Source organism: Miniopterus natalensis, chromosome 7 (genome assembly GCF_054644295.1).
Source record: "Miniopterus natalensis isolate mMinNat1 chromosome 7, mMinNat1.hap1, whole genome shotgun sequence".
NCBI lineage: Eukaryota > Metazoa > Chordata > Mammalia > Chiroptera > Miniopteridae > Miniopterus > Miniopterus natalensis.
The window spans coordinates 46,479,953-46,624,131 of record NC_142087.1 but is presented as its reverse complement, the minus strand read 5'-3'; the positions used below and the strand labels follow the sequence as shown (position 1 = coordinate 46,624,131).

The 144,179-nt window shown below is 37.5% G+C and overlaps 2 protein-coding genes, 1 non-coding gene and 1 pseudogene across 4 annotated transcripts in view; 2 read left to right on the top strand and 2 right to left on the bottom strand.

Moving 5' to 3' along the window:
* Positions 1–25,636: 25,636 nt before the first annotated feature.
* On the bottom strand, positions 25,637–126,083 carry TAF4B (TATA-box binding protein associated factor 4b). The gene is made up of 15 exons (XM_016195917.2): positions 125,340–126,083; positions 106,136–106,281; positions 104,954–105,061; positions 100,784–100,945; positions 100,553–100,675; positions 92,693–92,782; positions 88,643–89,257; positions 84,188–84,305; positions 83,398–83,503; positions 70,142–70,311; positions 66,034–66,164; positions 60,343–60,468; positions 54,284–54,340; positions 43,553–43,663; positions 25,637–27,460 (listed from the first exon to the last, which is right to left on the bottom strand). Exons 1-15 carry the CDS (start codon positions 125,680–125,682, stop codon positions 27,293–27,295), a joined length of 2,574 nt encoding a protein of 857 aa, XP_016051403.1. The 5' UTR covers positions 125,683–126,083; the 3' UTR covers positions 25,637–27,292.
* On the top strand, positions 59,388–59,571 carry LOC148092762 (small nucleolar RNA SNORA23). The gene has a single exon (XR_015714896.1). It is a non-coding gene; the product is annotated as a small nucleolar RNA SNORA23 (small nucleolar RNA).
* On the top strand, positions 111,327–111,988 carry LOC107524147 (phospholipid phosphatase 1 pseudogene; annotated as a pseudogene).
* A 16,700-nt stretch (positions 126,084–142,783) lies between the features above and the next one.
* PSMA8 (proteasome 20S subunit alpha 8) overlaps positions 142,784–144,179 on the bottom strand; it is a 23,706-nt gene continuing 22,310 nt past the window's right edge. For both annotated transcript variants that reach the window (XM_087818613.1, XM_016195916.2), the window contains exon 7: positions 142,784–143,336. In XM_087818613.1, the coding sequence (XP_087674739.1) occupies positions 143,244–143,336 (93 nt within the window). In that variant the 3' untranslated portion in view covers positions 142,784–143,243. The remainder of the gene's footprint in view (positions 143,337–144,179) is intronic.

Below are 144,179 nucleotides of genomic sequence, written 5' to 3'. Positions count from 1 at the left end.
CTGATGTTTGCAAGGAGGAATGCAAGTGATAAGACAGAAGTTCGAAATCCACGCTCCTTGCGCAACTCTTGCTCCACAGACGTGTTGCTATGAATAGAATGTGACCCATTTAATCCTCACAACAGTTCAATAGAAATACAAGTAATGGCCGGCATTTGTCTAGTCTTCACTATATTCCAGGCAACAGCTTACCTAAGTCCTTCAATTATGAGCCTGGTCATTATAATTTGGGATATACTCATATGAACATATGAAATATATATTTCCCCCTGGTGTTTACTGTTTTGGTAGTAAGAATTGAAAGCGGAAATATTAATAGCACACGGGGAGACCCCAGCCAAGGTAATCTGAAATGTATGGGAAATGTCTTCTCTCTTCTTTTTGGATGCAAGTGCTAAACTTCCAAGTGTTGTGATTTAAAATGAAATTTTATGCCCTTCTTATTTATTTCTAGGATGAGGGAGAGGATAACATTTTTGTTTCCTTATGTGATGTGACTTTCTTTGAAAATATTGCAGTATGAAGTTTCTCAAGTATAACATCTTTACCTTTGAAAGGGAAAAAAACCAATATTTTAAAAAGGATATTATTTTCCCATTTTACAGATACGGAAACTGTAGCTCAGAGAGCCTAAGTACTCAGTTCAAGTAAGTGGGGGTGAATTTTTAAATAATTTTATTATATTTAGAAATAAAGGGGAAATAGCCAGATGTAGAAGAAGTTAAAAACACAAAAAGGCCAAAACCAGAAACAGTTCAAATGTCCTCCAACAAGAGACTTAGTAGAGAAACCGTAGTCTATTCAAATAACAAAATACAACTCACTGATTAAAAAGAATGAAACCCTGACAACTGCAACAACATGAATGAACCTCAACAAAGTTGTGTGAATGAAAAACTGGGCAGCCAAAGGAATACGTGCTGTGTGGCTACAATTAATATGAAGTTCCAGAACTGGCAAAACTAGTTTCCAGCGATAGAGCTCAGAATAGTGGTTCCCAATTGGGTGGAGGTGAGGGGTGGTTGCTAGTGGCTAGAAAAGGTCTCGAGGGACCTTTCTGGGGTAACAAAGATGTCTTCTATGAGGGTGGTTGTCCGAAACGTAGTCATATCTAAATAGATTTTAGAAAATAAGAAAGGGCCCAGAGATAATTGATGGAGCAAGGCCAAGAGCAGGCTGAGAGGCTGGGTTAACAACCAGAGATGGGCCCCGTTCCAGAGGCCTGGGAAGGAGGAAGAGTCAGCTCCATGGCCTGGACGGGAGCCAGCTGAGCAGGTCAGCCTCGGAAGGCTCATGTGTCACTCAGCCAGAGGAATGAGCACAGGGGAGAGTTCTTTTCCAAGGGCAGAGGTTGTTGGGGTTAAGGACGTTAGAGTTGGGAGAGAATCCCCCTTTGTAGGTAAGGACCCAGTGTTAGTGACTTACGGCTACACAGCTACGTGGCCACAAAGCTGGGATTAGCACTTGGTTCTTTTACATCAATAGGATAAGTCAGCTGGGATAGGGTCAGGCTTCCCTCACCTCCCACTGCTATTGGGGGTTCTCATCCTTGCTTACACAAAGCCAGGAATGACTTCCTGTCATGTTTTTACCATTTAACAAGCACTCATTTACCACTTACCATTGGCCAGGTGCTGTGAGGTGCTGAAAATCCAAAAATAAAAAGCCACCACCCCTGTTCTCAAATCACTCAAGGTTGGTTAGGGGAGACCCCCATGAGCAGACAACAGACTATAGTACGGAGAGCACATGGAGAGGGGAAGGGGCTTACTGGTCAAGCAATTTTGCTAAAGTGGGGAGCTGAGAAGTCTTCACAGGGAACATGCTTAAGCTTCAAAGAGGATGGGGCAGGCTGAGGCTAGGGACTGAGAAGAAGAGTTTAAAAATGAAATAACTGCATTAAAAGCACAGTGAAGCACATGTGCAAAGAGATAAGAAACTGCCTTTCCCTTGTCCCCATTCAAGATCCCAGGTCCCAAAGGCATAAATCTGGTAACCCCCAGCCAAGTGCACCAGCCAGAAGGACCCATCGTATCAATCAACACCAGAAGTGCCCGTGGAGAGACTGACTTATATACTGACAATAAATATGACAGAAGCTTAAAATGCACTTATTCTGTAAGTAGAATTTCCACAATAGAGCTAGGACTGAGTGAGTGGAAACATGATGTTGTGAAGCGTGTTTGAACCAATATGATGATCTTAAAACAGTCACCCGAACCGGTTCCACGAGCAGTCGTCCTGGGCAGTAACCTGCTGGCTTTCCCACCAGTACCTCCTGAACCCAAGAAGCATGCTCACCAGCTGAAAGGCAGGCTGCACCTCTGCCGGTGATGGATAGCAGAACAGAGGCAGCACTAATGAAAAATTAATGAAAACGGTTACTTCCATAAGAAAAATGATCTGTTCTCTCCCACCTTTGTATTGATTTTCGGCCAGCCCTGTAATTGGCAATGAATAATTTTATCCTAAGGTAAAGACGGGTGGAGGGGCAGAGGGTGGAATCTAGTAGATGTGGGCAGGTTTTCAGCAACACAGCAAAGCTTTCCCCTGGGAGGTGCACCCCTGCCCCTCTCATGTTCTCTTTACACCCGAAACCTGTTTCTCCCAGGCCCTGAAGCCTGAGTCATTGGAAGGTTACTGATAATTATGACACCCTAATGCTCACATGTCCCCCAGCCTTTTGGGATCACCTTTTCCCATAACATTCAATTAAAATAAATGCAGCCTCAACCTACATAATGCAGGAAGTCCCACCTCCCCCCGATGTTTAAGGAATTCCTTGGGAAAGTATTTCTCTTTTCACCTATAGTCACCTGTCACATCTCACTCAATTCCAGCCTCACCTCTTCCATCCCTTCTCATCTCGCCCGCCCTGACTACCACTCTCGGCCACAAGTTTGGCTACAGCCCACCTCCTTGCCTCTCCAAAGACACTAACCAGGTCAGGTTAGTTTAAGTTAATTAAAACAGACTGTACTGGTGGTTAGAGGGCAGAGGCTTCATTTGCCTTGCTCACCGCTGAACCCCACACTACAAACCACCACCTGAGTCATCACAGGAGCTGACCAGCAAGTATTAACCTAGAGTAGTGAGATTCGCAGAAGCAGAAAGCGGAATGGTGGTGACCAGGGCCTGGAGGAGTGGGGATTATTGTTTAATGGGGACAGAATTTCAGCTTGAGGAGATGAAAAAGTTCAAGATGGATGGTGATGGCTGCACACTGTGAATGCCACTGAACCATACACTTAAGAATGGTTACAATGGTAAGTTTTATGTTATGTATATTTTATCACAATAAAATATAGAAATGAAGTAATGATATTATAAGTGAAAGTTACAGCTCAGAATAAGAAGTCACCTAAAACTGCACCTCTGACCTCAGGGTTCCTAAATGCCCCAGTTTGTAGGGTGGCTGATCCAGAGTTCTCCAAAGTGAGTGCTCTAATGCATTCCTAACACAGTCCAGCTGGGAAGAAGAAAGTATTAGCATTTCCATGGGTATATTTTAATTAATTCTTCACATGTTTCTATTTGGGGACAGACTTAAATATACATAGTATACAATAGCATAGACACACATTTATATAATTTAAAAATAAGGAGACTTATTTTTAGAGGAACATTAGAGGAACATTATCAACAATTTATACTCCCAGGTTGCGTGGTCAACAACCTTTGAAGACACCATTAGGATTAATTACTCTGTATTGTGTGACTCATCTCACTTCTGTTTTCCAGCTCTGCTTTTCTCAGCTTTATGAATTTTTATTTATTTCAGAAAAAAAGGATTCTTCAGATTTTTTAAGGTGCTTAAAAATTTTTTAAGGTGCAATACAATATACAAATGATGTATTGCAGAATTGAACACCTGAAACCTATATAATTTTATTAACCATGTCACCCCAATAAGTTCAATAAAAAAGGGAAGTTACTGAATTAAAATTTAAAAATAAATAAATAAATAGCAACTAAAATTCTGGACTAGATAATCAGATACTTTTTAATATTGTGAATCCAATTAAAAGATGGTGAGATGTCTGGACTCCAATCAGTGGGGGTTCTCACCTGACGTGGGAAGTGGGACAGCCCAGCCTCGGAACCAGACCCCAGACTTCCCAAGTTCCCTCTGCTGGGCTGTGTAACGACTCGTTCCCTGTTAGAGAAATCTCCAGGTCGGCTACACAAGTGGTGGTGAAACTCCTCCTCGGTGAAGTATCGTGAAGTATCTCACTCTGCCATCTCTATACCTCTAACCGCTCATTCTCTAACCTCTGGCCGTCAAGAAAGGGAGGAGGGGAGAGAGAGTTAGTTATTAGGAAAAACTTCTGCGGACACCTAAGACTGTTGTCTCTCACATCTTTTCAACCCAATTTCAGCCCAGGGCATGAATTTAAAACAAAGCTTCCCCAGAGGTGGTCTTCAAACCCAACAGAGGACATTTACTGCTCACACTGCCCTTTGGGCCGTGGGAAACCTTTTGCACTCTTTTCTGCGTGGCTGCTAATCTGAGCTCAGGACCTGGTGGAAGTAGCCTGGTCTAGAAGGGTGAGCAGACTCAGCTCTTTCATTTGTTGGCTTAGAAACCTTGGGCTAATAACTTGCATTCTTTTTTAAAAAAAATATAAGTTTTTCTGTTGAAATATTTTTTTTCATTGATTTTTTTTTTTAGAGAGAGAGAAAAGAACATCGATAGATCAATAGGTTGCTTCCTCCATGCACTCAACGTAAGATCAAACCCACAACCTAGGTATGTGCCCTGACCAAGAATTGAACCGGCCACATTTTGGTGCATGGGACGACACTCTAACTAAGTGAGCCACACCGGCCAGGGCTAATAATCTGCATTCTCAAGCCTTGGTCTCCACATCTAAAAAATGAAGGTAAATAATATCCACCTTGCCCACCTCACAGGACCTTTGTAAAGATCTCATGAAAGAATGGGTATAAGAACCATATAGAACCACACAGAAAAGAGGCCCCAAGGTTGTCAGATATTATCTGAGCTGGCCCCACCCTGAAAAGGTCTGGCGTGGCAGGAAGGAGCCATGCTCTGAACACACCCATGGATCTCCGGGCATGAGGTCATCTGGAGAAGACAAGGCCATGGGGACTGCAGGTTACTACACAAGCCCTCCTATCTGATCCCAGCAGCTCACTTTCACAGCTTGCCCAATGCCGGGCAAGTTAGGATGAAAGTGTCCTGGCTGGGATTCCATCCAGATACCACTGGTTCTTCTGTGATTAAACAGATAGTGGATCCTACTCCCACAGTTTCTGGAAGGCAGAGCTGGCCTTTGGCTCAGTGGGACCCCTCTGCCTCCTGCTACACCCACCCAGCCCCTTGTGGGAGGTGGGGGTGAGGGATCCACAGGCTTAGCCACTTGTTCTGGGAACAGCAAGGATGTGAAAGACAGAAAAAGCCAAGAGTAGAAAGCTAATGACATAGACCAGGGAATGTGTAGCTGAACCAACTTGGTAAGTAAATTATTTAGGAACATGAAACAAGGCGAATGCAAGTTGAGTGCAAAGTACATTTGGAGACTTAGCCTGTTGTGCTAGATGGGGACTCGGGAAACCTGGCTTTGCTCCATACTCTGGGTGGCCTTGGGCAAGTCACGTCACCTCCTTGGGTTTCCATAAATCTGTCAATTGAAGGGGCTGGACCAGAATCTCACTTCTTAAACGAGTGCATTTAACCCCAGCTTACTCAGTGGTAAAAAGCTACAAGTTACTTATCTTCCCAGAATACCAATTTTATTTGAAGATTGGGAGGGACAACATTTTTTAAACAGTTTTATGAAATCAAATTCACACCCCATACAATCCACCCATTTAAAGCTTACAATTCAATGATTTTTAATATGTTCAAACTGTGCAACCATCACATACATCTCTTTTAGATCACTTCTATCACCCTGAAAGAAGCCATGCACCCTTGAGCCTCACCTCCCATGTCCCCAGCTCTCGCAGCCCTAGGCGACTGCTAATTTACTTTCTGTCTATCCAGATTTGCCTACTTTGGTCATTTCATATGAATGGAATCATACAGTAAGGAAGATCATTTTTATATGAAAACAAACAGCTATGTTATGAAAAGCATGCCAAAAATACAATAATTTTTAAATCACAAAAGATACTTCAAAGAAATGTCCCTCGTATCTGGCAGCTCATGCTAAATCTAAGTCTCTTCAGCAACAGCAATTCATGGTGCTCTGTCCCTAGGGCCTCCTTGGGGAAAGTCTGGGGAACACTGGACCTAATGATTTTTAACCCCACTCTAGCACGGCCTTTAGAAGATGCCAGGAGACAGTGTTTGACTTACTGTTACCAGTTTTCTCCTTCATCTCCTCATCTTTCCATTTTTTCTCATCTCCACTCAGAGGTCTACATTTAGAATAACTAAAATATAATGAGATTATACCAACACTTCAGATTTCTCTATACAAAGGCGCATGTTGTCTTCCCTGCCCAGTCACCCCACGCCATTCCCCGGCCCCTCGAGAACTTCAATATATTTAGTCACTGCAGTCGCTCCAGTGCCCAGAGCAGTGCCTTGGAATATCACAGGGGCTCAGTAAATATTTGCTTCCAGAAAGAAACAGAAGAAAGGGAAGAAGGAAGAGAGGGAAGGAGGGAAGGAGGGAGGGAGGGAGAGAGGGAGGGAGGGAGGGAGGGAGGAAGGAAGGAAGGAAGGAAGGAAGGAAGGAAGGAAGGAAGGAAGGAAGGAAGGAAGGAAGGAAGGAAGGAAGGAAGGAAGGAAGGAAGGAAGGAAGGAAGGGCCTTGGTTAGTATAATCATACATGGAAGTTAGGCTGTGAGAGACACTCAATATTAGCATGAAGAAGGTTGGTTTGTCTTCCAGGTTTTAGACTCTGAAGGAACTGACTCTGCCCCTTCAGTTTCATCAGATGGGAAAGTAAAATAGTAAGCATGAGGAAAGAAAATATATAGGAAGGCTAGACAGAGAAGGGACTCAGGAATGCCTCTTCAGAGAAGGATGCCATCGGTGCCTTGGAGGAAAAGTACACAGGCAGGAGTCTGCTCTGGCTCCAGCTCAGGATTGTCTAATACAATGAGTTTCTTTCCAATGTAAAGTATTCACCCAACGCGAATAACTCCAAGATCCTGCCTTATAAATGTGGGCAGGGAAGCAGCTCGGGGCAATTTTGAGACAACCACCATTCGCCAGAAATAGTGGCAAAGGAACATTCAAGCCTGGGACCCAAGGACCATAGTCAAGCGGCCAGTGAACTTCTATTAGATTTGTCCTGTCATGGTTGCCTAGACCCCTGAATGCCTAGACCCCAAGGCTCTGAAGACAAGAGATGAATGAAATGAGTTTCTAAGCCACCCAAACATCAGACAAAAGACTGAAAACTAAGCAAACTAAAAAACCGAAGAGATAAGCAGAATTCTAAAGCCAGCTTACACCTTGACATTTTCTGGGGCAATGAACTAGAATTTTGATTTTCACAGCTTTGTTGGGTGAAGAAAACAGAGCCCAATCAAGGTGGGGAGTCCATTAGAAGAACCCCCTGCATAAAGTTAGAACCCCAATGGGTTCTATCTTCCATGTAAGAGTGAACTGAGAAACAGACCTGCTTACTCCCTACTCCAAGGGGGTGCAAAGAACTTGCCTTCTTGAACCTTGAACTGAGGAGGAAGGAAAAACTTCAAGCTGAACATATAGTTTGAAGATGTCTATTACTGGCAGTGCACCCAGATGCCTGAAAAAGGCAACTACAAATCCTCCCAAGAGAAACTCACTTACCAAGCCTCAAATAATTCCCACAGATATGAGCTCACAGTCAAGAATGCAACATACATAAGGAAACAAAGCACAAGTGAGGACAAGCAGGAAAAAAGCCCCAGAGAATCAAACCCATGGAATTTTCAGAAACGGAATATGAAATAAATGTTGAATATGTGTTAAAAGATAAAATAAGGAATTTAAAATATGAGCAAAGAGCAAGAGACTACATATGACTATATTTGTAAAAGAACCCAATAAAACTTCAAGAAATGAATTAAAATGTGAAACTCAGTAGTGGAGTTTAACAGCAGATTGGATACAATCGAAGTGAGGATTAGTGAACCAAAACACAACATATCAGTATCATATAATCTGACATTAGAGGAGGGCTTTTGTTGATAGGAGTTAAAGGTGTCAAATATTATATATTGCTCAGAAAGAGAGGAAAAATTTTTATTAGCTTCAGACTTTAATAATTTTGAATTTCTGGAATAATAAGAAAATATAGAAATAAAGTGTATGATTTCTAAGCTAGTAAGAATAAAATGATGTCTACTCTAAAAGAAGAAATGGGCAGACCTCACTGGATTCAGTTCAAATAAACCAACAGTAAAAAACAAAAAACAAACAAACAAAAAAATGCGTGTGAAAGATAATTAGGACAAATAGGATAATTTGAACAATAACTGGATACTTATTAATATTAGAGAATTATTATTTTTAAAAGATGTAATAATGGTAATGTGGTTTTGTGTTATTAAAGGCACCTTAAATAGTATATACACATATGGAAGAATTTATGAGTAAAATTATATGGTGGCTTGGTTTTGTTTAAAAACAACAGGAAGATGCAAAGAATATATAAAACTTGTTGACCTTTGGTGAAGCTGAAAGAGGATTTCTCCGCTTCAGTATGTGTTTAAAATTTTCTATAAGGGAAAGTTAAAAAAGAAAATGAATATTTAAAAAATAAAAGAAAGCAAGCAAGAAGAGAAAAAGATACAGAGAAAAAAATAGAAAGTTTTTAATAAAATGGTAAATATCAGTAATCACAATCTATATTGACAAAGTTTCTGTTTAAAAAAAATTGTCAATATTCTGATATTCTTCTATTTATAGACAACTCTTAAAACATAGGAACAAAAAAGGTTAAAAGTAAGAAGGACTGAAAATGATATTCCAGGCAAATGCTAAGCAAAAAGCTGGTGTACCTAAATTAAGAGCAGGAAAAACTGACACAGAGGCAAGTACTGCGAGAACTAAACAGGATCACTGTGCAATGATTCAAGTTTTAGTTCACTGGGAAAATATAGCAACTTTAAATATGTGTCCCACTTAAAAACATAGCTTCTAAATATATGAAACTAAAATACATACAATTACAAGGGGGAAATAAGTAAATCCACTCTTACGGTGGAAGGACCTATTATGCCTGACTCAGTAATTGAAATATCAAGACAGCCCCCCAAAAGCACTGTACAAATATAGATTTGAACAGCAACTTAAGCTTAATCTAATAAACATTTGTAGAAAACTGTAGCCAACAACTGTAGAATATAAACTATTTTCAGTGACAACACAAGAGCTAAAATGGTCTCAGTAGGTTTTAAAGCACTAGTATCACACGGACCACATTCTATTACCACCGTGCCATTAAATGAGGGATCAATAGCAAAAAGATAACTTCCTAATGGTTTGAAATTCTAAAATACGTTTATAACCAATGGCTCAGAGAAGCTAAAGAACCCAACTTATAATAGAGTTAATGAGCTAAGCATATAACTTAAGAAGATAGAAAAAGAATAGGATAAGCCCCTCAAAAAGAAATAAAGATAAGAGAAGAAATTAAGAAGTAGAGAACAAAAGTATAATACAATCAACAGAGCCGAGTGTGGGGGTTTTGACAAAATTGATAGATTTCTGGCAAGACCAGTCAAGAAAATGAGCGGGCACAGATAACGTCAGAAATTAAAAAACAAGACATACAGTAATAACAGATGCTGCAGACACTACAAAGATTTAAGAGGTTATTATAAATAACTCTATACTAATAAATTTGAAAATGTAGATGAAATGGACAAGTATTAAATAAATATAACTAACTTTACATAACTGACTCAAAAAAAAAAAGAGAAAACTGAAATAGTTCTATGACCATTAACTAAATTGAAATAATTTAAAATATTTCTACAAAGGGAACACAAGGCTCAGGTGAATTTATTATCAAATTCTACTAACATTTGAGAAATTAAACTAGTCTTAAATTATTTAAAATCAAGAAAAGTCTGTAAGATTCACCATGCAATTTTAATGGGACTAGAATAACATTGGTATCAAAAGCAGATAAAAACAGTAACAGAAAAGAAAGTTGCAGATGGCAGATTAAAGATGACAGCACTGTTTTGCTACTTCTTACTGAGAGGCAGAGCCTAATTCCTTTCCCTTTGATTCTAGGTTGGCTCTAGAAAAGTGCTTTATCAACAGAATGGGGTAGAAGTACCTGTATGACTCCGTAGGCTAGTGAGAAGAAGCCCTTAGCTGCCATGTAAGAAGTAAGACCACCCTGAGAATGCCTGGAGAGGCAACATGAAGGCCATGTAAATGACAATCCTGGACAATTCCAGTCTTTCAGCATCTCTATCAAGGCACCAGACATGTGAATGAGGCTGTCAAGGACCTGCCAGCCCAGCCCATCTGCCAGCTTAATTCCACCAAATGACCTTAAAGAGTCCGTACAGAGCAGGAAACTCCCTGAGCTGAGTCTCACCTGAATTCCTGATATGCAAAATTATAGGTAAATTAAAATAGATGTGCCCTGGTCAGTTTGGCTCAGTGGTTAGAGTGTCGGCCTGCAGACCGAAGGAGCTCAGGTTTGATTCTGGTCAAGGGCACGTACCTGGGTTGCGGGCTTGATCTCTGGCCCTGGTCAGGGTGAGTGCAGGAGGCAGCCAGTCAATGTGTCTCTCTCACATCGATGTTTCTCTCTCTCTCTCTCTCTCTCTCTCTCCCTTCTACTCTCTCTGAAAAGCAATGGAAAAAATGTCCTCAGGTGAGGGTTAAATTAAAAAAAATTTTTCAATCAACCTTATTTTAAACTAAGTTTTGAGGGTATTTGTTATGCAGCAAGAGATAAGCAGAACATAAACTCTAGCCCTGTATAAAATCATTATGACCTAGTTGGTCATAAACATTAGAAAATCAATTAATGTAATTTATCCCATAAACAGATTAAAGGAGAAAACAGTTTTCTGCCAATTAATGCAGAAATAGTAGCTGTTAAAATACTATGCCCATGATTTTAAAAAACAAAACAAACAAATATCTCTAACAGTCTAAGGATATAAAGGAACTTTTTCAGCCTAGATGTCATTCACAGACATCATCATTAGGGTGAAATATCATTTGTATTTCCTTTAATATCAGGTGCAAGCAAATGTGTCCACTCTCACTGCTTCTATTCCATTTCATACTAGAGATTCACGCCAGCAGAGAAAGGCAAGAAAAATAAGAAGTGTAAGGATGGAAAAGCAAAAAAACAAACACTGTTATTTGCAGGTGATTGTACAGGAAGATTGTTAGTACTGATGGAATTTTAGTAAGGCCCTGGATGGATATAAAATCAATATACAAAACCAATTTTATTTTCATCCATTGACAGCAAATGCTAGAAAATTCGTTTTAAGAATACAATTTAGAGTAGTAGCAAAATTTTTTAATCAATAGAGATCCCAAATTTATCTACAGACTTAGTTCAATTCCAGTCAAAATACCAACAGAGTTTTTGTGAAACTTGACAAGCTAATTCTAAAAATTATATGGAAGTACAGAGGGACAAGAACAGTGTAGTGGCCAAGACACTCTGGAAGAAGAATGGGGAAGGAGGGGTGTGAAACTTGCATCATAAGGTATCGATATTCATTTAATACATAAAATAGTGCCGTATTGGGATAGACAAATTGACCAATAGAATTGAGAGCCTCAGAGAGACCAATATGCGTATGAAACTGGCAGCATTATAGACCATGCAAAGGATGGACTATTCAAAAGATTAGTGGAACAATGTTTATCCATATGGGGGGGAAATTTACATTGGACCTGAACTCACACCATAAGAAATTAATTTTAGGTGGGCTAAGGACCTGAATGCAAAAGATAAAATGATAAAACTTTTAAAAGACAACATAGGAGACTAGCTTTATGAACTTGTATGTGGTAAGAAAGGATTCCCTGAACCAGATACAATTATACAAATTCTAAAGGGAAAGATTAAAGAAATTACTATGTTGAAATTAGTCACTGCCTTGGCCAGTGTGGCTCAGTTGGTTGGAGCGCCGTCCTGTGCATCAAAAGGTCACAGGTTAGATTCCCGATCAGGGCACATACCTCGGTTTCAGGTTTGATTCCCAGTCAGGGTGTGTATGGGAGGCAACCGATCAATGTTTCTCTCTCACATAGATGTTCCTCTCTCTTTCCCTTCCTCTCTCTCTAAAATCAACGCATGTCCTCAGGCAAGGTTTAAAAAAAAGAAATTGGTAACTTCTGCTCATTAAAAGGCACCACAAAGAAAGTGAAATATAAGCCAAAATTGGGAGTATATATTTGCAACATGAATAAATTGACTAAGGATTGGTATCCAATATATATATAAAAACACCTATAAATCCACTAAGAAAAACAGGCAAAAGATGTGACTAGGTGCTTCACAATAGCTAATTTGCATTTTTTAAGGCACCTTAACCAGCAGGGGAGCCCCAGTTGGAAGCACAGAGAGCTGTCACCCTCTGCCCGCCAGGCTGGCAAACATTAAGCACATCAAGGGCTGGTAAGGAAACAAGCAGTGCAGTTGGCGCGCTGCAGGCAGGACCGACACTGGCCTCGCCATTCCTACCGCACATCCTCGAACAGAGGCACTCCACTTCTAGAGAAAGTCTGCAGTAAGGAGGCCTGTCTGGAACGTGCACAGCGCAGCGGGGGGTCTGCAGTGGCAAAACCCTGAAAGCACCCGAGGCGTCCATCGGAACCAGCGCCTCCCTTGCGAGGCGGCAGCCGGCGCAGACACGCACGGCCGCCAACACGGTGTTTCGCGCGGTGCCCGGTGGTGGCAGAAAGAAGCAAGTTGCAGAAGAATATTCTTCCTTCACGTCAAGTCCAGAAACGCACAAACATGCAAACTCCTAGTTAGAGATACAAACATATGTGAAAATATGACGAAAAACAAGGGAATGGTGAGCACAGCTGAGGGCGATGAGTGATTCTAAGAGGAGAGGGAGGGACAGAGCAAGGGGGCACCCAGGACACGCCGGGAGGAGGAGAGATGGTCTTCCATCTCAGGTGAGTGTTGGGCATATCAGCATGTCCCGGGTCATTAGTCTCTCTACTCTATTCAGTCTTATTGAAAACAGCCAGTGAGTGTCACCCAGGATCGGTGGAGGTGTCTCCACAGGACAGCGATTCCTACTCAGCCCCAGCTTCCAGCCAGATGGGCCTTGGAAGGGATGTGTTGTAATGCTGTTCAGTCATCCTCAGGAATGAAAAAATGCCTTTTTGTCCCACCGGTGTGGCTCAGTGGTGGAACATCGACCTAAGATCCAGGAGATTGCGGTTCAATTCCTGGTCAGGGCACATGCCCGGGTTTCGGGCTCGATCCCCAGCGGGGGGGGGGGGGGGGTCGGTGTGCAGGAGGCAGCCGATCAATGACTCTCTCATCATTGATGTTTCTCTCTCTCTCTCCCTCTCCCTTCCTCTCTTTGAAATCAATAAAGACATATTTTTTTAAAAAAGACAGAAAGAAAATGCTTTTTTCTTTTCACGCTTGACCTTAGCCAAAAGACCAAGAAGACTTTTTCTTTTTAAAACAGGTTTTCCACCTGAGCTGGAGTCGGGGAAACCTCTGGCTGATGTTGAGGGATTATGTAGGTGTGAGCGGGTGTGTGGCCATGGGCGGGGTGAAGGGGGAGGGGTGAGAAAAGAGCAGAGGGTGGCGGCTGCTGGTTGGGGAGGGAAAGACGAGGCACCAAGCGGGAGAGGTTATGGGAAAGCTCCTCACAGCACCCGAAGAAAATGCGGATTAACGCTGAACGCGCCAATTAACACACACCGAGTCTACACTCGGCCTGATGAAACCAGTTTGATTCTGGCCAACAGCCAAGGGAAAAAACCCCACTGGGCCTGATTTCACAGTGCCCTTGAGCAGGTGCCTGGTAAATGGGCACCTTGGAAGGAGAAATAAAGGGTTATGTTAGTTCCTGCCAACTTCTTATCTTTGCAAGATTCTAGCATCAATTAAAAATGCCTCCGTCCTGTTGGGCCTGTCTGCCCCGGGACAGGGTGGAATACTGGGCCTCGCCTAATACCAGGGACTGCTCTGCCTGCCGTAGTTTTTCCTGAAGCAAAACTTGGCACTGCCTCCAGCGTGGCAGAGAGACAAGCCCGTCCCTCCCAGGCCATTCATTCTTTGCCTGAGCTCAGGGCGGGAACCCAGGTGATGCGTGAAGCGCCTCTGGGAAGGGGCCGTCCGCTGAGCTCTCAGGCGTGGGGCTGAATCAAAGGGCAGAGGGGGAGCCGCTGAGGCTCCAGTTCTGCTGTCTTCAGAGCTCCAGCTGTTGGGTCTTTTTGGTTTTTATTACATTAGTCTTAAAGTTTTTAATCAGCAAGAATCAGTGAAGCAGGCTTTATGGTGCAATAATTCTGCATGTTTTCTTATAAATATCCCCAGGCAAAGTTAAGGTTATTTCATGGGACTATCAAAGTAACACACCCGCTTCAGTTGCAACAAGGAATCTGTGAGGACTAGCAGGCAGGAAGCAAACCATCTGCATTTTAAGAGGCTTTTGTTTTAATAAAATGGGCACATATTTTTCTATAAAAGAGATTGACCAGCTTGGCAAATTCTGAGCCCGTAAGAAGTAAAGATGCAGACTGAAGCCACGTTATTTGCTGAATTAAAATTTTTAAAAAGTCACCCATCTACTCACTTCCCAGTAACAGCACTCAGTTGTGGGTTTTGGCAACACTGATGTTTACAATAAACTCTCAGAGCTCAAAGGTTCCAGGTCCAGTACTAGAGGCCTTAACTCTGCAGAAGACACTGACATCTGTGTTTTTATTAAGAGTTAAGCCCCTCCTTTACCCTCCCCTGAAAAAACATCAGATGAAAGTCTGAAACTGTTAAATCCAGGATGAAAAGATACTCCCGTGGTTCTGTTTCATATACTGCATTCAGTCTTGTTTATTTAGACCCTGAAGAGGTTCGGCGTGGACACCAGTGAGCTCGCAGAGGGCTGTGCAGAGGAGTGAACCCCAGGGTCCCTTCTCTCCTGCACGTGCTTACTGATCAACCTAAGACATTTCCAAACTCTGTGCTTCCTGCCAGGGAAGATTTCAGAGTGCTTTCCCATCAAACTTCTCTACAGCTGCTGCAATTCTTGAAGCAAAGGTTGTCCTGGTTAGAAGATGTCTACCGAGTGTCAGATTTAGTAGGAAGTTTGTTCGTTTACCTGTTAGTTTACTAGCCTCGGCCCTGGCCGTTTGCATATTAAGTCACCCAAAGACCCCACAGGGCAGGCATCCTCTGCCCTGGCACAGATCCACCCACAGAAGTGGGAGAGGAGAGTTAGGAGCCCAGGAGCTAGGCTGCTCAGTCCCTGAGGGTTTGGGAGGCAGAGCTGCTATTGTGGAGTCCGCTCTCTTTCCCCCCTAACCGTTTCTGCTCCCCTCCTTCAGGCCTCCCTACCACCCAGGTAGGAAAGTGGTGAGCTACACCGGCACCCATGACATACATTATGGACCTAACCTGGTCCCTCAGGCTCTTACCTTACGGAGACAGCAGCTGCGGAGCCTCAATGTCGAGCCACTGATGTAGATTTTGAGTAGGAAGGTGTGGCACTCACTACAGGGCCACAGAACCCTCTCTGCCCTTCGACTGTACGCTCTCCTTGGAGACCTTCCTGGGAGTGCATCCCAGGGACGCTGCTGGCCTGTCCCACACTCAGGTGTGGAACAAATGTCTTTATTGTCCTGAACTCCGGTCCCACATTTCTGAGCAGTGTGAGGCCAGGGCCTCTGACATGTAGTCTGTGAGCCAGGCAAGGCCTCCCCCCAGCATCCATCTATTGCTCAGGGAACATCCCCTGGACTGCTGTCACTCAGGGCTTTCCTTCCAGCCTGGGTGGTGACAGGGCCATGGGTCTCAGGAGGGATATTACTCTCCCTGGCCCCTCATGAATGCCCACCTGGCCCCTCCAGGGGCACAACCAGGAGTCAATGGTGGTATTTGGAAGAAATTTCTTCCCTCGAACCCCTTCCTACAACAGATAGACTAGATTAGTAGACAATAAACGAATTCCCTCAATAAAATGACTAGGGAGCCAGTTGTTGGTAAACAGGCCTTTCGTTGGTGCCAAAGTGGAAGACATGGGCTCTGGTTAGCGAAAGGAAGAAAACAGGTCCATCCACCTCGATTTGCAGCTGGAGGCTTCGCTCCCAGAACAGGGAGGTGAGAGGGGAAGGCACCAAGCTTCTCTCCTCAGTTTTCCAGTTGGAGGAACAATATCCATCCCTGTGGGGAGAAACAGCTGGGATACCACACGACTGACCATGACCCGTGGGAGAAGGGGCTGCAGCAGGCAGAGACGAGCAGCTCCCAGGTAGGCTGCGTGCTGAAGAGCACGGCTGTAACGGCTCGGACCCACGGATGGGCGCCTAGAAAGCTGGGGGAGGCTTTTTATTACAGAACACATTTGAAAATGCTTAACCACGGTTCATGGTTTAAATGACACGGGGCAGCCTGCTGGCTGTGGCTTGAGGAGGTGACTTAAAGGGCTCTGCACCTAAGGTGGCCTGTGCTGCCACCAACAGTCAGAAGAGCCGCCAGGCCCTGCCCAACCGGTTTGGCTCCTGCTGACTTCCAGAATTTCCACTCCAGAGGAACTAAAAAAAGATGGTAAAATCCCTAATTATGGCTTCTGTAGGCACTTCCTGCCCCAGGCTCAAGCTACCTGGCAGGCAGCTAGGAAACTTCCCAGGTACCGAGTGCCTGGGGAGGGGGCCCCTGCTGGCGCTGAGCCCCCCAGTCCTGCCAAGTCCACAGCCCTCCCTCAGCCTTCAAACCGCTAACCAGACATGGGCTTCCCCTGAAGTGAGGGTGCAGCGGAGGGCACTTCTTTTGCTTGTCACACCAAGTCAACTAGGGCCTCAGAGGGCCAACCCCATAGGCGAGGCCCTCTGTAGACAGCCTGGAGAGGGTGGGGGGGGTGGGGTGGAGTCCCTAGAAGGAGGCCCGGGTTACACAGGGCAGGGGCTCAGTGAGGCCCCGTTCAAATGCTGACTCAGGCAGCTGGGCAGTGACCCACCCACTGGCCGTTCTCTGGGTGATGGTGCCTGGCAGGCAGGCAGGCAGGGCCACCAAGAAATGCCTTATCACCAGACCCGCCATGTACAGAAGACCAAAGCCAATGGACGGATGTTTGCTCACGTGAGTCAACAGTGGGCAAAGCGGAGGCTACATGAAAACTGAGGAGCTCTCGCGCCTAAATTCACGTGGGCATTGTCTCTCACGAGAGACCTGTGCATCTTCCACATATTAGCATGTAAAGGGCTCCGGAGTCAAGGGAGTTTGGATACATGCCCTGTGCAACCACCAGAGGGTCTGACAAGGCAGCTGGCTCCCCTGGACTCCTCAGCTTGCTTACAAAAGCTGTCATTCTGCACTTCGCACCTGGCATGCTCCAGCGTTCAACAGGAAAGGAACAACTCCCCAACTATGACATGCTGTGACAGCTTCTCCATCACCCTAGGTCACTCCTATTTATTCTTCACGTGTTAGCGTAGAAGTCCCCAAGTCCCCCTCTCTTCCACAGCAGGCCCTGGTCCTGTGTACCCCACGGGGCCTTGCACACCCGGCACACCACCTAGCATACCCCATGCAGCTATTTGGTGACAAGTTTGTCTCCCCCACATGGTCATCCCTGTGTATTCACCACTGTGCTCGAGTACAATGGACTCATGATCAAATAAAACAAGGTATTACTATCCTTAAGCTATTTGATATTTATTCTTTTCAGGAGGAGAAAGTCAGAAAGTGAAACAAATAGAGGTTGACGCAAAAAACAAAACACCTCCTATAGCACTTGGTTCATCCCTCACCCTCGTGCTCTGACCACCTGCTTCCCGCAGGTCTCAGCTGCCGCACAGGAGGCCCCTGGAGGGGGGCACGTGTCCTCTCCATCCTGGAGTCCACCGTATGAGACGCGGTGCCTGGTACACAGTAGGCACCAAACGTGTCTGTTGGATGCCTGACAAGACCAATGAACAGAGGGACCCACAGACAGGAACAGCAGTGACGAAGAAGCCTGCAGACCTGAAAGGAAGAGCCAAAGCTAAGACCTGTCACTGGGGAAAGTAAATATTCTACCTGGTGGCCCAAGCAATGCCTGATGTCAGGGTAGGCTCCCAAGCCCAGGCTCAAGACCACAAGGAACACTTGTTTGGTCTGTTGGCTGAATCAGACCTCTGTCCCCTGGGCTCCAGTTTCTCCTTTGTCGTCAACCATTTACGGACATGACGTTTCTCATCTGCAAAATGAGGAGCCTGTTCAAGGCTCTCTACAATTCCTTTGAGCCCTGGCCGGTGGCTCGCTTGGCTGGAGTGTTGTCCCGTACACCAGAAGGCTGAGAGCTCGATTCCCAGTCGGAGCGCATACGGGAGGCAACCGATGGATGTTTCTCTCTCACATGAATGTCTCTCTCTCTCTTTCTCTTCCTCTCTCTCTGAAATCAATAAACATGTATCCTCAGGTGAGTATAAAAAATTCCTTTGAGTAATTCATGTGTATAATTCCACCACCTCAAAAGCTCACTAAAGTGGCTATTCTGTAGCTAAATATTAAATGAGCAATGACCATCACAAAACCTAAGAAAAATATTTTAAAATATACTCAGTTTATGAGTCAAATAGAAAACTCATCAGGGGAAACCCTTAAGATTGTACTGACACTATTTTCAGAATCACATCTATGTGACATACATAACTCATTCATAGAAAAGACCTAAAATACTTAGTTACTATTATTGCTATCAGTGCTATTACTACAAGCACTTTTATTATTGTGGTGTACATTTAGATTAAAAAGTTGTGTGGGCCAAAGTATTCTGATGTGACTCAAACTGGAAATTTAAAATATAAAAGATGTAGGAGAATTTGCTTAGAAATGGGACAGGCTTTATACTCTCCTCTAAGAGAGTTAAGATCAGATAAAGTGAACTGCCAGGGTTGGTCCCACTAGCTGGAGGAATGGTGCTGCTTCTCTTTGGCAATCCTTCTAATTTCTCTCCAGCCCTCCACTGCCCTAACCCCTCTGAATGCCCATAATGTATGTAGCCAGCTAATTCGTCCACTGATTTAATACATTTAGGCCTAGTTCTTAAATTTATCTGGCTCAGAAACTGACTCAGCACTTCCAGGTTGCATAAGAAAATATATTTTTATATTACCAATGTTCCTAGAAAACTGTGCATAATTAAATGCATCCTAGTGCAGTGCCCTCAGGCAAACTACTGAATCTCTCTGGGCTGTAACTTCTCTTTCTGCAACCTGATTATATGGCAAAGTTCAGTACAACTTTGAAATTCCTAAGCCTGGATCTGATCTGACCCACAAGAGTATTCATTTTTAAGCAAATCTAATATATAGAACAGTCCAGATTTACTAAAAATCAATGAGTGTTGGTAAAAGAGTGTTTTTCAAATTTATGACACACATACAAATACCCTGGGTACCTTGTTAACATGCAGATTCTGACTGAGCAGCTCTGGGGTAAGGCTAAGGCTCTGCATCGAACAAGCTCCTGGTGATGCCCATGCTGCCAGTCCACTGACCATACTTTGAGTGGCAAGGGTGTGGCATGTCTGCCAGGCTAACGCCTCCCTCTAAACAACACTGCCAAGGGAGCTCCCTCACACAGGATCTGTCCTGCTTTACACCTGGGGCATTGCTGTGCACCAGGGACCAGCACCTGACTCTGGAGTAGCCACCTACCGGCTGGCCAGCCACCTATGAGATCTAAAAGGAAGAGCACTTAATACACCCAACTACTCTCTCTGAGGAGTTTTGAATGGGACACACAGAAAATTGTGTCTAGGTGCAGAAATGTGTGAGGAGGCACTGAACAGGGAACCAAAGCAGCAGCAGAAGAGAGCAGGAGGAGCACAGAGCAGCGGAGGCTGTCCCATCAGGAGCGCTAGAGCTGAAAGGGATGCTGACATGGAGGGGACAAGATGACAGGGCTGCTGGAGTGTGTGCTGCTGGTGAAGGATTTTTGTTGTTCTTCCAGTTGTATTCCGATTTTCCCTGTAAGCCAGGGGTGGGGAATGTCAGGGCCGAGGGCTGTATATTTGGTCTGGCCCTGCCAAGGCCTCACCAAAGAGAAGCAGTTTGAGCCATCACATTAGGGGTGAGTTAATTAAATGTTTGACCAAATATAGCAGGCTAGTTTTTAAGCTGGTAATTTTGTATGGCCCACAAATGATGTTATAAATATCCAAATGGCTCTTAGCAGAAAAAAGGTTCCCCACCCCGGCATGTAAGCTCTGATTAAACCCCGCGAATGCAGACACCCCGACATTCCTCCATACCTGTGACCCTAGAGGCGATTCTTCCCTTTGAGGCAATCCTTTACTTCCCCCAGGATTTTACTGTAGCAAACACCCTTGAGACATTTTAAATGCAATATAGTTTATGCCCAAGTTTCTCACACAGACAGTAAGGTACCAACTCAGATCACCTTGCCGGAGCCAGATGACCAATTCTCCTAAAGAGCAACGGCAGAGGCAGGGGGTGGTGTAGTAGTTTGTGTGGCTGCCATAACAGACTATCATAAATGAGTGTGTGTGTTAAACAACAGACATTTATTTATAATCTCACAATTCTAGAGCCTAGAAGTCCAAGATCAAGGTGTCAGCAGGGTTGTGTTTGAGGCCTCTCTCCTTGGCTTGTTGATGGCTGCCTTCTTGCTGTGTCCTCACATAGTCTTCCTTCTGTACCCATGTGTGTCCTAATCTCTTCTTGTAAGGACACTAGTCATGTTGAATTAGGGCCTGTCCTAATGACCTCATTTTAACTTACCTACAGCTTTAAAGACTCTGCCTCTAAATACAGTCACATTCTGAGGTACAGTGTTAGGACATCAATGTATCAATCTGGTGGGAGGGGCACACAATTTAGCTCATATCATACGGGATCTTCTAAACCACTGTCATGCTCTTCTTTGAAATAACTGTTAATGTGCTGTGGTGTGTGTAAATGAGTGAGTTCTCCGGAATTGCTCATGAAAGCTTTGTGAACTCTGCAAAAGTACTATCAGCTAGATACAGTCATACTTGGCCAAAGAGTGGTATCTGCTAATTAACAGACTGATGTTGGAGGCCAGCAACATGCTTCATGGTTTTACAACTGGTTTTGTCTTGTTCAACACACTATGAACAAGCTGAACGAACCCAGAAGGCATGCTTGTGAAATTTGTGGGAGACACAGGCTGAGAGGGACAATGAGCTGCACAGTTAATTTAGTCACTTGAACTCAAATGTCCCCAGTAAGTGACAGAATCAAAATTTAAATGATCATGACTGGTTAGAATAGGCCGAAACCTACAAAATGAAGCATAGCAGAATGTAGCAGTATTTTCCCTTTAGGTTGATCTAATTGATCAGTTAGAGAAGTGCTTCTTAAAGTTTAAGAGAGCACAGGAATCACCTGGGTGTGGAATGGGTCTTGATATCCTGCGTTTCTAACAAGTTCCTGGGTGAAGACAATGCTCCCGGTCCCTTCGCTACTCTCTGAATAGCGAGAGTTAAAACCCGGGGCAATTAGTTAACCAAGAGTTCACATTACCACCATCTGACTTTGAACATAGCAGCATTGAATTCTGACTTAAGCAGTAAATGGTCCAGCTAGCCTCCATCTCTCCAGTCCCATCTGATGGGTTGCATTTAGCATAGGGAACCACTTTTTGTTTTAAATTTTATTAAATTTATTGGGGTGACATTGTTAATAAAATTATATAGGTTTTGCCCTGGCCAGTGTGGCTCAGTTGGTTGCACATCCCATGAACCAAAAAGTTGCTGGTTTGGTTCCCAGTCAGGGCACATGCCCGGGTTGTGGGCTGGATCCCCAATAGGGGCCACGATGGATGTTACATTCTCACATTGATGTCTCTCTAAAAAAAAAAAAAAAAATCAATAAAAATCTTAAAAAAAAATATTATATAGGTTTTAAGTGTACAATTCTATAATACATTATCAGTAGAGTGCATTGTATGTTCACCACTCAAAGGGAAAGAAGCATGTTCACACACACCCAGTCACTGGACAGGTTTATTGAAGCTTATAGGCTTTCCAAATGGTTTCTGGTACAGGCTGTGTGACATCTCTCTGATCACAGGCCCCATCACTACATCAGGAGAGATGAAAGCCTGTTCATTCTAGAATATAATTCGGCATTACGCTGCACCCACATGTGGCACTGTTGGTGGATGTGTCAGGCTCTCTAGAATGTCTGCTTGCACGCTTGGCCTTCACAGAACATTTGCAGGTAGAGCTCACCCCCTTCAACCCAATGGCCCAGCCTCTGTTCTTCTTTTCCCTCTCTGGACAAGCTCTTTCATTTTCTGTTACCCAGGCCTTTGTTATCTTCTCCAAATTTAAATTGAGCACGTTAGTTCCTTAGGCTGCTGCATGTGTGGATAGTAAAATAATCCCCATTTTGCTCACTTTCTTTGGCTTCAGCAACTTGGCTACCCTATGAGTGGCAAAGTCAACACCTAGGGCCAGCATGGAGCCCTCAAAGTTGTTGCCGCTGTCAGCAGGCATGGCCGGGGAGGGGGGTGACACATGGGACACCATTGAGGAACCATGGGTTTTTGCTTGTTTGTTTTTACTGCTCACCTGAGGATATTTTTTCCATCGCTTTTCAGAGAGTGTGGGAGAATGGGAGGGGGAAAGAGGAACATCCATGTGAGAGACACATTGATTGGTTGCCTCCCGAACGTGCCCTGACCCAGGGCCTGGATCGAGCCTGCAACCCAGGTATGTGCCCTCAGCCAGAATGGAACCCTGGACCCTTCAGTCTACAGGCCGCTCTAACCACTGAGCCAAACCAGCTAAGGCAGGAACCTTGTTTTAATGTGGCCTTTAGCATAGCAGAGTATGACCAAGAGAATAATTCATTAATACTGAGAACTGGAATCTACATCGTGGATTCTAGTTCAGCCTACAGAGGGGAATACTAGGAAAGGAAATGGATAGCTATCCTTAGCTATTTAAAGTGCTGTCACATGGGACAGAGAGATTAGTTCCAAAGCATTAAAAAAACAAACAAAAACCAAGCACAACAAACCCCCTATATGGATTCTAGAATGCAGGCTCTGGGTTGTACAGACCTAGGTTCAAATTCCAACTCCTCTACATTCTGTGACTTCCACTAAATTGGCAAATCTCTTAACACACCAGAGTCCTTATCAGTAAAATAGAAATAACAGTAGTAGTAGCTATCTGTATAAGTTAATTTAGCTGCTATAGTTATATAATATATATATGGTTATTGTATGTATATTAACTGCTCTAACATATATTGTGTTAGTGGTTTACATTAGATGCTTCTCACTTGTATCCCAAATGGGTGTTCTTGATTAGCAGGCAATTTTGTTCCAAGCCACAGTTCAGTGACCAAGGCTCCTTCCAGATGGTGGCTCTGCCATCTTCATCAGGAGCCCTCTGCGGTCTCTGTGGAAAGGGAAAGAGAACATGAGATCTGACACAACAGGTTAAAGAGGATGTCCCGAGCCAGCTCTGCAATGTTACACATCACTTCTGCCTACATGTCATTGGCCAGACGTTGGGCACAAAGCCACATTGAACTACAAGGAGACTCAGAAATTCAGTCTAGCTGTGTGCCCAGCCGGTAAGAGGCAAGACTGAGATGGGCAGCCAGGACAATATTGCCTCAGTGCCATCTACAATAAGAGAAAGATGTAAATCTGGCATTCTATTTTAAAGGAGAGTTGCCATTAAAATTGCTCTCATTGCCCAGCCAGCATAGCTCAGGGGCTGAGCATCAACCTAGGACCCAGGAGATCGAGGTTCGATTCCCAGTCAGGGCACATGCCTGGGTTGCGGGCTCAATCCTCAGTAGGGGGCGTGTAGGAGGCAGCTGATCAATGACTCGCTCATCATTGATGTTTCTATCTCTCTCTCTCCCTCTCCCTTCCTCTCTCTGAAATCAACAGACATATTAAAAAATAAAAATTTAAAAAATTGCTCTCATTGTAGCTTACCAACAAAGTCAACAGTCTTAAAATGAGTTTCTTGGGAGTATTTTCTCACAAATAATGTGCAAGGTCTACAGATTCTAAACACAGTAGTTATCTTTCTGTTCCTCTCACCTAGTCGGTGAACACTTGCACAGCACAGGACTCTCAATATTCCCCTACAGAAAAGCATGGCAAAAATGTTCTCCCGAGGGCCAGTTTCCAATAGGTGGAACAACATCAGTGGAAAAGCAACTGTACCAATGAACACAATTGCAATGCATATGAAAAAACTAAGAGATGGTTAAAAGTCAGAGGAAAAGATATTGATACCAGATGTAAAAAAAAGTTTCAGTCTGGTGAGGCATGTGAAACTATCTGGAAATAATGCTAAAAACAGCAAAATAGGAAATGGCTACCAGGTCATGTATAAACATATGACGTTTTATACTTTTATATCACTGAGTCTTGTTGAGGTCAAAGTTTTATAAACACTCACTTGGTTCTTTGTACAACTAGGCATAGAGATAGTCAACTTAATCGGCCTGTAATCTTGCTTCCTTATTTTTCTACAGAATATGCCCTACCATTGCTTGTGTTCTTTTGCTGTAACCATGACATAACTAGTATGAATGGTCTTAATTCTAAGTAAAGTTTAGCCAAAACGCTAATGAAACAAAATTTACTCCAAATGCAGTTTTTAAGAAATACAGGCTTTAAAAGAATGTTAAACGGCTTCTTTTTAAGAGAAGAAGGGTCTTACAGATGTTCAGGAGACCATTTTTGACGATCAGTCACATTAAAAGTAAAGCGGATGAAATGGATGAATTTTATATGTAAAATATGCCTCAGTAAATTGCTTTAAAAAAGTAAACAGAGACTTTCTGGTATTTCCCCCTTGTACTGTTCATCAGTCAGGATACATATTGAAGGCAGAGGGTCACAGACTTCAATGCTCAAAGGAATGAGACAGGGCAGGTACACATATGCCCCCATATCTAAACTGGACAGCCGCTGGTGGGCTCTAATGCGCTGCCATACAAAAGGCAGGCTACACCTAGTGATTATTCCAGATGTTCTCATTTTTCAGAACTGGAAATAGATTTCTGTAAACTAAAACATTGTCAACACTGTGAGTCACAGAAAATGCATTTATAGATCAAATCCACCCCAAGGCCACCATTTTGCAAAAACTGAGAGGAACAATACCTTGGATATATTGCATTCATTCTTTTGTGCATAAAATATGCTTCAAGACATTAAGTTTTAAAATGTATATTAAAAATTAACTTTGAAAAAGAATTCCTTTGTGACAAAAAAAACCTTGATGGCCAAAGAAAAGCTTTTGTAATGAATATGCTAAACTTTCTTTGTGAGCCAAACAGCACAGCAAATGGACAACTATTTTGAAGAAAGTGGTATGGTAAAACCTGGACCTGAAGTGAGGCTCTGGAACCCAAAAGCTGACACCTCAAAGCAATAGGTGACAAGAAAGCTCCACTCCCTAGCAGATACACTGGCCCAGCCCCCAGCTTCAGAGAGGACTGCTAAAGACACTGGTTTTCAAAGGCAGAGACTGAACGAAGTTATTCTTATAATAAAATAATTATTTTAATGAAGTATTTGAAATAATTTTAAACATCTGATCAATAAGATTATACACAAATATGAGAATATGCTGCACTTTACAAAAAATAAAGCTAAGCATTTAAATATACAAAAACAACTTTAGGTATAGATCTCTTCGTAAAGTACTCTTAACATATACATAATTTATAACATTTTACATAATAACTTGCTGAAACAAAAAAAAAGTGGCCAATTTAAAACTTACTAGAGTATAGAGCATGGCCATAACAGTCCCAATGGGAAGAACATACTTGAGGTGTTTTCTTCCTGGAATTCTTTTTGTAAGAAACATACTTTTCCATTTTTTAAAACTTTCTTGGAGAATTTATTCTCTCTTTATGTGACTGTAACCACAGCATTTGTCACCAGCTACACACCACACAGGTGGAATTTAAAAAACACAAAACAAAACAGTGTTTGCTTTACAAAACATCAGCTTCTTTCTCAGGTGAATATATGTAACATGCTTCTCATAATATATGTAGAGCCAAGAGTCCAAGAGATGCTAACATTATCTTTTGAGCATAGAACCCAAAATAGAATCCCTATTGTTAGCAATTTTTAAATCATCATTAGGATTTTTTTAAATCCAACAAGATGCTTAAAACATAGGGTGACTAAAAGATTTTACAAAACTGTCCTTGAGATTTAAAATAATACACAAAACAAAGAACTTCATTTTGAAATACTATAATTTGGAAATGTTTGGTAACATTTTCCTTTTTGGTTGGACTGTAATTGTTTTCTGTTAACAAAACATGTACAGTTGCACTGGAGTTCCAGTTTCACCACTGCCCTCTTTAGGCATATGCAGTGCATTTCCTGTTTTATGATTCCATTTTCATCTCTCCCTCATCAGTTTGAGTGCAACGCCCCATCATTCCTTCTGATACTTCCCCGTTTTCCATTTTTCAATGAGGTATATCAGTAACTCCAATTCTAAGGTTTCTCTAACAAGGATGTCCCCTAACTTGGTCTCAGATGCAGCATATGGTGACATGAACCAGAGAACAGCAACCTCAGGCACAAACCATCCCCATTAGTCTCAGTTTTGACAACACTGCGACTCAGCTGACCAAAGTCACCACAGGCCCTAACTCTGTGGTTTGTCACCTTCAGCTACAGAAGGCGACTATCATGATTAGCTAAGCAACTTCTGATTCCAGCCCAGAAAACCTAAACAGTTTGAGACAGGTCTCATACAGGATGGAATAGAGTTTCTTTGGTAAGCAGTGACTCTTCCTCTTTCCCCTGCACCTCAACCAGGCTGTCTTAGGGAAAGACGCCTCACTTGTTAACAGTTTGGCAAATAAAGCAGGTAAGTAACAAACAGGGTCTTAATTTGCTATGATTAATTGCACAGGTAAGCAGATGCCTATTTCTGCGTAAACTATATTTCATGACCAATTTTCAGAAGACAAAGTTGAATTCTGGTCATTAAGAACCCTATGGGATATAGAAGTAAGATTTAAGAAAAGTTTATAACTGTAAACAATGGTCTTCCCTACTGGTGATTATTTTCCAGAAACTGAAATTTCAGGACAATGCAACGATGCTCTTTAAGTCTTCTTTGGCAGTAAACAGCAAGGATCTGGATGGAGATGGAGTGGTCACTTCAGAAGGGCAAGGTATAGTGCTCGTGAATACTTCATCTCCCTTTCCTGCTCCATACAGAATATCAAGTCCCTGAGGCAGACTCTAGTGATTCTTGGACGAAGCAACTGCCTGGTAGCTGTCAGGCTGGGTGTCCCAGAAGAAGGAAGGTTGTCTTTTAAGCCCTAAACAGAAGAGAGAAACGAGTTTAAAATAAACAATCTTTCATCAAGGGACGCTTGTCAGTTCATTAGTTAAGAGCCTCTGGCCACTGGGTTACTGCTGGAGACAATATAATGATGTAGGCTCAACCCTGCCCTCCAGAAGCCTGGTCTCTTGGGGGTGCCCAACTGCCAGCACAGCTAGTTCATGATCTCCTTCATTCTTTGTCTCACCTGGACCATGGCCACAGCCTCTTAACTGATTTCTCTATTTCCAGGTTCTACCTCACTACATCCTTTGCTGCACATTGCAGGTCAGATTTTCCTCTTTGAAGGTCTTAGACAAAACTTTTGGGAATAACAGGTATGGTCAACTATTTTGATTGTGGTGATGACTTCACAGTGTATGTGTATGTAAAAACCTATAAGAATGTATAATTTAAATGTGCGCAGTCTTTTGTATGTCAATTACAAAAATAAAAGTAAAAGACTTACATGGTTCAGATCCCACCACTCTGTTTCAAAAATCTTCTGGTTCCATCACTATCCTTTTATAACCATCAAATTATAATTATTCCCTCTATATTTTTGTTTTGTTTTGACGGAGAGGAGGGAAGCTCTTTCTATGGTCTCCAAAACACTATGGTCAAAATGAGTCAACTTCAGTGGCTCCCCATTGTCCAGAGTAGCTCCTTGAGCACTTGTTAAGCACTTTCTACACATCAACTCTTATCTTTTATATAGAATTGCAGCAAGTTATATGAGTAATGTCTCATTTATCAAATGAGGAAAGTAAGCTTAGACAGATTAAAAGCAACCTGTTCTAGATGACATAGCAATATTGAGCTGGGACTCAATTTCTAATTTAATCTAAAGGGAGTGCTCGTGCCCTGGCCAAGGGGCTCAGCTGATTAGAGTATTGTCCTGTACATCAAAAGCTGGCAAGTTCAATCCCCTGGTCAGGATGAGTACAGGAGGCAACCGACTGATGTTCTCTCTCATGTCAATGTTTTTCTTTCTCTCTCTCTCAAACCAATAAAAACATACCCTTGGGTGAGGATTAAAAAATAATAAATAAATAAATAAATAAATACATACATACATACATAAATAAATACATGAAGTGCTCTCAGTCACTGTGCTATATTATCTATCACATCAGGTATAAACTCATCACTGGCTTCCCCCCAAGCCTTATTTCCCATTGCTCCTTTACAAAGCATCTTAACTCCAGCCAAAATGCAAAGATCAGCGAAAGGCCACTCCAGGCCAATCTATTCATCTTTTAAGACCCATTTTAAATGGGTATACTTGCCCCTCCTCTTCCTGCAAGGAATTTTCACTGTGGCAATTACCTTATGTAGCATTATAGTATAGGCTACCATCACCACCCTATAACCACTACATCATAAGCCTTCTAAGGATAGGGACTATCATTTCTATGACATGTAGGACTTAGTAGAGAACACAGAAGAATGTAGATTAATAGCAAATTATTTCCTGAATTGAATGTAGTGGTTTAAAGCAGAACCAATGTGAGTTCTAACTGTTCCTCAATAGATGATTAGATAAAGAAGATGTGATATATATACAATGGAATACTACTCAGCCATAAGAAAGGATGAAATACTACCATTTGTGGCAACATAGAGGATCTTGAGAAATTCATGCTAAGTGAAATAAGTCAGACAGAAAAAGTCAAGGACCTTATGATTTCACTCATATGTGGGGTATAAAACTGAAAGCAACAAATGAACAAACAAGAAAAACAAACAAAAACTCATAGACACAGACAGCAGTATGATGGTTACCAGAGGGGAAGGGAGTGGGGGTAGTAAAAGGTAAAGGGGGTCAAATGTAAGGTGATGGAAGAAGATCTGACCTTGGGTGGTGAGCACACAATACAATATAAAGATGATGTATCATAGAATTGTATACTTGAAACCTATAATTTTATTAACTAATGCACCCCAATATTTAATTAAAAAATGAATTAAATCCAATATGCCTGTATTAAGACAGTTTTCTAAATATCAATGTCTACATACCACTATTTAAAAAATAAGATTGGAAGAAAAAAATAAATACGGAATTCCTAGACAAAGGATAATTTTATAAAAACAAAATCCTTGATTCTCTTAATTTTTTTTTTAACTATAGTTTATTTCAAAAACATTTTGATAGGGCTGGGAACCCTCCTTTCTCCACCCAAAACACTTATACAAGAAAAGATGCTTATCTAACATAGGAAGCAGGTCTTCTCGTTCTACTACTATTCTTTTATAATAATCAAGTTATAATTATTCCCTCTACATTTTTTTTTTTTGGATGGAGGGGAGGAAAGGCCTTTTTATGATCTCCAAAACACTATGGTCAAAGCAAGTCAACTTAATTCACGCATGTTCACAGAATGACCGGGGGTCACTTTATCTAATGGTCAAATAAAATTTCCTTAAAAGATACTATTCAGTTTTGGGGGATATGATATCACAATCACATTTCTATACTCCTTTGGTTAAACCTCCTCAAAAGTAGCCATGGGACAAATTTTGGAAAGTCCACATTTTAAGAAAAGACAAAAAGGACGTCTTTGGCTGCACAACTGCCTGGCTGCATAAATGGAGCCCACCTACGTACAGCACACAGCCAGTCTCGCATCACTTTTGCAGGATTCTTGGTAATGAACACAATTTGTACAAACGTGTCAGCTCTACAATTTCAGCTAAGAGTGGCAGTCAAGCACTAAGCACCAGCATGTCCCTCTTCCACGCGAACATTACCACTTAGAAGTTGTGCAACTCAGATGTAATCTGAACTCTTATAAATTATCACCATTAAAATATTTTCATAGAATGGACCCACCAGCTTTGGATTAAAAGGTATACATTAGGAAGAAAGTTTAAAAAGTGTGTCATGGGCAGTTGAGTAGCAATTTTGTTGCATACAGGAGTTATCTGTTTAAAATGATAGTACATTTAAGTAGAGGCAATTTTCTCAGCCAAAAATTGGATATATTATGCTAAAGCTGAATCTATATATATTTACAAATGTTTCCCACCAAGAGTTTCCCTAAAACCAGTTGTTCAGTGTTTTGTATGAATTTTGAAATCAGTTAGATGGATACATTATGTCTTGGCAATTCTATTTCTATGTAAATACCCAGAAACATGTCCTATGTTCGTCCAAAGACATGTATGAGAATGTTTAGCACTACACTTCATAACAGCCCTAAACTAGAAACAATCCAAATGTCCAGTAAGAGTAGAATACATAAATTGTGGAATATTCATACAAATGGAATACTACACAGCAATAACAAACTGAGTAACAGGGATATCACAAAAGTGTTAAATGAAAGGATGCAGACATAGAGGAATATAGACAGTTTGATTCCATTTCGATGTAGTTTAAAAACAGGCATAGCTACAGAAGTAAGGATAATGATTCCCCTTGAGGGAGAGGACTGGACTAGAAGGGGTTAGGAAAGATTTTCTGGTGATGTTCTCTCTCTTGATCGGAGTACTGTATGCATGGGAGGATATTTGCTGCGAAAATTCAGTGAGTCTATGATTTGTGTACTTTTCTGCATTCGTGTTACATACTTCAATAAAAAAAATAAAGCACTACAGAAAACAACCTTGGCTAGGCAGGAAATAAAAAGGGGAGCAAAGAGGGAAGAGGAGAAAAGAAAACAAGGCAAAATTGTTAAGCAGGAAAAATTTACAAAGACCTAATGATCTGGCTAAGGAACAAAGGGGTCACAGTTCATGCCTGCCATGTGACAAGCCTGAAGGATCCAGGGGATAGAGCCATATTACAGCTGCCAGCACAGGGTTGAAAAGGAGGTCATTCCAACAGGATGCAGGAGAAGGCCTGAGGCAATGTTATAAATGAAATCAACCCCAAGGGACATTCAGTAATGCAACAGAAATGTCTTTCATAATTCACAACTTTACAAAGGTGATAGCGTTCTCTTCCCCCAAATAGTGACCGACTTAGAAAGTCAACCTTTCTTGAACCTGGATACAAATGCAGAGCATTTCATTCCTGTGCTTATGATCTGGGAAAGTCCATAATCCGACTTGTCATTTTCACAACGACCTGGCAGAATAATCAGCTACCTCTCAAATGACCATGGTAAGAGGGTAGAGGGTGCACAGGTAACTTAAAGTCATAAACACTCAAACTTGCCCTTTCATCGTCAGTTTTAATTTTCTTCCACCCCACCAAGTTCTTTCCCCAAAGCTACTTGGGACTGATTTCTGGGCACACTACACTGTTAATGCCAACGAACACTAATGTAGTTAAGAGACCAGAATGTGTGAGAAGAAAAGGCTTGTGTGACAATGTACTATTTATTTCTGAAATAGAGGGCTTTCCCAATTGACTTTCTACATGAGGATATTCCTTAATCCAGATTCTTCATCTGGATGAAAAGAGGGTAAAACGGAAGATGAAAATACATAATTCACTTATCAAGTGCACAACAGATGTTCCCAGCAGTGTCATCAAACCTAAATGTTAACATATTCTAACACTGACAGGTCAATTAAGTTAGCCTTCATTGATTTGTTCAATTGTATCACTAAACAAAGTTACTTATTTTTATAACCAAACTTCTGAGGTACTCTTTTGCTCTAATTATATCCAAATTTTATTCCCTCAACTTAATAGAGTAGGTTCTGTGAAGTAAAACCTTTAGAAGCTTTTAAACTTATTTTTTCCACATTTCCTTATATTACTGCTGTACTAACTGAGAAGCAGAAATCACATCTGTATGAGCCCAGGGGCTTCAGGAATCCTGCTGAGGTTCTCAGTGACTTCATATGGGCCTCTGTTTCTAAGATCCACCATCATCTAAGGCAACTTAGCTTCATGCTAGCCCATGTGTTAATTTAATTCAAAAGTTATCTGGGTTACTGGGCATCTACAATGGGCAAGGAAATATTTTAGGCAGCATAAGATATACAGGAGGACTGAAGAGTGGTAAACACTAGCTGTGCCTCCATAAGCAATCTCACACAAATTATTTAACTTCTCTGCACCTCAGTTTCCTAATCTGCAAAATACAGATAGTAACAGTAATTATCTCATATGGTTGGCTTGAAAATTAAATGAGAGCAATGCCTGGCATGCAGTATATACTCTATAAATGCTGACCCTTACTATAATAAATTAATTCATTAGTCAACTGGGAGGCATGGAAGGCTTATAAACAGGAAAGAGTGTAATCCTAGTTCCAGGCCTTTCCTTCCATCCCCTAGTTAAAACTAATTAAACTTTCCTGCCCATGTTCTATTCTCTTAAGTCCTAGCTAATTTAAAGAACTAATTTGTCCTGCCACACTTGCCTTGTCCGTCCCAGTGAAATTTTTAAATTTAGTGGAGTTTTGAATGCCTAAAGCTAAAAAGTAGACTAACGGGCATTTCAGACATGTGGCAGGCAAATGAAGGACATATCCTGGGACAGGAGTTTTTCATAAGCTCCTCCCATCAAACAGTGGAGAAACTTGATAACTACCCAAGCTTATCAATACTGTCTCTAGAAGCTAACATCCACTTCTTCCACTCTATTCCCTGAATCATAGGACTAAGAAAACAGAAATGTGTCCCTGAATCTTAATAGTTAACTAGGAACAAAAATGTAATTTTTAATAGAGAGCAGCAAAGCTACATTACATTTCTCAGACTCCCTACCTGATTTTACTCTAACACCATATTACCAGGGCAGCTCTTACAGGACAACTCAAGTCTTAAACTTTACCGAAGAAACAAGAACTAGACATGGGACTAGGGAGTGAAATGAAGATAGAGGGTGAAATGAAGAGGGTGAAATGAAGATATGGCTTCAAAACAAAAGTCAAACATCTTCTAAGTCTTGGAAGCAAGGATAAATAAAAAGTACCCTGGCTGCCTGGCCTTGTGTAACAAGAACACTAAAAACCTGTATTCCAAAGACCGGGTTTCTAGGACTGAATGACAGCACAGAGCAGAAAATACTGAGCTTTGAATCTGACTGCCCTCTGCTGGTCAACAAGCAGAACTTTTGAAGCAACAGATTTGCCTTTATCACTTTATTCTTTTTGCGTTATTTCAGAACACTGACAACCCTGCATGCTAATTTCTGCTCTAGAATTTTGTCACTTCTAAGTCTTTTATAAAAGTAATATGTCAAAATAGACTCATATGAAATGTACTTAAGTGCTACACTATTGTGTAATTAAGAGAGCAAGAAAGATAATACTGGTTGCCCCATGTTAATGAACACCTTCATCTTTATCCAAAAGAATGCTTTCTTAAATTCCAGATCTCACTGTTCAGTTTCCTAGTGAAGTCTCCAATGGGATGCATCATAAATTCAACATGTCTCAAATCATATTCCTCCCTTTTCTCCTTTTCTTTCTTACTTAAAGGTAAGAAACCTCCCTATTACCAGTATTAATATTACTCACACTGCAATGAGAATATTTCTAAAACAATAAATAATCTGATAATATTTGTTTTCCTGCTTAAAATACTCCAATGGCAAAAATCTCCTACAGGACCAATTCCAAAAATCCAAGGAAGACATACACGGTCATCCACGAGCATATCAAAGCTTCTCCCCACAGTCTCATCTCTCTCATTCCTTTCTTCCTGGTCTCAAACTGTTGATCATGCCACAGAATATTTGTTTCCTCTTTGCTCCTGACAGTAATTCTCTCTCAGAACTCCTCCAATCTCTCTGTCCTATCCTTGTATCACATCGCCTAAGTTCTTTAAGACTCAACACAAGTAGCATGTTTCCCCAATGTTACAAACACCAACTTACTCCAAGTCCAGATGAGGTGCAACTCCTGTGCACTTCAGTACTCTGTAGCTGACTCTATCATCACAGGTATTCAGTGCAATGCAACTACCTCTAACTTTCTCACTCACCAGAAGGGAAGGATTTTGTACCTCTGAATATTTTATACAGTGTTTGGCACTTAGTTGGTATCCAATCAATGTTTGTAATACGATCAAGTGTCTAGTGCTCAATAATATCACTTATAAGAATGAACAAACAGTGAAAATGAGCCATATTATGGGATTTGGAGCATTTAAATTAAGATCCTTCTGTCATTCTTAGCTTTAAGCCAAATAAATCTGGAAGAAAAATATAAAGGTCAAGTCTATTGATGGCTTGTTCCCAAGCATTACTCAGCCCTCCAACAACTATCTTACCTACTCATCGCCATGAAGCTGCCACCACACAACAGTATATTGGAAACTAAAACATGTCCAATGAAGGAGATGGATAAATTATAGTATGCCAATGAAATATGTAGAACATCTGATGACATGGGTAAGATATCCACCTTATATTATTAAGTAAAAAAGTAGGTTAACAAAAATATTACTACACTACGAATTTTGTAAAAATGTGATAGGATATAGATAACTTTAATTTCCTTTTCTAAGTTTTCTACAATAATCCTATTATACTGATGAAAATAAACATTTTAAATGTAAAAGTTCATATTATGGCATCATGAGAGGAATGTTTAAATAAATTATTAGTCTGAGGAATCAAAAGGTTTAGGTGAAAGGGAAGAGTTGACGGTCAAAGACTCACTGGAAATAAAATAGAGAAAGAAGACAAAATAGACTCCAGACACTAGATGAAAGAGAAAAGGGCAGGCTTTGGAGCTCTGATTAGGACAATACAGCAGAGTTAGGCTTGTAGAAAGGGGGACAGTTGCCATTTCAGATCAAATGAGGTAAATGTTGCTTTTAAAACCCAAATGTGTTCTTTTCTTTGTGATGGCAGAAGACAGATACAGCAAGTTGTCTTTTACCTTTGAAAGGTTATCTCAGAATGCTCCAAACCACTGGACTTCTGGCAAGGTCACCAAGATGGCAGGTCCCTGAATTGGGGCGGGTAGGATTCTCACCCCCTGCTGTATGCACCTTACCAAATGTCTATAGGAGTTGGTACTTCTAGTTCACAAGCTCCAATAAGCATGGTATCAAAATGTAGGTTAGTATAAATGGCTTGTGGAAGGGAGAGGCTATCCAGATTATCACGTAAGGCTTGATTTAGAGATAGGTTAGTGAAGGTATTATTGCTGAGCCTGCCAGTTGAGAGCAAAATAATTCTGACAGTCTTTACTAATAAGTATAGAGAAAAAAGGCATATGCCAGATGAATATCTGCATACCAAATACCAGGAGTTGCACTGATTTGCTCCAGCAACAAAACCACAGCTGGAACAATAATTGCAACTGAACTTAGTATCAGATTAAGTTTATGATAACCAATCATCATTCTCTGAGATCCATCTTCTTTACTGCCAAAGAGGTGAGCTGAATGGGGATGTGGTAGGAATCACCACTTCGGCATCTTTCAAATCCTTAATGGTGGCTCTGCAATCAAAAGGTTGCAGTTCCACCTCAAGGTAACAATTTCCTATTTTGGTAGGTAAATGACATTCTAGTGGCTTCAATTTGGTTGTCTCTCACTTCCACAGTCAGTAAACCAAGGTGAGAACTCTGGTAGTTGTTAAATATGTCTATTCTAATTATGCATTCCAGAAATACAGAAATAACCATATTGGGCCCACTGTGAGATGGACCTAAGCCAAAACTCCATTGACTGATAGAAAACTAGTGTTTTGGGTCTCCTATAATTCATTAGGTTCAGTCAGTGTTCAGCAATCCCTAAAAAGTCTAATAATTTTCCCTTCCCCAAAGCCCAGTCACACTAGTAAATGGCTATATATCTTTTGGGGATAGGCTCCAAGGAGATTCACAATATAAATTTTTGGTTGTATGGCAGGGTCTTTCCTTAAGAGGACCTGGCTTTCTCTTCATTCAAAGGTCTCTGGGTTTGTGAACTGGCTTAAGTCCATGGACTGATTGAAGGGTTATAACTCTTTACTAAGGTCATCCATTTCACACTACTGTTCCCCAGGTCTAGAGCTCTTCTGTTTATACAAATCAATGATGAGGTAATGGGTTGCCCACAGTTATAGGGATACTATGATCAACTGGCTAATGCCAAAGATCCCTGCAACTCAGATTATTGTGATATTAGTGCTTTGGGTTTACTGACCATTACAGTAATTACACCTAGTTAGTCTTTAGCAGTTAAGTGCCACCTGTCTTTGCCACCTGAGATTCTATCACTTCCGCTGAATTTAGGATCCTAGTTTGATGGTAACAACGCCTATCATTACTACTAGCTTAAAAAGAATAGTCAACAGAGCTCTTAAGGATGCTGAGGCTCCCCTCATGAATGTGTATCCCATGAATGTCTTCTGGACCTTCCCAGGGGACATGTGTAATCAAGTTTTGTGCGTTTTTTAATGAAAAACACATTCTAGCATTCCAATCTCCCTGAGCCTTTGAGTAACATCCCCTACAGTATACAAATAAAGTTCTAACATCTATCACAGCTTTACTTAATTTAGGCCATCTTTTAATGTAGTTTTCAGTCAACCAACCAAGCAAACTGTTAGAGCCACTCCTAGCCCTCTAATAATATAGTAGTACCTCAGTTTTTGAATGTAATCTGTTCAGGAAGACCATTAGAATTCTGAAACGTTCAAAAACTGAGGATCAACAGTCAACAGCTAGGCCTCAGGATCTTGCACTCAGCAGAAGCCATGGGGCACGTTTGACTTCCAAGGCGTGTTCAAAAACCAAAGTATTGAATTCCAGGTTTACGGCGTTCGTACACCAAAATGTTCATCAACAGAGACGTTCGAAAACCGAGGCACCACTGTAATACCTAATAATACCTTCAATCTGGACTCTCTGCTTAGTGAGCCCATATCTGTAAATTCAGCCTGATCCAACTTTATATTCCTTCAACTCTGATCCCAAACCCTTAGGATCTATTTCCACACCATACTCCAGGTAAATGCAGGAAGAATCATGAAATTCTTTTAGTATGTATCATACCTCCTCATGGGTAGTAACATTTAGTACCTCATCCTCTGGGGGCTGTTGGAACTTGAGTCTGGTTATAGGTATAGAAGAAATGAGAGGTGGTGAGGATGGGTCCTGAGGAAGATCAGTAGTCTCTTGCAGGGCAACTACTTAAGGGAGGTCATTACTGATTCCTCAGGAGACTAAGCTGCCTCAGACAGAGGTAGAAGGACTGGAAAAGGTGGCTAGGCAGAATTGAGGAGTTCAAGGTTCCCAGCTTCACTGGAAACTGCCCATATTCCCACCCCAAATTTCAGTTTTGCATTCTTTCCCAGTGTCATAACTTTAATAGAAGAGACTTTACAAGTCTAGAAATTCAACTTGCATTGTAATTCAGCTACTTGCAGGATTAGACTTTGGGTTTGGTTTTCAGAAATCTCTGCTTTGGCTACAAGGTGTAGGGTTTCTTTCAGGACAATCACAGAATTCAGAATCTAAAGCCTTTTCTTTCCCTAAGCTCTTCAGCGTACAATGAAGGGACCTATCTATACCATTATTTTTATTTTCACTAAAGTGTTCTGTGGTAGTAAATACTGTTTCCCAAAGCCTTCCCTTCTATGGGCATTTGATTACTAGTGTCCACAGTGATAAGTAACTGTTTTGCCAGTACATTCCATGGATCACCAGTGTCCCCTGTTACTAGAAACAAAGTCATTAATGACTTTAAATCTAATTACACCAGAGAAACACTTGTGGAAAACCCAGAACTAATTCATGAACCCATCATTAAGGTGCTGGTTCTCTGCAGCTACTACGGTACAATCTGTATCAGCCAGCATTTGATCAGACAACACTAGGGATGATACAGAGTATGGCACTATTACACAGATTAGGCCCCATGTAATCAGGAACCTGGTTAAACAGTTTATGTTCAGCTGTTGACTGTGCAGGTCCTGGCCCAGAGTTAGGAGAAACCAAACGAGAGGATCTGGGTGGAGCAGAGGAGCCCTGCTGCTCCCATGCCAACATTTGTAAGCTGCCATAGCACTCAGCATCTCCACACTGACCTCCCAAGAATAAGAAGAATATGGCTGCAGCTTCACTTCTGCCTTTCAAAATCAAAATGCCTCATGGCTGATACTAACCAGGAGATATGAGAGAAAAGGAATTCTGGGAAGCAAAGCTCCAGCTTAGATATTCTGATGCAATACAAATCCACCATACCACCTGTGTCCTTTATTTGAGACCTCCTCTCTTGGCTACTTTTCCCCCCAGAAAGAATGCCCCTAGTCTCTAATCTAAGTCAATTTCAACTACTGAACACTCTTATTGCTGCTTTCTCCCCTCTTCTTTACTTTAGTGTATTTATGTTGTTTTCACTCCTTTACTAACATTTGAGAAGAAGGAAAGCTAAACCCATAATGTACAATTCAACATATTTCACAGGAAGCCCCTGGAGATGGCTGACAAAGAGTCAACCTTTAAGTCTCTCGAAAATGTAAAAGACCCAACCAAAATTTAGATTTATGTTTAAGTCATTAATTAAAAAGGCAGATTCGTTTATGAAAATGTGAACAAAGTAAAATGTGAAAAATGTATACAAAATATAAGGAGCAGCTTCTTTATCTAAAATAATAACATGCTCTAAATCCTAATGAATCTACAAGATATTTACAGAAAGTGTTAGATGACAATAAATCTGTTTGAATCTCTAAGTCAGCTGTAATTATGGTTTCCCTGTAGCCTGGCAAAAGAGAACAGAGGTAAAGAATGGTACTGCCTGTGCCCCTCAAGGACATGAAGATTAAAGCTGTGCCCTTTTATGTCAATAGCCTTTTAGTTAAATGACTTATGCACTTTTAGGAATGAAGAATCACCCACTGTATCAACCAGAAAAAGAGACAAATATCTTTTGTCTCTCTCTCTCTCTTTCTCTCTCTCATTAATAAACATATCCCCAGGTGAAGATAAAAAAGAAAAGAAACATTGTTATGAATATTTAATCATTATTAAGTAACAGGAACTATTGAAAGTATTGCTAATAGGAAAAAAGACTGCTAATCCAAGGATCTAAAATTAATACAGGAAGTGAAGTTAATGTCTTAACATTCCAAAGGATCCCAAACACATCACCTAAGCAATATACATATACAAACATACATGTAAATACTCTAAGGTTCTAATTTATTCAAAATATTTGTATAGCCTATATTCATTTAAAAACTATCTATATATTAACTTCAAACCACAGCAGTAAACTCGGGACAAATTCAAGTACTCCCAAGTAGTAAATTTTAACTATTTTCCTTCGCTAAAGCCAACAGGCTGTATAAATATTTGGTTATATAAGTAATTGGTACTTATTGTTTTTTGCCAGGATAACACAAGGAGACAGTAGCTGATGCTATTCAACTTTACCAAGACTTCTGATGGTATCAAATGTAGTTCTGTAAGATGCCAGTATAATATATAAATTGTATAAACAGAAAAATCTTTTTAAGGATAAGAGGCAGTTTTGCTGTGTTTTCCATAACAGAAAAAAACGCTAAAGGATGAAGGTCTAAAACTAATTTCTCCAAATTTATTATTGTTGATTTACTACATACAAAAAGTGGTAATCTATGAATGCTAAGGTACTAAGCGTATTTTCTGAATTTTACAATTTTAAACCACCATCACTCTATTCAACCTTCCAAACTGAAAAATATCCCATTAGTAAGAAAAAAACTTACATTTGAACTAAAGAGCTACTCTTCAAAGAACTAAACGCTACCTCACTCTCCTCTGGGATTATATGCTTATTCCAGAAAATTTAAATTAAAAAGATAAGATTTCAGTTTCTCATCTATAAAGAAAGAAGCAAACAAAAAGTAAAGCCTCAGTTTCCAAGGTCTAGGATATTAAAAATATACATGGTTTCACACATAATTTTTGTGTTATTTGTGAGGGAATGAAACAATTAAATAAAGGTCTTTCAACAATCCTGACTTGTTATTGAAGGGACAAATAAATTAGCAGCATTCTTTTCTTTCTTTCCTTTAGCAATACTCTCAATGAACACTGAAAAAGTGCACAACAGGGTTCTCTCCAGTTCCCATATTTTTAAAGAAAACTGCCTTTAAAGTTAAAGCACCATGAAGAAAAAAATTAATAAGGCCCTGGCCAGGTACCTCAGTTGGTTAGAGCATTGTCCCGACACACTAAGGTTTCAGGTTTGATCTCCATTCGGGGCACATACAAGAATTGACCAATAAATGCATAAGCAAGTGGAACAACAAATCGATGTTTCTCGGTCTCTTTCTCTAAAATCAATTAACAAAAAAGATAGTAGGTTCCTGCTAATTTCAAAATGAAGGGGTTGACTAAAAATGTCACCAGCTCATTAAAAAAAATGGATGTTTTCAATTCAGGGTGGCATTACTTAAAGTACTGGCTGCTGAATAATTCACTAAAAGTGTGTGACAACTCTCTAAGCCTAAAGTCCAGAAAATACAGGGGAAAATACATATGCCTAAATTCTCAAAACAGAAGCACCAAACAAACAGAAAATTCAATATATTTACATCCAAGTTAGAACACATCTGAGTTGGAACCTTGAAAATAACTTTTAATTTTGATGCTGATAAATCATATAAACTGACTTTTATCAGTTTTGAAACAGTACATTTCTCTCTCCCACCCCCACATCCCTTACCTAATGGGCTTTCTCAGATTCAAACATATAATCAATGAAAATACAAAAACTCTATTATAGACTAGAAAATGTTTAATGTTTCTAAAATTTGTGACAAACTCAAATGAGACTAAGAAGCGAAGCTCTGGAGAGAGTAATGGATAACATTTCAAATTCACTATGGATCATTAATACTACTTATAAAATACTATTAAAAGCTAAAATAATGGTACTATTACTATGATGACAACAATGCCAATTTATTAAGCCTGTACTTTTAGGCCAGGAACTAATTAAGTACTTTACATAACCCAGTCCTTAAAACATTATAAGGCAGGTATTATACCTATTTTCTAGATGGAAATCATTGAGGCATGGGGTTTAAAGAACTTGCCAAAGGTTACAAAACTTGAGAGTGAAGAACAAAACTCAGATTTATCCAAGTCCAACAAGTATGTACTTACTCAACATGCTACGATGCTTGCCCACAAGCAAACATTTAACAGAATTTGTTGAATAATGAATGCTACCATACAGAAAGGTAGGACAGGAATTTCAGACATCCCTGTAGCTCTTTCTCAAAGGAGTTAAAATATTATAAATATAACAAGTGTGTAAATGAAAAAAATTATAAATAACTATTCTTGCCACAAAAGAAAATAATATGCTAACCAGGCCATATTTACAGGAATATGCTTAATGATGAAATAGCATGCCCCAGTTTTAATAACATTTACACACACATATACAAATAGAACAAAAATAAAGGGCAGTGGGTCATCCTGTGCCAGAGAAGTAGAAACATAAAAAACTCTCTACTAGCCTAGTTTTACCATATTTTTAAATACACCATATTAAAAATTGGAATCTTGGGGACATTATGCTAAGTGAAATGAACCAAAACACACACAAAAATACTGTACGGTTCCAATTACATGAGGCATCTAAGTGGTCAAATTCATAGAATCAAAGTAGAATTGTGGTTACTAGGGGCTGGGGAAGGGGGAAACGGGGAGTTGTTCAGCAGGATGAAAAAGTTCTGGAGATACGATGCACAACAATGTGAATATGACTAACACACTGACTGTACATCTTAAAAAGGTTAAGATAGTAAAAAATAAAATAAAAAATGTAGTACTAATACACAAATAGCCGTAAATAGATATACCTCAATACAGAAGTCCTGCTGCATTAATATAGTAGTTACTAGCCATACATGACTATTAAAATTTATATTAGTTTTTTCTTTTAACCTAAGGAGGGAAATCTCAAGAGCAGAACAACAGGTATAGTTAGACCACATTTAAGTAAAAAGAAAATCAAACATGTGGATTTGTGATACGTGCCCACATTATAAGGCTATGTGAAAACCTTAACAATGGTTACACCTGATTGGGCAGGGATGAGAGACTGGACATCTGTGAGGAATAAAACCTTAGTTTTTCAAATCTTTTTAATATATATATATTTTTATTGATTTCAGAGAGAGGAAGGGAGAGGGGGAGAGATAGAAACATCAGTGATGAGAGAGTTATTGATCGGCTGCCTCCTGCACATCCCTCACTGGGGATCGAGCTCACAACCCAGGCATGTGCCTTGACCAGGAATTGAACCGCAATCTCCTGGATCCTAGGTTGACGCTCAACCGCTGAGCCACGTCTGGCCGGGATCAAATATCTTTATACTGTTAATTTCTTTTGCATGTGAACACACTGCATTCATTACATTTATAATGAAAACAACTAGATTTTTAAAATCCTTTCTCTATGAAGATGATTATCATTCATTTAGGAACTGTCAATGGTAAGGGTCAATGCTGGGGAGGATATTTAAATTTTAACAGAGCAGAACAGATAAGCCGCGGCTCTTTATTGCTGACCCTAACTCAGGCCTCTTATTGTACCTCTATCTCAGACCTGATGATCAATCTGAAAACCTAACGTTATATCAAATAATTGCTCTAGAGATGTAAGTACAGTAAGCATTTCTGGGTGTTACACAATTAACAATATTTATTGAGTGTATATGCATAGTTCTGTGGGGAATATAAAAAAGTAGGATTATAGTCTTGCTCAAGGTTTCAAGCCTTACAAAATAAAAAACATGCATAGAAGGAAGAGAGAACAATTAATGCCATGCAAACACAGAAAACAAGTCAGTGTGGGAAAGAATAGTCAGGGTTCATGGAAGAAATAAGACAACAGATTCGACCTTAATAGACAAGCTGGATTTAGATAAACAGAGGAGAGGGAGGATTACATAAGAACACTAGAAAGAATGCACAGAAATAAAAAAATTGAGATAGTGAGATTCAGTATGACTAGAGATGGAATATAGGAAGAAGTATAAAATAAGTAATGAGTAGGAGTAAAGTTCAAGGCAATACCTTAAAAACCTGACAAAAATTAAGATATTATAAAGCAGGCAAAGGAGAATTTTCATAAGCATTTGGCAGCAAGGGCATACAGGTAGGGTAAATTATTTGCATGTCTTTGCTTCCTTTTGGCTTGCTTTTTTGACATGAAAAATAAAATAAACATTTTATCACTACCTCACTTCCAGACCCAGACTCCAGTGGTCTCTTCTTCCTTGGTCCAATAGCAGCAAGGGCTGTGAGGTTAGCATCTCTTTGCTGTATCTGTGCGAGCTCCAGCTGTTGTAACTAGGAGATGAAATAAAAGAGAGAAAAAAAGCAATGTTTACACATAGTCATGCTCAGAGGGGGAAAGAAACTGATCACTAAACCCATTTCTGTGTTCTTCACCAAATTAAGTTAAAGTGTAAAATAAATATTAGATTCTCCTAACAGCCAAGGGCACATCATTTCCTGATTCATTTACTCCAACAAAGTCTTTAGTCCTGAATCTCTAAAAGGATAGGCAGAATTCAGGTGAGGAAGAGAATATAAGAAAAAAGAAAAGAAAGGAAGCTAGAGCTAAATCTCTTAGTTTAAACACAGGTAAGAAAGGCCTGAAGAATAAATTGAACAGTAAATTGGAGGGAAATTGGCCAAACTAGTCAACCTTTTCAGATTAAAAGAAAATTTCTTAAAAATAAACAGTTTTTGAATTTTATAGGAAACTGTTCTATGCTGTATGATTTATAAAGCAGTTCACTAAAAATTAACTCATTAACTCTCATAACCACACTGAAAGGTACATATGAATTGTTATAACATATGAAAATTACATGTATAAGTCATCTTTTCTTTTTTCTTTTTTGTTCAGTGAGGCTCTAAGAGGTTAGAAAAACTTCATAAAGGTCACACAAATAGTGAGTGAAAGAAACAGAACTCAGAGACAAGTGTTCTCATCACAACCTTTTCAATACAGCAGGAATCCAACCAGCGATCTTTCAGGGCACAGGAAGATGCTCAACCCACTGACCAACACCGGCCAGGGCTGGAGATTTCTTTACTGGAAGGTTTTAACTATAAATTCAATTTATTTAATAATTACAGAACTACTGAGGCCATCTACTTCATCTTGGCCAAGTTTTGAGAGTTTGTGCTTTTCAAGAAATTGGTCGTTTCATCTAAGTTTTCAAACTATTCGCACCGCAGAGTTGTTTGTTATAATTCCTTCTCATCCTATTGACATCTGCGGGGGCTGTCATGATTTCCCATCTTTTTCCTCCTTATACTGGTAATTTACATCTTATTTTTCTTTATTAGTCTTACTAGAGATTTCTCAATTTTGTTGACCAAAGAACCAGTTTTGGTTTCTCTGATTTTCATTCTTTCCTTCTGTTATCAAAGTCATTGATTTCTGCTTTTAACTATTATTTCCTTCCCTCTGCTTGCTTTGGGTATATATTGACCTTCTTTTCTCAGCTTCCTAAGGTAAAAGCTTAGATTATTGATTTGAGAACTTTCTTCTTTTCTAACATAAGTATTTCCCCCATCCTTTTACTTTAACCTACATATGTCATTAAATTTTAAGTAAGTTTCTTATAGACAGATACAGTTGAGTCATAGTTTTTAATCCATTCTGACAATCTTTATCTTTTAATTGGTATATGTAGACCATTTTCACTTACTATAGTGATTTAGCTATGTGTGAATTTATAGCTCCCATTTTATTATTTGTTTTATGTTTCTTCCCTCTGTTTTTCATTTGTTTCCCTTTTCCTACTTGTTTGAGATTATTTAAACATTTTTAGTGTTTCACTTTAATTTAGCTACTTTTTAAAATTATGTCTCCTTATATAGTTTTAAAAAAAGTTTAGTGTTGGCTCTAGAGGTTACAATATACATACTTAAAATCAATATTTTACCACTTCAAGCGGAATACTTTACCCATATGTATATCCTTTTACTCTTTACACATTATTATAGTTATTTGATATATTACATATATACACATTGAAAATTCCTGACAATATTATAATTTTGCTTTCAATTAAACATATTTTTTTAAAACTCAAAAACATAAGAATAGTGTATACTACTACTTCTGTTGCTCTTTTTTCACTTTATTCTGAAGAACTTTCTTAAGCAATTCTTTTACAGCAGGTTGTCTGGGCAACATTCTATTCATGTTCCTTCATCTGAGAATGTCTTTATTTCACCTCCATTCTGCAAGATATTTTCACTGAATATAGAATTCTGGGTTGGTTTACAGTTCTTTAACTGGACTTTAAAAATATTGGAAATGTACAGTCATTTGAATTATTGTTCGTGTTGAAAAAAATGTCCTTTTCTAAGGCTAGACTCAAAATTTTTTCTATGTATTTTCTGAAATTGATTGGTGTGACTAAGCTAGAGTTTCTTTGTGGTTACCCTGTTTGGGGGTTCAATGAGCTTCTAGAATCTTTAGGTTTAAGGCATTCTCTAAATTAGGGTGTAGAGGAGTTTAGTCATTATTTTTTCCAAAAAATTTTAGCATCTCACTCTATCTTCTTCTGAGATTTCAATAACCCAAATGTCAAACCTTTGATCACTGTCCTGCAGGTCTATGAGGCTCTGTTTTGTTTTTTTAACTCTATTTTCCTCTCTGATTTTCAGGTTAGATAAATTCTACTTATCCATCGTCAAGTTAACTAACTCTTTCCTCTGTTTTTTCTTTCCTGATATCCAATCCCTCCAGTGAGCATTTTATCTCAGTTGTTATTTTCACTTATAAAATTTCCACTTTGGAACTTTATTCTTCATATCTTCTGTATCTTTGCTGGGGCTTTCTATTTTTCCAATCATTACAAGGGTATTTTCAATTGCTTCTTGGAGCATTTTTATAGTAGCTACTTAAAAAGTGTTTGTCAGATAACTCTAACATCTATGTTATCTCAGGGTTAGCATCTGTGGTTTCTTTCCATGAGAGTTGAGATGTTCCTGGTTCTTCATGCCAAGTAATTTTGGATTGTGTCCTGAATATTTTGAATATTATGTTATGAGACTCTGGGTCTTCTTTAAATCTTTGGAGAGTGTACATATTTTTGTTTTAGTATGCAAAACAGGTTACATATAGACCACAAGTTCCAAATTGACTTCTGTGGTCTGTGACTTCAACATCAGTTCAACTCTCAAAACCTTTGCAATGCTATTTGGATCTGTCCCAAAAGTGTGCCACTCAGTAGTGTTTAGAAAATGGCAGTGGTTTCTTAGTTCACTTCTTAAAGTCTTTGGTATGCTGATCAGAATCAGATCTGCATATGACAAATTTATAGCTCAAGAGTAGACCTGGAGTTTAAAAACTGATAATGGGGTTGTTTTCCTGTTCTCTTCCCTTTCTGCAAACTTCCCAGTAATTCTGGATTCCCTGGGTTTCCTCTTTATGGTCCTCTGGACAGAAAGCTGGAGCTTCAGTTATTATACTTTGCTGCACACACTTCTGTGACTGTGTCTATGTCTAGGGTAAAGCAGCAGAAGGAATGGGAGTGGGGAACAAGGGGTGGGGGAGGTAAAGGGATGGCAACCTCACCACTGGCTTGGCAGTAGTATGAATTCTCATTTTCTTCCCCAATTTGCCTACTATTTACTTTTCAAAGCCCTCAAATAGCTGCTCCATGCATTCCGCCCAGGATTTACAGCTACATTCAGTGGGAGAGACAATGTGGAGTGATTTAACTCCATCTTCACTGAAACCTTTAAATGCTAGTTTAACCAGAATTCTAACAACAGGTTTCTGTTATATTATATTCCAACTAGACTTTGTTTAATAAAACTTAAGCCTGCTTGCTCACTCATACTAGTAGCACACACCTTGCTCCTAACAGGCATATTCTTTTTTGATAGAATCCTCATTCTTGCCTTTATGGCTAGTGACAAAGGCAGACGCCTGCATTTCATTTATCAGTCTCTCTGGTATCAAGTAGAGGTCCCATAAAATTGAAGTCTGTGCCCTAGAGCACAATAGAGCAATAGTAAAGATTATTTCATCCCTGGTTTTAGTACTTGTCTCTGTTCATTTTTAATTATAATAGTACTGACTTTAATCAAGACCCAAAACACATTAAGAGATTACCTTAAAGATCACACAAACTCTCAGAAGTAAAGTTCAATAGAAGTGCTTCTTGATGCTAACCACATTTTTCAAGAACAAAACATACTGAAAAAAATTAAAATGAATGAAAACAGAAACCAAAAGCTTAGGCAGAATGAGAGAAGCTAGAGGAAGGACTAAATTACCTAGATAATTATGACACTGACAGTATGGAAAATCCAAAAATGTTTCTTTTTTTCAAATACTTTTTTAAGAGAGAGGAAAGGAGAGGAGAAAGAGAGACAGACAGAGAGAGAGACAGTGAGAGACAGACAACGATCGGCTACCTCACATACACACCCAGGCCAAGGACTGAACCCACAACACCTGGGTATGTGTCCCGAATGGGAGTTCAACCCCTTTTGGGGTACTGGATGACACTCCAAACAACTGAAGCACACTGGCCAGGGTCCAAAAATGTTTCTTTTCCATGCTTAAGGAAAGCAAGATATAAAAAATACAGGCACTATAAGTATGAAAGATAATAGCAGAGCTGTCCATAATAAATGATGCAAAAATATGATGTGGTGTCATTTTGCAGTCTGATTTTGCTACTAACTTTTGGAAAGTGATAATAAGGTATAAAGCAAAGAAAAGAGTTGAGTGGTAAATTAATGTCTTTCTCTGAGGATTAAGTGTGCTGTCCAACAATAAATATCTTAGTAGCAATGAGAAACAGCTAATGCTACCAAACAGGAACGTTTAAAAGAATCTAAATAATAGAAATAAAGTACACTACCAGGTTTTGAACTTAGAAGACAAAAAATGAAGAATGATGTTCCTGCTTGGATTTCAAAATTAAAGTAGAGTGTACATAGAGATAACAATGAAACCCTATCACCCAAAAATAGATTTTTAAAAAAATAATGAAAATTTAAATAGAGTTATATATACTTTGGAAAATTTCACCAAACTAAAATATCAACAATGTTTATAATCACTTCTGAATTACTGTAATTTACTAGGGAAAACAAGGTTAAATCCCCAAATATTATACTATAGAACAAAACAAACATCACCATACCAAACACTAATAGAGGAATCTTAAATCAAAGAAACAAAAAAAACACAAGTTAGCAAAAAATTAAATTACCCCCCCACACACCTAAAATTCAAGGATTAGACAACAGAAACACAGGAGGATCCTTTTCAACCCTTCAAAGACAATTATTAAGCAGGCATTCCACCAAATCAAACAGTACAGGGTCTGATTATTTTATTCTCCCAACCACTAAGACAAGTTCTTAAGACATCAGGACCCTGTCCAGAGCACCTGAGATTCTTGGAATTTGAAATGTACACTCCGATGCTTTGCTTGTCAGCTTTTCTAATCCATCCCTGTCTTTCAGGAAAATAGCATATTCCACATAATCCCAATTAGGCACTTTCTCCCTTGCCCTTAAACATAACACTTGATTTATGTATTGTTTAAAACAAATATGTTGGGATGTATTCTTAAGTTACAAATTTTTTTTTTTCTACTTCTCACCATTACATTCTTTTTCTCAATCTTTCCAGTCCTCTGGGATGAAAAGAAACCTAACATATCCATGGTCAGTCTCAAAGCTTACTCGGTGGAATCTATCCTAAATGTTTCTATAGCTAATGTTTTTAGGCTACTGGGTTTCCCCGTATACCTCGCCTTTCCTTAAATTTCGAAAGCTGTGTCACACAAGCAGAGTATGCATTGTTACATTCTTTTTAATACAAGATAACTGAGGTAAGTTCAAAGAAGTTTAACTTCCCCAAAGTGATATCTAGATAAAGACAGGGTCAATCAAGAATCCAAAACCCTGACTTCTAGTTCAATGCTAGTTTTTAAATAATATGCACCTCTTCTACCATAAGGTTAACATGTCTCTCAAGACACAGAGATCCTAGGCTTCAAAATTAAAGATGCAGGTTACCTTCTGATGCTCCAAATAAAATATTATCTTTTCTATATAAGGTATACCAATCAAGAGATATAACCAATAAAGGTCTCTTATGAAATATCCATTAAAAACAAAACCCTGGCGATGGCTGGTGTGGCTCATTGGAATGCTGTGGGTTTGATTCCATCAGAGCACATGTGTAGGATGCGGGTTGAGTCCCTAGTTGGGGCACATACAGGAAGCAACTGATCGATGGTGCTCTCTCACATCAACGTTTTTCTCTTTCTCTCTACCTCCTTTCCCTTCTCTCTAAAAATTAATGAGCATGTCCAGGGGTGAGGATTAAAAAAAAAACACAATAAAAAACCGAAAACCCTGGTGTAGCTTTCCTGGTTCCAAGAGAGCACGTATTTGAAATGGCAATTGATGGTAAATGAACTTGCCAGTTCAAGATGTCAACCCTCAGATTCCCAAATCACAGAGTTTTGCTTAACCTTCTATGACCATTTAGTCAATGGAAAATTAAAAGTGTAAGATTTTAAAGGCCCCCTTTCTTTCTCCTCCTAAGACCAATGGTTCTGTGTGTGATCTCCAGAGCAGCAGCAGTGGAGAATCACTAGGAAATTTGTTGGAAATGCAAATTCTCAGGCCTCACACAGACCTATTATATCATAAACTCTGGGGATAGGGCCTAGCAATCTGTATTTTTAACAAGCCCTCCAGATTACTCTCAAGCATGCCAGTTTGAAAACCACTGTTCTTAGCTGAGCAATGCTTTGAAACATTTGCATCTGTTTCTCTGCTATGTACACAGTTCTTTATAAGTAGTCATTTTAAGAATGTCTTCTCCATACTGAATTAATCTGATTGCTAGAAAGTACTTTTAATGACAAATTTCATTTTGCCCTCTCCAGTGTTTCATGAGTTTTGGTTCATGCAGCACTAGCATAAAGTTTAAATATAAATTGCTCTAATTTAGTAGTTCTTTAATCAAAGAACTTATATGCATATACATAACCCATGGACACAGACAATAGTATGGGGAAGGCCTGGGGGTGGGGGAGATGCAGGGTGGCCTCAATAAAGAAAAATTTTTAAAATAGCATTAAATGTCACGTTTCACTGACTCCATATCTTTTTAAATTTGTTTCTAAGAATATCCCTTGCCTTTTTCATATCTAAATCATGTTATTCTAATCAGTAATGAGCCTTATTATTATTTTTTCTTGCACAATAATGCTTTATGGAGAATTGCACTACTTAGAGCTTTTATATCCTGTATTTTCTTTTAACAAAAATCCTAAATACTTCAGTGTACAAGTTTTCTAATCTGTTACGCATTTTAATTAAATAATACTTATTCTTTTGCCCAGTTTCTACAGGTTGCACTGTGAAACTAATGTGTCAGCAGGTACATGTGTTAAATTCCTTTTTCTTCCTTCTATTGTCTGATAACAAATGGAAGTGGGAATGCTAAGAACTGTCAAAAAGAAAGTAAATGAATTCTTTGTCTTCCTCTGCACAGATGCACTCAACTCACATTTCCCAAAGGAGAAAGAAGATATTCAAAAGGAAATAAGGGTTGCAATAGATATAACAAATGTGTAAGGAATCAGGATGTTTGAACTCCAAGGTCAGATAGCAGAATTCTGGATGATGTGGTAAGAAAGAAAAACACTGAGGGCTAGATGGCAATCTAGGACACACAGCACACATTTCAGACAAGTCTGCAGCTGCATTTAACAAACATGTGCCTGCTTGTTTCAAATTAGAATTTGGCAATTAGTAACCTATTTAAAACCTTTCTCAAATAAAGGGTGAAATGGAAGAATATCAGTACTTACATTTTAGGAAAGATATCTAGGAAAATTATTTTAAATCAAAATTTTAAAGTGTCATTATTTAAAATATAAAGTTACAATAGAGAGAACGCTTATAATATTTTTCCAGGCAAAAACAGAATAAAGGAAAAAGCCCTAAAGTTAAAACTAAATGTTTGAATTACAGGGATATCCAGAGACATTTTAGCCAAATAACAATAAGGTTTTCAAATAGACAGATAACCTGTCAGGTCAATAAGAACTGTATGCAGCAGGAACTACTTCAATGGATTGGGACTAGGCTGGAGGCAAACCCAAAGGCAGCCTATTTTTTTTAAAGTGCAAAATGAGAATGACAAAATTGGAAGAAGTCAATAGGAAGAATGAAAAAAATTTATTAGACAAGTCACAAAAACTGGCCAAATTTAACAGTCTTTACATCCAGAATGCAAAGAAGAAATGAACATTCTCTAAAACTACATTAGAGAGAAGAAGACCCACAGGGGAAATGATCAAGATAAAAATTCTAGTCCTTAACTGGTGAAAGCAAACATGGATTATAAAATTATGTATGAAGGGGATTCGAGTTGTGACTTAATATTTACATGACAAATATCATTGCTGATACATTTCCTAGCAACAATAAAATCTATAACTTCTCTAAACAGTTCTTCATAGTTCTGCATTCATAAAATACTATCATTAATCTATTTCCTATGACCAGCATGGTAGATAGGTAAGAAAAGGAAAGGAAAGCAGTTATAAATCAAGAAACTAAGAAATACATGCTAATTTTAACGACTGAACAAAGAAAACTTCCCCCCCAAATCACAAACTACAGCTTTATACTTTATACTTGTGTGATAACAATTAACATATCCCAAATGATAACCTTATAAATTACCATACACGAGAATAATTCAGCTCTATATTAAAATGCGGTCAGTGATTTTTTGCATCTAAACAAAATACGGTATCCATCAGTGTTTGATTCTAAATTAGAGCCCCTTAGAACATTAAAGTTATTAAGAGCTTAAGGGGTCAGAGGGATGACAATATTTTACTTTAATCAAACATTTGCAACTAATACAGAGTGGCTCTGCTCTTGGAACAGGGCCACTGTATTTGATTCTTTCTTAAATCAAGAGGATACAAGATAGGAAGCAACTAGAAAACTTACAAAATATTTTGAAAAGAAATTATATTGAGTCCACTTAATCTTGCTAGAAAAAGAAATAAATGCAGGTGGCAAGGGAGAGGGGGAAAAAACAAAGTTTGGTACCACCTGTTCTCATTAAGAGAGGTATTGTTTTTTCACATTTAGCCTTACAATTTTGTTTTTGAAAAATGCTGTCCACCAATTCATCCCTCAGGGAATAATTATATACAATATTAAAAGAAAACCAAACCAAACAAACAAAACCATACCATACAAACCTGAAAGAAAAATTAATCTAAGATTCAGATGTTTATGAAGAAGGGACAGGATATCTTTAAGGATAAAAGAGTAAGCTTTATGATATATATTTTCCAAAACGGGGATACAAGTAGAAGAAAGTGCATAAGCATTTTATCAGTCCTTAATTAAAACAAAGAGGGATACCCATGACTCAGAGCAATAACAGTTGCCCATCCCCAAATCTATCATCAAGCCACCCTTGCTGATAAAGGATTATAGGTATAGTTCTAGTATTATTTTTTTCAGATAATATTCTTAGATAAATTTTCCACTGGTAAGAAATGAGTATGAAAAATTTTTGCTGTTGAAATTAAATGTTTCTGGTTTCAGTTCTTTTTAATGTTTTCCCTTTCCAGTTCTCCTCACCGCAATCCAGAAACCCTCCCATCCAGAGCTCATGTATTTTCTTTCTCTATTTTAGTGAAAACAAACCACGCTGATTATAAGATTCTTACTAGATTTCCATTTGTTTTGCCTCAGCTCCTACATTAATCCAAACAATAAGGGCCTTTAAAACATTCATAAATAACCTGCTGCTGCTGGCACCTAGGAGCTGAGTGCAGCAATGTTAAGCAACAACAAATTTCATAGTTCAAGAGGCACAGTTAAGGAAAAAGGTTGCTCAGGAAATCACTCTTATTTAGCACAAAGATCCTTAAAATTGCATGAAATCAGTCAAGTAACTATAGAAACCAATTTCTTCAGCTTCACATCACACGTCTCACACCTCAATTGTCTTTATTATTGTCTGCTGTCAGATCCTTAATCAGAAATGTGAACAGGCTTGATGATTTATTCAGCAGGGAAAAGAATCTGTAGGTCAAGTGAAAAATTTCACACACACACCCATACACACACATCTTCAACCTTAGGTACTTTCATTTCCTTCTGTTCTCAGCAGCTCTGGGGGCAACTCCAGTGAGATCCAATATTAAGGCTCAATTAAAATAAGCTCCAATTAGTGGAGCTTTTTTCTCTGGGGCTAGAAAAGTCAGGAAATGGATATTGGGAAATGTAAAAAGTCAGCTACTGAGAGAAGGCTGCAGACATAAATGAACTTATTTGTTGATTTCTACAGTTGCTATGCAGAGGCCTCTGGGAGTAAAAGCTTAACCAGTCTAAGCTATAAACTAAAACCCCTGCAGCTAAACATGAACTGTGTGAAACAAGGGCTCCATTCCAGAACAGAAAACTGCTGGGCCCAGAAAATTAAAAGCCAGAGGCGTTTTCCATTTAAAACTAAATCCCAGTACCGCCTCCCAGCCAAAGAATTATAAGCAGTATCAGATTTACAAAACGAACAATTACCCTGGAAAAATGTAGCCTATTGTACAGTCCCAGATGCTAAATCTCAGAAGTTACTTTTTTTTTTCTTAATCCCACATTATATCCCTCCAAGTGTGCTGCTGTAGTTTACAAAGAGCCATTTCTAGACAGGCCTAAGCCTTGAAAATAAATTTTAAAAAGAGAGCACATCACTCATTGACCTCATTTGAAGTACTGCCCTTGCCTTCAGCAGTTCCTGTCCTTCCCCAAGGCTTCTGCAAATGGTATGCAACAGCAAAATAAACCCTGACCTAATTGCCAGGAGAGAGAGCTGCCAGCCTTCCCTCAAACACAAAGACAAACATGGTAACTTGAAAGTCCTACCTCTTTGGCTTTCTGCTTTAATCTCAGTTGTTCTGGATCTTCTTTATTGGCACGACTCTATCAAAGGAAAAGAAAATTTTAATAGAAATTACTAGCATCTAAACACTATAGTTGCCGTTAAATATTTAATAAATGACAATTTTCTCTTGTGATTGAAAACCTTAGCTCCAGGGGGAAATGCCTCAATCTAGCCCTGTGTACTCTCTCCTTTACCACCCCGCCCTCTCATAGTCTGCACTGGCTGCTGCAATTCTAGCCCGGAGGAAGCTTACACTGAAAATGATGCTAACAATGTCAGTCAGGTCCAGTCGAGGCATGACGTTGTTCCTGTTGGAACACTGAAAACTAAAAAACAAATGGTACGGATGAAAGAAAAGAAGAATAATTTCTGGCTTAAATGAATGAAAACAGTCAACACTGGCTAATCTTTAGGTAAAACCATTTTGGGGGGAAAAAACATATGGTATTTCAGGACTATTAAAATCAAGAACCTGACTAGCTTTGAACCAAATCTCTCTCTCTCTCTTCGAAAGTGTAATTAAAAAAAAATACATCCCAATGTTTCCATTAGAGTCTCTTACCATCTTTAGGTCCTCTATAGCACTTAACAGAATGCTATGCATAAATGTTCAATAAATGTTTGTTAAATGTCACTTTCCACACTGATTCAGTTTAGCATTCCAAAAATAAACAGTCTTACAGGATTGCTACAAAGAGAGCTACTTTCTATATGTAATGCTATAATGGAACAAAGGGTAAGAAACTTTATTTCTGATACCATGAACATTTGTCCACTGAAAAATATGCTTGGGATAGGTGTACCCTTCTTCTCATTCTAACAGAGATACCTAACTCCTTATAAATCTGAATATTTGTTTTATAAAATGCAACATCAGCTAATTATAGCTAACAAAATAAGAGCCAAAAGTATTTTCCTCTTTCACTAAGCTTACCTGATAGGTTTACTGGCTTATCAGTATTTTTTGTTAAAGGAAAATACAAGAAAGAAATTGCTTAGATTTAAGAGTGCCTTCTAATTTTAGACACAGTACCTTAGTTAAATATCTAATTAAGATTCTACCCAAAACTAGTAACTTTTTTCTTCATTTTTGTCCCTAACCTACTAAAAAACTTCATTTCAGCCCAAACTAAGACAAACTCCTATAGTATTCTACCTATAAGAGAATCAGTACATGTATATATGTATTTATATAAAAATATGTGTCTTTATGTATGTATGGTGTGTAATTTTTTGCCCCAGTATAAAATAGGTACTTGGGCATCAAGTCTTTGTCAGTCAACAATTTTTATTGATTATCCATAATACAAACTGTGCTCTGTGTGCCCCTGTTCTAGGCCTTGGAGATATAGAAATGAAATAACAAGACAAAGTCCCTGCTTCCAAGAAACTTACATTTTAAGAATAAGAATAAAACAACTTTATAAAAGTTAAACACACATAATATGTAAAACATTTATGATGGGGAAAATAAAATACAAATAATTACTGATAGTGACAAGAGCTATAAAGAAAATAATGTGACAGGAAGACAGACATGTGTGGGGGGGTACTTCTTTAGCTAAAATGGGAGGGAAGACATCTCTGAGGAGTGACATCTGAGTAGAGATCTGAATGGCAAGAAGAAGGCAGCCATGCAAAGATCTGGGGGAAGAACACTCCAAGCAGCAGGCACAATAATCACCAAAACTTAAAATGGAAACAAGCTTGGGATACTTGAGGAAAGAAAACAAACCTGTGTTACTGGAGCACAGAGAAAAGTTGAGGGAGATAAGGTTGGAGACCATGTGTTGCCCTGTAAGCCAAGATAAGGAATTGGTGTTTAATTTCAGTTATAAGAGCAAGCAACTAGAGTGTTTGGAGCACAGGAGTGCGATGCCACTGACATGACACTTAATGAAAGAGGAGCCTGGCTGCTATGCAAAGAGTGTAAGATAGGGACCCAAGACGGGTGGCATAGGCACACAGAGCAATTAGGGGAGTGTTCTAAAACAAATGTTGTGAATACAAGACTGGAAAAAGATGAGGGCCGCTTGGACTATTGTCAGAGAAGACGATAATAAGTGATTAGATTCTAAATATGTTTTGGAGGTACTGCCAAACAGATTCACTGATGGACTGATATAGGGGTATGAATAGAAAGAAGTCAAGGATGATTCCTAGGATTTTGTCTAAGCAACTGGGTGGGTGATAATTCCAACTGTGTGAGAGGATAAAGACCCCAGCAGATTTAGGGGGAAGGGACTCAATGTTTGGCTTTAGATGCCCAATTAGTAGTCTAATATTTTAAAGGGGGTGGGGAGGCACAAGAGTGGCATAATCAAAGAAAGATCACTGTGACTGGAGCAGAGTAAGTGAAAGAGTGAGTGATATGAGGCGAGCTCAGAGAAGGCGGGGGTGTCAGATCCTGTAAGGCCTTTTCAAATTTGGTACGAAGTTTGGGTTTTATTTTAGTGCAAGGGGAAGCAACAGAGACACACATGCCTTATTATGAAAGCATTATTTTTAAGATAGTATAAAAAATGGATTGTAGAAGAAAAAGATCAGTTAGAAAACATTATAAAAGTCCAGGTGAAAGGTGACTTAGACTAGAGTGGTGACAATGGTGATGAAGAGAAGATGGACACATTTCAGAAATAGAACTGACTAGATTTAAGAAGAGAAAAAAGAGTTAAAGATTAATCCTAGGTTTTTTCTGGCTTGAACCAGGTGAATAACGGTGTCATTTACTGAGGTAAGAAAGCCTATAAAAGTAACAGTATTTAGAGCGGGAGGAAAATCAGGAGTTCTTTTGGTCACATTAAATTTGAGATGCCTACTGGCCAAACGGGTGGAGATCTCAAGTAGGCAGTTAGCTATATGAGTCCGGAGTTCCAGAATGTAGACTGAGTTGGAAATATAAATTTATGAGGGAATACAGACAGACAAGAAGGCCTAGGACTGAATCCTGGAACACTCCCATATTTAGAAGTCTAGGTAGAGGGGGAAAAGCCAAGAGACAATGAGAGCAAGTATAATATATTATATCCAATAATAACTAAATATTTAATAGTTGTGACCTTGTTTACAGCATAGTAATTAGAAATAAAATACCAATAAACCACTTTATTACATTGGCTGTGTGCTTGCTTGTAATACTTGAAGACTCAAGGAAGAGCATCTTCCTCTCCCAGCTGCCTTTTCCCACTGCAGAAGGAAATCAGCATGGGGACCGAGACTGTGGGATAGTGAGAAGTTGCACAATTGCAAAGTCGTGGTGACCCACATCCTTGTGGTGGACTGGGGCACCTGAAGGTACAGACCAGTGGCCAAGAATGAAGGGTGATGAGGGAGACTTGGGGAGACTCACCAAGGCATGGGCCAGTAGGATAGAAGCCAATTATATGGACAATAAAAGGAAGGCAGTGGTCATAGTAGTAGCAGACAAGAGGAGTCAGCTAGCATTGCTATTTGGGAGATTAGTTACATTGATCAAATATCTAAATTAAGGACATAAGTAAATATATAGAGAATAATGAGAGCCAAGTTTCTGACTATTTATAAACATGGAAAGGTTAAGTCTAGAAAGAACCCTAAGATATTGACTGGAGTTGGAGGTATGGTTTTATAATATATACACACAAATACAGATTTATGATTGTATTTATATACCTTTGTGTACACATATAATACTATACATGTATTTTCTAGGTTTGTCCATTGAGAGGGCCTACATGTAATGACACCACATCAGCAATGAGCACACTGCATGCTCTAACTGATTTCTGGATATCATCTTCAACTATAAAGATGTAGGAATCCACTGGAGAAATGGTTGATTCCAGGGCTGGGAAGGAAGAGTGAAAGCTGGGCCTGCGATATTTTGTGCCAGAAAGTAAGGACATGTTCACTGAATGATAGACATGATTAATAGACAGAAAGCCAGCTGGAAGGGTCTCACACTCAGGAGCAATTTGAGCATCAAAATAAATAATGATAGTAATGGATTACAGTCTGTTGAATCAAATACATCCATGAGCCCAAACTGATAAGTATGAATGCATGTATGAATGAATGAATGAATGAGTAAGAGAAAAAGGAAAGCTTTTCCACATAGAAAAGTGCTAATAAATATAGAAGAGATAATTGGAAAAAAGAACCACCATATGACAAATATCACAGAGGTGGAAAGTTCAGGCAGACATCATCTATAGATGCTAAAGTTGATATGCAGAGGTTTGATTAGGAATGAGATATACTGGTATATATAATCTTGGAATATCTTCCTATGAAAAACTTATTGTTTACAAAGACGAAAATGGCAAATTTTAAATGGAGAAAATTGGTAGGCACACACACAACCAGGTGATCAAGGTTGCCTTTTGATATGATCAGCTGAGAAGAACATAGCATCATTTTTATCTATTCCTGCCAAGAATGCATGATGTAAGTCCAGTCATAAGGAAATATCAGACTAACCCAGGTTGAGAGTCAGCCTACACAAGGTAGGTCTATACTCTTAAAACCTGTCAAAGACATGAAAGAAAAAGAAAGACTGAGAAAACCTGTTGAAAGAGTCTGAAAAGAAATAGTAAATGAATTTAACACATATTTCTGAATGGGAAAATGGACCATGAAGTGAAAAGAAACAGACTTGAGATAGCTGGCAAAATTTGAATGGGGTCTATGGATTAGATGATAGTATTATATTATTCAGGTGTTTACTTGGAAGGTTATACAAAAGAATGTCCTTGTTTTCACAAATACATACTAGAATATTTAGAAGTGATGGGGCATCATGTATGAAACTTGCTCTCAAAAGGTTCAGAGCCCTGGCGGGGTAGCTCAGTTGGTTAAAGCATCGTCCCCAGGGTTCCGATTTGATCCCTGGTCAGAGCTCATACAAGAATCAACCAATGAATGCATAAACATAAGTGAAAGAGCAAATTGGTGGCTCTCTCTTTTTCTCTCGATATGTATTATATATGACCAATAAATTTAAGAAAAGCTTCAGAAAAAGGCTAGAGACAACAGTTGTACAACCTTGTGAATATACAAAAAAACAACAACACCCCTCTGAATTGAATGAAGAATGAAAGAATGATAATGGGTGTGTGTGTGTGTGTGTGTGTAAGAAAGGGTAGAGATGAAGCAAATGCAGTAAAATGTTAAAAATACGGAATCTGGAACATCATGCAGCCTTAGAGTAAGCTGGAATCATAGTACTGGTCTAGCATTGTCTCACTGAATGTAATTTACCAGTGGCCAGCCTCCAAATTACCACACAGTAAAAGAAAAAAGAAAAAAAAGATTCCTGGTAAAGAAGAGAGTTCTCTGAATAGTTCTGGCAACTTTTCTATAAATATGATATAATTTCAAAATAAACAGTTTCTTAAAAAGCGATTCATATGTGATTAGGAACAAATACTCTAAAAGGGGTGGCTGCCCAAAACACTAGAAATTAAAACGAAGGTGTTTAAAACACAAAAACAATACTAGTGTCCAAACAAAGGCCCTAGGCCTACAAAGAAATGTGGAGCAACAAAATGCAAACTGTAATGGAATTAGCTTTCATTCCATCTGGCACCAAAGAGTCCGGGAAAATGTTTAAATAAGGGAAAAAGGAAATAAATAATAGCTTCATCTATTCTTTCTTTTACTCTATCTCTAACCCATTTCTGGGATCCTATATTTTATTTTGTTCTTCATACCCTGTCTGCCTGCCTACTTTCCACATTTTTCTCTCTCAACTTCAACTTTGCACATATCAATCATATCACTAAAAATACCATGAAAATTGTATAAAACATGTTTTGGAGGAGACTGGTAGGTATGATGCTAGGCACATAGAAACTGAGAATGAGAAGACAAAAGATATCTCATTAAACTAAATTAAATCAAAGTCACTGTACCATACCATCCTGGATTGGAGAAATTTTATTATAAGAAATCCTTCAGAGAAATCTGAAGGCCTAGTAAAACCAAGACAATCAACCAATGATAAAGCCAATTCTGACTTCTTTACCAGGCCATGTTCACTATAAATCAGGTAGGATCTTACCTTGGCTGCCTTAAGTAACATTTCTCTTTCTTCTAAGTCCTTTCTCTGCTTCTCCAATTGATCCAGCTTTTCAAGAAATTTGAGCTGTGACCTGGTATCACTAGACAGGATGTAATTTTCACTTGTCTGGAAAAAAAGAGTCTTATGATGATCCTAGGCAACACAATCTACATTAGATATTGTTATAAACCAGCTAAAGGCAGTATCAGCAACATACATAGGGAGCTAAATTTTCAGGAGGTAATATTTTTATTTCTGTTAAATACACTTAACAAAAAAATAACTTTAATCACCTTTAAAATCTGAGAAGTAATTAAACATTTAAATTTCAAAGAGCTTCCTGTAATCTTCATTGGGAAAAGGTGGGGGGAATTAAGCCAAGTAGATTCTAACAATAAGAAGTAGAAAGCAAAAGAGTATACATTTAACTATAAATCTTTTTAGCTAAATTACTGTCTATCTGAGCAGAGTTTAATATGATTAATTAAATCTTAGGCCTAAGAAAGACAAAAACCAAAAAAAAAAAAAAAAAAAATCACTTCACTGAAAAACATACCAAAGATGAAAGTTTTCACCCTTATTTCCATTGTTGGATTGCTCTAACCTTGTCAAGTGAATACAACGTCCATCAAAATAACAACATAAGATAAAATGGCAAACATTAAGATCCTAAACCCTGTTTTGAGGATTCCCTTAAGCTATGAACTTGGGGAGACCTACAGTTAAAGAGATTAAGTATACAATTTATAAATGAGAGCCATAACAGAAGTATAATTATGTCTTAATTGTTCCATAGAACTATAAAATTTATGCTGTTTCATTTATTCTGATATTTTAGAGTATAAAACAGTGCTTTCCAATGTAAATACTTTTGGTTTTTTCTTTACCTGATATGCCAATCCATCCCTCCTTTCTAATATATATAAATATGTGTATACGTGCGGGGCAGGGGCAGTAGAGGGCAATTTTCCCAATAATATTTAAGACATCCTGCCATCTATTCACCTCAGTAATTCAGACATCCAAGCTATAGGAGAGGGATTGAGAGAGACTGTATAATTGGAAAATGGAATGTTTTTAAACATTCAGTCCAATAGTCAGTACCTGGTGTGTAAATCCTGGGTACAGCACCACTCCCATCTTTGTTTTATCCCATGCTTATGGCTAATTCAATTAACTAGGACTAGAGATTTCATATGTCCAAGATTCTTTTTAAATTAAATTTTTATTGTTGGTATTTAACTAGATCAAAAGAGTATTACATAGTATAACGAACAAGGATGTACTAATGCTACTTATTTTACTTCATGTGTAATATAAAAAGAATTCTCAAGTGCTTTTAAAGTTAAATAATACAAGATAGAATATGGAATACATTATAGGCCAATCATAGAGATATAAAAATAATAACCGGTAGTTTCTTAAATACTTAATCTTTACCATTTCTGTGTTCAGATATACTGGAAATTTTACTGACAATTTAATTATTTTAAAAAGAAAACAAACAGTAAATTAAAAAGGGACACAGACTTTCTAAACCTTAACCCAATCTCATTCCCATGTTAAGATTTCTTCTTTCTCCCCCAACTTGGATAAAACCACCTCTGGCTTAACGAATACATTTTTCCTATACTTTTCCACATACAAAACATATGAGTGCATCCTCTACTCCTACTGAGTCTCCATCCTTATTTAAACAACAGTATCCCAATCTTATCACATTCTTTCCTGTCTACCCAGTGGCCTAACTGAAGTCTTCATGTGTCATAGATTATGCTGGTTTAGCAATGAAAATATAAGGACCTAGACCAAATGATAAAACCATCAAGTGAATCCCATCTAAAGAAAGCACTATATAGTCCCTTTCAACCGGAAAACAAAACACTGAAGCTTCTCTACAGCCACGGACATGCAGAAGCCTATAATTTTTCTTCAGTGGGAAAACACCTGGCAGAAAGATCAAAAGCTTTGTACCTCATGTCACTTTCTACTTCTTTACTGAAATCTCAGTTTATAGACTGTGATTCACCAGACAATTATATCTAACCAGGAGAAAGATTATCAAAAGTAGACGGATATCAAATGGAGTGGCTTGCTTTTGTGAAATTCATGGAATAAAATTTCCCACACTGTACCAATAAAAATAAATCCTACCAGGGATTAATTGAAATATAAAAGACAGGGCCAAACCTGTGACACAGATTATTACAATCAAAGTTTACAAAATAAGTATAATTTTGAAGTAGATCCAAATATAACTAAATGATTATTATTTCTGTTTAACGGAGGATGATAATGTAGCTGCCTTTCTATATGTACAAATTCAGACAGTGGCATTAACTGTATTGAGGACTGAGTGTACAGAAAGGTGAGAAGGGGAAAATCAATCAGGAGAGGCAGTGTACAAGACAGAAAGTTAAGGAGGTATTAGCTTTGAGCTAATTTATTCAGGAAGGTTCCAGATGAGGTAAATACTATTCATTTTGCAAAGGGTAACTAAATCCTTGGACCATATGCTATTGACATACAACAGAAGAATTCCATCTGAAAGCTGTACACAATAGAGCTCTGGATACCACTCAGAATAGTAAACTCTACTTGGGAAAATTCTATTCCATACTAAATTGGACACGTTACATTTTGTATAGAAACTGCCCATTGTAAACAAAAGTGCACTATGTATCTCTGAAACAACAGGGTGATTGAGACAGGAATAGGGGAGAATCCAAGTTTGAAACATTCTAAGATCTTAAAAGCTATAGTAAAAAGCCAAAAAGGAAGACTAATTTCCTCACATACCAAAATTGAAGGTAAATTGTTTAATCCCTAAAGTAACCACTGAGAAAATATCTAAAAAAATATACACAAAAGCCCTGGCTGGTGTGGCTCAGTTGGTTGGAGCACTGTCCCATAAATCAAAAAGTTGTGGGTTTGGTTCCCAGTCAGGGTTCAGTCAGAGCATATGCAGGAGACAACTGGTCGATGTTTCTCTCTCACATCAATGTCTCTCCCTTTCTCTCTCTCTAAAATCAATAAACATATCTTCGGGTGAGGATTAAAAAGAAAATTAAAGCTGTAAGAAAAAAAATACATACATACACACACAAAAGGGAATGAGAAGTACACAATAAATAGATCAATTAAGCAGACAAACAACAAAAGAAATAAATGAAAAAGAGACGAAAAAAGCCATAAGGTGTACAGAAAATACTGAAATAGCAGTTCTTCCTTACCAGTGATTACTTTAAATATAAATGGATTAAACTCCCTAATCAAAAGGTAGAGACTGGCAGAATGGATAATAAACATAATCCAACTATATACTGTCTACAAGAGATTCGCTTTAGATGAAACCACATAAACAAGTTGAATGTAAAAGATGGACAAAGATATTCCATGCAAAAAACAAACCAAAAGAAAGCAGGGGCGGGCTATACTAATATCAGGCAAGATAGACTTTAAGTAAAAAATGGTTAAAAGAGATAAAGAAGTTAAGACAAAGGAGTTAATTCATCAAGAAGATATACACACTAGAGCGGCCAAATGTATGAATCAAACATTGACAGAACTAAAAAGTGAAACAGTTCAATAATAATACCTGAATTCTTCATTGCCTCACTTTTAATAATGGGTAGAATACCTAAACATATGATCAATAAGGAAATGGAGAACACAGTAAACTAACTAGATTTAGTAGACATATACAAACACTTCACCCAATAACAGAATATACATTCTTCTCAAGTGCACATGCAACATTCTTCAAGACAGACCGTAAGGTAGGCCACAAAACAAGCCTCAATAAATTTAAAATGATTAAATCATACAAAGAATCTTCTCTGGACACAATAAAATGAAATTAGAAATCAATACTAGAAGGAAAACTGGAAATTTCACAAGTATGTGGAAATTAAACAACAAACTCTAAAACAGTAATAGTCAACCTTTTTCATCTCATGGCACACATAAGCTAATTACTAAAATTCTGCCGCACACCAAAAAATATATTTTTTGCCAATCTGACAAAAAAAAGTAGGCATAATTTTGATTCATTCACACTGGACGGGAACTGTTGTATCAGCTGTTGTTGCTTTTTTATTTGACTATCTACGGGAAATGAGGTCAGTGCCTCTGACTAAATAATCAGATATTACATGCTTTAAAATTTTTTGCAGTACACCTGTTGAAAATCCCTGCTCTAAAACCACCAGTGAATCAAAGAAATCTCAAGGAAAATTAGAAAAGAGATGAATGAAAATAAAAACACAATGTATCAAAATTTATTAATGCAGTAAAGCACTGTTCAGAGGGAAATTTATAGCAGTAAATGCCTACATTTAAAAACGAAGGTCTCTAGCCCAGCCAGGCGTGGCTCAGCATCAACCTAGGATCCAAGGGATCAGGGTTCGATTCCCAGTCAGGGCACATGCCCGGGTTGCGGGCTGTAGCTGATCAATGACTCTCTCATCATTGATGTTTCTATCTCTCTCTCCCTCTCCTTTCCTCTCTCTGAAATCAATAAAGATATATTTAAAAAACAAAGAATTTCAAAAAATAAATAAATAAATAAACACGAAGATCTCAAATCAGTAACTTACTTTTTACACCTTAAGGGAACTAAAATCAAAATTAAAGTGGGATCATTACTGAGCTTACAGAAATAAAAAGGGTTATAAGAGAATACTATGAACAATTATATGCCAACAAATTATATAACCTAGAAGAAACAAATTCTAGAAACATGCACCAAAGAAATACCGATATTGGTTTTCTAAAGCTTTTTCTTCCAATAATCACATATTTTAAAGTCAGTCCAGCAAATTCTGACAAAGATTTATACAAGTGAAGACCTCAGCAACTATATAAATAGCCCTTCCAACGTTCTAAATGAAGCAGAATGGAGAGAAAACACAATGATTCCTTCAGGAAAGCTACCGGTGGTAATGGTAGCTAATACTGCTCTGGATGCCTTTTAATATAGCTAGGACATCATCACAATGACCATTCCTGCCAACTCAAAACCTCATGAGGTTACCCACACGCCATATTATACAAAACCTAGATATCAACATTTCTTGATATAGGGGGAAAAGGTTTATCTTTTATCTTTTTTATTTTTGATTCCTTATCATCTCTCCCCCAAAACCATAATTCAAATAAATCAAGGGCTTTCATCTTGATGATAGCAAGTGATTTGGTTCACACCATTAGGGACAGACAAGCCATTCTTGTATTTAATTGTTTTATATATAAAAGTAGTCAACAATAAGAATGAGTGTCATCAGTATTAGCATTCAAGGCAATCATTGACTTATTAAAAGGAACAGGAATGTTAGCAGAATATAGATCACCTTAGAGAACAGGGCTAAACAATATTCTATTCTAACATATCTTCCTTCCCAATCAAAAGCTTTAGGAGGAGAAGCCTCAGGCAGAACAGATGCATATTTCAATTTAAACTGACACAGAAGCTTTAGATATCATTTTAAACTCTATTTTAATTTTATTTGTCATGTAAGTGAATCTAAATAAGGCAAATCAGGAATGAGACTTTGATTTTCAACCAACATGAAATAGGTCTCAACCATTTTCTTTAAAAATATACTTAGAATATAAATCCATACAAAAAAGCTACCCTGAACATGACAAAGAAGAGAGAGGAGTCTCTACTTCTCTGATGATTTCCTTTACCTTGTAAGTTGTCATTCGATGCTGAGCAATTGTTGTCAGTTTTTCTAGAAGGCCTCGCAATCGCTCCTGTGTTGCATGGGAGATCAAATTCACAGCATCAGAGTTAAGTTCCGTAATGTCATGCCTTTTACCTGTGGAAGCAGAGAAAATCCATTACGTGTTTTAGTGGAGGCTGATAATTGAAATAATTAGCACAGCAGGTATTCTGTTCCCCCTGGAAGTCATACCCATTATGAATAAAGGTTTGGAGATTATGATTTTCCTGGTAAAGTCACAACTTCAAAGATCTTAGACATTATATTAATAAAACCTAGCCTGAAGCCTCAGAAAATATAGACATTGTTTCACTTAGCCTCTAGAATCATTCTCCTTGCAAGGTCATTTATAGGACAAAGTTAATAAGAACACAAATCAAGTCTAGCGTTCAGAGAGAAAAATGGTAACTGTAGAAATCAGTGCTGTATTCTGTTAATTTTAGTAATTAAAAAAAATAGAAAATTGCATTTAGTCCTATTTGACACTGTTAACAATTTATGACATTTCAATGAATTCAGATTGTGAGTCTCTGTTAATGCCTTGTCTACAGGCATACCTATACTCCTTTTGTCCATTACCAATCATGCTTATGTTCAGATAAACTGACCAGTAATTAGCTTACAAGCTGAAATGGGTTCAAAGCCTCGTCATTTCAGCCATCCATTTGAATAACTTCTTTTTCACCATATCTCCTTCCATAAATAAACCAAACTTTTCTTCCTTTTGCTAACTAGGAATAAACTTAGGAAAACAATGTGGAACACATACCAAAAGGCAGAAGTTCATTTATAAATCAACCTTACCACTATTTAAATAGTAATTCTCCAGTGTAGTGAAACCACCCATATCAACAGAGACCAAAACCTAAAGACACAAGCAATTAGGTAGTCTAATTTTAAAAAATGTTTTTATTGATTTCAGAGAGAGGAAGGGAGGGGGAGAAAGAGACAGAAACATCGGTGAGAGAGAAACATCAATCAGCTGCCTCCTGCATGCCTTCTACTGAGAACAGAGCCAAAACTTGGGCATGTGCCCTGACTGGGAATTGAATCGTGCCCTCCTGGTTCATGGGACTACGCTCAACCAACTGAGCCACACGGCCAGGCAGGCAGTATAATTTAAATGAGCTTTTAATAGTGTTGTGTTTGTTTTGAAGATATGCCTATACACAGAAATTTTTAAAGTATCACTTTGATTTTGCACTGTAACTGAAATGTACTTATATACTCATCAAAGTGTGAATGAGTATAGCAAAAATAAACTTTAATAAAAGCCAACAAATCTTCAATTTAATTCAAAATGCGGATTACAGTAAACCAGACGGGAAGAAGATTTATAAAATTATCCAGCTTCTCCTAAGCCAAATCTTCAAAATGTAGTTTATTACTTTCTAGTAAAACAGAATTCACCATCAATTTTAGATTTAAGAGGGGAAAACACACTACCAAGTCAAATCAACTTTATTACAACAATCTGCATAGCCTGGCTGGGGGTGGCTCAGCGGCTGGGCGTCGACCTAGGATCCAGGCGATTGGGGTTCGATTTCTGGTCAGGGCACATGCCCTGGTTTCGGGCTCGATCCCCAGTCAGGGGCGTGCAGGAGGCAGCCAATCAATGACTCTCATCATTGATGTTTCTATCTCTCTCTCTCACTCTCCCTTCCTCTCCCTGAAATCAATAAAGATATATTTTTAAAAATAAATAAATAAATAAAAATAAAACAGTCTGCATAAACAAATAGTGGGGGCCTACTACCGAAGGGACAGTACAATTTCAAAACAATCCAATGATTAAAATTATAACTACACATAGGGTAGACAGGGAATGACATGCCAGTTCATGCTTAAATTAAGACAATGAACATTTAAAAATATTTAGTTTTGAAGGGAAACTTTGAAAATAATTTTATATGTATTCATAAAACAGATAATTTATCCTGTGCAAAAGATAATATTTTAAAGTATTAGAAATAAACAAGGCTGGGATTTGTAAACAATTCCAGGGCTTAGAGAACAATCAAATGTCCTATATCGTTACTAAACCTATTTAAAAAATGACAAAGTTACAAAGTTACTACTGTAAGAAAAATTCCCACTTTTAAATGAAACACTTTCACAAAGTCAACATAACTGATTAAGGAGATCTAGTTGGTGCTTACAGGCTTGTTATGTGATTTTACAGAATGTCTGTGCAGTTTAATTTAGGTAATTACAAAGATGAGAGAACACTAGCATGTTTACTCTCCTAACATACTTAAGAGAAAAATCTTCTTCCAAAAAAATCTTTTTTGGTATATTTATAATTTGTTACTAACTAAGGAATGGTTTTAGTTTTTACCTGTTGTGTAAAAAGGGAATTTTACTATAAATGGAAAACATTCCTAGAAATACATAACTCCATTCACTCTGTGGTCTTTTTTTAAGCCTAAGTAATTCATAAGTAAGTTTTGCAATTTCTCATCATATTAAATGACATTTGTGCTTCATCAAGAACTGAAAATACAAATAGTTATCCCCAGAATTCTCCTTGCAAATGGAGGCTGCAAACTAATGTGGTCTCTTGTGTATAAAGTTTGATGAGAATACAGTCTTGCCTATTTGTTTATATACTGTCTACGGCCGCTTTTGTAATAACACCAGAGTTGAGCAGTTGTGATACAGACCACATGGCCCACAAATATTTACTGTCTGGCCCTTTGCAGAAAACAATTGCTCATCCCTGTCCTAAATGATCAAAAATGCTCTTTCGATGTTAAAAATTTTCCTATCCTATAATCAAGGCTTAAGTCAAACTAGAAATAAAATATATAAGAGGGGTAGGGAGTTGACAAAATTAAGTATCTACTTATACTCTACCAAAGCTTTAGATAATTATATGGCTATAAGGAGTTCAAATACTAGGAAATTTCCCAAGCTGTCACAGAAAGATATAGTGCTTAGGCTTGTTCAAAAATTAAAGTACAGTACAAAATACATACGCAAAGAAGAAAACAAGAGCCAGAGGTGCAGGGGAGAGAAAATAGGGGTGGAGGAGAGAGAAGTCAAGCAAAACACAAGCAAACAGAAAACAAACATTTATAATCAGCTCTTCTGAATTCCTATCCTTTGGATTACTTGTAAATGCTAGCCTTTCATGATAAAAGAAAGATAATATATACCCAACTTAAATTAAAAATTTTTTTAAAAAGTAGTAATTTGTATGGCATATAGTAGGAGCTCAAACATTTCTTTATTGAGTATTTTGAAAAGTATAAGTAAAATATAGTAATGCACTTTGTAGTCCTTAAATATACCGTGGGTTGTGTCAAAAATCAGAAACCTTTGTATTTTTGTGTTAGACGTTCAATATAAAATAAAGGTTCCTACTCACATATACTCAAAGGCCACTAACACTGGCCCCAAATTCTACATGGGTGAAGAAGACGACCTGCTCTCCAATAAGTCCCAGGGTCAGGACTCAAGAAATGAGATTAAGTCTCACACACAATACCTCTCCAGTATGTCTCTTTTTCCAGTTAATTTGAGATTATAGTCTTTCACATTAATTCAAGTTTGGCATTAAACAACAAAAAAGCTGTTTGGCTCCAGAATAAAGCTGGTATGTTCTCTTGAATTTCCTTTCACATACTGTAGCCACCTAACAGCTACTGGACCTAGAAAGAACACTAATATTCTAATTTAGTTCTTTTAAAGCAAGGGTGGGTTTGAATTTCAGGACTGAAGATAAAGAAAGGGGGAATTACTCTGAATAGCTGTGTCTTTATTCCATAAACACAAACCTGTAACCTAAGTGTGCATATACATGTCTAAAGGCTAACCAAGAAAGAAACAGGACAGAAAAAATGTATATTATATGCATATGTTCATATAAAAATATTAAGAAATATGAATAAAATGTTAACTTTTATTTTTAAAATAAAATATTTCTTTCTGTAACACCCATGAAACTTTAATTATTTCCAGTCTTATGTAAGCCTCAGAGTTTAAGGAAGACCAACCAAGGCTATTTCTTGGTAACATTTTCCCTGGAACAGGCAGTCCTATCAGGTCAATAATCGTAAGCTGGCACTTACCAATGTCCAAAATTCTCTTTTGCAGAGCTCCAATGAAAAGAAATGGCTCATCTTTACATGACTGAACGAGTGTGCCAACCAATTCAGAGTTTGCTGCTAAGATGCAGGCATTTTCTTCATTGAGGTTGACTCCTGCCATGAAAGTCACATCATTGATGTCATCTTCATCTCTAACAGGAAGAAAAAAAAAAGATACAGCTTTTTGGTAGTGGCAGTGGTGGTATTTATGTGTGTGAATGATTTAAGAGAACAAAGAATTAAGATATCTCCTTATAACAAAAGAAATGATCTTAATTCATCCAAGCAAGAGAAGAATGGAAGAATGGTTTCTTCTCCTATAAGCCTTTAAAATTAATTGGTATCTCTCTCTACCCATTGTGTACATTTACTCTCAGAAAAATAAATGAGAAACAATTTTGTCTTCTAGTGCTCATCTTGCCCTCTCTTTGTTTAGCAAATGAGATATGCCGAGAGTAATTCCGAACTTATACTAAGTTATCCACAAATACCCTACAATGAAAGACATAGAAATGAAAACAGACTTCTTTGTTTTCATCCAAGATGATTAAAAGCCCTTCAAATTTCCCGAGTGCACTCCATTGTTCCAACGAAGGGCAGCAGAAATTGCCTAGTCCTCAAAGGTTCATAGCTACATAAAGGCCCCTGAGAAGAAGCTTTCTTGACTGGCTATTCTGAAACCAAATGGTTAAAACTAGTTTTGTTTTTCTGCTTCAGACATTTGGTGTGCTCCATCTGTACCAACTGCATTCCTTAAACCACAACCCTGAGTAAAGGGCTGTAAAGGGCCTATATAAAACATGTAAAATGATATACACATGCATAAAAGACATACATATAAAACACAAAATATGCCTGAGTACCTTATATTACACCAGCAAAATTAAATAGTTGTTTTTATCTAGTAGAAATGCTACATGGCTAGAGTACTACAATCAATATATATGTTTAAGGGGGAGGGAGGGAGAAAGGAAGGGAAGGAGAGAGAAAGGCTAAAATTCCTTCACGGCACCTTTATAAGAATATTACTGATTATAACTCATACACCAATGCATAACATAATTTGCACAAACATGATCATAAAAAAAGATGTTTCTCTTTATTGCATGGGCCAAATATACGGTATATCATGTAGTTTCATGTCAACAGATTTAAATTATGAACCTCCCTGTGGTAATGCATTGTGCACAGAAAAGGGAAATAAATTTTAATTGTCAAGTGCTCAAGAAATGAAGGCCTCTGATGTTTACCTTTAGAAAGCAGCACACTGGGGTGGGAAAGACTTTATATTCAAAACATACATAAGAGATGCAAAAGAAATGAAACAAAGTAAAGTGCTATACATAGAAGTTCAAAGTAAAGAGAAAGAACAATGGTCCTAGTTTTAAAAAATCAGTATCTCAAACCACCAAATGAAATATGGACTATAAATAAACCATATGTAAATTGTTGAATTCTACCTTTTCAAATACCACAGAGGTATTGTTAGAGGTATGAGAGGCCAAGAATGGTTCTAAGACTCAATTTGTCCTCTATGTAAATAAATATGCCCAGAAACATCTAAACATCTAAATTGTAAGAATGGTGGAGACCATAAAACTAAAGGTGAACCAAGATCTGAGTAAAAAAATATATTTTAAGAGATCTGAGTAAAAGATATTTTAAAAAAACAACTATCAAAGGAATAAAAAGACAAGTCACAGACTGGGAGAAAAATATATGCAAAAGATACATCTGATAAAGGATTGTTATTCAAAATATACAAAGAACTCCTAAAAGTCAACAATAAGAAAACAAACAACCCAATTAAAAAGTGGACCAAAGACGTGAACAGAAACCTCACCAAAGAATATAGATATATAGAAGGCAATTAAGCATCTGAAAAGAGGATCCACATCTACTGTCACCAGGGAAATGCAAATTAAAACAGCAAGATACCACTATTAAACAGTCAAAATTCTGAACACTGACAACACCAAATGCTGCTGAGGATATGCAGCAATAAGAACTTTCATTCACTGCTGGTGGGAATGCAAAATGGTACAGCCACTTTGGAAGACAGTTTGGCAGTTTATCACAAAACTAAAGATACTTTTATCATATGATCCAGCAATTGTACTCCTTGGTGTTTACTAATAAAGGAGTTGAATACTTACATCTACACAAAAACATGTGCTTGAATGTTTGTAGCAGCTTTACTCATAACTGCCAAAAATTGGAAACAAACAAGATGTCCTTCAGTAAGTAAACTGTGGTACATCCAGACAATGAAATATTATTCAGCACTAAAAAGATATGAGCTATTACACCATGAAAAGACATGGAGGAAACTTAAAATATATTACTAAGTGAAGGAAGCAAATGTGAAAAGGCTACATACTGGTAATTTCAACTATATGACATTCTGGAAAAGGTAAAACTATGGAGACAGTAAAAAGACCAGTGGCTGCCAGGAGTGAAAGGGGAGGAGGGATGAGTAAGTACAGCAGAGATTTTTGTTGTTTTTTTTTTTTAAAAAAAAACAACTTCTTTTAATATTTCTTTTCTTCTTTTCTTTTTTTTAAAATGTCTTTATTGATCTCAGAGAGAGGGAGAAGGAGAGAGAGATAGAAACATCAATGATGAGAGATCATTGATCGGCTGCCTTCTGTAGGTCCCCCATGGGAGGTTGAGCCCGCAACCCAGGCACGTGCCCTGACCAAGAATCGAACCAAGATCTCCTGGATCACTCACTGGCTGATGCTCAACCACTGAGACATGCTGGCCAGGCTACAGAGTATTTTTAGGGCTGTGAAACTACTCTGTACAATACTATAATGGAGGATATATGTCATTATACATTTATCAAAACCTATAGAATGTAAACACTGAGTGAACCATAATTTAAGCTATGGGCTTTGGGTGATAATGACGTTTCAATGCAGATTTATCAATTTTAACGAAGGACCACTCTGGCTGGGGATATTAATAATAGGGGGAAGTTGTGCATGTGTGAAAGTAGGAGGAATTCTCTAATTTGATTTTACAGTGGACCTAAAACTGCTCTAATAAACAAAGACCAAGCACACCTCAATGAAAAGTCTGTTCACTTCAAAGCAGAATCCTAACCAGTTACTTTATATCTATAGACTCAATTGTTTTCCTCCTCTGAAAAATGAATAACTTAGAGTAGGTGCTTTCTAAGGTCCCTACTTAGAGGGACCTTAGGAGGCAGCTCTCTTTGACCAGATACAGAACAATCACCAAGGTGTCCTGTGAAGTGAAACAAACAAAAAACCCAAGGTGCAAAATACACTGCACCTTGAAAAAATTACACAAACCCACACGTGGACATAGCATATTTCTAGAAAGACACAGAAGAAATTCTTTGGAGAGGGAAATACAGAAGCAGAGATAGGAAGAAGACTTATGCCATATTATACTTCTTTCTGCCTTTTGAATGTTGTACATTACCCAATGAAAATGATTACCGATATTTTACAAAATAAGTAAATAAACATTTAGAGAAAGAAAACTGGAGATAGAAATTAAGATGAAGTTTAGACATAGAACCTAATCCTTCCCTTACAAATAAAATCAGAATTGTACAAGGTGTAAAACACATGGCCTTCATACACATGCACACAGCACTGACTGTTTACAATCTCAGATGTGTGTCAGACACACAGGAGGGTTTCTGCATAATCCCTGTTAAGATCACACGCATGGTCTGGAGAGACCAATACCAGGCCTACTTACTACCAGTACCTAGCACAGTACTAGAATATAATAGAATTCATCCATGAGGAGATGGACCCATGGTTTTTAGAATCTTCTTGCAGCCCTTTTCTTCAAATAAGCCGGGAACTAACTGCCCAATAAGATTTGTTCTTGTCTGTCTTCCCTCCTTCTATTTGACCATAAGCTGAACACAACTCCCTCTAGTACATCTGTCAATTGCTATGGTTACAGAGGGCAACACGAGTAGAGGAAGACCCCTCCTGAGGAAAGAGGAAAAGGTGCCACAATAAATAGTACCCACGCCATTTAAAACTTTCTCTAAGTAAGGAGGCAGACTGAAGGAAAGCAAAGACAACACAACACAGTGTTATAGCAGCATTATCAATAAGGTTAAGGCAGGCGAGGACAGTAATAAAGGTTCTGATGTTGAAGCATATTTGTGATTCTGGTTTGGTTTGAATTTTACAGAAGAAAGTGAGAATCTTGGAACTGCGTCTTCAAGTCTGGTCTAACGCAGTGCCTTATGATGAAGGCTCTGTGAAAAACAATCTGTTTTGTTTTAAAAGACACAAAAAATGCCCTAGCAGGTTTGGGTCAGTGGTTAGAGTGTCAGCCTGCGGACTGAAGGGTCCCAGTTCGATTCCGGCCAAGGGCAAGTACCTTGGTCGCAGGCTCAATCCCTGGCCCCAGTCGGGACATGTGCAGGAGGCAACCAATCAATGTGTACGTTTCTCTGTCTCTCTCTTTCCCTTCCACTCTCTCTCTAAAGCAATGGGGAAAATATCCTCAGATGAGGATTAAATAAAAAAATTTTTTCAAAGACATGCAAAAAAGAAATTTAAGAGTAACTCAGAAAAAAAGGCTTCCAATTTAAGATTGTGTGGAGTGTAATAGGGGTCTATGCAGAAATGAAAAAGTATTACCTAATTATCATTAATATGTTGCATTCTGGCTTCTGAAACAGATCTAATTCTTTAGCTTTTGATAAAGTTAACCACTACTAGTGTCTGCCTTAAATCTCTCCCACCCTCTTAAGATCAATAATAGCACCAGACTACTAATTCTTCTGAAGTAGAGAGAATCACATCACTTTCCTGTTCAAAACCTTTGATGTTCCCATGAACTTGACCTGATTTCAAGGCCTTCCAGGTAATGACCTTAACTAGCTCTCTTCCCTCCCATTATTCAACTATCAACTAACTCTTATTGATTCTGGCTTTTTCTCAGGCTATTCACTTCCTGTTCTAGTTGTCAACTCCTCTTGCTCTATTATCTTTCAGCTGTCAAAGCCTTATCTATATCCCAGACCTACTTCAAATGCCTACTTTAGAAATGCTAGTTTAATTTGTTTTTATACTTTTCATGAATTTTCCAATTACTACAACTTTTGAACTTCTGAGAGCACACTTTAACTCTGTTATGGTAGGTTTTACTCTGTCTTCTAATAACCAATGTAGTTGCCTTAACCTCGAAGTAGAAAATTTTATTGATATTAAATCTTTATCACCTTGTATAGTATGTAAATGATCCTTAAATGGTTAGGGAATTTCTATGTGCTCAGGCAGTGTGCTGTCCATCTATTACAATGTACTGGGAAGTAGAACAGAAGGTAAAAATGATAGGGGCTCTTAGACAAACTGTATACCATGGAATCCCGAATCTGCCACTTATTATCTATGTGAAATAAAGCAAATCAATTAGCCTCTCTAGATCTGCATCTTCAGTAAAATGGGGACATTATAGTCCCTACATCTTAGACTAAGGATTGAAGGAAGTAATTCATATCATGGAAAAATTACCTTAATATATATAAGGCTCCTACAAATATCCAGGGAAAAGACCAAGGGTCCAATGGAAAAATAAAGCATATGGGTCATGTTAACAGAAAATTTAGAATGACTCAAATATATGATGTTCTATCCTACTCATAAGAGAAATGTAAGATACAGTCAAACCTCAGTTCTCGAACGTCTCCCACCTTGAATAATTCCGTTTTCGACCAAGTTGTTCATGGAAAAAAATGTCTCCATTGTTGCCCAAAACTTCAGTTTTTGACTTGATAACCCTTTCATGCTGATACCTCAGCAAGACATAAAGTGTCTCTCAGGCAACAAAGGAGAGAATGCTTTTGTTGCTGGCGAATAGATGATTAGCACAATTTTAAAATATAAAGAGGCCATCAAGAGTGCTGATGTTGCTAAGGGTGTGAAAGCTCACAAAACAACAATCACAGACAATAGAAGAGGTAGAAAAACTGTTGATTGGATAAACAAAAAGCAGTTAGCCAGTGACAGCATTTCTGAGGCAATGATATGTGAAAAAGCTAAGATGCTACATGCTGAGTTCCTGAACAAATGCTGAAAGTGATTTCTTTAAGGCTAGTAGGGGGTGGTTCAATAAATTTAAGAAAAGAAGTGTTTATTTATAGGTTAAACAGTACATTAGACATGTACTGTATATAAGAAAGGTTAAAACAAGGAATCATTTGTGGGTTTGGAATGGATTAATGCAATTTACCTTGTTTCTAAGGGAAAAAATGATTCGGTTTTCTAACGAATCGCTTCTCAATCAGCCTTCCAGAACGAATTAAGTTTGAGAACTGAGGTTTCACTGTATAAGTTTTCACCTGTTAGATTGGCAACTTTCTTTTAAGTTTATTAGAACACGTGAAAATATGCTACCTTAAGCTTTGTTGGTCAGAGTATAATTTGTTAACACAACCTCCATTAGAGCTGTTTGACATTATCTGACAATGAATAAGCTGCTCTTCCTAAATGTTCGTGGAGTAATACTATCTACAAAAATAACATGTAACCTCCTATATTATTTTCTAAAAGTGGATTTTAAAGAAAAGTTCTAAAAACCACATTAAACTCCTAGTTGTTACAAGAGCTTCACTAACAGAAGTAATACATATGCATTATTCATCCATAAATATCTTATTACTTCTCTCTAAAATATAAGGACTCTAAAAAAAATTAACCACAAAGCATTACCACACTTTCAAAAAATCTACAATAATTCCTAATTATCATCAAATAGCCAGTTCAGTTTAAACAGGCCTAACTATACAAATATACAGAGGTATTGTATTTGTTACTTCTAATTCTAAAATAGTAAGAATAAAACATGAATCTCTGGCACCCTCTGGTGTTTAAGAATTATATAGCTTCCCTTATTCATCGCAGGTATACTGAGAAGCAGAATAGAAAATATGATTTTCTAAGTGAAAAAAATCATGAACCAAAACAATTTTCAAACAGGTAGTTATGAAAAAGTAGGCAGGTACTACTCTGTTATTACACCTCATCCAGTTGTCAAGCCAAGATTTAATGCCACACACTAATACCTCCTCTTATTTAACAAGTGTCAACATTTCAACAATAATTGAAGTGATATTGATATTAAATATCCAAGAAGGCAAACTTAAATAAAAAGACATCACTCTAAAAAGATGTGTATACAATCAGATATGACTCAAATTACTAGCAAGCATTATACACAATGAAAAACTGTAGCTTAGTGCAAAAATAAAAGATAACAACTTTTAAACTGAAATAAGAAGGACCAAGCTATATGAAGACCGGGGGGACAGAATCCAGGGAATATCACATCTAATAAATATGGTAGGGACACAACTACTATGTTTAAGAACAGAAAGAAGGCAAACAAGCAGCCCAGATCCCCTACCTCCAGTTTACCTGAATATGAGAGATTATCTTCTATCTTGCCTATGCCACTGTCTTTTAGTTTTTCTGTTATCTACAATCTTACTGAATTCTAACATCTAAACTAAAATTCATAAAATAGTCAACTCTCCCCAAATAAACCTAATCACATCATCTAAATACAAAATTTTTTATAGAACTGTCGTTTCTAAAATTCATGTGAAATAGAAAAACAAGGAAAATAAAATGAACATACCTTTGATAAAAAAGGAATTAAGAAAAAAAAGTGTGCTCTAACAAATATAAAAACAAGCTGACGTTGTAATAATTGAAGATGCAAAAATATTAACACAGAAATAAAAACATAGCACTAAAATGAAATTCTATAGATGTATCCTGTGTAAACGAGAATTTACTATAAGATAAAGGTTGCATTTCAAATCAGAAAGGTAAGAATGATGGATTCTTCAGTAACGACTTTTGAGGTGAACAATCCAATTGGGAAAAATTCTTAATTTCCCTTGTCCAGAACAGGACCCTATTATAAGCCATTATTTGAATAGAATTCATAATCTAAAGTTATTTTTTCTTCACAGGATGTTTACATTTCAGTACATAAGCTGCAAAATGGCAAATGACTAAGTCAGTTACAAAGAAATTGTAGCATAAGACATCTACAAAGATAAAATCAAGAATTACTTAAGATGAAAAGGTATGTGTGCATATGTGAGGTGTGTGTATATAGATACATTGAAAAAAATATAGGATCACATCACTATGAGCTGAGGATAGGGAAGGATTTCTTAGAATAGGTAAAATTCAAAAGCCATATAGGAATCTAGTACTGTGACAAAACCTTTGTATAACAAAAGACACTAAAAAGAGTTACAAGCTAAACCAAAGATTAAATATTTACAACATATACAACAAATAATTACTTTCATATATATGTATATAAATCTAAAAAGCAATAAGCACTCAGCAGATAAATGAGCAAAAGTAGTAAGCTAGAAATTTCCCAAAGAAAATACTAGTGGTGACACTTTTGCTTCAGGCAGTAAGTGGACTAGATTTACTAAGGAGAAATTACATAGCATTACAACTAGACCAGCATAAGACATTTTCATTCCAGTGCTGGGTGCACAGAAGTTGTCAAAAGGTGTCAGTAAAAATAAGCAATGAGCATACTGTAGAACTGCCTCAGGGGCGAATGCCTGTGGCTAGCACTAGTTCTTGGGCCTCTGTTAAAGTAGAGAAATCTTATCTACGTCAGGTTTCCTAGAAAAAGGCTAAAGTGGTCTCAAGTCAATAGTCATCCCTCTTTGCTGCACGAAACAGTCATAAATCCTCTCTGGAGTAAAGCAAACTCAATTTGGGCCCTCAGGTTTAATCTGATTTACCTATCCAATAAGGGTTTAAATTCAACAATTACATTTTTCAATTCTCAATGTCTTATTTGGTTATCTTTCAAATCTTTGTATTCATCTCTTAATAGATAATTGTTACTTGCTCATTTTTGAGATTCCACATTTTATTTTTAACCATTTTATAATAGTTTTTAATAGGGAACATTTGATCATCCAACGTTTTAAGTCACTGGAGATCCAAATGTGTTGCTGTTTCCCTGTTAAAATCAGGGTAACTTTTCTATATATGTTTTATCTGTGAAACTGAACATGTACATGGATATCAGAAAACAATGGAAAGACATTTTTAAAGTGCTGAAAGGAGAGAAAAAAAGGCAACTCATAATTCTAATCTCACTCCTGACATCATCTACATAAATAACCTAAAATAATCTAAAAATTATCAGAAATAAGAACTTAACAAGGCAGTTGGCATTATGATTTAAAACAACAACAACAAAAAAAACCAACATGCTTGTCCAGGTGGCTCAGTTGGTTGAGCGTCATCCTATATACCAAAAAGGTTGCGGGTTCGAGTCCCATTCAGGGCCCATAACCTAGGTCCTAAGTTGAATCCCTGGTTGGGGCACATTCAGGAAGCAAATGATCGATGTTTCTCTCATGCATTTCTGTTTTTCTCTCTCTCCCTCCCTTCTTCTCTCTGAAATCAATTTTTTAAAAACCCTGCTTTCTATATACTGGAAACAGAAAAGGCAATTACCAAAAATAATACCTGTAAGAGCAATAAAAAAGCGCCTAGGAATGAACCCAACAGATAAATTCAACAAACTGTGTACAACCTGTACAGATAAAATTACATCACTAAATTAGATGTTAAAGAAGACATGCATAGAAGAACAGAGGAGGGGGTTATGAAAGTGGAGGAGAGAAAATAAAGGAGAAGTAGGTAGGGAATATGCCTTAACAGACATAAAATTTATTTTGAAGTTATAGTAAAATGAACAGTATGCTACTGAAAATGAACAAATTAATCAATGTGATAAAACAGAGATAAAAAGAAAGATAAACTAAAGGAACAGATAGCCCAGAAATGATCCATTCATATATAACATAGAAGACATTATTAATCAACAAGAAAGAATAGACTGTACATTAATGCTGTTGGGACAAATGGTTCTATATATGTGAATAAGTGAATCACCATTCCTACCTCATACCATAGGGAAAAAAATTAAACAATGATAACAAAGATTTAAATAAAAAAAAATAAAATTTCAAAACCTTTAGAAGACTATAAAGGAGACTATCTTTATGAAACCAAGGAGGATGAATAAAACATGAATAAACAATTCATAAAATAAATTACTAAATTCAACTACTGTAAAATGAGCAACTTCTATCTCAGCTGGTTAGACTGTCATCCCAATATTGCAAGGTTGCAGGTTCAATCCTCAGTCAGGGCACATACAAGAATCAACCAATGAATGCATGAAAAAGTGGAATAACAAATCAATGTTTCCTTTTCTCTCCTTCCCTCTCCTTTCCTCTCTCTAAAATCAATAAACAAAAAAATTTTTTAAATAAAATGAGCAACTTCAATTTATCAAAATATACCATAAAGTAAGTACACAACCGTCACTTATAACAGGTAATTGTCCTAATCAAGAAAAACTAATACAGCCAGAAAAACTATTCTTAAAAGTTTGTTTGAAGCTGAGAAGTTCCAATAGAACCAGGTATCGAAGGGCAGCAATCCCAAGAGAATAGAACCTCACTGAAGGAACCTCATTTTTCTCCATGTTCTTCCATTGGGTATGTGCTAATCTGGATGTGGAATAAGATGATACTAAGAAGCCATGGGAAAAGGCAGCTACTAAGAAGAAGAAAAGCTAAGAGAGCATTAGGCAATCTCCTAAAGAGAGACAAAAAGTAGGAGTTTAAGGCTCCCCAGGCTGCCAAGACTTGAGAGATAGGCAATGATCCTATCCAGCAGTGAGGCACAAAGAAGCAGGCCTGATGATTTTTTCCCATTTAGCATTTGGCATTGAAGCTCTGCAGAATAAAAGTCAAAGAAGCCACACAAAAAGCTTATGAAAAGCATGGTGAGGAGGAGGACTCTGGGAAGATGGTGGAATAGTAAGCATCAGGAATCTGTCTGGTATAACTATTTTGGAACTTGGAAGTCTATTGAAGGCTTGCAACTTCCAGGGGAAGTGGTAGAAGGTAAATTGTGGTTAATTTCAGTCAATTTCAGCTGTAAATTTGCCTGGTGTGGCTCAGTTGGTTGGGCGTCATCCCTGCACGGAAAGGTTTCCAGTTCAATTCCCAGTCACAGCACATGCCCTGGTTGTGGGCTCACTCACGGGTAGGGGGCGTGCAGAAGGCAGCTGATTGATGTTTCACTCTCACATTGATGTTTCTCTCTCTCTCCCCTTAAAAAATCAATTACAAAAAATAACCCAACATAAAATCAAGATAATAATGGAGCAACGTATTTTTAAATGCAACACAAAAAGTATTAATTTCATATCCAGCCAAGCTGTCTTTCAAGTATCAAGGACATTGAAAAACTGTTTTTAATGTACAAAAACTTAGGGAATTCTACACCAATGAGTCCTTCTTGAGAAGATGAACTTCGTCCAACCAAGAGATGACTGAGAAAGCTTCAGAGAAAAGACAAAAGGTGAACATTTTAATACAGAAGTAGACCTACAACTAAAATGCAGATAGGGATGATGAGGAAAGTAGACTACAATACAAATGTTTATATATTGTGACAAAAAATAATGCAACTAAGAACTATAGATAGATGTATAGAAAGAAGAAAATAGAACCACCACACATTGGTTTTTACATAGGCAAGAAGTGAAAACTAAAGAATATCAATACAAAAAGGACAAACCTAAAGTTGTAAAACTTCTAGAACAAAGCATAGGAGAAAATCTTCATAACCTTGGGTTGCACGAACATTTCTTAGGTAAAACATGAAAAGCATAACCTACAATAATAAGTTAATGAACCGGACTTGAGCAAAATTAAAAACTTTTGCTCTGTGAGAGATGTTGGTAAGAGAATAATTAAACACACCACACAGAATAGCACTTCCAAATCGCTATGTAGCAAAGAACTTGGTTCTTTAATATATGAAGAACTCTAAAGACTCGATTAGAAGAAATCAAACAACTCAATGAAGAAAAATGAGCAAAAGATTTGAACATACATTTCACCAAAGGAGATATGTGGAGAGCAAATAAGCACAAAACAGATACTCAAAAATATCTTTAGTCATTAGGAAAATATAAATTAAAACCACAATAATAATACCCACTATACATTTATTAAAATTGTAAAAATCAAAAGAACTGAATATACCAAGCCTTGACAAGTTGGAGAGCAACTGGAACTCTCATCATTGCTGGTGGGAATATAAAATGCTACAGTCCCTTTGGTCAGCAGTTTGATAGTTTCTTAAATACAGATGCTCCTGGACTTTCGATGGGGTTATTACATTCTGATAAACCCATCGTAAATTGAAAATATTTTAAGCCAAAAACACATTTAATACACCTAATCTACTGAACTTAATAGTTTAGCCTCACCCCTTAAACATGCTTGGAACACTTACGTTAGCCTACAGTTGGGCAAAATCATCTCACTGCTGCTACCCTGAACCCTGAGAGTATCATAAGGAGTAGCATAAGGCATTTTGCTAGACTGGGAAATAATCAAAATTCAAAGTACTGTGTCTACTGAATGCATATAGCTTTCAAACCACCGTAAAGTCAAAAAATCATAAGTTGAAATGCAGTAAATCCAGAAATCCAGCACATTCTATAAACACACACTTATCTAATGACCCAGCCATTATACTCCTAGATATTTACTACAGAGAAATGAAACACAAAAATCTGTATGTAAATGTTTATAGTGGCCTGATCTAGAATTGTCGAAAACTGGAAACAACCCAATGTTCATCAACAGAAAAAAGGAAACAAATTTACATTCATACAATGAATACTTCTCCCCAACACAAAGAAAAATCTTCTAATATTCATGACATAGGATATGAATCTCAAAAACATACTAAGTAAAAAAATTCAGACGCAAAAGAGCAGATAATATAATTTTTCATTACGTGAAGTTCAAGAATAGACAAAAATGATCTATGGTGATAGATATAAAAATAGTGGCTGTAGGAAGCAGGGGTTGGTGATAATGGACTTGAAAGGAGCAAAAAGTGTTGGATATGTTCAGCATCTTAATCTGGATTATTACACAGGTATATATGTTTGTCAAATTCATTGAGACATACACTTAAAATCTGTGCACTTTTTTATTTATAAATTATACTCAAAGTACTGTTAGCTTTTTAAAAATGCATAAATATATTTACTTATTACAAGTATTATTCTGTCATTTCTTTTCTTTTTTAAAATATTACTTCCTTAAATCAAACCAAGTTTTAACTATTTATTTTCTTTACCTCAAGGATGTTGTTCCATTCTCTTTTATTTTATTTTTCTGAATAGAAGATCCTTGAAGTGGCAGAATTTTATTTCCTGGAAGGGTAATTTGCTTTAGAATGGAAGCTATATAAACAAAGAAGAAAGAAAAAAAATATAATTTTAAAAAGTCAATCATGCCACATTAGGAAAAATTCAGGACAACAGCTTTTAATATACATTAAAAAAAAAAAAAATCAAGAAAAATTCAAACTGCCCTAAAACTATGTTTAAATTCAAACATGACAATGAATTTATTCCCTGCACATGAAATCATCTACTAAAATCTGGACCTCCAGTCTTCAAATTGTCTACAGAATTACCAGCACTATAAAAATATTACCCAGAAAAGGTGACAGAAACATGTTAATAATATATCACTTATATTGGTAGATTTTAAAAATACATAATACCTCTAAATTTTATGTGTAAGACTTAACTTATAAACTTAGAGAAAGAAATATATTTTAAAAAGAAAGGCCACACAAAATTTTATAAGTTAAAAAAGTACTTATTTACTACTGAATTGTTTTATCTGATTATAAATACTGTGAATAGCTGCTCCTTTTATTCTAAAACAACATATACCCCCAAAAAGTGGCTACTTATGTGCAAAGAATGTAAAATAGTTATCTTTCAGTGTTCTCTCATAGGTCTCAACATAAAAGACCAAATCTCCTGTCTCTTAATATAACAATAAAAAATAGTCGAAAACTTCATCAGGTTTCAAACCCAGTGTGGCGGGTCAGAATCTAGCTGGATGTGACTGACCGGTAGTTACTGCAGTGTTCACTGGAATCTTCTGTGCAGGTTTCTGAATGGTCAATGCTGAGGAATGGGAAAGTGTACCCACTTGTTTTGAAATGCCTCCTGAAGGCTGCTGGACTACCTGAAACAATGAGAACTATCATTATAGTCATTCAAGCAAACCTGCTTCAGTTATAACAACAAAACAACCAATTTGCCCTCACCTAACTGTAAATAAACAAGAATGCCTACTTAAAATTTAAATTTGCCTGTTGCAAAATTATCTCATTCAAAACTGAAAAACATGACTATCTCACACATTTTATGTTATTTTTTAGAGTGGAATTCAAATGTACATTACATATTGCCCAATTTAAACCTCCATATGCATCCTATTTTCATTTTTTAACTTTTATCATGAAAAATTTCAAATATATACAAAAGTGGAAGAAACAATATAATGAAACCACCTATGCCATTATTATCCAGCTTCAACAATGATTAATTCTTTACCAATCTTGTTTCATCTATATCCCCACCCTCTTCCCTACCACCTTCAATTATTTTAAAGCACATCCAGATATATCTTTTATCCATAAATATTTGAAAACATATCTCCAAAAGATAAGGACTTTTAATGGGCCATTTTTTAAAAATACCTGGCAAATTACAATGCTAAAGGCATTCTCCAAAATAAACAGTTCAAGCCCAGAGGGTGAGGGCTGGGGATAAAGGAAGCAAAATTAAGGTACTAGCAGGGTGTTATTTTTAGCTTCAAAGAATAAGAGAGAAAAAAATAGCAAAGCTTTTTTTTTTTTTTTTCACTTCAAAGAAGAAAGACAGTCAGGTTTTGAGCTAGCTACTGGTAGTGAACTAATTATCAGTCCTTAAATTCATTTTTGGCTAATATACATGTGCCAGGAGATAGGCCTCTGAACAGAATTTTGCAAGTACAATTTATTCTATACTTTAATATTTTTTTGTAAGTAAATTTAAAATCTAGTGTGCATCAATCACTAAACAATAGTAAGTCATAAGAAACGCAAAATGCCCCAGTAAATAATCCCATAGGAACTAATACCTCTAGAGAATACAAATTGGGATAATTCAATTGCCATCATTCTAAGAATAGGCTCTTGAAAGAGAGAAAAAAACTCTTAAAAGCAATGATGTCTTTTTAACAAGCTGAGCTCGTATTTATGCCTTATAAAATCCTAGGCGTCATATTTAAATTCTACAAAGTAATACATTCAGAGTCTCATTTATGCATTCAGAAAGAAAGCTCAACAAAAACACTTCTAACAACTCTGACTTATTTCCCTATTGTTCACATATTCTTTTTTTATATTCTTTACTAGGTATTCTTTTTAGTATTTTAATTATGAAAGATAGTAATAAAATATTAGAAATTTGTTTATGAGTTAATCTTCATACCATTTGTGATGAGTATGCAAAAAGGTAGCAGCCTGGAAGTCTCTCCCTCAGGTGGAAAGGGGGCAGAGCTCCAAGGGACCCGGCAGGAGGGGTGGGAGTGGAGGCAGGGGCCAGCTCCCAGTGGACCGACCGGATGCTGGTTGTAATACCTTGGCACAGAACAAGCTGGGAAGGTAAGCCTCAGTGCCAGCCTGCATCTGGCACTGTGCATGGCCTGGCCTACAGACCAATCAGGGTCAAGTTCATGCAGGTGGTGGGAGGCAAATGCGTCAGTTAAAAAAATATATACACACACACACACACATATATATGTGTATATGAATGATATGGGGTATTTATATATATCACAAAGTTTTGAGCTGGGATTCACAATCTTGGATCTCCATCACTGCTCATATTAATGACTATAAAACTTGAGGCAGCATATGTGCAGCATACTCCTGCATATTTGGTGAACAAAGTAATATTATGAGTGAAAATATATAAGAGAATTCATCAGCGTTCTTTCAAAGAAAAGTACCATTTAGAACCACAGTACAAGGGTGGATAAAAGTAGGTTTACAGTTGTGAGTACACAAAAGTTTATTCTTGTATTATTTCTTTATTAATTACTGCATTATTTATTATTACCATTACTAACCTACTTTTTGCCCACCCCTGTATTAGGCATCTTATGGAGACTGAAATTATCTTAAAGATATGGAAATTGGCCCAAAGAAGAGATACTGGCTCCTACTTGGCAAGCAAAAGAAAGAGCTATTATATTTATTTATTTATTTATTTTAAATATATCTTTATTGATTTCAGAGAGAGGCAAGGAGAAGGAGAGAGAGAGATAGAAACATCAATGATGGGAGTGTCACTGATCGGCTGCCTCCTGCATGCCCCCCAATGGGGATCAAGCCCACAACCCGGGCATGTGCCCTGACCGGGAATCGAACCCTGATCGCCTGGATCCTAGGTCGACGCTCAACCACTGAGCCATGCAGCTAGTATATTTTTTAAAACTTAAGTCCTTTATTTACTTTCCCTCCAAAAAACTACTAGAAAGGAAGAATAAATACCTTAGCTTCTTCTCTTGACATATCAAATTCTGACGTTTTATTTGGATGTTAACAAATTAATGTTCTAATCATTTATAGAAAATACAGATCTACAACTACACAATATTCTTTAGGTGACAGTTTTTTTTTACATTAATTATGATTTTTCCATAACTATGATCTGGGATATCTGACAAAGAATTGTTCTTAAATTCTATATGGAAAGGAAGCAAAGAAACAAGTAGATGACGGCATGCTTCACACTTTGTTCTCTGTATTTCAACCCAAACCCACTCCCATTCATAAATACAGAACAATCAAATATTTAACTCTAAATAACTCAAGCAGTATATGCACACAAAGTTAGTGGAATCAAGGGTAATATTTCCTACAATTTCTATTCAATATTCAATATGTGATAACTGCCATGCAGTCACTAAGATTAAGTTCTAGGAAATAGAAGGCCTCAACTAAACAAAAACTGTAGCATAAGAGTAAAAAAAATACATGTTAAGAATCATCACTTCTAAAAAGGTTTCATCTCTGAGATTAAATTGAGACACTCAAGAGAAACTCTGCAAGGCAGGTACATTTCTCCATTTGAAAATCAGACCCAGAGGAGGAAGGGATGAAAAAAGATCAGTACCCAGGAAATGACAATTACTTCCTACCTACCCAAGAGTTTGATGGCTGTTCGAATTGATCTTTCCCCTTTCTTTTCTTTTTTTAAAAAGTATATCTTTATTGATTTCAGAGAGAGGAAAGGAGAAGGAGAGAGAGAGACAGAAACATCAATGATGAGAGAGTCATTGATCGAACCCACAACCCAGGCGTGTGCCCTGACCGGGAATCGAACCCCGATTGACTGGATCCTAGGTCGACGCTCAACCGCTGAGCCACACCTGGCCAGGCGATCTTTCCCCTTTCATTCTACACCCAAAGCTGTTCTCCGTCTCAAAGTCAATCATCCACAGAACCTAATCTCCTCTCCTGATCGCACAAAACAAGGCTGGGAAATTTACTTAGATTTAACTATTTCAAGAAGCAGGATGAACTAAAACAAAGAGATTCAAAACACAACCTTTACCACAAAGGCTTACAAAAGAAAACAAGGGCAATCACCAAAAATCAAAAAACAGCTAGCTTTATTATTGTATACAGTAGGAGAGAGCTTTACTATGCCACACAGCTTAACAATACTTTTACGGTCTTCTGAGAAAACTTGTCTTGAATAAAGTAGAATGTTCTAAACACTCATCGGTAAACAGCTACGATTTCTTTTACCCAAGAACCTCTCAACCTACCTAATTTAGGAAACAACACAACTTCTTACTTATCTACTCCTTTCACCATGTCCCTCTTCCCTCCCCACATTTTTTAAAGAAATGTTACCATAATATCACCTATGTAAGAACTCTGCTAAAATATTTCATCTGCATCTAATCTTGAGGAAACAATCAGACAAAACAGAATAAAGGGCATTCTGCAAAACAACCAGCCCAGGCACTTAAAATATTACAACATAATAAGCAACCACAAAAGACTGGGGAACTGTTCTAGATTAAAGAAGCCTAAAGAGAAATGACAAGTAAATGTAATATGCAATTCTTCATTAGAAACAACATCAGAAAAACAAATAGCTATAAAGGACATTGTTGGGACAACTGTGGAAATACATACTATACCAATATTTAACTTCCCACCTATGTTGAACTTACGTTGAAAAAACCCACAGACTTTTCCTTAAGGGATACACAGTATGTGGGGGTGCAATGTTATGATCTCTGCAAGCAACTCTCAAACGGTTCAAGAAAAAAATCACCTGTGTATTGTGTAGTATGTGAACAGAGAGAGGGAGAACAAAGCAAATGTGGTAAAACATTAACAACTGGTCAAACTTGGTCAAGAGAAAACAGGGGCTCATTTTACTAGTCTTACCAGTTTTCTGAATGTTTGAAATTTTCAAAATAAGAAACTGAGGAAGTAATGAAATGTTACTCACTAGTTGCTTGACTTTAACTGTCTGTGGAATACCAGCTGGCTGTGAAAGGATGGGTCCTGACTGTGCAAGTGTGATTTGGACTGGAGCGCCAATGACAGGCTTGTCAGATGTGGTCCCAGCAGAAGTAATGACAGGTTTCACAGATGGAAGACAAATAGCTGATGCTGAAGTTTCTCCAAAAGTTACCGATGGAAGGGCCAGCGTTACTCCTGCCCCAGAGATAACTGGTTTTTCAGGTTGAAGTGAGACTGTTGTAACTGCATTTTGTATAGATGTCACAAGTGGTTTTGGAGTCTGAAGCAAAACAGTTCCAGCTGTTGTTCCTCCTGCTACAGCAGTTGGACCCACAGAATGAAGTGTCACAACTCCAGTTTTTGCTCCCCCTGGACCAGCAAGTGAATTCAGACTTTGTACTGACACAGTTCTGGGTGTTGTTGCTCCAGAAACAATGATTGCCCTTTCAGATTGGATTGAGGAAACTGTTGTTGTCACCACAGAAGTTGTTACTGGTGTAGTACAGGTAGCAATGACTACCTCACCAGAAGTCTGCTGAACACACTGCTGAATAAAACTCTGGGAGTTAGGCATGAGTTGTCGTAAGGCACTCACACTTTTCTAGAAACAGGGAAGAGGAGAAAAAAAAACACACTGATAACTAAGTAGATTAGCTACTAGTAAAATAGAAATACTTTGTATTTAAAATCTTTACAACATAAAATAATTCAAAAGTACATCAAGTGTTTCAGTTGAGGAAATCTGATATTACTTATGTCCTGTCAATACCCAAGAGTTGATTTCTTTAAAACCCAAAAGTGATTTATTTTTCAATATGAAATTATTATGTCCCAGTATTAAACTTATTTTGTATAGTGAAAATCGATGTGTTAAAATAAAAGTTTTAAACTTGTTTGTATTCATCTAAACCCCATAATGGATCACTAATAACTTCAATATCTGTAAGTTTATTTATACAAAAGTAGACTACAACATTTTTTTTGTTAAATAACTTTCAAATTTTGATAGAAATAGTCTTCACATCAAAATAAAGCTAATACAAGTAAGATCAATTTTCTTAATTGAGTGAGAATATTTCCTGACTGTATTTTAAGTTGGTGTTTATCTTTGTATCCTGATGAAAGTATTAAAGACAGTTCAAGCTAAAAAGTAGAAGTTTCTGCCTTTCATCCCTAGGATATGGGATATTTCTTTGTTTTTGTGTAAGAAAAAAAGATGAAAAAGTAAGTAGATAGTAGGTTATCTGTTAGCAAGTTCATGGGCTGTTTTGAAAGATTTCCTTGTTTTGACAAATTTTCAGACTGTTATTATTTAAAAAGCAAATAAAAACTATTGCTCCTCTTCCTTTCCTTTCAGTTACTTCCTTTACTTTTTTTTATTAGAAGAAATTGATAAAATTCTTATCCAAAGAGATTTTCATATATATATAAAAATAGTAACAAAACAAAGTTGCTCACCCTGGCCAGTGTGGCTTCATGGTTAGAGTGTTAGCCCACGAAGGGGTAGGTGCGGGAGGCAACCAGCCAATGTGTCTCTCTCACATTGATGTTTCCCTCTCTCTCCCTCCCGCTTGCCTCTCTTCTTCCACTCTCTCTAAAAATCAATGGAAAAAATATCCTCAGATGAGGATTAACTAACAAACAAAAAAAGGAAAAAGAAAATGAAAGTCTCTCATAATCCTTTTCTAAACTTTGAAAGTGGAAGAAAAATACGCTGCTTTAAAAATAAGTGAACAAATGAAGTGATTGATTAAATTTAAGTTAGAAATCTAAGATGAAGGGGTCCTGAGAAAAACACAATTGGAAAGAAATGTTAAAGTAATAAGATTTAAAGAGGCCAGTGTGGCTCAGCAGTTGAGCATGGACCCAGGAACCAAGAATTCACTGGTTCAATTCTCGAGTTTCAGGTTCGATCCCCAGTAGGGGGCTTGCAGGAGGCAGCTGATCGAATCACTGATGTTTCCATCTCTCTGTCCCTCTCCTTTCCTCTCTAAAAATCAATAGAAACATATTTAAAAAAAAAAAAAGATTTAAAGAGACACTAAATTATCTCTTGATCTCCTGGCCAGAGTTAAGAATAAAGGCTGAGCCTGGCCGGGCGTGGCTCAGCGGTTCAGCGTAAACCTAGGATCCAGGCGATCGGGGTCCGATTCCCGGTCAGGGCACATGCCCGGGTTGCGGGCTCAGTCAATGACTCTCTCATCATTGATGTTTCTATCTGTCTCTCTCCCTCTCCCTTCCTTTCTCTGAAATCAATAAAGATATATTAAAAAAATTAATTAAAAAAATAAAAATAGGGTATCTTAAAAATATACATTCACAAAATTCTAAAAAAAGAAAAAGAAAAAAAAAAGAATGAAGGCTGAATCCCTCATCCCTATGCAATATCCAAGCCCCAAAAGCTCCCAAAAATGAGGAAAAAAAATTCTCAAGAAAAAACCTAAGGCTTAGGTAGGTCCTTAGAAAACAGAAACGAAGTGCACTAGCACTAGTTCACGGTGATTTTGGTAACTTCAAAGCAGTGTTCATTAGCAAATAGTCAGATAGGCTAAACAATGGACCTGTGAGTTTGGTCAAAAGTTAGTCAATTTACACGGTTTTCTCATCCCTAAAATGAAAAATACTATCTAGCAGCTATTCTCAAAAGACTGATATGAAAATTAAGTGCAAACAATGCAAATTAGAAGTAAATTATCTAGCAAAGCATCAGACACATAGTGGGTGCTTACTAATTTCTCTCCTTCTTCCTCATAGTGTCTCCAGGGAGTGTGAAATGGAAATAAACTCAAAAGAATTGTCAATATCATGCAGAGCACCTATGGCTCTGAAAAGGACCCAAGGAAGACTGCCTCAAACTTCTCAATCAAGAGGGTCATCTGAGCCAGCCGGGTGTGGCTCAGCGGTTGAGCATCGACCTAGGATCCAGGAGATCAAGGTTCGATTTGCAGTTCAATTCCCAGTGAGGGCACATAAAGGCTCGATCCCCAGTCAGGGGTGTGCAGGAGGCAGCCAATCAATGACGACTCTCTCATCACTGATGTTTCTCTCTTTCTCCCTCTCCCTTCCTCTCTCTGAAATCAATAAAGATATTTAAAATAAAAAAAAAAAAAAAAGGGTCATCTCAACTCAGGGCACTAGTCATCTGATGTTAGGTATTAACATCCCTTTCCCAGACCAAGTCGTCTCTGGCTAAAACATTCTCAGTTTCTTTAGCCACACTTCGGATCACACTATTAGCACCCTCCTAATCAACGTGGTCACCCTCTTAGGGACAGTTTCCACTATTTTAATACCCTTCTGAAAATGCGGTGCTCCATCTCCCTTCCCATCCTTTCATAATGAGGCAATCAAAAAAAGTCTTGCACTATGAAACCTCTTTCATGTTTCCTACATAATTAAGCCAAATGTTTCTAAAGGCATCACCTTATTCCATTATTTCAAAATTTATGGGATGAGTCTTTCGTTCACTAGTCTTCAATAAATTTCAATTTGATTCCTTTTCAGCTTGTGAGTATCCAAAGAATATATATTTTAGTCTGCCAAACCAAGCTCTTTTTTTAACTTATCTTTATTGTTGAAAATATTACAACTGTCCATTATCAAAGTTACTGTTCTCCATCAAAATTCTATGTAATTCAATAAATCTTAAAGAATATGCCTACTAACAAAATATATTAATTTTTAAAAATAGCCTCTCCACTAAATTTGGCATTATGTGGGTTATTTTTAAGAGAATATGAGTCATTAGGACAAAGCAGAAGGCCCTATTTTTTTTAATGTCAAGAATTTTGCATATACGAGCATCTAATAATATAATTCATGACTCAGACGTTACTTCTGTTTTCCCAAAGTTTTCCAAACCAAAGAATATGAACTATCAACATGATTTATGGATTACAACACTGAGAGGTTTCTTCTACATTGTTAGTTATATTCACCTTAAGTTGCTGTGATGTTGAAATATTCAGGTTTTAAATTATTTTAAAAGTAACCTAATACTAAGAATATTTTCAGAGTAGTAAATACATAACTCTACCTTAAGAAAAGGAACTAGGTGAGGCTGAGGTGAAGACTTGAGTTCAACATACAGCTGTCTAGTAAATTCTTCTGCCTCGATTTTTGCATCCTGAGAGTGGGAGAAAGAAAAATACTTTTAGGTCAACAAATATTTTAAAACAGGAACAGTATGTAATTCATGATTATAGACATTACAAGCTTTGAACAGTAATAAAGTCCATCACTAAATGGAGGCATTTTTTTTCATGTCACTTGTGACATGAATTAAGCATAAACAATAGAGATGTTTGTTCATACGGGGATGATCCCAATGAGCAAAGTAAGAGTAAAGCTGGCAGTCTGAAGAAAGCTATTGCATTACAGTCTGTTAAGAATAACTAAGAACTGAAGACACAGGAGTCCTAAATTTCTTAGGGTAGGAAATAGAAGCTATTGGTTTGGGGACCTTGAGGTTTTTTGTTTTGCTTTTTCAATTTTGAAATTACCTTAATCAGGATAAGATTGTATTTTTAGAATGCTGTAAGGCCATAATAACAGATATACTATTGTTCCAAAGGACTTAGGAAGCCTTCCATACTGCCCTACATTCTAAGCATTTCAGGGGTCTGTGAGATCTAAATTATTTTCATATTAATACTAAAAGGCTTTTTGGCCTTTTTCGCTGAGATTTGCATTGATGGTATAAAAGTAAAACTACTGGCAAGAAAGGTAACGGCAACAAATTGAAATAGGTGCCATCATATTCTACATCACTAGGCACTTGGGGTAAAAAACAAAAAATAGAGCCAGGTTCATTTTAAAATGTTCTCCATGAGGCAGTAAAAATCAATTTTACTAAATATCAACCCTTCAGTAGACATCTTTTCAATAATGTATGTAAGAAAATGGGAACCACATATAGAGCATTTCAGTTGCAGACCAAATTAAGATGCTCAAGGAAAAGCAGTTTGTGATTGAGATGCTATGTGAACTAGTTGATTTTTTTTCATTTACTAGAAAGGTTGTCAAACTAACTGTGGTTATTCAGAAGACTTGGGCATTTGACTGACAGGCACTTTCTCAAAAACAAATAGACAAACCAAGCCAGTCACTATAAAGAAAGAAACTGACAGTACTCGTAGCTAATGATAGAAATTAGAGCTCTCAAGCCAAAATTAGAATTTTGGAAAATTTGTAACCGTGATCCTGAGTTTGATAGCTTCCTAGTACTTTAAGGAATTTCCTTATGAGACTGATAGTCAGATTATAAGTATCATTTCTGGATATTTTAAATAACAAATCCATCAACATTTGGAAGATCTGTACAACTCAATGAACCAATATTTTCCAAATAGCCAAAATGCCTTCTGTTACAATAATCATACATGGATAAAAGACCTAGAGTGCAAACTAAACTGGTGAATCTAAAGAATATCCACAATGATCTGGAAAAAGGTGCTTAAAATACTTTTCCAACCAACTTTCTGCATGAGGTCGAATATTCTCCAAATATTTTGACCAAAATAACACATCAAATGTAAACTCAGATGTCAGAAAGCAGCTACAGTATCTTCTATTAAGTCAGATAGCAAAGAAATATGCAAAAATATAAAGCACTGCCACTCTTCTCAAATTTTTTGTTATAGAAACTACAGTTTTCATTTACATGTTATTTATGTTAACATGTAATGGGTTTATTGTTATTTTTAAATAAATTAGTAAATTTTTTAAAAAGTTTAATTTATCAGTTTTAATTCCACCCCCACACCAAAATACATTTGGGAATCCTCAATTTTTAAGAATATAAAGATATTCTCAGACCAAAATGTTTGAGAATTGCTATTAACTGTTCTAAGCTAAATAGATCTTAAGCTAGAAAAGATATTTGATTAATTCCTGACTGCCTCTAGATGTCCAAAAAACTCAAAGAAATTCTTTGTACTAAGAAATTTTTTAATGTCTTCTTGAATACATGCTCCTTTCCACCATGCCTCTCAATTTACAGTATTCCATCTCCGATAAACAAGTGACCAGATCCCCTCTCATAACTACCATACCTTAAAAATGGAAGACCAAAAGCTCAATGTTTACTTTAAAAAGATGCTCAAGCCCTTTTCTGTGTGGTTCAGTTGGTTGAGCATTGGCCCAAGCACCAAGAGATCACTGGTTCCATTCCCAGTAGGGGGGGCATGCAGGAGGCAGCCGATGGATGTTTCTCTCTTGTTCCCTCTCCCTTCCTCTAAAATCAATAAAAACATTTAAAAAAAAGGATGCTTAAAAGTTAAAAACTTGTTTATATGACTTATAATTTTAAATATATAAAAGTTTTCTCAAATAGAAAACTAATCATTTCAAATGTGCTCTATAGCTAATAAATTATAGGCAGCATAAAAAACAGTAGTAAAGAAGGTATTTTAATATTTATAACCTGTGCTTGTTTTTCTGTACACCTTTTGAAACACAGCTGACTCTTGAGTAACACGGGGTTAGAGGCACCAACCACTGCACAGGGTAAAGTCTGCGTATAACTTTTGACTCTGCACTCAAACCTTCACACCCTTGGGTTCAACCAACCAATAATTTAAAACAGTATTTTTGACCCGCAGTTGGGAATGTGAAAATATTGTTTTCAACAGCAGTAGGTTGAATCATGGATAGGAAACCCACAGATACAAAGGGCTGACTATATTTATTGAAAAAAATCTGTGTATAAGTAGACCCATGCAATTCAAATTTGTCTTGTTCAAGAGTCAACTGTATGTCAACATTTTCTGCTGAAAAAAAGTAACCATTTTTATAAGAAAAATAGACAAAAATTCTCATTATATGGTCAGAGGAATCCATAAATTTCAGCATTTCAAAAAAATCCAGGGAGCATTTGAGGTCTTGCTCCCCAGCATGTGTCACCAGTTTAGCTCAAATAAACTCTTATAAAATCTCTCTACAGGTTTGGCCGTTTCTTTCATCACCATTTACTTGGCAGTATCCCAAAGAAGCCCACCCAGAACCACTGCGTGGACCCTGACTGGTGCTAGGTCCCACCGTTTCACACTGGTGGTGCTAGGCTTTGCATTGGTGGACTTGGATGAGATGACAGTCTCTCAGATATCTGGGCCTCTTTGCTTTAAGTAGCAGGCCATGACTTTATTTGCATTGTTCTTAGAAAAATCCTCAAGGTGGCTAAAGGTTGGGATAATCCAGGGAAATGAAAAAAAATGGGTTGCTGCTTTTAATTGGATTGTTTACTGAGAGTCAGAACAAAACCTATGCTGGGTAAATGAGACTGAACTCTATTTAGCTCCAGAAGAGAAATGACACTTGCTTCCCCAACCTGCTAGCCAATGGGGTGATGCTAGCTGTTCAGAACCTTGAATCAGAGTGGCAGAGGTGGGTGCCAGGAGTTGTCTAGTAATGGTAGCGCAGTGGATCTGGAGAAGCCTGTGGGAGTCCCGGGGAGAAGGGCAGGGTGCCCCAGATTGGATTCATCCTGAGAGGGGCTGTGCTTTGGAAAGCGTTATGATTCCAGCATCCAGTAAGCTCTCGTTGGCTCCTGCTCGGGTATTCTTAGACAACTAACGATCTTTGTGGGGATGCCTGAAGAAAACTTTCCTCTAGGGCATCAAGTTGTCCTTATAGGGAGGATTCACGACTTTTAGCTCATCTGGAGGCATATCATAAAGGCTGGTTTTCCCTATAAGTTTGTTCAGACTCTACCGATCTCATAATTAACATGGGAAATTGTGCCTCAGAGACCAAAAGCCCCACAACAGTTGCCAGCCTCCCTTTAATACTAAGATGGTCAAGAAGAGGATCCTTTGATACTTCTAAATTAACCTTTTGTGCACACAATTAGAAAAAGCTGGCTAGATATTAGGCAGAATGAATGAAAAACATTTAATTGGTCTCTCAAAGCTACAGGAGTATTTAGATAAATAAATCAACCTATGATGTCATTTAGGTGTCAATCCGATTCTGTGAGGTATTAATAGCTGTCCTTATTTTAAAACGTGGAAGGTTATTTGGCACTTGGCTTGTCAAAAACAGATATAAACTGTAAATGCCTGGAAAACAAAATTTGAATCCAACTCTTTGTCTCTGTCTGTGTATATTTATATATGTATGTTGTAAATGTGACATAATTTTCTACCTCTAGATGGTATTGCTAAAGGCAAATGCTTGTAAGGATTGGGTATTCTAAAATTGTCAGAAATATAGAACTAACTCAAATGCTTTTCAAGTTCATGTCATCTAAGAGTAATACTTAGTAAATGAAAGCTAGCTTAAGTTTATTGGTTTAAGTAAAACAGACATCTTTATTTTGCCTGAGTTTTACAAAAATAAACCCATGTTAATAACTGACTTTTATGTCTATGAAAAATGTTTCTAGAATTTATAAAATGTCCAAGCTAAAGAATGCTAATTGATTATTTCCTAGTTTTCACTAGAAATTGATGTTTTAAGAGTTAAAATTTCAATATATGTAGCAATAACTTTGCACTGTTTCAGAAGAGCTCCTGGAACACCTAAAAAAAAACTGAAATCATATGGGGAACACCGTAAAATAAGTGATGAAAACTTCTAGGGTATATTGTATGGATAAGCAATGGCTGTATACTGAGTGGTCGGAGTGGCAAACCTGAGATGGCTGCTTGGTTCTTCCTTACTCTCTGGCTCCCCATTTTTTTGTTTTTTGAATTTCTTCATGTTACAGTGCATTTCAGCTGGACATAGATGAAGGAATTTATGAGCTGACACTTTTGAAAAAAGACATCTTACACTGTTGCCAAGGTTTGATAGAGAAAATGCCAAGTTGGTAACTGCTTACTTTCACAGAGAACTCCCAGGAAAGAGACTTCTTTCATTTTAATTATTGACAGTATTACAGATGTCCCCCATTTTCCCCACCTTTGCCCCCGTCCACCCAACCCTGACCCCCACCCCAGGGCTTCATCACACTACTGTCTGTGTCCCTGAGCTATTCATATATGCATATATGTTCATTAGTTAATCTCTTCCCATCCCCTCTACCCCCCTCCCCTCTGAGATCTGTGAGTCTGTTCCATGCATCCATGTCTCTAGACCTATTTTGTTCATTTATTCTGTTCATTAGATTCTACATATAAGTGAGATCATGTGATACTTGTCTTTCTCTGACTGGCTTTTTTCACTTGGCATAATAATCTCCAGGCCCATCCATGTTATTGCAAAGGGTAAGAAATCCCTTTTTATAGCTGCCTAGTATTCCATGGTGTAAATGTACCACAGCTTTTTTTATCCACTCATCTACTGATGGGCACTTAGGCTGTTTCCAGATCTTAGCTATTATAAATAACACTGCTATGAACATAGGGGTGCATATATTCTTTCTGATTGGTGTTCTGGGTTTCTTAGGATATATTCCCAGATGTGGGATCACTGGGTCAAAAGGCAGTTCCATATTTAATTTTTGGGGGGAAATTCCATACTGTTTTCCACAGTGGCTGCACCAGTTGCATTCCTGACAGCAGTGTACTAGGGTTCCTTTTTCCCCACATCCTTGACAGCACTTGTTTGCTTATTTATTGATGGTAGCCATTCTGTCGGATATGAAGTAATACCTCATTGTAGTTTTAATTGGCATCTCTCTGATAATTAGTGCATTTTTCATGTCTATTGGCCATCTGTATGCCCTCTTTGGAAAAGTGTCTATTCAGGTCCTTTGCCTTTTTTTAAATTGGATTGTCTTCCTGGCGTAGAGTTTAAATTCTTTATATATTTTGGAAATTAACCCCTTACCAGGTGTATCATTGGTGACTATGTTCTCCCATACAGTGGGTTCCCTTCTCATTTTGTTTTCTTTCATTGTGTAGAACTTTTTTAGTTTGATGTAGTCCCATTTGTTTATTTTTTTCCCCCTTTATTTCTCTTGCCCTAGGAGATGTATCAGTGAAAATACTGCTTCATGAGATGTCTGAGATTTTACTGCCTGTTTTCTTCTAGGATTTTTATGGTTTCTTGACTTACATTTAAGTCTTTTACTCATTTCAGTTTATTCTTGTGTATAGTGTAAGTTGGTGGTTTAGTTTCTTTTTTTTTTTTTTTTTGCATGTACCTGTCCAATTTTCCCAACACCATTTATTAAAGAGACTCCAAGATACAGGCTTTTAAAGATCATTGACTGCCACCTGGAGATTTGTTTATTGGAAGGACATCAAGTAAAAGACACTCTCCAACTTCATTGTAAGGGAACTTATCAGGTGCCTAATCTCAAATGGACATCTACCCCCTGGTTATGGACATCAAAGACTCCTCGAGGCTGAGAAGCCACTGACACCAGAGGTAGACAACTATCTAAAGATATGACAAGGCTTGTATAGCTATGGATTGATACTGAACTCAGAATCCATTTTGTTTTCTTGTTTTTACCTATTTCCCAATAATATTAGTCATAATAATTGTTATACTTGTTCTTTGGGTTTTCCTATATAGTCCAACTATTTCTGACTACTGAACATGTATAACTGTTATTATTCTTTTCATGGTTTATGTAAATGTTACACTAGATGCCATATACAGAAAAATAAAACAGAAGGAAACAGCTTGAATCATGATAGCTCATGAATAAAAATGATATGGTGTTTTTTCACAATGAAAGCCGTAAGATCTGACTACCTTCCATTTACCTGCCTTTCCCTCTTTGGGAAAAATTCAACCTCAACTCAGATCCTATGGTTACAGAACTGCCCCATCCCCAATGGTCAAGACAACACTGATACTGAGACGTCCTAGAAATGAATCTTCCTAGAAGCTGTGAGACCACACTCTCCGACCAAAAGTTTAGTCTTCAATGCATCCTTCAAATTGATTTATGATCAAAAGGGGGAACTATAGACCAAAAATGGGGGATCCTATGGAAAATAATCTCATACAGTGATCTGAGCATAAATTTCTAACTGGGCAGCTTATAGGTAATCATGCCTCAGGCCTATAGCATCTTTAGTGAAAGGTTTTAAGCCAGCCCTGTCCATTGCTCTTGTGCATCTAGATTAACACACCTTTGAAATACCAGAATTAAAAACCCCAAAAGGGGGCATTAACCCACAAAAGAGTACACAATCTTGTTAACTATCTTGTAATCCCATCCCTTCCTTGCTTTTTCCCCACCCTCAGGTAATCTTCCTTATGTTCACTCCTTAATTTCAAATGCATAAACAAAGATGCAAAACTGTTATTTTCCAGGACATTTGGGACCTTGCTTTTCCACATATGTTGTCAGTTTGGCTCAAATAAACTCTTGTAAAAATTCAAAAAAATTCCAAAATTCTATTTGTTAGGTCCCTTAGCATATTTCTTAAGTATGTAATATGCAGTATTTGCTAATTTCCACCTTCATCCACTTTTCAACATATCTAAGCATTTTACCTGAAAGAGGACAGAAGAAACCAAGGATGTGTAATTTGGTAGCTAAAAGACCAGCATCCTGGCACTTAGATAAACCTCAAAGATCATCACATTTACTCCTCTCATCTTATAGAGAAGGAAACTGAGACATAAAGAAAGTTAACTTCCTTCCACAGGTCCCAAAGTTTGTTGCTTCGACATACAGAACTGAATTTTATTATTTGTTAATAGCTCGGCTTTTTGGCATTTACAATTCTATTGACTTTTTATTTGACCAGTCAACCTTCTCTCCAAGGCCCTTTTTAGGCTCAAGGAAGTAGGACTGACACATAGAAAGTAATATATACTACAAAAGATTTACTTGTCTAAGATTTATAATCATTACAAAATTTTCAAGAAACAAAAGAAGTTTATCAAAAATCCATTTAAAATAAACATCATTTAAAAGTATTAATTTCCTATTTAAAACATGTTCTATGGATTCTTACAGAGCTTGCAAGGTTTCATAGTACTAACTTACCAAAAGTTGTCCCACCAGCTTCTTCACGTTCTGCCCCATTTCTGGGGACTGTGACCCACTACATGCTAGTTTTATTAACATTGCAAGGAAGTTCTTACATTTCTTCACATTTTCCAGCATCGTCTAAATATAGAAATATAAACAAATACTCATAAATGTTAGCTAGAAGATAGAGTTTAAAAAAAAATTTTAAGAGCTGTATTTATATGTAAGGTGCCAGTGACAGCTTACCGGAGAAAGATTAGTCTGAGCAGCTGCTGAGTTCTCTGCTCTGAGATTGGGCTCATTTGAGGGTGTGTGTGATGCTCCCAAACTTGAAGGCTTCAGGTTAGTTAAAGTATTCAACGGTTTTACAGGAGTAACTGTGACAACACTGGTTGGCACAGCCACAGACTGAAATTAAAAAGGAGTATATATTTAGATATGTATTACTATCATATGTATCATAGTGGGTGCCCTCATTTCACACTTATCAGACTTTACACATGGACTTGAAATCTTCACTTTTATGTTATGTAACAGTTATAAAAGCTCTGGGTTCTAGCAGATCTGCATTTCAGGCTCATCTACCTACATCATTTTCATTGACACCTACTGAGTGTTGACCTCAGGCAAGTTACTAAATCCTGCTAAGTGCTTGATTCCTGTCTATTAAAAACAAGCACAGCAATGGTACCTACTACCTTAGGGTTCTTTGTGAAATACAGTGCTAAGCACAAAGTCCTCACAAAATATTATTAATACTTCTCTAAAAAGGATTTGAAATAGTAAGCCTTTATATGAAAATATGGAATTTCCTGTTCTGTAATTCTTCGCTTTTTCTTAAGTATAAAGCAGAGATTTACTGGTCATCTTATATTCAGATAAGCTGCTTTTACATAGACCATAAGAGTAAGCACTACGAATATTATGAAAGTGATATCTTATTTTCACAATGAAAAGAATTTCAATTGCTTCTTCTATCCTCTGTTGAAATGAAGTGTGATTATAGCACCACCTGCAGGATAAAAGTTTCATACAAGAAATCACAAGTCAGGTAGCAACTCAGAAAACCATATTGAGCTAAAGCAACAATCTTATTTTAAAGACAGACACTAAAAGTCACAGAATATGAGTAAAGTTTGGGGGCGTGGAGAGAATAGTATTTACAATTCACACAGAAAACTGAACACTGCACCATCATTTTAATTTAAATGCTTGTGTTCTATAGGCATACAGCACAGAAAGGTCAGGTTGCTATTATCTTCAAGAAAATTTCTTTCTGTAATAGTAAAGATAAGTAAATTTGAATGTACAACAATATTTTCCACTTTAGAAAGACTGGAGCATGTATTAGACAAGAATTTTTTGAGCATAAAAATGAGAAATTAAAAACACTAACTAATGATGGTGACTAGAATTAATGATGAAATGTTAAGCATTAAAGGGGAAAACAAAAGATGTGCCTAAATTAGTACAAATTTATTAAGTATGACCAGATCTCAAAGGCAACAAGGAAATTACATCTTCCTCCTATTCCTATCCTTAGTCCTGCTCTCCAATGACACAACTATACAGTTTCCTCTGAATCTTTTTGGAGATTTTCTAATCAACTTTTTTAGCCTTATGTACAGCAAATAATTAGTCTTTCTTCAGTGAGTCTATTTTATATTCAGTCATTAACTCTTTGTGTTACTGTATTTTAAGAGGTGTAATCTGGAACTTTAGCTGGTGAGTATGATTACCTTTCAATTCGGGTAGGAGGGGTTCCTTCGGGGAGTTTTTTCCCTTCCCCTTACAAGCAAAATAAGGCCAAATGAAATGTGAGCTCAGGAAAAGTGTCCTATTTTTTGAGTGGAGGGAGCACTTATGGCATTTCTACTTTACTTGTCAATATTTTATTCTGTCTCCCGGACAAAATCTGTCCTTCACGACCCTACCAAATACATGCACTTTCCACGTGAATTTCACCTCTTAAAAGGCATGGAGAAGTACATAATCCCAGTCTTCATCTACATAGTCTCGCTGCCATAATGAATGAACCGTCTTAAACTCAATCATAACTCTGCCTTAGACTCAATATAGGCCAGCCAATGGTACTTCCATGCTTTGCAAGACTACACTAGCATTCACTAGGCATGTCAGGGAAACAGGAGAAAAAAGACCTGGGAGTATGTGAAATAATCTGTAAAAAATCAGTTATACATAGAGCCAGTAAAATTAGTTGTATGCAAATTTAGCAGACTAAACTGCATTTTCTATATCTGCCTGAAAAAGCCATGAACTCTGGGTCTGTTCATTTGTAATTAGAAATACTAATTCTAAATGCAATCATTTGTACATTATATTTCAACATAACAATTGGTCAAGCTATGTCTTCATCAAATACAACATAAAACTGAACAAAGATTTCAAACTAGTTCCTGTATTATATTTATTAGACCAGACCATGTTTTAAGCCATTTTAATAACTATCAATACCTACTAATAGAAAAATATTTTTCAAAATTTCTTAACACACATTTGCCTTCATAGTCAAATAGTCAAGTATAAAGAGGTTATCATCTCTCATTTCCAAGTTCTAGCTCCTTATTTCTAAGAAATGCCTAAAATGGAGATGCTTTACCCCTCAAAATGGACACATTATTCATTAACTTCACTGTTTGATAATTTCTACTGCTTTAGCCTACCACTGAGGAGCAGCCCGGCTTAAAGTATGCATTGATCTAAAGTAGGAAAGGTTACAAATGAACCACAATGGTAATGTCAATGGTAGACACACAGATGAAAAATAATCCAAGGAAAAGAACTAATAACCCAGATATACCATTTTAGAAGAACCATAAGTACTAAATCTTTAAAAAATAGATTCAATGAAAAATTCATATTCTCACAGTACTGCTGAAGTGATAAAACTCTTCCATAAAATAATTATATTGTAAATTTTTTTAACTTCCTATTTTTCTGATGCCTCAACACCCCCACAAATACTCTCTGGGCACCCCATCCAGGCAACTAGGTGTACCAGTGTGAGGGGTGGTCCCTGCTACAAGTTCCCCTTCCTGTCCCCCTCAGGCTGTGAGTTAGTGACATTCAAACACACCAATGAAATCTCCGCATATCTCTTGCTCTGTACTTTATACCAGTCCTCAATAAAAGCACTTGCTGCTTCACTGTCTCTCAGCTTTCCTCCTGTTTGGTTGAACCCACTACCTGGGAGCTCTGCCCATACGGGCCCCACAGGGGTCACTCTTTCACCAAAGGACATAACAAGAGTCCCTATAAACTAGACACCATGGGGGCCTCCTGGGCACTTCAGGTTCCTTGTGTCCAGGAACCAGCAGAAAAGTGAAGAGTCATTATTATGATGGGGTAACTGACCTGACATCTGGAATAGGTAGGGTTGCTATTTACACAATGGAAGCCAAGAGGAATATGTGTAGTAAAGACAAATGATCCACTTAAGTGCCTCTTGGTATTTCCTTGCGCAATTGTGATGATACATGGACAAATACAGCAATTGCCTCAAAAGACCATGGTGATTAGGACCTCATATTTCTCAGGGAGTAAGGTTTGGTCACACTACCAGCTAAGCTACCATGATTAGTAGAGTTGGTAGTTGAGGGTAAGGGGAATCTGGAATGGATAATAAAAGAAGGAGATGATGAGTATCAGTTGCAGCAGTGGGGACTGTAATTCATCCTACTAATTTCCTCTTCGTTAGTTCCCCAAGGAAGTAATCCACTGGAATCCCAAAAGGTCAGGTCTTCAAAATGTATGAGGAAGCAGATCCCAGTAATGCAAGGAGTATACTGTGATATGCCATCACAAGAAGAGATCTGCATTGTCCTAGATACAGGAAATGCTATTAGATAACCTGCAGTTGTCAGTTCCTTCGAGTTTTAACTCAGCTGCAGAGAATTACCTTGCCCAAGAGCACAACTCTCCCTAGAGAGTCCACATCCAATGACTGATCACGAAGAAGAATTAAGGCCCAGCCATATTGGCACACAGTGGGACAACTCTGACAGGCCATACTTGCTTCAAAGTTATTCACCAGTTTCACTAAAGCTTAATTGACCCTGCTAGTTCAAACTCTTACTCTCCATTCCCTTCCACAGGTATATCAAACCCTAATAAATATCCCATACACCAAAATTCTGTTCCAGCACCTGCTTCTAGACACTGGAACACATGGCAATTTGATGCATTTGTATTAAGCTAATATTCCAAGACACTACACCATGTTTCTTATGTTTCCCTACCTCCAACAGTTATCAGTTTGATAAGTGTCATCATATATCATTGAATTGCTCTCTTCAATGTCACATAGTCAGCAACTTATACATCTGGGAGAAAACTAATAAAGAAAGATGGGAGAATAACTAGTGCACATATGACCATAAGTCTATTACAACTTACTTGTACCGAGGAAGGCTTTGGAACAGTGGTTACCACAGTAGTTCCCAGTTGTGCCAATTGTTTAACAGGTGCCACTGCCACTTTCTTCATTAATTGTGAATTGGAATTCTGGGGGGGTTAGGGGGTAATACAGAGTCATTAGCATTAGTAATTTAAAATCAATCAGTACTGTGGCAAACATTGAAACACTTTGCCATAGCAAATTTCTTTGTTATAACTGGCTTTATAATCTTTATAAATTTTATGCACATTCTCTACTATGAACCTAACTGGTCAATTGGCCAGTTGATACTCATTTCATAAGGAGGCAACTGATTTAACAAATAAGTATCACAGTATTTCAGCATTAAAATCTTGAAATCTACTCTTTGGCGCAAACAGAAAACATGGATTCTTATTTGCTATCTAATTATAAACAAAAATCTGCTAACCTATCTTCTCAACCGACAGCAGTTAGATAAAGCTAACTAGAAAAGGAAGGAGTAGCTATCATTGACAGATACAGTAACAAATGACTGGTTGAGAACCCAGAATCAAATTAGAAGAGTAAAAAATGGAGGTGGGGGAGATTTAAATTGGCAGAGGATGGTATTACCAGAGAAAACTGTGCAACCTTTCTTTAGGATGAGCCTACTCATCAAGAAAATGCTATTCTATATTCAGCATTTTCTGTTTAACCAAAGAAAGATGCCCATAAAAGCATATTTATTTTTTAACTCTGGCACACAAGATAAACTTCAAGTACTAAGAAAGATCATCATGTATGTAAAATAAATCATTTCTTAACAATGTCTAATAAAATATTACGGCAGAGTACTGAATTTCTTAAAGGTTATTCCTATAAGATATGGATAAAAGTGAATATTAAACTGTAGTCTTATATTTTGCCATAAATTAAAATTTAAGCAGAATTGTTTTCTTTCTATTTAGAGATGCAAATAGCCCTTTGAACATTCCCTTAAGGACTATAAAACCTTCGAGTATGCAGATTGAATTGTTATTGTTTTAGCAATCACCAAACAACAAAACCAAATATCTTGATTAAATTAACATATATTCAAAGAAAGTAGCATAACTGAACAAAATCATCCCTTCTATTATTTTTACTGGCAAAACATGTACGTTTATATGAAAATAATAGCTGGAAAACTAAAGAAGATGAAAAACTTTAAGGTATATTACCGGCATCGTACAGATTTTGACTGTTTGAGTATTCGTTGGTACAGCTGGCCTTGAAATTATGTTACTTGTGGTCTCGGTTCTTGTTACAGCTTGCTGAGGAGATACCAACATCAACTGACCACTGTTACTTTTGATCAAAACCGTTCCTATATTTAAAAAGAAAAAAAATGTGACCTAGCTAATAAATGAAGCATAATCATCATACATTACTTCTACTTCTTTCAATAATGTAAATGGTCTAAAAAGTGATTAGTACATACTGAACTCCATGTCTAGTAATTATCATATATAATATGAAAAAATGTTTTTACTCAAAGCTACTTAAAATATTAAAAATCTAAGCATATGGCTGAGACACTTCTGGAGGAGGCAAATACTTTTTCTTTATGACATGAAACTACTTATAAAGCTATAGTAACTAAGATGCTATGGTAAGAACACAAGACTATACAAACTGACCAATGGAATAAAATAGAGAACCCTCAGAGACACTCATACAGATATGTAACATCAAACTTTCCTAAGAGGCACTGCAGATCAATGAGGAAAAGAGAGACTATTCAATAAATAGGACTGGGTCAATGAGTTATCTACATGGAAAAAATGGAAAGCTTCACACCATACACGAAAACCATTACGAATTAAAGGGTAAAAAAGTAAAACCTTTTAAACTCTTAATGTAGAAAATTATCTTTCTTAACGTGGAATAAGTATTTAAATATGTAATGTTTGATACATTTGACTATATCAAAAGAACTTTTGTTTAGCAAAAGACACATCACCAAGTAAAAAGACAAACCAAAAGACAAGAGAAAATTTTAGTTCACATATATTAAAAGGACAAATATCCAAAATGAACAAAAGGAACACAGATGCCAATGTCAGGGAAAGGTAAATTAAGACCACAGTGAGATACCACTTTATATTTACCAGATAGGCAATAATTAAGAAATCCAATGACAATATTGTGTGTTATAGAGATGTGTAGCAACAGGAACTCTATTTTGACGGTGGTAGTATAATCTGGTACAACTTCTTTGTTCAACTCTACATTATGGGGCTATATTGATTTCCATTTCATACCCTTTAACCCAATAGTTCTAAATCTAAAAAATTTTTTATCTGTATCTATAGAAGTCACAAGCAAGAATATTCATACTCCAGAATGGCAGCATGAAGAGCTCAACAAACCTATTCCCCAGTGAAACAAGCATAACTGGTAAAAATAATTTTTAAAAACCACCATTTAAATTTTGAAAATTGCCTTAAGGCATACAGAAAATGACTACACAATTATTAAAACTCAGTAGGAACAAAAAGAATCTGTGGCATCTGAACCACAACCCACTTTCCCTTTTCAGCTCAGCATGACAAACTCCACTCCAGGCAATGTAGTCAATACGGGGCCTCCCTTCTCTCCCAAGCTCCCAGTCAAGGGCTATGGTCTCTTCCTGGAAGAAGCAGGCCACCAGCTTATCTCATCTTCCCCACCCCGGGCTACATACTGCACAGGACAAATGTGAGACAAATGTATCCAAGAGATTCTCTCTTCTTTCATCTATCCCCACTCATATGTGGAAGACTCTACATCAGGATGACACAGAGAATACTTGGACCCTGATTGCTCTCACCCCAGTACTTTCTTAGAGTGGAGGTATCATGCTGGGAGAGGTAAGCAGAGAGGGCCAGAGATTACCATCCATGCCCAGAACTCACGTCTAAAGCAGGGATATGATTCAAAAGGAAGCATGCACAATTCTGGTACCTGAAACTGCTTTTATTTCAGAGTGTGGGGGAGCTCAAGGCTAAGGACACTCTCAAATCCAAAGGAACAATTAAAAGAAGGCTAGTAGTTTCATGACAGATACAAACTAAGCCATAGGCCTTACTCTACTTTACCACAGAGAACCAGACAAAGACACAGGAAGGACCCTTCAGAGATCAGAACAATTCTCAAACAATGGCCTTAAAAGCTATCCCTGTAAAAGAGACCACATTTTAATTAAATTAGACTATTCAGCAAGTTAGGCCCTAGGGAAATTGTTGAAAACAATAGGGTAATCAACGAGGAGAGACCAACAGCTGGGCAGGACACCAGAGAGATCAAAGAAAGAAAGCCCTGCTACAACCACTGTCATCCCAGTCAGGGTGGCTATGCTGATGCCCAAGGCTGTGCCCTCTAAAATGGAGCAACATCAAAGGCTTCTCATTGCAGAGAAAATAGACTTTACCGAAATAATCCAGCTAGATGTTAAAAAAATTAACAAGCAAACAATAACATACTCAAAGTAGTAGAGTCCAGTATCTGAAATTGCTATAATACATAAGTTTTGAACAACAAATAACAAGACATGCAAAGAAAAAAGTGTGAGACATGGGGTCTGGGGGAGGCAGGCAACAGAAACCACCGCTGAGGGTTGAGATGTCAGATTTAACAGACTTCAAAGTAACCATTATAAATATGTTTAAAAGACTAACAAAAACCATGATTAAAGTAGTAAAGGATGGTATAATGACGATCTCATCAAATAAAAAAATACCATTACCGAGGTAATTATGTAGTAAATCAGTAGTAAAAAAAAATCAGTAGTTAAAAAGCACAAAAACTGAAAATAAAAATTCACTAAAGGGCCTGAACTTGAATGGGCAAAAGAAAATCAATGAGAGCTTAAAGACAGATTATGACCCAACAATTCCACTTCTGGGAATATATCCAAAGAAATCCAAAACACTAATTTGAAAGAATATATGCACCCCTGTATTCATCGAAGCATTATTTACAATAGCCAATACTTGGAAGCAGCCCAAGTGTCCATCAGTAGGTGAGTGAATAAAAAAACTGTGGCACATTTACACAGTGGAATACTACCTAGCCATAAAAAAGGAAAGGAAATCTTACTTTTTGGAACACCATGGATAGATCTGGAGAGTATTATGCTAAGTGAAATAAGCTAGTCAGAGAAAGAAAAGTAACACAAGCTTTCCCTTATATGTGGAATCTAAGGAACAAAATAAACAAAATAGAAACAGACTCATACGTACAGAGAATAGACTATTAGAGGGGTGCTGGGTGAAAATGGTGAAGGGAGTAAGCAAAGAAAAAAAACTCGTAGTCACAGACAACAGTATGGGGATTACCAGAGGGAAAAAGGGGGGTGGGGTCAGGTAGAAAAGGGTAAAGGGGGGATAAATGATGATGGAAGGAGGCTTCACTTGGAGTGGTGAACACACAATACAATATACAGAAGATATAGTATAGAATTGTACACCTGTATAATTTTATTAGTCAATGTCACCCCAATAAATTCAATAAAAATTGAAAAATAAATAAAGCCTATCAAAAAGATAGATTAATAGATTAATAGAGATTATGTAATCCAAAGCACAGAGGGAAAAAAGAATGAAGAAAATAAACAGAGCCTCAGAGAAACACAGGCCACTGATAAACACACCAACACAGAAATAATATGAGTACGAGAAAGAGGAAAGACAGATATAAAAGGAGCAGGAAAAAATTCAAAGAAATACCTGCTGAAAATTCCCCAAATTTGATTAAAAACAATCTAGACATCCAAACAGCTCAACAAACTCTAAGTAGGATTAATTCAGAGATCCATACCAAGACACATCATAGTAAAAATATTCAAAGACAAAGAAAGTCTTGGGAACAGCAAAAGAAAAATGACTCATTATGTACAAAGAACCCCAACAATATTAACAGCTGATTTCTCATCAGAAACAGTGGAGACTGGGAGGCAGCAGGATGAAACATCATTCCAATTGCTAAAAGAAAAAAAACCCTGTTAACCAACAATCAGATATCCACCAAAAATATCTTTTAAAGATGAAAGCAAAATAAAGACATTCTCAGATAAAAACTGAGAGAACTGGTTGCTGGCAGGCACCTCATAGAGGAACTACTAAATGAAGTTTTTCAGGGCTGAAAACAAGTGACCCCAGACAGTAATTAATTTGAATTCACATGAAACAAAGGCACTAATAAAGGTAATTATGTAATTTGACAGTATAGATGCATATAACTTCTCCTTTCGTCTCTTAATAGCTTTAAAAACAATTATACAGAACAATACGTATATAATTGTATTGATGGACCTGTAATACAGAAATGTAATATATTTGTAATAGCAGCACAAAGGAAGTGGGTTTGAGCAGTTTTATTGCACTATGGAATTGACTTCAGATGATAACTCAAATCCACAGGAACAAATGAAGAAAACCAGAAATGGTAAATAAGAAAGTGATAAAACAAATACTACAAATATATCCTTGCTATTCTTTCTTCTGTCACCTTCTTTAAAGATATAAAATTACATAAAGTGATAATTACAACAAGGAATTGTTGGGTTTGTAACATATCTAGATGCAATACATAGAATAGTAATAGCGCAAACATAAAAAGGAAAATGAGCTAAATGTTTCTATATCTCAATGAAATAAATTAATATAAATATGAAGCAGATTCTTGTAGATATGTACTGTAAGCCCTAGAGCAACCACAAATACATACATGTACATATATTTATAAAGGAATTAAAATGTTACACTAGACATATTCACTTAAATGCAAAAGAAATCAGGAAAGATGAAATACAGGGGGGAAAAGGAGAGAAAATATATAGAAATAAAAGTTACCAGCAAACCTAAACACAATATATCAATAACACTAAACATAAATTGATTAAATAATCCAATCAAAAGGCGAAAAAGTATCAGGCTACATTAAAAAAAAATAAGATCTAACTATATGCTACAGGAGACATACAGTACTATAGAGTCAAAGATACAAAAAAGGTTGAAAGTAAAAGGACAGGGAAATTACATCATGCAACAGCAACCATAAGAGAGTTAAAATGGCCACACTAATATCAGACAAAATAAACTAGAACAAAAAAAATCTTACTAGATAGACTGTGTGATGTCTGGTCCTGTGCCAACCCTCCCCAGAAATCCCCATCCTTAAAGATTGAATGCGAACAAGGGCGCCCTGCCTCTTGGAGAGGGGGCTGGAATCCGGGTGGCAAGTAGTGGGATAGGGTGGGTCAGTAGATGAGAGCCTGAGGAGCCTCTCCCAGAAGGATGAGGCTCTGTGGGGAAGGGTCCAGCACTGCGGGCCAAGAGCTGCCCCCTGGGACTTGTGAGTCCACACAATGCCCGCCACTGATCCGTGACCATGTTCCACAGTCCATGGTTGCCGTACGTGGCCTGGATATTCTGTGTGTCCTGCTGGAAGATTATTGGAAAAGCTCTATCTGTGTACTGTAACCTCTTACACTTGAATTCCTTTATCAGATATAACTATGTAGACACTAATTTACAAAGCCATTGAGACATTTTCATTTGGTGCAGCTTCTAGTCAGTCCCCAACTAACATTGCAAGTACTGATAGGCAAACTGAGGCCTCATATCTTGGATGTCTGTAACCCAGGCTGGTAAAAAATCAACTGCAGTGATGGTTACACTAAAAATTACATATGTCCAGGGAATTCACAAAAAGTGAAGGAGGGCACCTCTCCATGTACTGCATGCTGTTCGTGGAGCTTTATCTTTAAGCCAGGATGAAGGCAGACTGGGCAAGGCTCTTGTACCCCACGCTGCAGCTTGGTCTCCATGTCTGTCAATTTATGTGGGCCTTTCTTAAGCCTCTAATTACAAACACCATTGGAGTGATGTGCTGACTGGACTCATTCAAGGAGCTGTGGTTGCAATATTTGTTGTTGTGTATGTATCAGATTTCTTCAAAGAGAGAAATTCTTTTGAAGAAAAAAAGAGGATTCTCATACAAGTCTGCATGAAACACCAACAGCAGGGAATCACTATCGGAACAATCACTAACCTTGAAGGTGAATAAGTGCTCAGTTGAAGCCGGCCTGAAGCTTCCTGAAGGAAAATGATGCAACCTGAAGGCAAGAGGATGTGTCTTTCTTGCTGTGCACAAGGCTGTAAGGGACTGTTGCTGCTATACCTTGGATGCTCACTTTACCTGTATGTATATAGTTACTTAGCACAATGGTTATCTAATAGCTCTAACTTCATGAAAAAATTTCAAGCATCTCTAAAACAATGCCCCACCTGCACATTTTTTATTTAAAAATGTAATGATTATATTTTAAAAATCTTACTAGAAATAAAGGGGGGAATTTTATAATTGATAAAACAATTAGTAGGTTTGTAAGACAGAACAATTCTAAACGTATACTTGGTGGGGCAAAAGTAGGTTTACAGTTGTGAGTACATGAAAGTTTATTTTTGTATTATTATTTACTAATTATTATATTAGTTTCCATATGAACAAATGTAAATCTATTTTTGCCACACCCTGTATGCACCAAACAACAGAGCCCAAAACACATGAAGCAAAAGCTGACATAAATGAAGAGAAAAATTTGACAATTCAACAATACTTGTAAGACTTAATATCTCCATTTTGAATGAAGAACAGACAACTAAAAAGAACAAGGAAATCAAATACTTTGACACTATAAACCAACCAGATCTAAAAAACAGCCATAGAAAACTCCACCCAAAAGTAACATTCTTAAGTGTACATGGAACACTCAGGATAGGCCATATACTAAGACATAAAACAAGCCTCAATAAACTTAAAAGGATTGAAATTATATAATGTATGGTCTCCAACTACAATGAAGTGAAATTAGAAATCAATAACAAAAAGAAATTGGGAGAACTGACGAATACCCCAAAATTAAACAATACACTCTCTTTTTTTTTTTTTTTTTTTAAATATGTCTTTATTGATTTCAGAGACAGGAAAGGAGAGGGAGAGACAGATAGAAACATCAATGATGAGAGTCACTGATTGGCTGCCTCCTGCACAGCCCATACTAGAGATCAATCCTGCAACCTGGGCATGTGCCCTGACCAGAAATCGAACCTCGATCTCCTGGATCCTAGGTCGATGCTCAGCTGCTGAGCCACACCAGCCAGGCAACAATACACTCAAGTAGCCAGTTATCAATGAAGAAATCACAAGAGAAGTTGGAAAATACCTTGAGATTAGTGAAAATAAAGACACAACATACCAAGATTTATGGGATACAGCTGAAGCAGTTGTTTACAGGAAATTTTATAGTTGTAAATGCCTGTATTTAAAAAAAAAAATACAGTAACAAATACTTTGAGGGGAAGGAGAGCAAAAGCAAGCAGAAGAAGGGAAATTAATAATGATCAGAGCAGAAGTATATATAGGCATATCTCATTTTATTGCATTTAATTTTATTTCATTTCAGGTATTGCATTTTTTACAAATTAAGGTTTGTGGCAACCCTGTGTTCAGCAAATCTATCAGTGCCATTTTTCCAACAGCATTTGCTCACTTCATGTCTGTGTCATATTTTCGTAATTCTCACAATATTTCAAAATTTTTCATGATTATTATATTTATTATGATGATCTGTGATCAGAAATCTTTAATGTTCCTATTATAATTGTTTTGAGGTACCACAAAGGACACCCCTATAAGATGGCAAACTTAATAAATGTCTGTGTTCTAACTGCTCCACTAACTGGAAAGCAATTTTCTCCATCTCTATCCCTTTCCTCGGGCTCCCTATTCCCCAACACACAATATCGAAATTACGCTAATTAATAACCCTACAATGGTCTCTAAGTGTTCAAGTGAAAGAAAGAGTCCCTTATCTCTCATTTTAAATAAAAAGCTAGAAATGATTAAGAGCGAGAAAGGAACATCAAAAGCCAAGACAGGCTGAAAATTAGGCTTCTTGCACCAAACAGTTAATAATGCAAAGGAAAAGTTCTTGAAGAAAATTAAAAATATTACTCCAACAATACATGAATGATAAGCAGAACAGCCTTACTGCTGATAAGGGAAAAGTTTTAGTGGTCTGGATAGGACATCAAAGCAGACACAACATTCTCTTAAGCCAAAGCTTAATCTAGAGCAAGGCCCTACCCTTAACCCTCTTCAATTCTATGAAGGCTGAGAGAGGTGAGGAAGCTGCAGAAGAAAAGTATGAAGCTAGCAGTTGGTTCATGAGGTTTAAAAAAAGAAGTCATCTCTGTAACATAAAAGTGCAAGCTGAAGCAAGTTACCCAGAGATCTAGCTAAGACAATTAATGAAGGTGGCTCCACTAAACAGCATGCTTGCAATGCAGAAGATAAAACAGCCTTATTTTGAAAGAAGACGCCATCTAGGACTTTCACAGCTAGAGAGAAGTTAATGCCTGGTTTCAAAGTTTCAAGAGACAGGCTGACTTTCTTCTTAGGGGCTAATGCAGCTAGTGACTTCAAGTTGAAGCCAATACTCATTTACCATTCCAAAAATCCTAGGGCCCTTATGAATTATGTTAAATCTACTCTGCCAGAACAAAAAGCCTGAATGACAACACAACCGTTTACAACATGGTTTACTGAATATGTTAAGCCAACTGTTGAAACCTACTTCTCAGAAAAGATTCTTTTCCAAAAAATTACTGCTCATCAACAATGCTCCTGGTCACCCAAGAGCACTGATGGAGATGTATAGTAATATTAATGTTTTTGTGCTGCTAACATGACATCCATTCTGTAGTCCACGGATCAAGAAGTAATTTAGACTTTCAAGTCTTATTATTTAAAAAAGAAATATATTTTGTAAGGCTATAGTTGCCATAGATAGTAATTCCTCTGATGGAACTGGGCAAAGTAAATTGAAAACCTTCTGAAAAGGATTCACCATTAAAAACATTCACGATTAATGAGAAGAGGTCAAAATATCAACATTAACTGGTGTTTGGAAGAAGTTGATTCCCACCCTCATGGATGACTTTCAGAGCTTCAAGACTTCTGTAGTGACAGTAACTACAGATGGGAAAATAGCAAGAGAACTAGAATTAGATAAGTGGAGCCAGAAGATGTGACTGAATTACTGCAACCTTATGATAAAACTTCAACAGATAAGGGGTTGCTTCTTATGGATGAGAAAATAAAATGGTTTCTTGAGATGGAATCTACTCCTGGTGAAGACACTGTGAAGACTGTTGAAATGACAACAAGGGATTTAGAATATTACATACACTTAATTGATAAAGCAGCAGCAGGGATTAAGAGAACTGACTCAAATTTTGAAAGAAGTTCTGTAGGTAAAATGCTATCAAACAGCATCGCATACTACAGAGAAATCATTCATTGAAAGGAAGAGTCAAAAGATGCAGCAAATTTCAAAGCTGTCTTATTTTCAGAAATTGCCACAGATACCCAAGCTTCAGCATCCAGCATCCTGATCAGTCAGCAGCCATAAACGTCAAGGCAAGATCCTTCACCGGCCAAAGGACTATGACTGACTAAAGGATGAGATAATGGTTAGCATTTTTTAGCAATAAAGTATTTTTAAATTATGCTTTGCACATTTAATAGACTACAGTATAGTATAAATATACGCGCTAGGAAACCAAGAGACACATGTGACTTATTTCAATGCAATATTCACTTTATTGCGGTGGTCTATAACCAAATCTGCAATGTATCTAAGGTATGCCAGTAGAGCAAAGAATAGAAAAATAGCCCGGCTGTTGTGGCTCAGTGGTTGAGCATCAACCTAGGATCCAGGAGATCATGGTTCAATTCCTAGTCAGGGCACATGCCCGGGTTGTGGGCTTGATCTTCAGCAGGGGGTGCGCAGGAGGCAGTCGATCAATGGCTCTCTCATCATTAATGTTTCTATCTGTCTCTCTCCCTCTCCCTTCCTCTCTCTGAAATCAATAAAAATATATTTTTTTAAAAGAATAGAAAAACTATTGATGATGGGAAAAATAAATAAATAGAAGAATAATTGAGAAAAATCAAAACAAATGTTGGTTCTTTGCAAAGATCAACAATACTGACAACTCTTTATTCAGATTGACTAAAAAAAAGAAGGCTCCAACTACTAAAATCAGGAATGAAAGAGGGAACATCACTACTAACCTTACAAAAATAAGATTATAAGGGAATACTATGAATAATTATAAAACAATAAATTAGATAACTTATATGAAATGTACAAATTCCTAGAAACACAAAAACTACTGAAACTGACTCAAGAAAATAGGCAACCTGAACAGACCTCTAACAAAGAGATTGAATTAATAATCAAAAAAAGTATCCACAAGAAAAGCCCAAGTTCAGATGCTTGACTGGTAAATTCTAACAAACATCTAAGGAAAACTAATGCTAATCCTTCACAAACTCTTCCAAAAAACAGAATAGGAGGGAACATGTCTCAACACATTCTATAAGGTCAGTATTACCCTAATACCAAAACCAGACAAAGACATCACAGAAAAACTAGAGACTAACATACCTTATGAATATAGATGTAAAGTTCTCAACAAAGTCTTAGCAAACTGAATCCAGCATCATATAAAACTCTATAATCAAGTGATATCTTAATATGCAAGGCTGGTTTAACATCTGAACATTAATTACTGTAAAACACCCTATCAAAAGAATAAAGACAAAACAACAACACATGGTGATCTCAATAGATGAAAAGTATTTGACAAAATCTGACACCCTTTTTTTTCAGGATAAAAACACTTAGGAATAAAATGAAACTTCCTCAAACTGATGAAAGGGGATCTACAAAAGACCCACAGCTAACATCATACTTAGTGGTGAAGGACTAAGTGATTTCTCCCTAAGATCAGGAATAAGACAAAGATATCTGAGATGAGGAATGAGATATGGATGCCTACAATCATCACTTCAATTCAACATTGTACTGAGAGTTCTAGCCAGGGCAATTAAGCAAGAAGCTGAAACAAAATGCATCCACATTAGAAATAAGTAAAGCTATCTATTCACAGATAATATAATCTTGTATATAGAAAATGCTAACAAATCCAGGGAAAAACTATTAAAACTAATAAATGAGTTTGGGTGGTAGCCAGATACAAGATCAATATACAAAAAGTAACTGTATCTCTATACACTTGCAATGAATAAGAAAACAATTCTATTCACAAAGGATCAAAAAGAGCAATACACTTTAAAAATAAATTTAACAAAATAAGTACAAAACTAATGTCCTGAAAACTATAAAATGTTGTTGAAAGAAATTAAAGAAAACCTAAATAAATGGAAAGACATCCCCATCAAGAGACTTAATACCTAACTTGCAGGATTGTTAAAGGGATCAAATGAGACAATACATTTGAGAGGATTTCTCATATTTTAAAGTTATGAGTAATAATTGTTATTAATGCCAAAAGGTCCACAATCCACACTTTTCTTCAACTAACTACTCACCACCACTAGCTGCAAACAGACGATACAGTAGATGCCCTCTTATCCACGGTTTCACTTTCTGCAGTTTCAGTTAGCAAGGTCAACTGTGGACCAAAAATATTAAATGGAAAATTCCAGGAATAAACTATTCTTGAGATTTAAATTGAACACCATTCTGAGTAGCATGATGAAATCTCCTACCTTCCCACTCAGTCCCCTGAGACATGAATCATCCCTTTGACCAGAGTATCCACACTGTAATGTTACCCATCCATTAGTCACAGTAGACATCTTGGTTATCAGATCAACTGTCACCATATCTCAGTGCTTCTGCTCAAGTAACCCTTACTTTACTTAATCACCCCAAAGCACAGAGTAGTGATGATGGCAATACAGATATGCCAAAAAGAAGCTGTAAGTGTATGTATGTGTAGGAAAAAGTGGATAGTATATATAGGGTTTGGCACTATCCATGGGTTCAGACATCCACCGAGGGTCTTGAAACATATACCCACTCAGATAAGGGAGGACTACTGTACTACGAATAAAATAAATAGCTCATCTGAACTCTAGACATTCTTCTGACTGAAGTGACTATCTATCCCAAAAGTCCAATTGCAATGGGAATCAATGTAAAAAGGAAACTAAACATTAGTCTCTTTTCTTAAGACCACTTACCAAGTCTCTTTGAATCCAATCCTGATAAATATCTGAGATTCATTTTTTCCAATAATGAAAGAACAGCCATTTATTTACTCTACAGACATGTTGAAAGAAAATAATCATACATTAGATTACAGAGCACCTTTTCTCTGAAATATTAAGATATTAAAGTATAAAGCAGTCCAGTATCCACTCTCTAATCTGGTACATAATTTAACATAGTCTACTTTTCTGCCCAGTGAACTACTATGTCCCAAGATGCCTTTCCTACTTTGTCTTGGTGGCAAGCTGATCTAGATACTTTGGTTTCTCCATATTCACAGCCTGGTAAATACCTACCCTGAAAGGACAGCAGAGCCATACAGATCTAAGAGCCAGAAAGAGTTTAAAATTCACTAATAACGATTTAATACCTACACACAAATGCCTGACTGATGACCTTCCAGTCTTTACTCAAATAAATCCACAGTTGGGAAGGGGGAGATGTACAAGTGTCACTCCCTCACAAGCAGACAAATACAAAGTTCTTCCTTAATATGGAACCAAACTGTGCTTCCCATTAATATTCACAAATGTGAAGGTACCCTGTACAACTACATAAACTAAGCCTACTTTCACTTCCACAGGACAGTCCTCTAAACACTTAAAGGTAGCTAACATATCCCAAGTTGTTCCTTCTTCAGGCACCTTGGGCCCAGCTCCTCAAATATCATAGTTTCTCCTACTGAGCTTAAAGTCACTTAAATTTCCCTCTTCCCCTCATTCCCATAATTCATTGAGTAAATGAAGAAAAAATAAATCAATCAATAACTTTTAATCCCAGATTCTATTAGTTACGGTACATCTATCTCCCTCACCCTCCATTCACACAGTTGATATGTCAAAACAGAACTTCTATTTACCTCTATTAAGTTTCATTTTTTAAAAGTAAGACCGTAAGATTTCAGGTGATTTTTTTAAGTTTCCATATTTCTGGTTGATTTCATATATACATGTATTAATTTACAAAAAATAAAGGATTGCTGGAGAAAAATTAAGCTTAGAGTCATCTAAGGAAATTCTGTAAATCTATTTGGTTTCTGGAACAGGAACTGCACCTACCTTATTTACTATTATATCCATAATGCTCTGCATAGAATTTAGTATATAGGTAGGCCTGAAGTGCATGAGATTAAAAAAAAAATCAAAAAAAATCATTGCCCTGGTGGGTGTGGCTCAGTTGGTTGGGCATGGTCCCATGCAGGAAAAGGTTGCTGATTCAATTCCAGGTCAGAGCACAAGCCCAGGTTTTGAGCTCCATCTTGTGCAGGAGGGAGCTGATTGATATTTCACTTTCACATCAATGTTCTCTCTCTCTCTCTCAAGATCAACTAAAAATCTTTTTTTTAAAAATCATTACCTTTTGCCCGGCTGGGTGCAGCTCAGCAGTTGAGCATCGGTCTAGGATCCAGGCTATTGGGGTTCGATTCCCAGTCAGGACACATGCCCAGGTTGCAGGCTCGATCCCCAGTCGGGGGCGCACAGGAGGCAGCCAATAAATGACTTTCTCATCATTGATGTTTCTATCTCTCTCTCCCTCTCCTTTCCTCTCTCTGAAATCAATAAAGATATATTTTAAAAAATAAATAAATAAAAATTAAAATTAAAAAATCATTAACTTTAAAACACTCATATTTCCTTGATCCAGAAGTTCCAATTCTTGTTATCTAGTCCCAAGAAAATAATCAAGTTGCAAATTACAACCTAAATACAAAAACATTTTGTTTACTTTTATTTATAAGTAACATTTAAAACAAAAAAGCATAAACAACCTAAATGGACAAAATAAAGGAATGATTAAATAATGGATTATGCAGCCACTGAAATTAAGTTTTGGATTTTATAACATATAAAATTGTCACTAGGTAATGGTAAGTGTAAAGCAAAATATAATTATTACATCATATAATCCCAATTATGTAAAAATAAAGGAAGCATGCATATATTTTCCCCCAAATAAGTTAAAAGCTTTTGGAGAGTGAAATGTTCTAGAGTTTGAATGCAGTGGTGGCTATACCTTGGTCAACTTTTTAAAAACTCATTGTAAATAGGTTTCTTTTTGTAAAAATAACAAAAATTGTAGCTCAATCAAGTTGGCATTAAAAAGGAGACTAAAAAATAGACTCAAAATATTTGGGGGCAATATTTCTACGTTTTCCAAACTTTTTATAATTATCATTTTTCAATTTTAAAAAATAGGGGTATATAGGCAATTGAGGTTATTTAAATGTCCATACTATTGAGAATTTGGAGAATGTTAATACTTATTATTATTAGACAAATAGTAATCACAGAGTACCTAGAGCTAAATGCTACACAGGTACCTTAAATATTCAGAACATTCCTGCTGTACAATACTGTATTCCACATAAATGGCCCCCGGAGTTCTACGGCATGCAGGCCTGTATTTTTATTTTATTTAATCCTTATGATACTTCTTTAAAAAAAAGTGTGATTCATTATTTAGACATAAGAAAAGTGAGGTTTAGGATGAGATGAATAAACTTGTCTAAGATCGCAAAGCTATTAGGTCACAGAACTGGGATTCAAATTCAGGTCTATTGATTCCAAGGTGAATATTCTACTCTATATTGCCATACTCCACTACTTTCCTCAAAAGGCTAATCCTCTAAGTCCCTTGTTATCTACATACTTGATTAGAAACCACCTAGTCCTTACTCTGTGTCCCTGAACTAAACCTTCTCAGCTACTATATATTATTATATACTTTACTTCAAGCTATCAAGAGCCCTCTTAGGCAAAGTTATTCAGTAAATAACAAATCTATATAATATCATCCAGGCAACATTTCTCTATAGTCAAAATCTTCCTCTCTCCACTCAATTATAAAACTCATCTTCTCTTACCGTTAATTAAAGTAAAGCCTGGAAATTACTTAAAATTAATGTTCTTAATTATGCATTTAAAGAATCTTTGGGGGGGTAAAACTTGGTAATACCTATTAAAATATTACCTTTTAAACCAACAATTCCACTTCCAGCAATGTGTCCTAAAACACATGTCTACAAAGCTGCACAAAAATATACATACCAAGAGGTTTATTATAGCATTATTTGTAGTAGCAGAAAATAGTGCACACAATATCAATGTCTATGAATAGGGAAGGGCTCCCAAAATGATGGTACATTGATACAATGGACTACTAAGCAATTCAAAAAGTGAGGAAGGTTTATAGGTACTAACATGAAAAAGATACAAAAAATTGTTAGTAGCCGTGGCCACTGTGGCTCAGTGGGATGAGTGTCGTTCCATGCACCAAAAGGTCTCTGGTTCAATTCCCAGTCAGGTACCATGCCCAGTTGCAGGCTCAATTCCCAGTACGGGGCGTGCAGGAGGCAGCCTATCAATGTTTCACTCTCACATCAGTGTTTCTCTCTTTCTCTCTCTCTTTCTCTCTCTCTCTCTCTCTCTGTCTCTCTCCCCCTCCCTCCCCCTTCCCCCTTCCGCTCTCCTGCTCTCCTCAAATCAATAAAAACATATTTTAAAAGTTGTTAGTAGTAATACTCTCGTGAAGTGGTTATTACATTTCAGTAATTTTTTTTACATGAACATATTCCACTTTTGTAGGCAGAATAAGCAAAGAAATTAAAAATAAAATGCACTAATATGTGTGACAGCCCTTGGAATCCCTTAAGGGCTATAGCCCAATTGCCCCCTACTCCCTCTGCATACACTCAAGCGTGCACTCAAATACTTTAGTGCCTTCCCTGTGCCAAGAAACATACTAGGCCCTGGGGATAACAAAGTCAGCAATATAGAGTCCCTACTTTTGTGGAACTTGCAATCAAAAAAGGAAGCAATAAAACTGAAGTGTGAGTAGTATGGTGGTGAGAGTACAGTGCGCAAGTGGGAACACAAAATAGGAGACCCTAATCTAGCCTTGAAGAAGAGCTGCACCAATGAAGTACCAGCACTTTTTCCTGAGAGAGGACTATCCAAAGACTGAATAATGCCATTGACATTATCAGGGTTAAGCTGACTCCACAGCCTTTGAAATCCAAAGAGCCAATGGCACACATGATGAGCACTGAAAAGAAGAGTCTCTCATTTCATGAAATCCAGCAGCACTGTGACAACTGTGAAAGCTGGTGAACACGTAATATCCCTTTGATAAAGCCAAGGTGGAAACAAGAACCACTAGCTTATTTAGGAACTGACTCAGGAATTTGAGAAAGCAAATGCAAATCCTATGTGACATCAGCATGAAGATATTGATGAAAAAGTAACTTTCACAAACTTCTGTACAGTGTGACTGTCAAGCAGAATTTACCACAGTTTATAACCTAAAAGAAATAAACAAGTCCTTGCTCATCACTCTCAAACAAGTGATAGGACAGACACAGAATACCAAAAACAGAGCCACAGTCTGGCCTCAAATCCCACGTTCACAAAAAAAGAAGACGGGAGAAGTTACCAAAAACATTCAATAGAAGAATAATTTTCAGAGCTTCACTATAGTTTCTTTCATTTCTTCACAATGCCCCCTCCTTTTTATTTCCAGACCCTGTTAACCTATAAAAACCTGTGGTGCATATTTATATATATATATATATATATATATATATATATATATATATATATACGTATATATATACGTATATATATATATATTTTTTCCTTTTGTTCAATCCCTTCACCTCCTCATCACTCCCATCACCACCACTACCAGAACTGTCTGCCTGCTCTCTATCTATGAGTCTGTCTTTATTTCACTTGTTAGTTCAGTGTGTTCATTAGATTCCACATATGAGTGAAACCATATGGTACTTGTCTTTCTCTGACTAGCTTATATCACTTAGCATAATGTTCTCCAGGTCTATCCATACAATCTCGCAAAGGGTAAATTTTTTTCCTTTTTATGGCTAAGTAATACTCCATTGTGGAAATATACTATAGCTATTTTACCCACTCATCTACTGATGGATACTTGGTCTGCTTCCAAATCTTGACTATTGTAAATAACACAGCCTCGACGTGCCCTCCTCTGTTAGTCCTTGGTTATAAGGCTTCTCTCCACCTTCTCTTCAGTTGGTTATTCAGGGTGATTTTTCTATACTTTAGTTATAATTCCAGTTTGGTCCTGGGAGGAGGTGAGTGTAGCTTCCACCTAATCAGCTGCCATCCTGGATCTCCCCATATTTATATATTTTTTAAACCAGTTCTGTTCACAGAGAAAATTCTGAAGTAAAGAGAAATCAAATACTTAAAGTATAAGTATACTATACTTAAAGTACAAGACTTCTATATAATTAAAGAAAGCATCCTTGAGTAATCAATTGCTAATGTTCAGTATATAAAAGAAATGGCACAAGAATCATAACCTTTTGAAAATATTAATCAGTGTTTCCATTTCATTCTTCAAGTATTGGTTATCATATTCTGCACCAATGAGAACACAAATATTAGTATGCTCGTCTGCCACACATCAGCAAAAATTCCCAAAAGCTGCTTCTCAAAAGCACCTTCCCACCTCCTCTGTAGCTAAAAATCTCTAAAGGCAATTTTATCTTCTCTCTTTTATGAAAGTTTCTCCATGAAATATGTTAGTGCCGCATATACTAAGACTGTGGTTCTGGTTTGCTGCTATCTAGTTCTGCCAAGTTTCAGTTTGGTTTCTCTGTGTATAAAAAGATTAGGCTCTAAAATTCTAAAAATCACCTCTTAGCACTGATATTCAATGAGGCATAACTGTACATACACCAAGGGATAAAAACATAGTGTTGTGGAAAGAGTACAGTAAAACAGATCTGGATTCAAATTCCCTTTGACACCTATGAGTTTTGCATTGAGCAAATTACCTTTAGAGAATGATAATTTGCTACCTACCTATTATGACCAACAAACAACGTTATTTATACACATAAATAACGTATAAAACCTAGCCATCCGTAGTGATCACCCTCAACAAGTGATCATTTCCCATTTATCAGTAAGTTTTCACTCTTCAAAGTTTTCCCATTTTAATACTTTTTTTTATTTTATTGCTTCTAAACAAACTTCACTGACTACACAGCCATTTAGTTTTAACAAATTAGGAGGTGATTTCAAACACATTCATAACTACTTTATAAGAATGCATGCAAGATGATAATTTAGAACTGGAAGAAAATGTATTCACTGATACACTCAGCTTAACAAGTGTATGTACCGGTGTACCATACAAAACTGAAACAAAACTTTATCAGAAGTGAAGAACATAATCTTTCCACAATGTTCATGACCAAACGGAACATTAACTACAAAAGAGACCCCATCATTTTGCTTGGGGATACTGAAATCTTTTAAACCAAATGCTTTGACTTCTTTACCATCTTGGAGTGTTAGAGTTCCAATTACTGCTGAGCAAAATTAACAGAAGACATAACACTGAGTCGAGTTCACTCCAAAGAATGTGAGATGTGCTTTCCCCCCCCACTGAAATTCCAAGAAATTTTCAGTTGAGTAAAGCAAGTAAATAGTCAAATATCCTTCATCACATTTATAGTATGTAAACGATCACCGAGCAAAACCTTTACATAAGTCATGAAAAACAGCCCAATAGAGTAAACCCTAGGATAAAAAGAAGTCACATACTCATGGACTAGTATTCACAGCCTGCTTCAAATACCACAATAGCATTGCTCTGACCTATTTGTCAACTCTGGCACTCACTTCCTGGGAGAGTGAGTCTTCTAACCCAAAGTTACAAAGCTCACACATCTAAAGACTGTGCAGAAAAGCAGCGTTATTCATTTCTGGTACTATAAAGCAGTAAGCTGGCTGAAATTTAAATTTTTGACTTGCTTAAATTCAAAATTCTCTTTCAGTCGTAACACCCAAGAACCTTTTAAATACACTTTTAGTTAACATCGTGATGTGTGTGGATATATAAATTGATCCTTTCTCCACATAAAAATAAACTTAGCTATACTTCCCCAAGTAGGAGCCAGTGCCTCGAAGGCCCTCTGGAATATGCTGCTCCAGCTTTATTGACTATGTGACTTAGGTGAAAAACACTTTTCTTAAATATGGAAAGGAAAACTACGCAGTAGGGACTCGAAGAGGCTTTATCAACTGTAAAGCCAAATCACTGCCCCGCAAAGGCAAGATTATGAAAGGTTCTCTTAGCTGAGGGTTTTTTGTTTTGTTTTTTTGTTTTTAAAACAAGAAGGCACAATCCGGGGCTCTGCCGTTTCCCCTGTCACCGCTGGCTGGACCTGGGCCGATGGATAAACTGGAAAAAGGTGATCAACATACCTGGAGGAAGCTGAAAATTAGCTGGCAACTGGATTGTTGTGGTGTTGGGGGCTTTCACGGCGACTATCTGAGGAGCAGGCAGCCCGGGGCCGCTACTGAGTTTAGGAAGAGCACTGACAGGAGCCACTTTGGTCACCAGGGTCCCCACGGGGGGCCGCAGGGGCTGGGACACCGCGGACTCCGCGCAGACATTGACAGGAGCCTTAGTCACGGCTCCGAGGGCCACGGAAGTGCTCTCCACCCCGACGGGCAGAGCCCCGCCGGGGGCCCCTGTCAAGGTCCCGGAGGCGCTCATACCAGCGAGGGGAGCGGCGCCGGCCGGCTCCGTGAGGCCCGCGGGCATCCCCCAGGTGATCAGCGGCAGCTGCGGCGCCGCCGTTCCAGCGGCACAGGCAAGCGGAGGCTTGTCAAGCGGCAGCCGACTCCGGTGAAGTTCCGGCTCCACAGCATCTCTAGGCAGAGGCGCTGGGGCCGCGCATAGAAGTCAATGATGGGCGCCGGCTGGGAAGGACGACACGCGCACCCGGGACCTCCGCGGGTCCGCGTGGCCCCGCCGGCAGCAGTATCTGCTCCGCCGCTTCCTCAGCGGCGCTCCCACGTGCGCCGCCTCAGCCTCAGTCCCGCTCCCGTGGAGCTCGGCTGTGCGGCTCCCGGAAGGGCGTCACGTAGGCTCTCACGTCCAAGCCTAACTCAGCGCCGCGGTCGCCCCGCCGGAAATTTCAAAACCACAAACCCGAGCGACCCGAAGCACCCTACGCACACTCGGCGCAGCCCAGCCGCGCGACCACGCCAGCCATGTTTATATAGCCACGCGGAGGCCCCGCGCACGCGCACGGGTCGCCGTCACCGCCCCGGGCTTTCCCCGGAATCCGGCCGCGTGATTGGCCACCGGCTGGAATCGCGCTAGTGACGTCACTAGGGACTGCCCCTGAGGGCGTTAGAACCATAACCCTGAATCCGGAGGGAGGAGGGGCGAGTTGCCGAAAGTCTAGCGGGGGGGAGGGGGGAATCGCGCTCCGAAAGTTGCGGCATCCGCGTCCTCCTAGGTGTCCCCAGTTGCGCGCTCCTTAAAAAGCAGGGACAGGACTTCCCACAGGCTTCTACTTTATAAGCAAAAATTGCGGAGGACTGATTTTGGAAAACAGTAACTCAGTAACACGCTTTCTCAGGGTTTTCCTGAGGACTTCGCTCTAAAGCGTCGCTAAAATCACCATTACAATGGACACTGTGAATTTATTTGAAATGTCCTTTTTTTTCCTTTTAAGTGCTTAAGAATATTGTATCGTCTGTAAGATCCGTCTATTTTCATGTAAGTTTAGAGCTGAGCTGCCCCGAAGGAAAATCTTTTTCTTCCTCCGAGCTGCTTGCCATAGATGTCTTAATCACCTCCAAACTTCCTCAGATGATTTGTTTACGAGTCTTTCTCCTTGAAAACTGGGACAGTGTCTTTTGACGTAGATCTTAAGTGAAATCCTAGACATTCCTTGAATAAGTTAAAAGTGTTTGTAGAATGAGTCAATAATCCAGTCCCATATGGAAAAACCTGCCCCGCAGAGATCTCTACAGAGAAGATGTCTTGCTTTCAGGCTGTTGTAATAATATTACATGTTTGTAGAAACTGACACTAAACTGAAGGAGATTTTCCAAGTAGGCAGGCAACCTGACCTTTACAGCTTCTAGTTTGCACCCTCCAAGTAAAATCACGGGTTTACTGTCTCCCACATCTCAACAAGTCCAAATCATGAACCTATCTCATGACCAAATCAATCGCATCCTTCCTCATTCCATCAAGGCTTACCTGATCACTTACCTTCTAGAAAACTCCTCAAAGTGGAATTGGGGGCGGGGAGGAAAACTAAATTAATTGAGCACCTCTTGGTGTGCTGGTCACTAAGAAATACATTTCCTTGTGTGTTTTTTCCCCCTCACAACCACCTTGCTTTACCAATTTAAAAACTGCATTTAAAAGAGTAACTTATCCAAGAAGTTGGATTCAAACCAGTCTGTATAATGTAAAAGTACATCTCTTTCCACTACTACACAAATGTCTGATTCATAATATATCCCACACTGCCCCTGGCAAAATGCCTTGCACATAAAAGGTATTTAAAAATATGTGCTAAGTGAATTAATTAAATGGAGCCATGCAACATTTTCAGTGAAGTGGATTTGAACCTTAGACTAGCTGGGCAAATTGTTTAGCTTTGGTATTTTTCTCTCCGTATAGGATAGTTGAATAAATACTTGTGGAAAGAACACAAAGTTTGCATTGAGAACTCTCCATTTTCCAACTTTCATTAGACCACCACCCTCGACTCACATATTTTATTTAGGTGTATAAATAACCTCAGTCGGGTTACAAAGAGGCTTGGCAGAGTAAGTATAACTTCCTTTTTAAGGTGACCTAGCACATTTTTCTTATAATTATTTGCTTTGTAATTTGACTCACTGATGGGAATTTTAATTTTCTAGTTGCAAAGAATATAGTCCTCCTTACTCAGCACAGAAACTACTGTCCTGAATTTGGAGTTTGGTAATAAATATGTTTACTACCTTTCTTTTCTGTAGAAACATAATAATAATACAAGATATATAGAAAGGCAATATGCATTTTTATCCCTCTATGTAAGAAAAGAAGAAATGGAGGAGGAAGATTATATCTTGAATTTATTATGTTTCTCTGTTAAAATATTGGTAAAAGTAAAGATATTGAAAAATACTTATCCATTTACCTTCTATCTTAGTCCATTTGAGCTGCTGTAAAAAACAAACAAACAAACAAACAAAACATAGACTGGGTGGCTTATAAATAGCAGAAATTAAGCTCACAGTTTTGAAGGCTGGAGTCAGATCAGGGTGCCAGCATGGCCAGGTGAGGGTCTTCCAGATCGAGGATTTCTCCAGATAACCTCACAAGGCAGAAGGGGGAAGGGAGCTCTCTGGAGCCTTTTAAAAGGTACTGATTCCATTTACCAGAGCTCCACCCTCAAGACTTAAGCGACTCTCAAAGGCTCCACCTACTAGTACCATAGCTCTTGGGAGTTAGGATTTCAATATTAAATTTGGGGGAGATGCAAACATCCAGACCATAGCACCCTTAAAATGAAGGACTACATCATTAATTGTCCAAATATTCTGCTCATCAATTTAGGTAATGAAACAAAACTATGAACAAATACAAAATTTATATTTCCAATATTTTACTATTTTACACACACAACACACACACAGGAACACAATTTAACTTGGGGAAAGTGAAAGGCTAAGAGTATAATTATTGGGTAGACAAAGTAAATTATTCTTATAATCCTTATGACTTTTCAAGTGCCTATAGTCTCTTGAGAAAACAAAAGTTTACTACTCTAGAATTTAAAGAGGAAGCCCTGTTTATCTGTGAAAAGAGATTAGCTGAAAAATCTGCCTGAGAAGACATAACTATTTGGCGAAGATAATCACTCGGCTTCAAAGTAATCAAGAAACAAATTCTTTCAAGTTTTATACCTTGAATCTGAATACTAATCGGTCATTGAGATTTACACTTGTAAAGGAACATTTATTGACATGGAAAATGATTATGGCATATATTGTTAAATTTTAAAAGGAGCTTATAAAATAGTATGTAAAGTATGATTTCATTTTTTTGTAAATAAAAAAACTTTTATCTAATAAGCAGGTAAATATGTTCATAAGAAAATCTACATTATATACAAAACTGTTAACAGAGAATATCTCTGTTTGGAGACATTCTAAATGATCATTTTCTTTTTTATTTCTGTGTATTTTCTAATTTTTCTACAATGAATGACTAATATTTTCATACTAAAAATTACAAGCTCTTCTCTTCAAATATGTATTCTTAGAAACATTTCTGTAAGTACAGCTAAGTACTCCCTAGTCTCCTCCTCATAGTAACCAAGAAACCTCACTGAACTTCATGAAGCTGGACAAATATATTAGCCTGCTCAAGCTATGCCAAGCAGAAGCTTACTACAAACACTGCTTTAACCTAGGAAGATGGGCCATTTTCTAACAGTGTGAGTATTCACTTCTTTTTATTCCATATTAAGTGTAGAAAAAGTAATGACAACTTAAGAAGCCAGAATCCCAGAGATCATCTTTTCTTTTCTAGAAGATTCTGCAACCACAGAAGTTTATACTTTCACTGTCTATTAATAGCACTCATTTTCTTAAATTATATATTCTTAAATTACATATATAAGCTCCTCCTCCATACCTCCCTTCAGTCATTCATTCACATAACAAATGTTTATTGAATGTTTACTATGTGCTCAGCAGTAGAGACTATATCAATAAAATAAGAAAAGACAAAAACCTTGTCCCTGTGAAGCATACATTCCAATGGAAAAAGACAAAATGAAAAAGTATATTATATTAGATGGTGATAAGTGTCATGCAAAAGAAAATAAACCAAAAGCATAAGAAATACTATAGGTGTGTTTAGGAGGGAAGAAAGAGAAGGCAGCAAAGTTATATTGGGCGCTGTGTATGTTTTTTAGCTTTAACCCTGAGTGAGATGAAAAGGCACTGGGAAATTTTGAGCAGCAAAGTGACATTATCTGACTTATATTTTTAAAACCTCACTCTGGCTGCTATTTGGATAGACCAAAAGGGCAAGGATAATTGCAGAGAGACTACTTAAGGAAGCTACTGAAAAAGCCAGGCGAGAGATGATGGCTTAGACTAAGGTAATACCATTGGAAGTGATAAAAAGTGATCAAATTCTGGGAATATTTTGATGGTAGATGCAATAGATTTTTTCTAATAGATCAAGTGTGAGGTATACAAGAGAAGGTAAGGGTGATTCAAAGGTTTCTGGCAAACTGGAAGTATGAGTTGTTAATTGCAATAGGACAATTGCAATGGGGGTTGGGAAATTAGGTGCTCAATTTGAGATATTCTCATTTCAAATGCTTATTGATGTACAAATAGAGTATGGAATTGGAAACTGGGTATGCAAACCCAGAGTTCAAGGAAGAGGTGCAGGCTGAATACAAACATATATAATATTTATATTCACAGCACTTAGATGGTATTTTTTAACACTATTGGACTCAGTATGATCATGGAGAAAAGGAATTTAAACGGAGAAGGGAAGAGGCCAGAGTCCTAATCTAATCCATATCTCTTACTATTTCTAGATTGATCTTTCTAAAATGCAAATCTACTTATGTAACTCTCCCACTTAACAACTTTTTAACATTCCCCTCTTACCCGCAGGATAAAATCTCAAATAGCTATTATGTCATATAAGGTTCATTACCATCTGGTACCTGCTAATTTACCCAAGCAATCTCACTCTACCACGTTCCCATGGCCACCTTCCATTGGCATTATAGATAACTACAGGAATTTCGTAAATATCCTAAACTCTCTCTCATCCTTTTCATACATTGTTTTAGCTCCTTTCAAAGACCTTTCTTCCCATCTGAAACTCATGTTCTACCTGGCCAATTTTCTTTTTGGCCTTAAAAAAAGCAGTAACCTACACTGGATGAATTCAGTGCCTCTTTTTCTTCTCCCATATTATAGTCTTCAAATTGTTTTTCTTGTGTGCCCTCTCCTACTAAACTCTGAACTTCATGATAGCCGGGGCTGTCATGTTTTTCTAAGGATCACAAGAGAAAACCTAATAGTAAATACCTGACAAAAGTGCTTCTCTGACTCCTAGCCCACTCTCAACCTCTATACTGGCTCCAAGGGGCAGGGAATTTGTCTTGTCTGTAAACCCTGGTGTCTAATGCAATTCTCCATATAATAATAGGAGGTTTCAGCTTTCTGTTCTCAGTCTATACTTCCCTTGGGTGATAACTTTCTCAGTTACAGTTTAATTTCTATCTATACGATTATGACTTCCATAGCTATCTCTGGCCCAGATTTCTCTCCTGGCCTCCAGACCTAGGTAGACAACTGCCTATTATCTCCATCTGGATGTCCCACAGGTTCAAACTGAACTTACTATCCCATCTTCAAACCTGCTTTTTCTCCCATGGTTCCTATTTCAATGAGCGATCAACCTCCTTCCAGTTGCTCAAGATGTAAAATTAAGATCGACCTTGAATTTCTCTTTTTTCACCCCTACTTCAGTAGTCATTAGATCCTGTCAATCCTAGCATCATATCTGCAACATCTCTGGAGCCCATTCTCTCATTCCCACCTTCTCTCTTTCAGTTCACATCCAAGTGAGCTCACTTAAATTTGCTAACTGATCTCCCTCCATACCTCCAGCCATGCTTCTCTATTCTATTCTCTAGTCTACAATCAGAGAGATGTTTACTCAAAATGTTCCCTTAGTGTTAACATTATAGTTTTTATCCTCATTCTTTGGTTTAGGATTATTTTTTTTACTGAAAGGAACCTGAAAAGACAATTTCTATTTTTAACTATTTATAATTTTATCATTCTGGCTGAATTCTCATTTTTGCATATTGCTTTCAAATCCTTGCCGATTATATGTTTGCTACTATGTGAAGTGTATGTCTAATTTTGTATGTAATTTGGAACTTAACTTTACCTAAATAATTTTCCATGCCTAAACATTTAAATCAGGTCACTTGCATAATTCCACATTTCTAAAGTATCCTCATAATTATCATTTTATGCATGGTATTTAATAACTAAGAGCACATAATTGTTTGTATACATAATTCCAAATTGTGATAAGTGCTACAAAAGAAAAGAACAAGGTGCTTTAAAAGAGGATACTGGACAGGATCTAATTTAGCTAGGGAGCTAAGGAAGTGCTTCAGGAATGAAAAGAATATCCATGAATGAGATTAGTGCAGAGTGAACTAGAGGAAGAGTGTCCCGAATGACTGTTGGAGAGGCAGAGAGGGGCCTGACCCTCTTCAAGGTCTTCTGTGACATGCAAATGCAAGCAATTGAAATGTTTTAAGCAGAGGAGTAAAATGAATTTATTAACATTTTTCAACACTTTATTTGGAAATAATTTCAAACTTAGAGAAACGTTGTAAGAGGCATAACTCCCATATGGCCTTCATCCAGATTGACCAATTTTAATACTTTGATTTGTTTACCATTTGCTCTTTCTGTATACACACACACACACACACACACACACACACACTTGATCATTGTTATTTGCAGATTCCATATTTGCATTTTCACCTACTTGCCAAAATCAATGCTCACAGTGCTTTCAAGGTCTTTTGCAGATATGTACAGAGCAGCGAAAATTTTGAGTTGCCAAAAATTCACATTCCCAACTGAGGTTGAACAAGGTGGTGCTCTGCCTTCTTGTTTTAACTCTCATACTGTAAATAAGTGTCCTTTTTACAGTTTATTTGGTGCCACATTTTTCTTATTTTTGTGCCTTTTGTTAGTAATTTTGCTGTTTAAAATGGACCCTGGGTGTAGGGCTGAAGTGCTCTCTAGTGTTTCTAAGCACAAGAAGGCTGTGATGTGCTTTACAGAGATAATATGTTAGATAAGTTTCATTCAAACATGAGTTATAGTGCTGTTGGTTAATGAATCAACTATATATGTTAAATAAGGTGTCTTTAAACAGAAGCATACATAAAACCAGCTTATGTATTGATCGGTGGGAAAAAAACGTTAAGACTAGAGGCTTATAGGACCCTAACCCTGTATTTCCCCTACAAGCAATTGTTTAGTACTCATTCAGTTCTGGTGACTTAGTAGAACATAATTACCACAATTAATGAGAACCAACTGTATATAAACTGTTTCCCCTGAACTACTGAAAAGTTGAGAACATACCCCTTTACCCCTAAATAAGTCAATGGATATATTTCCTATAAACAAGGACATGCACTTACGCTACCACAATACAAATAACAAAATTAGAAAATTTAACATTGATGCAATTAGTCAACAGAGTTTAATCAACAGATCTTTTTCAATTTTTACCAATTGTTCCAATAATGTCCTTTATAGCAGTTTTCTAGTCCAGGATCTAAACTAGAATCATTCGTTGCAGTTCCTCAGCCTTTCTTTGTTTTTCATATTACCATTTTTTAGGCAATCAGGCCAGTTACTTTGTAGAATGTCTTCAATTTATGTTTGTCTCGTCTCCTCATGATTAATTCCAGTTATGCATTTTGACAGGGAAACTGCATGAGTGATGCTATGTCCTCTGTATCACATTGAGAGACACATGATGTAAGTTTGTGTTATTGTTTACACTAAATTTGGTCACCAGTTTATGATGGTATCTGTCAGGTTTCTCACTGTGAAGTTACTGTTTTTCCTCTTTATAATTAATATGCAGTATGTGGGATACATTTTGAGAATATATAAATATCCTGTTCTTCAGCAAGCTTGGACTTATTAATTTTTGTATCCATTAATGACTCTTGGCTGAATCAGTTATTACTATGATGGCTGAAAAATGGTGTTTTTTTTCCTACATCATCTTTTCTTCTATATTACTGTTTGACATCCTACCAGAAGTAGTTTTCCCGTTTCTAGTATGTATGTATCAGTATGAATTCATGCTTTCTTTTTTAGTCAATGAGTTGTAATCAGCTATTGTCATAATTTATTTTTATTTTCAAATTGTCCCAGATTTGGACCGTAAGAGTTCCTTTAAGTTGTCTCTTGTATCCATTTAATGTATCTGAGTAACTTAGATTCTTTTTTGAATAAATTACATTTTTTAGTAACTTACATTTTTAAAAGATCATTCTAGTAATTTTAGGGAGAGTGGACTTGGGGAGGGCAAAAGAGGAAATAAATTAGTTAGATGGCTGTTGTACTAGGCCTGGTGAGATATGAAGGTGGTTTGAAATAAGGCAGAGACTGGATATGGAAATAGGGTAGTAGTAGTAGACAGAGTTGAAGTATATTTTGGAGGTATAAAAATCTATGAATCATAGTGGTAGATGGAATAAAGTAGAGGGAGTAAAAGTGTTAAACGTGACTCTTGAATTTTTAGCTTGAGACATTTGAGTGGATGCTGATTACATTCACAGTGATGGGAAAGGTTGGAAATGGAACAACTCTGAGGGGCATGATCAAGGGTTCAAGTTCAAAAAAGATCAAATGGAACTTGAAAGTGAAACTCAGGCTAGGTTGTATATCACCTTCCTACCTGCACTTCCTGACACAGTATAGATTATACTTGAACTAATGAGACTGGATGTTATCTCCACGGGGAGAAGGTACAGTACAGAGAGAAGAAGCCATCTCAAACCTCAGCATTTAGTGGTAGAATAGAAAAAGAAGCCAATAAAGGGAACTAGAGAAATAGGAAAGGCTGGATAGAGAAAAACAGCCCAAAAGGAGTAAGTCAGGAAGTCAAGGTGAAAAAAGTCGAAAGAGGTGAAGTCAGGAAGCCAAGATAAAAGTGTTTAGCTGGGTGAAATGCCGAGAGGTCAGCAAGATTTTAATTTGTTTCTTCTAAAATTATGTTTTATGAAGACAGGGATCTTTTTGTTGTTCAGTGCTATATCCCTATAGACCACAGCAGTGCCTGGCTCATAGTAGGTGTTTAATAATTTTGTTGACTGAATAAACGAATTTCTAGGCCATGAGTTTTTGTAGTATAACTGCATTGATTACATATAATCTCCATAAAAAATGCTGAATAAAAATGATCTGCTTCCTAGTCTTGTTCTTGATCTATTTCCTCAAGTGGTTTATTTGTTTGATGCTTGCCTCTCTAAAACAAAAATACGAAGTTTCATCCATACTTAAAATTTTCCATGGCTCCCCTCACTCCTTCTCCCTTCCCTCCCCCAATGCCTCAAGAGTAAAACCCAAACATAGAAGTCATGACCCCTATTTGGCATCACCTCTGGCTACTTCCTTCTTCCCACACCAGTCTTTTTGGGATGCCATGCTCCTCTTGCCAGGCAAAGAAGTGGGGGAAGAGCTTTCCCCAAAGAAGTCTTCTTTGACCTCCTCCCCAACAAATATCCTTCATTATGCTTCTGTTTTCCTCCTGGTAGGGTCTCCTGTTAAGTCTCTTATGCAAAGGACACAATTAATGCCAAGACGCAGAGGCAAGAGTCTGCTTAGTGTATTTGAGGAACAGCAGGGAGACCAGTGTGGCTGCATAAGGTAGGGCAGAAATGGCTGCAAGGGCAGGAGATAAAGCAAAGAGGTGGGGTAGCAGGAAGGAGATCACATAGGCCATAGTAGGGGCTATGTGTAGATTTCTCCTAAATACTGTCAACCAATGGTTGTTAGTGCCGATTCAATGCCAACAGGGATCCGCAATTTGGAGTGTGGTGAAAAAGGAAACTTTAGTCAGTGTAAAACAGTTCAATTGAGTTCCTGGTCAGGTAGCTCAGTTGGTTAGAGCATTGTTTTGATACACCAAGATTGTTGGTTCGATCCCCAGTCAGGGCACATTGTACAAGAAAAACCAATGAATGCATAAATAAACACAACGAGTCAATGTTTCCTTCTCCCTCTCATAAATAAATGCAATGAGAAGTATTGCTTCTTCTTCAGTTTTTTGGAAGAATTTTTGGATAGGTTTTAAATCTTCTTTGAATGCTTGGTAGAATTCACTGGTGAAGCCACCTGGTCCTAGACTTTTATTTTGGGGGATATTTTGGTTATTTCAATTTCCTCACTGCTGATCAGTCTATTTAGATTTTCCAATTCTTCATGATTTAGTTTAGGAAGGTTATGTATTTCTAGGAACTTATCCACTTCTTCTAGGTTATTTCATAGTATTCATACTATGAAATATCCTTTGTATATATGTGATGTCTGTGGTAACTTCTCCTCTTTCATTTCTTATTTTGTTTATAGGGTCTTTTCTCTTTTTTCCTTAGTGAATCTAGCTAAGGGTTTTAAATTTTATCAATCTTTTCAAAGAACCAGCTCTTTGTTTTATTTTTTGTATAGAATTTTTGTTCTCGATTTCATTCATTTCTGCTCTAACTTATTTTATTATTTTTAATCCTCATCAGAGGATATTTTTTCCATTGACTTTTAGAGAGAGAGAGTGGAAGAGAGGGAAGAAGGGGAGAAAGAGGAACCTCTATGTGAGAGGGAGGCATCGATTGGTTGCCTCCTGCATGCGCCCTGACCAGGCCAGGGATCAAACCTGCAGCCAAGGTATGTGCCCTTGACTGGGAGTGGAACCCAAGGCCCTTCAGTGTGCAGGCCAACGCTCTGACCACTGGGCTACAGTGGCCAGGGCTGATATATGCTTCTTAAAATTAAGATCTTAAAGAAAAAAGTCTAGTCACCTGTTTTCCCTGTTATATATAAGGCACAATGTGCCTTTATAACCCTTTATTAACAATACAGTGAAAAAGCTTCTTGTAATTTTTAATCAGGTTAAGCATTTTTATAACCTTTCAATAACCACTGATACTTTATGTGGAATTATGATAAAGTAATTGCTTAATTCCTTTCTAAAGGAATCCCAAAGGATGTAAGTATATATGTGTGTGTGTGCTAAATTACATAAAGCATGGAAATATTTGGAATGAAAACCCTAAGAAAATATGAGTAAATTAAGTAGTTTTTTGTAAACTTGGAGAGTATTTATTTCAATCACATCCTTTTCCAACAATCAAATAGAAAATTGCTAGGTTGTTGTGTCTTTCATTACTTCCTTCACTTGGTCATCTTCCTCAAAATGACCAGAAATGTGGGGGGAAAATTTTTTTTAAAGGATTAAGTGCTAACCTTAGTAATGAAGCAAAGATGTCTCTGGCTCTGTTAGACGGGAATATTATAATGAGTACATGTTACCATCCACTACTTAAGAACTATGTTGTGTCAAATGTAGTTGAAATCCTCTGTGTTCGCCTCTCTTCCAACAATCCTCCTTTTGCTTTTACTTTTACTTTTACTACATATGTATACATCCAGAGATGCTTTCAATTTTCCTCACACAATGTGCTTCATGAGGACAAGGTATGCATGTTTAAATTTTCTTAATTTTTTTCTGCATGGAGTGTCTTTTTGGTTTATAATAATGAAATACATAATGAATAAGTGCAGATAACTTTGCATGTACAGTTTAGAGTAATGAAGTGGACATGCACATGCTCACCATGCAGCTTTACAAAGCATTACTGTTTCTTGTGGATTCCTCTCCAGGGCTCCCAACACAAGTACTCACTGTCCTGAATTTTGCAACAACCATTCCTTGCTTTTCTTGGGTTTTACTTCCAACATTGTATCTTTTAAACACTATATTTAGCTTTGTGGGTCTTTAGGCTTTCTATAAATATTACATTGTGTATACTCTCTCACAACTGGTCTTAGTTTTTGCTCAATAAGCTGTGTTTGAGACGTATACAGGTTGACACAGGTAGCTGCAGTGCTTTCTTTCCTCTGCTATATGGTATGCTGTGTGAGTAAAGCACAATTAATTCATTCATTTTCCTGTTGATTAATTTTAGGTTACTTCTAACATTTTTTGCTCTCACAAACAATGCCTTTGTACGTTATTTTTATGCATGTATGCTGGAGTTTCTGTAAGCAGTTTCTCAGAGTGAAATTGCTGACTAAAGGGCATATCCCTCTTTGACTGTACCAAAAATATGTAATTTTTAAAATTTACATATTCAGGTAGTTGAATTATCAATCTTTCCCTTAATGTTACCATTTTTTGTATCTTGTTTAGGAAATCTATCCTTACCCCCAAAGTCTTAAAATTATTTTTCTTTATTGTCTTCAAAAGTTTTCTAGTTTTATGTTTAAACCAACTCATCTGGAATTGGTTTATTGTTTTTTAATAGTATGAAGTAGAGGTCCAGTGTTCCTTCTTTTCAAGTGGGTAACCAGTTGTCCCATTACCATTTAACCATTTATTTATTTATTTAAATAAAAAATTGGGGCATGTGCCCTGACCAGGAATCAAACTGTGATTTCCTGGATCCTAAGCCAATGCTCAACCACTGAGCCACACGGACTGAGCACCACTTAACCAATTATTTTTTATCTTCACCTGAGGACATGCTCAGAGAGTAGAAGGGGTTGGGGAAGGAGGGAGGGAGACAAAGAGAGAGAAAAAGAGAGAGAGACAGAGATTGGTTGATTGGTTGACCAGGAATCAAACAGGCAACTTTTAGGTGCACAGGATGATGCTCAACCAACGGAGCCACCCCAGCGGGACTCATTACTATTTATTAAAGAGCTTATCCATACTTATGTTTAAGTATATTTGGTTAAAATTTCACATTAAATAAAAAAATTGCTTTCTGTGATCATTGATGTGCAGTGCTAGCTGACATACACCAAGAATCCCAGGAAGAGTGTTTCTGAGCTACCGTCTCATTCTTAGTTTGCTTTTTCCTTTCTGTGCCTAACAACTTCCTGCAGGACAGCAACAGCAAATGCCTTCTCTGATTTTCAAATCCCTTTGCTTTTAGCCTCTGGGGACTTCCCTTACTTCTTAAGGGTTCAGTTATGCATTTAAAAGGATGTTTGTTAGATTTTACCCAGCATTTCTACGTCTGGTCTGCCGTGAGAGATTTTTTTTCAGACTATCTAGTTAACCATATCCTAGTGATGGAAAGAGAAGTTGTTTACCTGATTCCTAAAACCAAATGTTTGTGGTGATCTCACCTTGAGAATATGAGAAAAAGCCGAAAGTGTTTGCATGTTGGGGAATTTTCTTTCAGTAAAAGAAGTAAAAATGAAATTTTAAATAGCAGTAATATTTAAGTATGTTTTGGTTAAAATTTCACATTAAATAAAAAAATTTGCTTTCTGTAATCATTGCAACCTGGCCAAAATAATACCTGTTACAGGAGGAATAAAGCCAGTGAGAATGAAAAGATCTTGCCTCTCATGAAACAGCCTGGGGAGGGGTAGATTTCAGAGAAATATGTCCATTTTGATGTCCACCATTTTGATGGTGGGGAAATCCTATAAGCATCTGCATCATGGGCATAAACTAGATAACGTGTCTAATCAGAGTTAAGAGAATTGAGTTATTTTTTAAAAAAAATATATCTTTATTGATTTCAGAGAGAGGAAGGGAGAGGGAGAAAGACAGAAACATCAATGATGAGAGAGTCATTGATCGGCTGCCTCCTGCACGCCCCCAGCTGGGGATCGAGCCCACAGCCATGGCATGTGCCCTGACTGGAGATCGAACCGCGATCTCCTGGATCCTAGGCCAGGCTAAGTGACTTAATTTTTGTAAAGACCTCAGAACAAGCTGTGGTACCTTTACACAATGGACTACTACTTGGCTGAGAAAAGAGGGAATTCTTAGCTTTTGTGACAGCATTGATGAACCTGGATATTATGCTAAGTAAAATAAGCCAGTCAGAGAAAGACAAAAGCTGTATGATTTCACTTATTTGTGGAATCTAATGAACAAAATAAACAAAATAGAAACAGATTCATAGATGCAGAAAACAGACTGACAGCTGTCAGAGGGGAGGGAGGTTGGGGAGCTGGGCGAAAAAGGTGAAGGGATTAAGAAAAAAACTCTGATAGACACAGACAACAGTGTGGTGATTCCCAGAGAGAAAGGGGGTGGGGGAGGCAGAAGGGGGTAAAAGGGGATAAATGGCGACGGAAAGAGACTTGACTTTGGATGGTGAACACACAATACAATGTACAGATGCTGTATTATGGAATTGTACACCTGAAACCTATATCCAATGTCACCCCAATTAACCAATGTCACCCCAATAAATTCAATAAAAAAGTGGACTCAAAACAGTATCTGACACGTAGCCCTATATGAGTATTTGGTAAATAAAATAAGGAGTGGAATTATAACCATATCATTTGAATGATGTGCTCCTATTCCCCCTAGATAAGAAACATGGCATCCACACAGGTGAGCTATGGTGCAGAAGAGAGTCATTAACACTATATCCATTTATAGCTAAATCCATCCAGAGGATAGAATATCCTGTCTTCAGATGAAAGGTGGAAAACAAAATAGGGAAGTATCACCCACTTCTATTTATTAATACATGAAATAGGTCTCATTTCCTTTTTATAAGATCTGGCGTGTGTGTTACATTTATTAGAGAAGATTTAAGTAAGTTACTCCAGAAATCATTAGTAACATGCTCCATATTAAATTTACAGAATGTAAGGGAGATATACTTTTCATTATTCATATAACTTGTAAGAATGGGCTCAACTATTTGGTAGTATAACCTCTTTTTTTTTAATCCTCACCTGAGGATATGTTTTCATTGATTTTTAGAGAGAAAGGAAGGGAGAGAGAGAGAAACATCGTCTGGTTGCCTCCCATACACGCCCAACCAGGGATCAAACCCTCACCCTAGATATGCGCCCTGACTGGAACAGAACCCACCACCTTTTGGTGGCGGGGTGATGCTCCAGCCAACTGAGCACCTGGCCAGGGCAGTATGATGTCTTTTAAGACAAATCTGTCTTGTTCATTTTTGGTACCTGGAAAAAAGAATGTTCAATCAGGGATGAATAGTAGGGGAGTGACACTTCAATTTACCCTTCAGAGGGTTTCCCAAGGTCATATTATGTTGCATAACAACAAATTCTCTTTTCCTAGAAGTCTCCCATTTTTATTAACCAGGGTCTGAGTCCAGTTTCAGGGGCTCTGCAGGTAGTATATATTCATGGAATATGTGGTGTCTTTTCACCACTATAATGTTCAACAAGGGCCAAAGAGATTAGGAAGTTGACTTCTATACCAAATGATGCTCCCTTATTTAAGATGGGGTTTTGTCCTGATAAAACCATTATAAATTGAAAACTTGTTGAGTCGAAATGCTTTTAATACACTTAATCTACCTAACACCATAGGTTAGCCTAGCCTACCTTAAACATAAGTTAGGGACTATCTGTAGATGATTCGTCTCCCCCTTCTTCTCAATATCTGCTATTTGCAAAAATCTGCAGATTAACTCAGCTCAACGAGCATATATTAAAGTCTCAACAATAGGCAAGCTGTGGAAACAATGATGAAAAAGATATGGGTCACAGCCCTGCTTCTTGAGGAGCAAGTTTCATAGGGAAGAGACACACAGCTTCACAGCACTAATCCTGATTGTAATTATAATTATTTGGGTTTAATATCTGCCTTCTCACACAACATTGTAATGAGGACAAAAACTGAATGTACTTTAGTACTGTATCTCTAGCAATGAACAGTGTCTGTCACCTAAAGCACTCAATATAGCATGATGAGTGCCAACAAAGAGGCACACGGGAGATGCTAAGCCACTGTCCCGAGTATCAAGGTTTCCCAGCGGGTCCACTGCGGCACAGTAGGGTAATGCGAACATCCTGCCCCTCCGTGTGTTGTATGCACATGCGTGTCGAGACATATCTTCAGTGGGAGATGATCTGATTATCAGTAGTTGTGGAGTTTTTTCTCCCAAAGTGCTAAAATTTTGTTTAGTAACCTTCCGCTTGGGAAGCGCCTTTGCTTCTGGATAGCTAAGCAGGGCCAGGAGGTGACAGGGAACAAGTTTTTGGCTTTCATTCTAAGTTTTAAAGAGGAGGGGTATAAAAAGAGCCATGGTTCCAATGAAACTAGAAAGGCAGTCAGGGCATAAGTCAGAGTGGAATACAAATTGCACATTCCACCCTAGCAAATGCCTACAGTCTATGTCAGAGGAAGTGAAGTGCAGCATCAGGAGGCCACAGGAATTTGGCCCACGATGAAAACCAGTGAGGTGGCCTTGTAAGGTCTTTGCATCTCATAAAATTCAGACTCTGCTCTATCCTTTGCCCTTACTTCAGAGCACTACAGCCACCAACGGCTTAGATCGTATGGCTGCTTCTTTTCCAAGCTGACTCTTTTCTTACCATCTCCTCTGAGCTTTTCATTCCTTTGCAAAAATTCAACCTCTCTCCTCCCTATTTTCAAAAAGAACATTTTAAAAAAGAAACAAAGCTCTGAAATAATAAGGTAGATGGCCTTTTGTTTTTATATCTATTAATATCCTTTGCTTTTAAAAACATAACTTCAGCCTGGCTGGGTGTGGCTCAGCGGTTGAACGTCAACCTAAGATCCAGGCGATCGGGGTTCGATTCCCAGTCAGGGCACATGCCCGGGTTGCGGGCTCGATCCCTAGTTGGGGCGTGCAGGAGGCAGCCAATCAATGACTCTCATCATTGATGTTTCTCTCTCTCCCTCTCCTTTCCTCTCTCTGAAATCAATAAAGATATATTTTTTTAAAAAACCAAAAAACCCCCCATAACTTCAGTACAGGCATTAAGCAATTTTTTTCATGGGCCATTTGGATTAAACTCCCTCCATGGGGAGGGATCATTTTTATATTTATTTTGTTCCTCTCAGTAGCCTAGTACAATGACAAGCACATAGTAATAAGACTCATATATTTGATGGAATATGTCACAAATCTATCACACTGGATACACTTGATAAAATAAAAATTGAAACTAAGAATTCCATGTATTCATTTCTCTCCTTATAGTACCCTGTTCAGATGATATACTGCAATTTATATAATGAAAAAGGTAAAACAAATTGATAAAATATTTAAAAAAGACTGAGAAAATTTTGACAATTCACCAACATAAGGGTATTTTTATCATTCATTTAGAAATGCAACTCAATATTATATTCAGTTTATTTTTGAATAGCTATCTCTCTACCTGACAGTCAATACTCAAACGTACCAAATTATTCATTTTTTAAATTAAAATTTTTTCTTAATTTGCATATTTGAAGAAATATAACACACTAGACAAGTTATAGAGTATAGTCTCAGACTTATGTGGCATTATGACTACTTTCAACAGTAACTAAAATCTTTTCAAAGAAAATCTTCATATTAATGTATGTCTGTCCATGTAATAGACTACAGAGAGCACACATCTGGCATTCTCAAAACAGCACATAACCACTAATGTAATGCCATAAGTCAACTTATTGCCTTTAAAACTTCACTAAATAATTGCACGGAGTACAACGGAGGGTTAAAAGCGCCCGTGTTCGCCCTAGAGTTAGACAGCCTTCTTTGACTTTTTCTTCTCCGCTTCTTCCTTTTCCTTTTCTATTGCAATGACTTGTAATTCAATTTCTTTGGCACTAAACATCTGAAAAGAAAAAAGATTTTAAAACCAAACTGCAATTATACCAATAATTTCTAAATATTTACAATATGAAAGAAATGTATTATATCTTATAAATTTCTATTTTCTATTTATAACTTTATACCTTCAAATATATAATGAAATGTTTCAAAAGGTTCAACAGCAACATATTTATAACTATGAACAAAAACCAGAACTCTATGACATTTCCAGTACTGTTGTGCTAAAAAAGAAAGCAGGGTAAAATGTGATATTGCATTACATAGCCTATATAAAACTATAACTCTAAAACAATTTTAATGTAAGACTTATTCTATTCATGAGCAAATAACTCATTATTGAACTCCCCTTAGCCCCATCTGACTTTGTGATTCTCTGTTAGGGTTTGACTATTTTATCAGCTCATAGATTAATCATAAAAGATCAGGAAAAGATGATTTACACTGCTTTATTTACAACTCCCTCACTAAATGCAAAGCAAAGCAAAAATAATTTTTCTTTTATTTAAATCATTTTTATTTAAAATCAAAGATGGGAGCAAACTGCTCAAGGCCATACTGTTAAACAAACTGATCTGCTAGAACTTAAATCCAGATCTACCCAACTCCAAAGCATGTGCTCTATTTGCTACACAGCCTATCCTGAACACCATGTGGAAGGGTAGTATAACTTTGCTGCCAGGACACATACTATCCTACTACTACTCATAATTAAAAAACATATATATAACTCTTTGTGTAGCTATCCAGGTGTGTATACAATATATGTGATGGGGCTGGAGAAGTGAGTCTGGTCTCAGTGGTTCTGTGTCCCTGTGCTATTGGCACATGTGTGCCTGGGCCCTTG

Bases quoted from the DNA above. Each gene is read 5' to 3' on its own strand.
- TAF4B (XM_016195917.2), bottom strand. From the start codon at position 125,682: ATGCCCGCGGGCCTCACGGAGCCGGCCGGCGCCGCTCCCCTCGCTGGT. The intron at 100,946-104,953 runs GTAAGTTGTAAT...TTTTAATTTCAG, and splicing joins CAAAGCCTTCCTCGGTACAA to TCTGTGGCTGTGCCAACCAG. The intron at 89,258-92,692 runs GTAGAGTTATGT...CCCTGTTTCTAG, and splicing joins ACCTAGTTCCTTTTCTTAAG to AAAAGTGTGAGTGCCTTACG.